The sequence below is a fragment of the Sceloporus occidentalis genome, unplaced genomic scaffold, assembly GCF_023333645.1.
Source record: "Sceloporus occidentalis isolate IW3139 unplaced genomic scaffold, rSceOcc1.0.p SCAF_44, whole genome shotgun sequence".
Taxonomy (NCBI): domain Eukaryota; kingdom Metazoa; phylum Chordata; class Lepidosauria; order Squamata; family Phrynosomatidae; genus Sceloporus; species Sceloporus occidentalis.
The window spans coordinates 6,489,211-6,611,106 of NW_028317024.1; the positions used below are offsets into that span (position 1 = coordinate 6,489,211).

General features: G+C 37.8%; 1 protein-coding gene across 1 annotated transcript; it reads left to right on the top strand.

The window, feature by feature from the left end:
• The first annotated feature begins 52,584 nt into the window (after positions 1 to 52,584).
• On the top strand, positions 52,585 to 120,647 carry LOC149289628 (rotatin-like). Its single transcript, XM_089490429.1, has 47 exons — positions 52,585 to 52,599; positions 52,768 to 52,966; positions 53,533 to 53,626; positions 56,334 to 56,448; positions 57,898 to 58,048; positions 58,174 to 58,333; positions 59,469 to 59,650; positions 62,908 to 63,023; positions 63,523 to 63,693; positions 66,834 to 67,046; positions 69,207 to 69,319; positions 69,750 to 69,876; positions 71,114 to 71,239; positions 71,760 to 71,876; positions 72,186 to 72,322; positions 72,835 to 73,006; positions 73,725 to 73,824; positions 74,267 to 74,355; positions 74,887 to 75,004; positions 75,965 to 76,061; positions 76,486 to 76,548; positions 77,565 to 77,756; positions 78,830 to 79,069; positions 79,447 to 79,591; positions 81,487 to 81,641; positions 86,167 to 86,386; positions 87,635 to 87,763; positions 88,955 to 89,065; positions 91,159 to 91,317; positions 92,052 to 92,129; positions 95,798 to 95,984; positions 97,718 to 97,803; positions 98,925 to 99,021; positions 99,380 to 99,578; positions 101,209 to 101,299; positions 101,495 to 101,648; positions 103,942 to 104,076; positions 104,752 to 104,951; positions 106,787 to 106,892; positions 107,383 to 107,480; positions 109,115 to 109,192; positions 110,930 to 111,056; positions 111,661 to 111,863; positions 112,487 to 112,754; positions 117,846 to 117,949; positions 119,080 to 119,149; positions 120,568 to 120,647. Exons 1-47 carry the CDS (start codon positions 52,585 to 52,587, stop codon positions 120,645 to 120,647), a joined length of 6,387 nt encoding a protein of 2,128 aa, XP_089346555.1.
• Positions 120,648 to 121,896: the final 1,249 nt, after the last annotated feature.

The following is a 121,896-nucleotide window of genomic DNA, read 5'->3' on the forward strand; positions in this document are numbered from 1 at the left end:
ACAGGAGACAGGTGAAATTGCAGAAAAATTGTAGTTTTCACAGGTTAGGTACCATAGCAGATGTTATAGTTACAGCGTCTCTGCGCTCTAAGTGCACACTCTCTTCTTTTAATAGAGAAACAAACTCAATAGATATATACATTAATTTCTCACAATGCCAAAGCCCTATACCTGCACCTTCCTGACCTAGCTGCCAAACACTGGCATACAGATTTGCATGATGTCTATAAAGAGGAAAGCTCCTCTATCATGCCAGCTAGCTAAATGCAAGATGAAAATCAATTTATATAATAAAAAAAATGATTATATATATATATATTATACACACACACACATACATATAGCCACACACACATATACATACTGTACATACACTCTCCCTAAATATTGCAGCATAGTCAAGTGGAGGGGGAAAAAATACAACATTTATGGTGGTACGGTGCCATTAGTCTTACCTGTCCTAACAGAGTCTTCGAAATTCATTGTTTTAACCTGACCCTGAACTATAAAAGAAATTTGCGAGTGCATACGTACCCTAATATATTGCTCAGTTCTTCAAACTTTATTACGCTGTTTGTTGTATTTTTTTTCTCCACACGTATATGCGACCCATTCGGAAGAATTAAATGCAAGATGAGAGCTGAATTAAATTGGTGTAACACTTGTATGCTCAGGAGCCTTAAAGACACATTATGCAGAACGTATGCACAGTAATAAACGATGCTCCCCAAGCACTATGTTTTATGGAAAAAGGGCAATAATCAGATTTAGAGGAGAAGGGTATAGCCATTGAATTTTAAAGCAGCTCTAGTTTGTATCACCCAGGCACCCTTTAGCTCATAAGTCAGAGTACAATCTCACGCCACTTTGTTGAGCCCTATTAAGCATGAAAAACTGTGTAATAAAAGGATGAACATAAAATGTCACGCTTATGCCTCATTAGCGTCTCAGCGTAACGATCACCTGATACACTTACAGTTACGTTCGTTAATTCAAATTGAGCTTGCTTAATGAAAGACTTGCTGCATTACCTGAAATAACATGGTCATAATGCCCAATAGGTGACCTAAATATCAGTACAAAATAAGACAAAAACATGGCGAACATAAATAATTTAACTTCTCTCCCACCATCAGCCCTTGAAAAGTCAACTGAAGTCATCCAGCTGTGCGGCATTCACATGTCATAAATAATAAAAATAATAGCCTACAGCATCCCACACCGCTAAATGTACTAAAGTCTATGCAGCCAAAAACAAATCAAATATATTGGCATTTTTGTGATCTTTTCATCTTTCCTGGATAACCGAAGGCCAAGACTACCCCATTCTCCTGACAAAAGGAACAAGGTGCAGGAAACACAATTTCACACAAATCCTGAAGCTTTAGTAACATATCTATTCACTGAACTATACATAAACATATTAATATCAGTATGCAGTATATCACTCTTCCCAGATGTCTATATAGTAAGCTTGCAGATACTTATGATGTCCTGCCACCTTAAACACCAACACAAATTTGTCAAACTGTGGAAGTATTTAGGACCCACAGCTGAAAACCGTACCCTAGCAACACTATGTCTACAAGAACAGACCAGAACATTAGTAATGTAAAAGTAAATAATTTCTTTGCAGTGATAGCTGGGTTGGCAGAAGGACTATATTCAGGTTGCTGAGGTTTTTATGTATGGTCCAATCATGTGATTTTTTGACAACAGACAGCTACATATTATTCTATACACCACAAAACACACTGTATAGTCTGTTAATCAGTCACAATACCATCAAAACTATTGCAGCCCTACTTACCGTACATTGATTACATATATTCCCGTGTAGACTGTCAAAACGATCAGTGAATTAATCAAGTACATAGCATGAATAGATTGTACAAAAATTACTGAAGGGCATGAACTGTTTTACCAACTGAGTATACTGCAGCAAAAGAGAAGTGTGAAAATGGTCCATGAGCTATAGAATATGATTTAAAATGCCCTGCCTTTACCCTGAAATCTGTAATACAAACTCTAATACTGCAGTATATGGCACCAGGGCTACACTTTTCATGGTCAAAATCCATGAATATTGTAGAATCAGTAGAACACAAGCCTCTATCTCCAGAACATGGCACTCCTGATTCTCTATAGAACACAAACGCGAAGGCCATGGCAACACCAATGGACCATGAGGAAAGGTGTCCACAAACATCTTGCATAATACCGATCTTTAAAATGTTTTTAAAAAAGTTGGTCTACCACGTGGCCTGAACTACACTATCCTTTACAGAATCACCCTTGGGTTAACAAAACAGCATTACCTAATACACACTACCAATTTGCTTGCTGATTGCCAGAGCAGAGATGTAACATCTTTCATCAAGGATACAATGTTTTAACTGCTGCTGCCAAAGAGCAGGACAGAGACATCTAACCATCTATGATACCACAGGGCACATAGTACCTTCAACTTGTTTTTGTGTGCTGGATTGGTGTAATAATTGATTGTTGCCATTATGACAATTTTCAGGCCTTGTACCAGCACAAGTTAATGGGACAGGACTACCAGGCCCTATGAGCCATACATCACTCTTTGGGTCAAATTCTGAATAATAAACTAAACACTCCATCTGTTTATTCTCTAAACCAGGAGTTTGCAGATGAGCATGAATGCAATAGTTCAACTAACTGACAAAGCCTCCTATTATGGAGGGTGAACATCTGAGGGCTTGATAAGCAAGAAGAGCTGAAATGCCTTACATAGTGCAAGGGCATTTCTCTAATGAAGCCTCACAGATTACACAGGATCACCTTGGCTTTTGAAGTACACAGGTTGGCCTTCCCATAAATTATAAATGGATAAGGTTTTATGCATCAGGCACAAGCTCTCTATCACAGAATGACAAGGAATATGAGATTTCTGACTTTGTAGCAAGTTGAGTAACCCTTTACGCTAAGCCCTTTCTAGGGAATATTCCAGCTGATAACGGAAAATGATGAGTCTAGCAGCGATAGCTTAAGTACAGGCATTCCCTGCTTTAAAGGACCTTTACTTTACAGACACTTGTGAATAAGTTACTGCACAATTATTTCACTGTTTATGTACCCACACGAGGACGGACGCATGACACCAGCACTTCTGTTCATCATTTGCACGTTTTTTGAGCATTTCAGATATTGTGACAGAAATGGCCTGACTATTGCAGCGTCGCACATGCATTGATAAGTGAAAAAAGTAGTGTTTCACTTGAAGTATATATTCTTTTAAATATATGCTCTGGACCCATTATGTACCTTAATGTGGGGTATGCCTGTACCGTCGTCTTAAAAAAATAAATTGTTAGACATGAACAGATGACTTTTAGATAAAGTAAACTTTTCTAGCATGTAATGGGTTAAGCTTTTACTATTATCATTTATATAGATCCAACAATTTGTTTTATATATATAATATTCAAGGGGGATGACGAGACTAGAATAGGGCTGCCTTTAAAATTAATTGGACTCAGCGATTGTGGTTGATACAGCTCGAGAGGCACCTGCTATGGGCCCCCAGGAATGACTGGGCCTGGGACAGCTGCCCCTTTTGCCCCGTGTTAAAGATGGTTAAAGACAAACCAATACATTAAGCAAAGAGGGTCAGGCTCAAAAGCTTACAATCTAGTGCTTTCAAATGTTGCCTTTTATGTTGCAAATAAGATGAAGAGTCAGTTAACAGAACATGCTGTGGTCTTTTTTAAAACATCGCACCACACTACCGATAATAGTATACTGCGCAAGACAATTATATAGAGGTAGCTGGGGGGAAAAAAGGTATCCAAAGCAAACATTCAAATTAACATTCCAGTATCTTTCATCATTCGCTATATTTCTATACTTCTAGTGATCAGAGGTATAAAAAAAAAAAAGACAAGGAATGAATCAGTATGTTCAATAAAGAAATGTTGCTAGGAACAGTTATCAGAACTGCGACAGGGAATGCAATTATAACAAGCCTATTCTTCTGCAATTAATTGGCCAATACATTGTTAAAAATCAAATTAAAAATTGTAATAGAAAAATCTTGTTGGCATGAAAGGAGCTAACAATCAATGGCCATTAACTAGCCAGGTGAATTTCTTTCTTCGTATTTCTGGGTCCCTACTGGTTACAAAGATTTACAATAAATTCAAATACTAAATGTAGATTTACTAGAAAGTATTAAGTATGTGTTTGACAGACTAGATTAACCCCCTCATGACCAATAACGTACCAGTTACATCATGAAAAGATGTCCCTTGAAGACCAACGACGTACCTGGTTCACTGCAACCGGTTCACTACCACAGAGGAGGTGTACATGATTATTTCAAGCAAGGAAAGGAAAACCAAAATGGTCTTTAAAAGAAAGAACGCTGCCCAGATTGCAATACTTAATACGTATTAATGTACTACCGAGCAGTTACGTATCCGTCATGACAGAGCTTACCCAAAAATCACGACAAACTTAAGCCTCATTGGAGATGTAAAGGGGGTTACGTTTCTAGATTTATTTGTATTTATTTTGTACATTAATAGCAAGAAATGCTTGCTGTTAATTTATTTGGTTACATTGTTGTAGTAATTAGCTGCACCTTTTCAGGAGTGGGAAAAATGTCGTTTCACTTTCTTCTGACATCAAACCACAAATCCCATTTTTTGTAAAAGAATCAGATATTTCATTTGGTTGAAGAAAACAAACAAAGTTATATAAAAAGTAGCAATACTTCTGCTCACTGGTGTTGAGTTAAGGTATAGTACACTACACTACACCTAAATTACTACTGTCACATTTAAAATACATTTTCTAAATTATTTGGATTTATTTTATAGCTATAGCTTTTCGATAAAATAACAGCCATTTGTAGCTATTCCAGCTGTAATGGTTTCCCTTCTTTTCTAAACAAACTCCTTATCACACTGCCTGTGGTAAATAGAATGGCTCAATCGTAATAACTCAGTGTTAAAACCACAACTCTTCTGTCAACTCTCCCTTTAGTGAATAAACTGTTGAAAGTCTTTTATTAACATTAAAGAATCAGCGCAGTGTGGGGTTTGTTTTGTGAGGCTTTCCCTGCTCAATGGCAGCTTCCAGCTCTGCAGACATTTATTGTCAATGCTAACCTATACTACACTATATAACACCGCATTTTATGCTCAAGTACAAAAAGTGGTTGACTTCAGCTTTTCCTATGACTGTGTCAGCAAGCTAAAATTGCCAACTCTCCAGACGACACGTGCATTACTGAATAAAGCCTGATGAGTGTATGGGAGCTCCAGTAAAACCTGGGAATCGGTCATCAATTCCCAAAACACACTCTAAGCAGACTTTCTGTAACATTGTTCACACGAGGCATGGCCTCATTCCCTTTAAAAGTGAAATCTGGTGGCAAAAAAAATATTATTCTTCGAGCCCTAAAACAAAGTAATGTAGTTCAGAATTCAAGAAAACTTGGTTTCAGTTACTTATATTGCAGACCCATAGGCCAGGGCTTGACAAATTTGTTGTGAATCTAGGCGCCAGGTAAAAAAGTTAGGAGCCAGGATTTTTTTAAACTAACAGTTGGTTAGGAGTGATCGGATCATCATCAGCCCACTTACTAAACTCACAGCGTTTGACCTGGAAGCACCCTGGACTTTCAGGTCAGTGCTGTTTTTTTTTTTATTATTAATTTTTTTTTTTTAACTCTTTCGATGCTGATGTTCCATTGGAGCACAGCATTGACTGATATTTAGTCCCCACAAGCTTGTGGGGAAAAATGTTAACCCCTGCAATGCCATGAATGTGTCATACACAAGTGTGGCATTGAAGGGGTTAACGCTGCACTGTCGCTCTCATGGAGCGATCAGGCAGCAGGGGGGTGTTGGGGCTGGTGTCCACACTCATGTGGAGACCAAAGAACCTTCTCCCCTGTCCCTGAAGCTGCCTCTGGCAGCTGGGACTCAATTGCTGGTCTATAGACCAGCCATTGCAGGGAGGGGAGTCTTTGATGACTGCTGTAGGCTTCCATGCCTACAGGAATCATCAAAGGGCTTGTGGGGGCTCGTTTTTGCTGTTGCTGGTCTGCCTGGGCTTCCAGGCAGACCACCAGCAGCAGAGCCCCGTACAAAACGGGAATTAACCCCTAAATGCCGCGATTGCGGCATTGAAGGGGTTAACGCTGCACTGTCGCTCTCATGGAGCGATCAGGCAGCAGGGGGGTGTTGGGTCAGGTCCCCACACTTGTGTGGGGAACCAATCAACACACAACCTCCTTCCCTGAAGCTGCCTGTGGCAGCTGATAACACGATTGCTGGTTTTGCAGCAACCGCGGTTTCAGCCTACAGGATCACTCCGTGGGAGTGATCTCAGGCTCGGGGGCGGGCTCTGAGTGGCTGTGCTGTCTGCCCAGACTCCTGGGCAGATAGCAGCAGCAGCGCCCCCGTGTGGTTACTCAGCCTCTTACATCCACATTTTTTATGGATGTAAGAGGCTGACAAAACCTAGGCGCCAGGACAAAATTCTCTGTCGCCATGGCGCCTGGGATTTGTCGAGCCCTGCCATAGGCTTCCTTAAAACTGATTCTCTATGGTAATGCTAACGATGTCCTGGTTATTTCATCCATAGACTCGCATTAGTCAGAGTGTCCAGCTGGGTGATTAAGACAGAGCCATTCTATCTACTACAATGACGTATGACACAAATTCAGGTTTGTCAACTAGATTGTGTTAAGCGAACAAAACTAGAACACATGCACATGACAAATAAATAGCTCTATTGTATTATGGGAATAAAATACTGTTTCAAACAGAAAATAGTATATCTGAAAACTAATTTCATTGATAAATTTGAAATAAAAAAACAGTGGGAGTTCCCCTTTAATGGTATAATATAGTACACTGCAACAAAAGGGTGCCACGTTATAAATAACATTAAAGTGACAAAGGGATCACATACTAAAAAGGTCAGTTAAACACTGTGGTAAGATTAACAATTTCATCTCCCTTCAATTATTCATTATAAGAAGCCAACTCATTCCTTTTCACATGAGAAGGGGACCAGGGCTGAGCCTCTATAATAATCTGCAGGATAAAAATGGCCAGGGAAGACCAAGGGATCTCAATATGCATAGCTTGGAGGAAAGAAAATAGAGAGAGAGAGGAGACGTGATAGATCAGGGGTTGACAAATTTGGTTTGGATCTAGGAGCTAGATTTTTTTTCCCTTCACTTATCACTTTTTATTTTCATATATTACATCCTGGTGCGCCGTTTAAGTATGTTTATTGGGGCAATACACCATAAAACACACCTTTCTTTGGTGAGTCACCACTTTATACACAGTTAAGCCCTTCATGACAATGGGTAGTTTACACCATAAAGACTCAAGTTTATAGTTAACTTTCATTATTACACGTACACGTTACACACAATACAGTAACAGACACATCCTAACATCTTATGCTCACAAACACCAACATCTTACATTAACACATACGCTATCATTCTACACGCACGTGCACACATGCTAACACCACACATTAATATGTACACTCGGGTCATGTACTCCACTTTCTGTATTTTTTTGCTGTTTCTATAATGCCACAAACATAAAGCAAACCAATGTACTAGAAACGTGCTACACAGTATAGTGCAAATTGAGTTATGTGCAAAAACAGTGCTAAGTTTAATAAAGTGGTCTTATCACCACAGCATCCAATGGTCTAGACAACAGTATCGTTAGTTGCTATGGTGATAACACCACTGGTGTCACACCATAATTGTCATACATACAAAGCCTACTATGGTACTCAAGGATAACAAAGTGAAGATGGTCACAGAGTAATCTATACTTCTCAGTGCATACGCTGTAAACAGTAAGTATAGTGCTTTGTCACCATCAGTCACTATAAGTTTTATCGAAGACTGCAAAATCTGTAATGTAAACAAAAAAGTGGTGGACTGGACTAAACGATCCGACTTTAGCCATTCCTGCTGAACTCAAAACTCAAGATTGTGTATCGTCACATCCAATATTGTTTTGTCATTGTCAGTGTAAACATAGCTATAAAAGTAATGGTTTCACCATAGTGCGGAATGTCACAGCCTAGATTTAACTCGAAACTGTTTCTGTATTGATATTGTATATGTGCAAGAACCATGCCAGGGTGTGTGTATATATAACACAACTGAATGAGAAAGGTGAACAATAGGTAGCCTATCATCCAGCACTTATAAAACCACTATATAAGACGAGTGAACGGGATGTTAATGTACAATATAAATACACCTATATCCCTGAAGGAAGGTAATGGCAGCACGAACGTCATCCCTCCCTCGGTCTTCTCCACTCTCACTACTTCCTCTTCAGTATCCAGGCCTCTAGTTCATCACAAAGCCTCCTTATCGGGCCTCTGTCCGCACCCTCCCTAAGATGCCTTGACCCAGTGCCCAGCCCAACATGCAGGAACCGAGACCGCCACAGCACCATGATGCTCCCTCACCTCATGTCGATTGCTACGGTTCCTTGTGCCGTTCCGTATCTCTATTTCCCCAGATCCTCTCTCCGACCCAATCCACTGCTCCGTGCGGCCCCACAGAGCCGGCCATGAGAGGAGGAGCAGGAGTTGGGAAAAGTGAAACTACATCTCCCAACAACCCCCGCGGCAAAGTGGGAACGCGTCAAAAATACAAAACTTTATTAAGAATTACAAATAACCAAATGGGTGTGCTACATTTGTTATTGTTTATTTGGTTTGTTGCTATCGCTTTGTTTTCATAAGCAAACTTTTGAAACAAGTATATTCTTATATTTATCATTCAAATGATAATATAGTGCAGTGCAGGATAGTGTATGTTTAACTAAAGCAAAATCTACTTTTAAGAAGCTTCTGAATAGTCTTCACAAATAACTTTAGTGTTTTATTCAAACAAAACAAACAAAATTTCCATTTTGGGAAAACATCTTCACAATTTGCAGGATACATACGCTACACGGCCAAGAGTATGCAGACTAGGGTGACCATATCAGCCGTGTTTTCCATGACATATAATTTTTCCATATTGCTAAACAAGCCCAGATAAAATGCTGCCCTGGGGTATGTGGGATGTATAGACTTATGGAAGGGAATCAATTAATCAGTTTTACATCCCCCATACTGTAGGGCAGCATTTTATCTGGGCTGGTCAGCAATATGTAAAAATTATATGTGTCCTGGAAAACATGGCCGATGCAGTCACCATAGTGCAGACACATGCTTACTGGACATCTCAATCCAGAATCGCCTAAGGAGTTAGTGTCTTCGATCTCTTGGTGTAAGAGCAGCAATTGGTCATGCCAACTCAACACCATTTCTTAGTTTAATTGGTGATATCCCTCGTCATGGCCCACACACCTTTCCTGCCTCTTATAAGGAGCTGTAGAGGGGACATAATGCCTTCATAAAGTCTATATTTACTTAAATGTACTTGTAATTAAGACATGCAAAGAAATGATTAGTGATATGACTGATTGATGTATGTAACAGCATCAGAATTATCTTTTATTTATATAGCGCCAGCAATTTACGCAGTATTCCTTACAATACATCTATTCAAGGGGTATGACAAAACTAGAATTGACAGACTAAGACAAATTATACATTAGGTAATGAGGGCCCTACTCGCAATTTTACAATCTAGTGGGAATGGGGTGAGGAGAAACATAACATATGGAGAAAGGGGAGAGAGAGTTTAGGGTTGTATTATTATGATGAAAAAAAAATTCTAATTGCTCCTTATCCCTTTCACTATAAGTAGAAACTATATATTTAAAAAATCACTAACCCCTTAAGCCAGGGGTGTCCAACCTGCGGCCCTCCAGCTGCTGCAGGACTACATCTCCCATACTCCGCAGCCAGCCCCTTAGCTGAAAGAGCATAATGGAAGATGTAGTCCTGCAGTAGCTGGAGGACAGTAGGTTGGACACCCCTGCCTTAAGTATTAAAAAATATGTAATATGGGGTAATATGTAAATAGTTGTTACCCTCTGGGGTATGACTGTAATCAGGAGACGTTGCTGAACTGTGGTCATTCAGCTGTGGCACTTACAGTATAGAAAAAATTTAAGCAAGGCAATGTATAATTTGTGCAAGTTTATTAAATATGAAAAAGGGGAATCATGGTTTAACAAATATATGGTAAAGATGACAACAAAATTATTGTGGTCCTTTGATTAATTGAACCTTATATTTATTTGTAGCTATCATATGGTGATACAAGATATATATATATATATTTCCTTTCACAAATATAAAATTAAAAAGTACTTTATAAGAGTAAAAAAATATTTGTATGAATTGTCTGCATTGTCAGTTAATATGGTTTCACAGCAAATAACAGAACAGTTAAACTAGTATTTAAAGTAAAAAAAATAAATAAGGTACTTCACACTGGCATATAGGCTCTGAAATATATATCTATCATGAAAAATTTACAGAGGCACACATTAAGAAAACATGTCAATTCTCTTTTGACATAACTGCTTCATTTAATGGGATATTGATCCCCACAACCTGCTTGTGCTCTGCAAAGTGTTTCAATGTGACACTCAATTAAATCATTTATGTTCCTTTATATGGCATGGGAAGGCTACACTATGCCAGACTTAGGGGTCTTTTCAATAGGGGATCTTATTTATTAAAAGGTTGCATTTTATTTTTCTCTTAGCCAGAGTATAGTTTTTTACTACTCAATGTATTAACCTAACCCAGAATACAGAATGACAAACAATACATTCATTGTGCACTACCCTGTCTAGCTCAAAGGACTACACAGGAAACACAAAAGGAGCACAGAAAAAATTCTTGTTACTCTACAATCTGGTCATAAAGAGGGACCAAGCCGTGGCCCAAGATATTCAAAGGAAAGTAGCCCTGGGGCAAATGACTCCTACGGAGAAATTTCAAATACATTTTAGCAATTAAATATGGAAATGCCATTTGTGCCTAATACCATAATCAAGTGAACACTGATCACCTGAACCACACTAAAGAAATATAAGATTTTGAATGTGCAAGTGCCACAAACAACAGTGACATGACTCCTTAGATGAAAAACACAAGGACATAATTTGTGGCACAAAATTACTCTGGAATGGCCAAAATCTGACACAATACATTTATTATTTATTTATCCGATTCCAGTAAACTCTGTTAGGCATATCAATGAAAACAGACAACTTATATATACTTAGCATTAATTATTGTGGTGAAAAAGGTATAAAACACCCTTAGATATAGTATCTTGCAGAATAGAAAAAGAAACAAAAGATGAACTTACCTGACTTCAATCTAACAAGGTCCGAATATCCAAAACAAATAAAAGACAATGGCATCCATAGATTTTAAATGTAAAACATTTTTGTAAAAACAAATCATGAACATGTAGCAAAAGAAGACCTATACTAAACTTCCATTACTTTGAGTATTGGGGTTCATGTTTACAATGTCCATTTCTAAAGTTACCAAAGTAGCTTAAAAAACAGTAACCCATGCATCATTTTATTTGAAAACTAAGGACAAGCCATGGGCTTATTACCCTAACTCCTATATGTAAAAGACAGACATTACTTTAGAAATAGCATAAGTAAAGCTGGATACCTTAAGTAAATATTGTCCTTCCACTAGCCCTGGAAGCCATTAGAATTATTCCTTTAAATGCCATGTGGCAGTTTTTAATAACCTGTCTGGAATGTGTTGACAACTGATACTTCTTTGCCAGGAAGTGACCTTAGCTACTAGTTCCTTGATATATTTCAGTAGGATTATATTTTGCCAGTCATATGACATATTTGCAAAGTAAGATATACTGTTTAACTGCTTTTAAAATCCAGGAGAACCCTCACTCAGATGTATGAGGTTTTTTTATAAATTACTATGTATGCTGTTTAAATTAAATAAGGGTTCCTTTTTTACAGTAGACATTATAAAAACAATGTGTTTTTCTACAAAAATGGCAAGTGCAGAACAAAAACAGTAGTGCATGTGTGCATGGAAGGCATTGGGTCATGCTTTGTGTACTGGCATAGTCTGCCATAACAGGATGGGGTTCTTGCCCATACCACGTGCTTCCATAAACAACATGTTACTTACTGAACATGAAGCTGTGTAACACGAAAAGAGCATTTCTGGTGTAAATTGCTAAAACCCAATGTCTGCTATGAAAAGTAGTGGAAAAGGCATGGTGCGATATTAATATATTCTTGTGTTTTTAGTGGAAATAAGGTCATCAAACTAGGGGTTGTTAGAATGTGATCAAACCTATATGTGTAAAGGCTTACATCATTGCATGTTGGATTTACAAATTTTACGTTTTATTAGGTTTACTATTTTTAACATGGGTGATAAAGTTTTTGTATAAACGCTTTATCTTTTATAAATTAAGTGATCATTTTACAGCTAGATTTTGTGTTTAATCACATTGTCTAATATTAAAATTAGTTGGATTATTTTTATGTGTCAGATAAGCAAAAATACAATTATAGAGAAAGGAGAAAAGGTGCTTTTTCCCAGCACCGTACCACATTCAGAAGTTGGCAGGCTGAAGATGTTTTATGTTGTCAGTTACATTAGCATCTCACTGGGTCAAACATGGATAGTGTTTTATGATCCCGAGAGGTCATCTTCAAATATTGTTCATCTGCATCAAACTGTGATAGTTTTAAAAGACTACAGGAATGGTGAAAGGACTTAAATCCACTTGAGATTCAATGCAAATGCTCATTCCCTACCACCATGCGTGGCAAATATTTCTCAATGGTAAAGTACCCACTAGATGTGGTGATATGTAGGAGACAAATACAATCTCTCCATGGTTTTCTGTGGGCTGTCCATTTGACCGAGTACAATTTTGTAGTAAAAAAAAAAGGGACAACTAGACAGCTGGCTTTGTTTCATCCAAATAGTATGACCATGTTAATTCACCTCCCAGAGTTCGTTAATAATCCTGTTGTAACAAATGATTTTACTGATTAGTTGTGTCCGGGGCATTGGCATGAATGATTAAGCAATCTCTAAATTAAAATCCACAGGTGATCCTAGTTATCACTTCAACAGATGCTTAACAATCACCCTGAAGGGTTTTTAACGGGCAGACCAGTCAGTGTAGACCCATGTAGCATTCTGCTTTATCCACAGTGTGCTTTATAATAGAATTAAGAAAGTTACCCTCCCCAAGTTATCGTGGAAAAATAAATAACAACTATACTCCAAGGTACAGGCCAGTTCTGGGACACCTTGCTTTTGTACAGCTCAATGGTTCACATGGCAGTGGGACTCCTAGAGAAGATATCAGCCAAAGTTTACAAGCTCCCCTGCCATGTTAAGGCACCCAAGGGAAAAAAATAATGCCTATACTTCTACACCAATTGAATATATGTAAGATGAAAAGAGTGGACTTTTCTCTCACCTTTGTTATTGTTATTATTATTTAGGTGGCACATAATTTGCATTTTATTTGTTCCGTTTACATATTATGATTAAAAAAATTATTACACCCTGTAGGTCCTATTTATTTATCTATCTATCCTTAGAGCTACTGAGAACGAAAGAATGTTGCTGCTAAAAGTCATTGCCGCAATTATAGTATGTTGTTCAGAACAGAAATGCTAGTTCAGCTCTAGAAGTCTACATCTGTGTTACATGATCCAGTTGTAAGGCTGATTACAGACAGTATGTGTTCCTCACCTTTCTTGCAATACCAGCCTATTGGCAGTATAGTTTTCCCCTCTACTGTCTAGCACCTTAACATCTGCTACTCAATAACCTCTGTGTGGATACTCCAGTGATTTTAGGAGCTAGGAGAGTCATGCCCTTTATAAAAAGCCCATAATATTAGCAATTTCCAAATAGGGATGATAATAGGGTTCTACAAAGGTAAACATTGAAATAAGGTATGCATTTCTAATGTAGATTATATCAAATAGAATATTAAGTTTGACACGAGAGAATGCAGTCTATGTTTTATTCTAGACTTTTTGTTTTAAAATCTGTTTTAGTTAAGTATCCAAATAGAACATACTATACCAACACAGATTAAGAATTATCAGTGGCAGTTATCCAATCAAGAAATTGTTACTTGTAAAACAGACCCTGATAGATCACAGGCTATTATTTTTCATCATTGCCTATTGATTCTCATCATATTAGAGTGTCCTTGGAGATCATTGCCATTATTTCTCATTATTGCCTATTATTTTTCATCTAAGCACTAACATGTAGCAGCCTTGGGAATTTGAGGAGTTTTCCATTCAGAGCAATAGCCTTATTTTTGTAAGTCAAATAATTGCGAAAAATAAAGCAGAGGCTAAAATGAAATTTTAGTGGGTGAAAACATTAACCAATTTTAACCCCTTAAGGACCAAGCTGCTTTTTTTTCTTTTTGTACCCTTCATTACTGAGGCTGTTTTCATATTTTTTGCAGTTTGTGTGTTTAGTTTTTTTTCACTCTCATTTAATGAACCCAAGTTATATAATGTTTCTTTTTTTAGGACAAAAAAGAATTTCTTTAGATACCATTATTTTGATCATATTTCTAATTAACTATAAAAATAATAAAATGTGGTGAAAACTTGAAAAAAGCACTCTAATTTGATCCACGAAGACTAATGAAAAAACCTGCTAAATAGATTTTAACATTTGTCCTGAGTTTCGAGATTCTCAATGTTTTGATGTTTTTTGCAAGTCATAAGGCAATAAGTAGAGTATTATTATTTCAAAACCATTGTTGTCAAACTTTGTAATCCCACCTCCATGTCCTATTTGGGACATTTTTTATGCTGGCCAATTCAATTTACCCCCATCAAACCATATATTTTTGAAAGCTAACCAATGATAATGATTTCACTCTTTTCATGAACTAATTTTACCACCAGCCTTTGTCAAACTTTGTGGTCATTTTTGTGTTTTTTTGTTCCCCCACACACATTGTAATTCAGGTATGAATTTTTTGCACCTGGCATATGCCACTGCCAAACAACACTCCAACAACATCTCATGAGTACACTGATACCACCCATGCATGGGCTTATTGGATTGTTTGAGGGCTGAAAATATGAATTTAAAGCTTCTGGTATGTGTCACTATATGTGTTCAGCAATATCTCCTGAGCATAATAATACCACTCAAGTATGTGTCGGGTTGTTTGGAGGCTAAAAGACCATATTTGGGAGGTGTACATTTTATTTTTCATTCGGACATCTGGTCAGTCTGAGCCCTTGTCCTATTTGGAACATCTTTAAACCCAGCCAATTTAATTTACCCATCAAACATTTGTTAAAACATATACTTGTTAAAACTAGATGGCTATCTATGGATATCTACCATGGATATTTCAAATGCCATTATTTTAAGTCTTGATGCCTTGATTTTTTAGACGATACAGTGCTAATTTTAGGACTTGCTCATAAAAATAATCTTTTTATAGTTTTGAACTTTTTTTTACCTCTTGGAACTAGATTCATCTGATGACATCACTGGATAATTATTTTTACATGTTACCACAATTTTATTTATTTTTTAACTTTATTTTTTGATTTTTGATTTATTTTACTAATCACATTGTGATTAGTAAGCTGGGTTCCATTGACTTGCATGGTTGAATGCAATACCTGTATTCAATCTGCAGGGGAAGCTCAGAGTTCTCAAGAGGGCCTGTAGAGAACTTGTTTGTTTTTTAATGGGGGCTGCCATCTTACGTGAGCCAAAATCCAGCTATGCCACCTTTGACCACTCTCCGGAATGGCCACAGTATGTCCTGGGGTGGGTTTTCGGTGTTGCTGAATGCTTCGCTATGGAGGCATTTCAGCAACATCTGTATTCCTTTCTAATCTCATTTAATGTCAGTCGTTAACTGACCATTTTCTGTGACATGTCTGGCACATCATTGGTCATTAAGGATGGGATAAATTGGAAGAGGCTCTCAACTGAAATGGATTGTGAGCTGTAACAGTAGATCAGGTTCAAATAAGGAGAACTAAGAAGTTTATGACAAAAAGTAGCAGGATTTAGAGTTGGGAAGATAGGAAACTATTTAAGAGTGTTAGGATGATTGACGTAATAAGAAGAATAAAATCAAAAAAGGGAACAATGGTAAAAAATGCAAAGGCATTTCCATAAACCGTATACTGTAGGATGGTGACATCAAAAGTCCTCTCCACCAAGCAACTGCTTTATCCCTGCTTGTTAGTTGTGTTGTTCCATCACTAGAGCTTAAGCATGTTTGCCTACAATAGGGCAAAGCTTATGATGTAAATATTGCAAGAGGGCAGGTTGATGTGGGGTGTATGAGAAGACCAGAGCTGGGAATTAATGTATATCTATAAGAGCCAGCTTATTTTAAGAAATCAGGGAAGGAAATGTGCATTCACTTAAATATATAATTGCACAGAAAGTTAACTTAGCAGCTGCCATTCAAAGTTTAGGAGTCACTTAGGTACCTGTTTCCTGAGATTTTCTAATGTACGATGAAGGAAAATATAAGATTACATTGATGGTGATACCTAGGTTAATACAAACACTATTTACTTGTGTGTAAAATGCAATGCAAATTTTAACAAATGTTATGCTTTTTGGCCCAAGACAATTTCTTTTCATCAGCAACTATCTTAATAACCATATTTTAGCTAATCTAACACAAGAGATGTTGTGACCTGCAGAGTGTTTGTTTGTCTTCATACATAAAGTGTATATATCTGTCCACAGAGAATTGCTAGTTCCTCTCAGATTAGTTCAGTTTGTAACAAACCGCTGCGTAGCATGCTGCTACAGCAGAATAAAATGTTGTGATATACCACTGTCTGCTATCTGACCAAGCACTCCTTCCTCACGGCATACCATACTTTTGTGGTGATGAGGATGGCCTCCTGCTGTTGTTAAGAATAAAGTAGGAGGATTATATAACTGTGCACAGAAGGAAATGCAGTGATGCATCAAGCACTTTGGTAAAGATTTTTTATCTTCAAAGTTACATCTGCAACTGGAAAATAAATTCTGCACGTTAGTTCTGCATCGACCTGAATCTTGGGACTTGCTGAAATGGTTTTATATTTATGAAGCAGGTTATAAACATAACCCTGATTATTCCAGAAAAAGGGTTATTTTTTGAATTTATAGGGACAAAGTATCTATAGTTTTGCCTTCTTGCCTTTTAATTGACTGTAGTTTTGAAGTAAATAGCATAGCCCTGCCTGTTGCAAATTTGTATGATTTAACAAAAAGCAACCAACATTGCTTTGTGTTTTGCTGCTATAAAATGTATGAAAATAGGTTTAGTGAGCTACTATAAAATCTATATTTCATATTGAAACAGGAACCAAAGGGTCTACACTGGGACGTCCCCGGCCATCATTGCCCTTTTCTAACTAGATTGGGAGTGATTGTTAGTACACATAGAAGTAGAAATAACAGAAAATACAAAATACAAAAATTTAACACCTGCAAGTTAATATATAATAATCTTCCTAAAATGGGGGTCCAGCACCTGTTATATTTCTCCCCCTTCAAAATAGACAGACCAAAAGCTGGCTCAGAGATTGCCAGCTGCTCCGGTTCTAACAGCAAATCTGCTCCTCGGGGGAAAAAAAAGAGTCTCTCAAAGAACAGTACCAATACACCAGTCGGAATGCAAGAGAGCACACTTTATTGGGACTGGGCATAGTTTAAATAGCCATTTTACCTGGGGAGGAGAGATTGACAAACACAGTAATCAGGAAAGGAGGTAAATGGATTATGGTTCTAACACTTAACTGTAGACTAGACAATAGACATAGCATTGGAAAAAAGGTGAAAATACAAAAAAATACCATTTAACCGCTGCAAACAATATAAAATTACAGTCCCAAAAATCTTCCTAAAATGGGGGTCCATCATCCATTGTGTATATATATATATATACAGTGTTGGGGGGGGAGTGTGTGCCCCCTTTCTGAATTCTTATAATTTTGCATATTTGCCACACTTAAATGTTTCATGTTGTCAAACTAATTAGACAAATATAACCTGAGCAAACACAAAATGCAGGAAAGAAAGCTATTCAACTCTACCAGGCCCTATGTGAAAAAGTAATTGCCCCCTTAATTACCAAATCACCCAATTAACCAAATGTAGTAATTGGGTTCAATTTCAATAGACACACACAGGCACGCTTACTGGCAGCCCTGTTAAATTTTAAAATCAATTAAATAAAACCTGTCTTGCAAATTGAAGTAGTCTAAACAGTCTTAGAAGGTGGTACGTAGTTTACAAGGGAAACAATGTGTATATTCAAAAATATTACGGTTGTAAAATGATTGGATGGAAAGACTTGTGGTAAATTATATTCTGCACAGGATTATCTGTTTATGTTCCTTTAGCGAAATAATTTTAGCTCCAGTCTAAAAAAATCTTGCTTCAACATGCATTTGTAAAGAACAAATAAAAGGGAGAAAATAAAATCAATAGTAGACAAAATGTCTTATGCCTATTAGTGTAGCAAATCTTGTCTGGGAGTTCCAGGGCAATTAGTTGGCTCTATCATAAAAATGTAGTCCGTACTACTGGGTGGATTTTAAACAAGAAATATGATGCTGGAATTGCAATAAAGAAAAACGTGAAAGAAAGTAATGATTTATTTATATACTTTGAAATCATTTTGAAAGCTGATAAGGTGTTCACAAGAAATATTGCAACCACATGAGAAAATAATAGTTCACAATTGAAAGCAATATATTAAATTGAATCTTTCTATAGCTATAAAACTGTTAATGTTTTTCATTCGGTTTCATGGGATCTCTGTGAAAAGGTAATGCTGTGACGTATTAGTCTTTTTTGTGCCTTTTTTTTATTATTTATTCAGAAGAAAAACTTTGTCCTATTTTCAGAACACAAACATCTCCACTTGTCAAATAGAGAACATAAAAAATTACCTTAAAAAAAAAAAAGACTGAGAGAAAAATCAGTTTCCGTCTTAAGAAATATAATCCTGATGCAGCAATCTGAATTCACAAATCTAATTCCTGCTGGTTTCAAAGTGAGGAGCATTTCTGTATTCTCAAGAAGAAACCATACCTAGCAATAAAGATATTTTGGAACTTTCGGAAACATACAGTCCCAATTATAGGCTGCATTGAGTTCTTGTCTACAATTTTCATTGTGCAGGTTAAATTGAATACACTGCACAGAGGACCTATTGGTGTGGTCTAGGGACGCTACACATGTCTTTCTTATTGTGCCTGTGTCGCAGCTGACACACGTCATGACTGAGGTTGGTTCTGGAGTCCAAATGCAGGGTAGGAACACTTACAAAGCCCTTATCTGAAAGATAAGCAACCTATAGCAATTAGGGGCACAGGGACAAATCCAAGAGGTACAGACAAGGAGAATCCAGCACAACACCAGAAGCAATGTGTGGTCAGGGCCTGCAGTTGCTGGAGACAAACGAAGGTCAAGTATCCAAGGACATCAGTAACAGTAAGGAGGGTAGAGTAGTATGGGAACAAGGGAGTCAGTACTAGAGCTCCAGAACAACTGAGCATCTTTTGGTTGCATTAATAGATTCTAAGGTGTGTTATGATGTGAAGCCTAGGTGCTTGCATATTCTTTTGATGTTTGTCTGATTGATGCAGATTTAATGCCTCTTACGTACATTTTCCGCTTGCGCACAAGGCAGAGTCGGCAACACTTCTACTTCAATGATTAACCTTCATTCTTCTTGCTTTCTTCTAAATTGTGTTGTCCACAAACTAGTGGTTTTTCTGGTAATGTAAACGTCATAAATCCAATTCAGGAACAGTGTTTTAAGAACAAAAACACACCTCATGCATGCAAGTCCCATGCCCTGCCTAATTTCTCACCAATATTTATTAATGCATTAAGTGTTCAACCGTTGTTCAGAAGACCCAGAAGAGACAAGACCAGAAGAACTGTCCCAGAAAATGTTTGAGAAAGAGAACCACACAAAAAAACACAAGCTGGCTCCTAATTTGTTTGGCTGGCTCCTAGATCCACATCAAATTTGTCGACCCTTATTTTAGATCGTTATGGATTGGTACCGCAGCTGCTGTAGAATGCACATCTCATGATTCTCAGGCATCCGTTTGGTTGGCTGAACATCATGAGAAATAACAGCACTTTTAGTGCCAAATGTCAGCCACAACTGCTGCAAATCTACTTGAACCTGATTCCAAGCTTTTATTTCCCCTTTTTTTACTACCTTCTAACTACCTTCTTTTTTGTAATACCTCAAAATGTTTGCTGTGCATCACAGACCTACACATCATTAACTTTTCTTGACTGCAACTCCCATGATGCTGAGCAAGCAACATGGCTGTTTGATTATTATGGGAATAGTAGCTAGTAACTGTATATTGGGCTTTTATGGTGCAAATAATAACTGCATCTACAATAATATTCAACAGCCATATTGCTACCTGAACTTCATGGGAATAGTAGTTATAGACAGAGGTTGTGGTGGCAGACACTACACACTAACTTGTCTGTTGTTGACTGCAGCTCCCATGATACACAATGAGACATTACTGGCTGGATACCATAGAAATTGTAAACTGGGGTAGTTTTGGCTAATCTTTACAACCAAAGTATTCATGTTGCGCAGGTACACGCTGGTCTATTATTATCATATACTTTTTTCTTATTAATGGGTAACTAACATTTGCCTCCCACCAGAAAACCCCTCTACTGATCCAACAAAGGTAGACAATGGGGAAAAGAGGTATGTGGGTGAGGGAGGGGAAATTTGGGAAGATACCCCCCCCCCCGGAATAAATGATTTTCAACTGAATGTAGAAACCACTAATGAATAAATGTCCCCAAAATAATATGCACTAATGAAATTATACTGTAGATGTTCATGGACGTCATAAATAGCTCTGATCTTAACTCTGTGATGTATCATCTTACAAGGACATACCCCCTGTGACAAACAAGGCTCTCTTTTGTCCAGGGTGATCATTTTCCACACAGTCTTTAGGGTTAAATTAGTATAAGATTCGTGGCTTTATTTTGCAGCGCGCATACACAGGTTTAACAAGATAAATCTTAAAACAAAATCCTAGCTCTTTTTAATACTTACTAACAAGTTTTGTATTTCTAACTACAATTGGGACGCCTATGCCATTTTCCCCAAAACAAAACAAATTATTTTTATATCCTATGCTTCTAACCAGTGCTTCCTCAGAACCTTCTCAGCACACACCCAGCTCCCAGTTTGCTGGTTCAAAAATGAAGGCTCTTAATCAGCTATATCTGCCCCTATTTACTCAGCCTATCTCATCAATTAGGATAGCAGGTCATTGAAAGCCCTGGACTGGAGTACTATATCTGCAGCTACCAGAAATATGTGGCGTGGAGCAAGAGACCCATCCTTCTCTGCTAATGCTCCACCCCAGGGACCCTTAACTAAACAGTAAAAAAATAATTATTACATTTTTACTTCTCCCTGGTGCTACATACTTGCCATTCAACACAATTCCTGGAATTCTATCACACCCGTATTTATATGAATTGAATTATTATATATCAAATATAGTGAAAGTAAACCCTTGAGACAATTTTTAGATTGCTTAGATTACTTTGTTTTCTTTTAGGGAGTGAAGAACATATATACAATTTTTTTCGTTCTCTAGTACAGTCTGGATATTGTGGAAGAAGTAGGGTGTTCATTGCACCCAGATAATACTGTTACCCCAGAAACCCCTTTATAGATATCACACATAATCAGTGATGTAATCTGGCCTGGGCCCATTAAGAAGGTCTAGGGGGTGGCAGCCCCTCTGCTGCAAACCTAGGGGGAGAGATCAGCTTCCCAGGATATTAGCTGCTGCTTAGTGAGCCAGTTACAAGAGATAACTCTGATCTCCCCATGTCAGGGTCCACTCTCTGCTCCCTGAACCATGGCTGAATCATACATCAAGCTAATACATCTGCTACCACTAGTGGCCACCCTCCTTCCTCTGGAGTGAGCTGAACCTGATTATCAGGTACAGCTGCGCCTCATGAACTGAGTGAAGCCTGCCTTTATAAGACCTGCCCTGCCCATCAGTCAGGGCCTTGGCATTGATGTTAAAGGACTGCTTTTGCGCTGAGCCTGAACCCGTGCCTGAGCCTGAACCCGTGCCTGAGCCTGAACCCGTGCCTGAGCCTGAACCCGTGCCTGAGCCCGTTCCTGTACCCGTGCCTGAGCCCGTTCCTGTACCCGTGCCTGAGCCGGTACTCGTGCATTATCCAGTACCCGAGCGTAAGTCCGTACCCGTGCATGAACCTGTACACGTGCCTGGCCCGGTAGTACTCCGTTCCCGTCCGCCCTGCCAGTGGGCCTCCGTTCCCGTCCGCCCTGCCAGTGGGCCTCCGTTCCTGTCCGCCTTGCCAGTGGGCCTCACCTGTACCTGTACCTGTGCCTGAACCTGCCTGTGGGCTTACCTGCCAGTGGGCCCGCCCCAGAGCCTGTACTTGTGCCTGAACCTGCCTGTGGGCTTACCTGCCAGTGGGCCCGCACCCGAGCCTGTACCTGCACCTGCACCTGCACCCGAACCTGTGCCTGCGCCTGCACCCGAACCTGTGCCTGCGCCTGCACCCGAGCCTGTGCCTGCGCCTGCACCCGAGCTTGTACCTGCACCTGCACCCGAGCCTGTACCTGTACCTGCACCCGAGACTGTACCTGTACCTGTACCTGAGCCCGAGCCTGTACCTGTACCTGTACCTGCACCCGAGCCTGTACCTGTACCTGCACCCGAGCCTGTACCTGCCTGTGGGCTTACCTGCCAGTGGGCCCGCACCCGAGCCTGTACCTGTGCCTGAACCTGCCTGTGGGCTTACCTGCCAGTGGGCCCGCACCCGAGCCTGCGCCTGCCCCTGCACCCGAGCCTGCGCCTGCCCCTGCACCCGAGCCTGCGCCTGCACCTGCACCCGAGCCATGTACCTGCCTCAGCTCCCGAGCCTGCACCTTCCTCTGCTCCCGTCTCTGTGCCTCAGCTCTCGTCCTTTCCAGTTCTGCTACTCTGTCTGTACCTATCTCTCTGTCACCATGCATAAAGGAGTACAGACAGAGTCCCCCGTATCCCCTGCACATGGACTCCTACCAGACCTGCTCGCCCGGGTCCTGACACCCCATTAATATTATGGAAGACTATGCTGAGCTGGCACACCCTACATAGGATGCACTAAAAGGTTCTCCACAATGAGTATGGTGGGTGTGGACTGGGTAGATAGGATGCTGCCCTAGGTCAGGCCTAGGGCAGTGCCCAAGGTAAATAAGCCACAGCACATAATGTGTATGAAATGGCAGTTCTTAGTATTAAATTAAACTATATTCTTTACTAACACAACCATTTAAATAACGGGGAGGGACAGTGTGATTCAAGGATCTGTCCCTTGCAAATGTACACAGTTTATACATATGCAAAAATATGTAGTGTGATATTTAGTGGGGGTCAAACACTCCAGGATCTAAGGTCTCCAATCAAAAACTATTACGATCAGATGTGAACATAGATAGCCCTCCAACAAAATTCATAATTCTCATCACAGGTTGTCATCTGCAATTTTTAGAACAGTTTCAGTCAGGTTAAATCACATCAGTCTCTGCCCCATTTCATGACACAATACAACCAAATCTCTTGCCATTTGCAGGTTTACTTAATCCTCTGTGTAGTCTCGTAGCTTTCTTTCCGCACTAAGACTTAAAATATATAAATAAGTATAGCACTAGCGTATAAGTAAATACATATGTGTTATACAGTAAAGGTGCATTTAAAGCAACAAAAACAATCTGATTCACTGCCATACTCTCCTGTAAACTAGTATTTGTGTAAAAAAAAAAAATTCCAGCCTGATGTTATACAATAAATACTCATCACAGATGAAGTTTGTGAAAATATATACTTAACATAGAAACATAGCATTTCACCAAAGATAAGAAAGATTTTCATTATAGCTCTCAAAGTTGTTTATTATCAAAATTCGTTTTCATTAACCCTTTCAGTGTCAACCATTTACTGGATAATCAGACCTAGGGTGCAAAGTATGTGGTGGTATAAATGGAAGTACCATCAAAACCTTTTCTTCTATAAATACTTTCTATAAAAAATCTCCACATTCCTATGGAACAGTAAGGCTAGGTTTCCACTTGGTTTTTTCTTGCTAAAAACGCCCATAAAAACGCCAAGTCAGCCACACGGCGTTTTTTTGTGAAAAAACGCTGCGTCCAGATGTTAGCTGTTCTTCAATAGGAAATCGCAGAATGCCATATCCACTTGGCGTTTTTCTGTTTGGCGTTTTTTCAGTCCTCTTTGGCGTTTTTCTGCTTTTTTGGGCTCTTTGGCAGTTTTTCAAAATCGCAGCATGTTGACACTCTGGCGTTTTTTGCAAGGAAATCTTGGCGTTTTTCTCCAATAGAAGTCTATGGGAGAGAAAAAACGCCATGAAAAAGCTATGTGGGTTTTTTGCCTTGTTGTTTTTTATGGCATTTTTTTCCACAGTTACAATGCAGAGGATGGACCCAGTATCTGTGTGTCCTACGAGAAATAGGTTGGAAACAAACAGTTTCACACAAAACAAAGTTCATATTGAATTTTACACCATTTGAAACAAACATGCCATTACAAACAAACAAACACCCAACTGGATCCTGCGTGCCAAAAGCAACAGCAAACAATTTGCACCATCATTTGGGGCCAACCTTCCTAGAGGAGCAGACATTCGGAATAAAGCATGCCTTACAAACCACAGAAAAGAGACAAAAGGGTCTGCCGGGGCGTGTTTAACCCCTTAACGACCTTTGCCGGTTCAGGACCGCCACGGAAAAACGGTCACTTAGCGATCTTTGACGGTCCCGAACCATCAAAAAATTAAATAAGCTTAGAAAGTGATCAACGATCGGCATCAGGGGCCATGTCTGGCCCCTCCCCGGGGCGTCAACAACCGCCATACATTGTATGGCGGCGGACGCCCGTTTTAAAAGAGTTTAGGAGGCGATCAACGGTCACCTCCTAAACTTCAATGGTGTCGCTGGAATGCCTCGATCAGGAGGCATTCAGCGACACCAAACACTTACCCTAGGATGGACTGTGACCGATCCGGAGAGCGGTCACAGCCGCCGCTGCCGGTGATCTTCACCATCCGCAAGATGGCGGCCGCCCTGTAAAAAAAATAATAAAGTTGAAAAAGTTCGCTAGACGGTCTCCAGACCCTCTAGAGAACTCTGGCTCCAATTGCAGGTTGAATACAGGTACTGCATTCAACCATGCAAGTCAATGGAGCCCAGCTTTCTAATCACAGTGTGATTAGTAAAATATAAAAAAAAAAAAAATATGGAAAAAAAATGCTAACATGTGCTAACATTAACATAATTATGCAGTGATGTCACCAGAGGAACCAAAATGTGTAAAAAATAAATAAATAAATGAAAAAATAAAATAAAGTTTATTATTTTGAGCAAGTGCTAAAATTTAAAAAAAAAATCTCAACATACAAAGAGTTAAAATAAAAGCACTTCAAATAACCAAGGGGTGTCTAATTTAATAAAAAATGGCTTGATGGGGTAAATTGGAGTGGCCGGGCTCAAAGATAGGGCATAGGTACAGACTGACCAAAATAGAGAAAAAAAGCGCACTTCCCAAATGTGGGATTTTAAATCTCAAACAACCCGACAAACCCATGCATGTGGGGTATCACTGCACTCGGGAGATGTTGCTGAACACACATTGGGGGGTTGTTTGATAGTGACGCATATCAGGAGCTATGAATTCATTCCTGAAGTACAATTTGTGTGGAAAAAAATACAAAATTAAATTTTGGGAAAGGCAGGTGGTAGAATCTCATGCATAAAAGGGTTAAAATACCAGCATTTGAAATACTTTGTGTTGTCTAGTTTTCAAAAATATATGGTTTGATGGGGTAAATTGAAGTAGTCGGCTTCAAAGATGTTCCAAAGAGGATATAGAGGAAGAATGACAAAATGACTACCTGAATTACGCATGTCCCAAAAGTAGCCTTTTACCAGCCAAACAATCTGACAAACCCATGCATGTGGGGTATCTCTGTACTCAGGAGATGTTGCTGAACACATATTGGAGTGTTGTTTGACAGTGACATATACCAGGACCTTTATATTTATAACTAAATTACAATTTGTGTGAAAAAAAAATAAAAAAAATTACTATTACAAAGTTTGACAAAGTGTGGTTGTATAATTAGTGCATGGAAAGGGTTAAAATACCAGCATCTGAAATACCCTGGGGTGTCTGTTTTTCAAAAATATATGGTTTGATGGAGATTAATTGAGTTAACCGGCTTCAAAGATGTTCCAAAGAGGAGATGGAGGCAGAATTACCAGATTTGGAAAAAAAGGTTTGGAAATCATAAAACGCTACTTGTACTTATTGCCCAATAACTTACAAAAAACAGCAAAAAAACATAAAAAATTGGGTATTTCTAAACTCAGGACAAATAGAATCTATTTAGCTAGTTTTTTTACTTTCTTTTGTAGGTGTCACGTCCCAGCATACAAGGAGACACCGAAGTCAGGTAGGACTGGCAAAGGATGGTCCAGAGAGCCGAGGTCAGGATACCGGAGAGCAGGAACATCGTGGGAATAGCCGAGGTCAGGATACCGGAGAGCAGGAACGTCGTGGGAATAGCCGAGGTCAGGATACCAGAGAGCAGAGATGTCGTGGAATAGCCGGGGTCAATAACAGAGAAACAACAGGACCGCGTACTGAGATAGGCACTATCAAGATAGGCACGACCATCAGAAGGCAAAGTCTCTGAGTCAGGAAGTCTCTTAAATAGGCACAGGAGTTTAGGCCCTAATTGGAGATTTCCCGCCAAATATTCAAAGTGCCGCTACGTCACTTCCTGCGCGGCCATCTTGTGTTTGGCGATTTCATAATCTCCCCATATAGGTCGATGTAGTAACTGCAGGCGCCACTAGGTGGCGTGAAGAAGAACGTGTCCGGACACCAGAACAGGACCTGTCCTGAAGCTGCTGGGAACGCAGCATGACAGAGGTAAGTCTTCCTTGCCGTGGCAGCGGCTGGCTCTGCTGTGCAGAGGCGGGGGGCCTCCCCCTTCTTCGTGGCGGCTGCGGCTGTTGTGCAGAGGCGGGAGGTCTCCCCCTTCTTCGCAGCGGTTGCGGCTGCTGTGTGGAGGCAGGGAGTCCTCTCCCCAGTAGCGGCAGTGGCTGCCATGCTGAGGCGGGGGGTCTCCCCCTTCTTCGCGGCGGCTGCTGCTGCTGGGCCGAAACGGGGGGTCTCCCCCTACCTCGCGGTGGCTGCAGTTGCCGGCTAGGAGAACCGGAGGATCTCCCTGCCCGGTACGTGACAGTAGGTGAGTAAAAGATTTTTCAAAGAAAAGTCATAAAAGGTGGGTTTTTTTCAAATTTTCACCATGTTTTATTATTTTGTTTATAGTAAATAAGGTGATATGATCAAAACATATGGTATCTGAGGAAAGCCCATCTTGCCCTGAAAAAAACAATATATAACATGTGTGGGTAAACTAAATGGGTGAGGAGAAAATTACAGCTGAACACAAGCACCGCAAAAGTGTTAAAACAGCCTCGGTCCCACAGGGTACAAAAAGAAAAAATGAGCCCGGTCCTTAAGGGGTTAAGTAAAACTCTACCAAGGAAATGACATCAGGAGGGGGCAGATACTTGCCATTTATCCTAATCCCTTTTAGCTGGGTGACAATTCTAACTTGTAAAGGCTGGAAAAACTGCCTAAGGTCAAAAAAGCTATTTCCACAGAAAGGCTAAAACGCCTGAAAAAACTCCAAGAAAATAACGCATAAGGGTCATGGAAATTTTAACTCCTAAAATTCAGTGCAACAAAAAGGGTATGGTGTGGAAAAGCATGTTGTATGCCTAGATTATGTTTCTTTAGCTTAATTACAGAATTTAGCTATATATATCATATTTTATATGTGCCTAGTTGCCTACCCTGTAATATACTGTGTATTATGTGTATTATGTATACATGGCTTTCATGGGAAATTATGTATATAAATTTGCATATGTATATAAATGTTACTTATTATTTGGCTTGGCATATATTTTCTTTTTGGTTTTGTACCATTATATTATGTGGTAGGAGTCCGAGTTTTCCTTAAAATAGGCATCGATGGATAGCTTAACAATATATAGGTTTCCCAATGTAAAGTATAAGTTTATTACCTATATTCTTAGCGTGAATCCATTACATTTAAAGTACGTTGATGTTTAAACTGCTCTTCGGCCAACGTTATTGCATGAACAGAGGGCAACAAGTAAAAAACATTTCAAGAACATTTTGTATATGTACATTGTTTTGCAGTTATGCTAGCATAATGCATGCTAGACTGTAAACTCGTTTGAGCAGGGCCCTCCTCACCTGTTGTCTCTGTTAGTCAATTTGTTATATTACATTCTATTTGTTTTGTCCTGTCTACCCATTGTACAGCGCTACGAAATTTGATGGTGCTATATAAAACAATGAATAATAATAACAATAATAATAATAACAATGTATAGGTACATTTTTATGCCCTGGCTGTAGCAAACCTTTTCCTCTACACATTGACTAGTGGAATATTCCAAGGATATTGAATATAATATTAATCAGATATTTAATACAATCACAGTATCTCAAAAGGGATTGCAATAATACCAGGTTGTGCACCTGGGGCCCCCAAGTTTAGATTCAAATATTTAAATGTGACCTTTTAAATACACAGCTTGTCAGGTGTTTCTTTTCAAGTTATTTAAGTGGTAATTTATAGTTTGATTGACCCCACAACAGGTTTATATTTTAAGACGTTTGATGCCTACAATACACATTTGAAAAATGTTCCATTCCATGTTACAACCGTCATTTCTGCTGACAAACTGAGTTCCTAAAATTAACAATGAATACTTTTAGAAAACAGATATACTTCACAAATGGCATTTAATTTATTGTATATTCTAAAATGCTGAATGGAGGTACCATAATGCTGAGAGAGTAGAGCTGTCAGCAGAAAGTTTCTGTAATTAGATATGGTATATCTATGCCAGACAGAAATAGTAGTTCCTTTTTCCTGTGTGAAATGTCAGTTATTTTGTACATGCTTGGGCATCTAGATGATCAGAGTAACCTGGGAACATACTCTTCTCTTTCTTTAAGAGCTACCATTTGCTCATACTAATAAAATACATATTCCATATGGTTAATTCATTTTGTCAATTACTTACTATTTTAATAATATTAAAATAACAATAGAGATCATTCACTTATCATTTCCTGTCTTGACTACTGCAACACTCTTCTGGTTGGCATTCCACTGTCTCGACTCTCTCCTCTGCAGTCTGTCCTAAATGCTGCTGCTAGGCTTATCTTCCTTGCACGCTGTTCCTCTTCTGCTTACCCACTCTGTGAAACCCTCCCCTCGCTCCCAATGACATTTAAAATCCTGGTACTAACATATAAGGCCCTCCATAAGACTTCTCATCCATACATTTCTGCCCTCATAAGCAAATACTCTCCTACTTGATCCTTACTTCTTCCACAGGCTAAGGCTCTCCTCCTCGCTTATCACCTCTTCCTTTTCCCGTCTACAAGATTTCACTTGGGCTCCCCCATAATTCTGGAATCTACTTCCACCGATCTTTCAGCATTCATCCTCCCTCCAAACATTCAAGAAACATCTCAAAACTCACTTTTTCACAGAAGCATACCATCTTATCTGCTAGAACTCCCTTGTCATTGATACAACCACCACACTACCTCTCACCCTTTCTCTGTACCTTATGTTTGTCACCCCATTCCCTAAAGATTGTAAGCTTGCGAGCAGGGGTCTCTCCACCTAATGTATCGGTTTGTTTTAGTCTGTCAATTCTCGTCTTGTCATACCCCTTGAATATATGGATTGTATTAAGCGCTGTGTATGCACTGTATGAGGCAACTTTTCACACGCAGGGGCAGTAGGAACCTGAGTTTCCTCATACAGTGCGCGGGCGCCACAGCAGTAAGCTGCGGGCCCGTGTTAGGTGGTCGTCAGGCAGCATAGATGTCCGCACGGCTGGCCTCCGGGCCAGTGAAATCTGCAAGAGAGGTAAGGGGGTGTGGGCGAGTAAATGGGTAAATGAATGAAGTTAGTAAGTTAGTAGTGAGTTAGTGTTTAGGGGCAGAAAAGGCACAGGTAAGTTGATTAGAGGGGCAGAGGTGGCACAGTCAGGCTCATTGGGGGGGCAGAAATTAGACATGCAGGCTTATTTGGGGGGGCAAGGGTGGCACAGACAGGCTGCTAAAGGGGCAGGGTTGGCACAGACAGGCTTTTTCCAGGGACAGAGGTGGCACAGGCAGCCTGCTTCAGGGGCAGAGGTGGCACAGGCAAACTGCTAAATGGGCAGCAGTGGCCCAGGCAGGCTATTTTACTATTTTAGGAGCAGAGGCCTACCACATCAATGTCTGGTTTAGTGTATAATAATAGGGATTATGCTGCACTACTGTCAATGTCTCAGTATATAGTGGTAGGGATTACCTGTTCAGTAAATGTTATTTATTTATGAGTTACTAATTTTTTCCCCCTGATTTCAATTTTGTTCCAGTTAAGAAATAAATATTCTGGCCAACATTCTTTTTTGTTTTTTTGGAGGGGGGGGACCACATACAGGATGCACCTCGGGTGCCCAAATACTCTAGGTACGCCGCTGATCAGAGGGACTAACTTTCACAAGGTGCACAAGATATTTTTATTTGTTATTTGACTGAGAAAAATTACTCAAACTGCAGACTTGATTATCAAAATTATCAAAATATCTTTATATACTTCAGCACTGAGCCATCTGTGTAGATGCTCTTGAAATATTACAGAATACAGGTGCTTGGATAGACAAGATGGGTAGTGAGATTAATTTTACACTTTAGGTGCCCCTGATGTTTGACAACATCCCTTGATTACAGACATACCCCACATACATATTTTTATGTTCTAATAGTTATGGCTTAATGGATTTTGGGATAGTGAACTGGGCGGGAGGTTATACTTTTTAGAGTTAGGATAATGGGGTGGAAGGATTTTTTTAAATTGTTAGGATGTACATTTATGTCCATGGGAGACTGAAGTTGTTTTTATGGATGTTTTTTTTATTCTTCTTTGAGCCAAAATAGAACTAGAAAGTCTGATAGCAGCCCATATTTAAGGTGTTTTGAATAAAACTGCAGCTTTTGTGACCCATTACCAGATTCTTCCAGGGTAAATGGAGCCTGGACTCAAAGGTGTTTGCACTTATATGCAGCAAATGCAATGATGGAGTCATTCAAAAATACCGAGCTTCCAAGGTTTGACTTGCCGTGTTTGGTAGGGAATCCAGAAGGGATAGATGCCTTTTCCCAGTCATGGAGTCTATGTCTGTACTATGTGTTCCCACCACCATTTCAAGAGTTATATAAAAAGGTCCAGTGAGAAGGTGCTTCCATTATCCTGTTTGCCCCAGATTGGCTGACGAGAGACTGGAATTTGGAACTGGTAAGGATGTCTCGGGTCCAATGCTTTCACCTGCATGTCAAGTGCTTGTGATGGATCCAGTGTCTTAAAACCTGCAGTTGGCACCATGATTTCTGAAGAGGACCTTCTAGCTCAGCAGGGGTTATCACCTCAGCGAGATATTTAAAGATCTGGAAGTTATTCGCATTGTTGTGTTCTGAATGGTAGATTTCAGCTCGCGGTGCTTTGGTTCCTCAACAGCTTGAAGTTCTCCAGGAGGGTTTTGATGGAGGTCTTTGTCCTTCGACTTTGAATGTCCAAATTTCACCCCATGTACATTACTAAGCAGAAGGCTTGCTTACCACACTTGGATTTTTTGTTTTGTTAAAGCCATCTCTAGAATCCATCCAAGGAATGTGTCGAAGGTTTCCCATTGGGACCTCAATCTAGTCCTTAGGGACTTGACAGGCCCCCCATTTGTGTCACTACAGGAGAAACCCTTTGGGTTTCTTACTTAGAAGATTGCATTCTTATAAAGCTTTTTAAATATTTCAGAAGAAAAGGCCTCTTTTATATGCTTCCTCTGGAGTTTTGCTTCAAATTTCCAAAAAGAATCTGGAGATTCGTGTTGTCCAAATACAACACCTGACTTTGAGAGGTATCTTCATTTGCGAGACATCTTTTTGTGTATGTTCAGAGGACTGCTTCATGGAGAGTAGATTCTAACCTCTTCATCACCTTTTCAGGACCATGAAAGAAAACGGTGTCTAGAGCAACTATAGCTCGATGGATCCTTCATGTGACAGCAGAAGCTTACAAGGTGATGGGGAAGGACACCCCCCAGGGACTGAGAGCACATTCTATGAGGTCAATGTCTAGGGCAGAAAAGGCAGAAGCTTCTCCAGACCCTATTTGTAAAGCAGCCACGTGAAATAACTTGCATTGCAGGATAGAGCTTCTTTCATCAGCAGATGCTGATTTTTGGGAGGAAGCTTATTCAGATGGAATTGTATTGGCCCCTCCCTTTATCTTTGTTACATCTCTGTATTATGGCTACAAGGGATGGCAAAGGAAAGTGAGAATTCTACTTTCCTTACGTATCGCTTGGTAGCATTTGTTCCCACCCAGTAAACGTATTTTGTTTTATTTTCAGGTATGCCTTTTCAGTTGTGCATGGGGAGGTCTAGGGAAGGGGTAATTTATAGTTTACCTCATATTCTAGACCTCTATATTATGGCAGCCAGGAGAAGAGCAAGGAAAATGAATTCTCGGTAAGTATAGTTCTCACGTTCAGCAAGCATACTGACACTGGACACCAGATCATATTAACTGAATTCTTGCAGTTTTAATATTTAATGCAAATATATAAGCATATAGTCTGTATTAATGCATAATATACATATGTTAGTGAATAAAAATGCTATTGCAAATAACTACAACGTCCTGTCCAAGTATGAAAAAATAAAATTATCGTGTAACAGAACTATATTCTGCAGATTCTCATGGGACCAAGTAGGCAATGGACTCATGTTGTGTAATGGGTTTTTTAAAATGCTCATAATATATAAAACGCATGATCATAATTTGTTGTGCAGCTCAACAGTTTCTAATTATGCCTCACATTGCTAATAATGCCAACTATTAAATTGAATGGGGTAAAATTTGCATTATAAACAGAACTTTTCCTATATATTTACTGAAAATACAGCTAGGGTCAAATGTTATTTTTCCTCCCCATCATTATCTGATCTAGAGCTGACATATTTTTAACATTCTGCTGAAGGTTTCATGTCATCCTTTTTGTTCGTTTGTCAAAGCATTATGTTTCTGGGTTTATAGGAGACCTTAAACACAACAAGGTATATACCATGAGTTCTTGATGATAAATGGTAAAATACCTTGTAAAAAAAGTACATAAAATTAAACTGTCATCCTTTCCTGAGAAGATGAAAACATTGCCCTATTATTATAAATACTTTTAAAATATTAGAACACTCTGGCTAGAAAATGTTTTCAAAGAAGAAATAGAGTCTTGTTAATAGACAAGACAGTTTGATGTCTATAATGCAAACCAAGTGCGGATCCTCCTTGACCTCCACATTTCAGCGTTCATTTCTTTCAGGAAAGGGCACTTTAGAGTAGGTGTCATTTACCATCTATCTCAAGGAAAAGCCACATTGCTTTTTATGTGATAGACACTGCTATATGCTTGTCAGTAACAAGCATTTTCTAAGGTGAACTAGACAATGGAACAATGTGTTATGATGGACAGTAACATTTTTAACTTGAAACTTACATTATTCTTACCGTGGTTGAACCAACTTAGATTACAGTTGTAAAGGACAAAAAGTGCTTACTATTCCTTTAACTGGAGTAATACTTATGTTTTATATCATTTAGTGTTCTACAATTATATTTCTAATTAAGAATAATAAAAAAAACCCTACAAATTGCTAAGATATTATGTAGCGGCATTTAATACAAGTATTTGTACAGACAACCTCTGCTGCTGCTGGCACTTCCGCTGGGGCTTCTATGACAGAGCCCAAGAGTGACATGACCTTCCGGTGCTCATAGAAGCACCGGTGGAAGTCCTTGGTAGTAGCGGAGGTTGTCTGTGTGCATCGTTCAGACATCCACCGGCTCCCCCCACTTGACACCAGGGAGTCTGGAGCATGGGGGACAAGTCTAGGGATGCATCGGTAAGTCGGGTGGCATATAGGGGGTATAACGCATATTAAGGAGGCAGAGTGGCATATATGGGGGTATAAGGCATATCTGGGGGGCAGAGTAGCAAGCTGTGGGGCAGATTTGCATAACTGGGGGGCAGGTTGGCAAATAAAAGGAAATACAAACAAAGAATGCATTTTTCTCAATCATAGTTTTTATTAAATATGAAAAATAGCTTACATGTAAATTAATATTTATTAATAAAACTAATATTTGTTTCTTATAGGGTAGTCTTATATTCAGGCTTGATGATGAGCCAAAACATTACGAACACTGACAAGTGAAGTGAATAACACTGATAATCTTGTTATCATGGCACCTTTAGGTTATAATGTAGTATAGTAATGGCTTTAGTGCATAAATCCATGTTGTACTTGTACATTTCAACATATATGTACTAGGCATATGCCTTACTATATGCAATTTACTACATTCTGTATTACTAGAGGTTACATGTATTATATGACAGCTCAACATGAACATATTAACTCCAGTGAGAATACAAGTCACATGCATGTAAATGGCTGTCATTTAACAAGCAAGTTATTTTTCCTTCAAAGAATTAGACTAATCATTAACCATCTAAGGTTTGGACCTCACAATTATTATGGAAATCTGAAACTAAGGTTACACCAGGAGGCCAGATGAAAAAACACAACAAATCAGGATCCAAACAGGCACAAGCCAAGATCAAACCAGGTTTTTACTGCCAGTCCAAAACTACAAGCCTGATGGCAACGAGAAAGAGTAAGAATAAAATAATGGAAAGAAGAAAACACCAGGAAGGCACATGAAGCATGCTGAAGCGGTGGGGCATCTAAACACTTACTGAAGCCAGAGGACCTCCCCCATTCAGTATAGGAGTGACAGTGAGGCCAACCACAGAATCAAATGGTCCCATTACCTCCCTCCTGTAAGTGCCTGACATACAGAATCTGCATGGAGTAAGGAGGTCACAGATGCAAACAACCACTATATTCATTTCAATCACTAAGGATGAAGGGGGGAAATATGGGAAATACCTGCCAGGTACACGGCACCAAGTTAACACTGGTTAAACTTCTAAAATCTGAAAAGGTCTGGAATGCATAGCACCCTGAAAATCAGCCCTCCCCAGTAAAGCTTAAAGAGAGAATTTTATCCACATGAAGGTGTACTGGTCATAAAGTTTTGCTATCCTAGATAAGTTCAGATATTTTTTGTTCTAGTCATCAGTGAGGTAAACAATGTTTAGCCTAACGGTAGCCTTTTACTCGCCTACATGAGCAGTGAACCATTTCCAGTACTCTCTCTTCTGGGTGGTAGGGTTCAAGAATAAGCTAGGCAGTCAAGCTAAAGCAAGTATTATTCAGTACTATTGTATATTCTATATGTATATTTGTAACACACATGGAAAATAGATTTATCAAATGAAAAGGTACTGAAGTTAAGTAGTTCAAAATTGGACTGCTACTTCGTCAGTAAGTGCTTGATGCACTTTTAGGAATTCCATATTTTTTTTATAGGCAATTAAAAATCAGTTGCATTAGAAAAATTTGGCAGAAGAAATAAAGTAGAAAATAAAATACTTTTTATATTTTTAATGGTACTGGTATTTTCCTTTACAAAGAAATGATAATTTTGCTGTCTACAGAATAAATGCATACTAAGTTGATTTTTTTTATATTATATAGCTGACATTATTTTCACTCAGAATAGCAGATCTTAAGGCCAATTATTTTTGTTTGCAGTATTTAATGTTTATCATATGTTGACTCCAGTTCGTATTTGAAAGGAAACTGCACTCCAGAAAAAGGCTTGCATAATTTGTTGTCACCATCATTTTGTGTACAATTGCAGTATTCACTTTATTTTCCAAATCATATATTGTAATTATTTTTTCCCACCTACTCTGATGAATTGAACACTTTTGAAATTAGATGCAGCATTCCAACTACTGTTGAACGTCCAAATCATGTAAAGTACATAAAATTGTCATATGATGCAAAAGTTGGCACTGAAAAAAGAAAAAAATGTTTTCACCTTCTATCTTCTTTTATGTGAAGAAAAGAAAGATTTGCTAAGGTATATTAACTTAGAATAAGAGCTGGGTGGAAGAAATTAATATCAGAAATCAGATGAACAATCTGCTATGCTCTTCCAAATCCCGATTGGATTGGAGGATCGGGGAGAGGATGTCACTGCAAGCGTAGCCATTTCGGCAGATGTTCCTGCTGCTTTATGTCAATGGAAATGCAGACAAAGATAGAAGACAGATTGAAGATAGAAGATAAGTGAGAAGATAAAAGATAGAAAATTATGAAGAAGAAGCAGTAGGAGATATGGAAGCGGGAGTGGGTATCGGAAGCAGAATTGGTTGGCAGACAAGGTAGGGAAACATTTAGAGAACGTGAGAGAGTGAATGAGACTGGCCATCGGGCACTGGCATCGGGCCGGGCCGCGGCAGGGCTGGATTGATTTAGGGGCTGATGGAGCTGCACCACTGTTTTTTTTTTTTTTTTTTTTACTTTATTTAACATCCTCTATGTTAAATAAAGTTTTTGTTAACTTTATTTAACACGGAGGATGTTAAATAAAGTAAAAAAAACCCCCCGATGTTTTAATTTAAGCCCTGTGCGGCCGCTGACCCCTAAGGCCGGCCCTGGTGGGGGCTTCCCGGCCCCTTAGAGTGGCGGACCTGGTTGCAGTTGCGGCGGGCTTAAGGGGTCCTGCGTTAATGCGGCCATAGAGGCCGCATAGGCCCAGTCAGTCCGGTCCTGACTGGGCCTATTTTAAGGTAGGGGCCTGGAGCTGCAGCTTCATCAGCCCCTAAATCAATCCGGCCCTGCCGCGGGCCCAGTCGCAGTTGCTGCTTGCTCCGGCAACAAGGTAAGTAGGGTGAGGGAGGGGGGTGCAGTGAGAAGGGGCAGAGGGGGGTTAGATAGTGAGAGGGGGTACATATTGAGAAGTGGGGAAGGGGGTACATAGTGAAAAGGGGGTACATAGTGAGAAGGGGCAGATAAGATGGGGAGAGGGGGTAGTGTGAATGCGTATGAGAATGAATGAATTCATGTGTGGATGAATTGCTTGAATGATTTGTGAGACTGCATTAATGAATGTGTTAATGATGTGTGAATGAGTAAATGCAAAGATGGTACATGAAGGGTGGGCTTTAACAAATAAAAATGGGCTGCTCAGGCTTAAATGCCCGGGCCTATTTTTTGTCCCAGTCCGGGCCTGAATGAGAGTGTGAGTGAATGTGGGCCCACAAAATTCAGACAATAATTTGGAGCTTTTTTGCAAATTTACGAATTGCAAATTTATAGATTTTATTATAGATCCCCACGACTTCGATGCAAACTCAAAATCTATACATTTGCAATTCGTACAAATCCAAATACACAAGTCAAGTAGATCATATGTATGTGTGATATGTCAGCATTAAATGGCCACAAGAGACCTCCAAATCAATTTTTACAATTGAACCTGGAAAGCACAGATCATGATTTTGGGGGCAAAACTGCCACTAACCATCAAAATAACACACATATACTATATATTCCCAGAAAGCATAAAGCCCAAGGACCTGAAATGCACCCCGCTTACCTTTCTAAGCTTACCTTTCTATGTACCACGCTACAACCACGGACACATGATATTGATCTTTTTCTTGAACATCAGTTTTTTTCCTGGAGCAATCTTCCCTGGTTTGGGGCAATTTTTTAAAATGTTTTTGGTGTCTTTCCTTCCCAGGGTTTGGAGGAATTACTTTTTTTTATAATCTCTCCTCTGGGTTTAGGGCTAATTTTTCAAATGTGTTTTTAGTGTCTCATAACCAACTAGCATGTAAAATAACTAACCTAATACTCTTAGTGATTATGTCCAGTGGTTAGGTTATATAGATATGAAAAACAGGCAATCTGATCACCTTGTAATTAGGGATAAAACATATAAACAATAAAAAAAACAATTCTCTCATTGTTTTGCACATTTATTTCTGTCCTGGTATGTATTGTATTTATAAAGAAAACAAAAACAAAGGTAAGTAACAAGTGAAAATATTACTAAAATATCTGGAATAGCTCAATCATTAAAAAAATAATTTAACACAACATTTGAATGTTCTGTTGGCTAACTTAACCTTTATTGGTGCTAGATTTACTTTAAAAAATATATTATCATCATCATGATTGCTTTGACAGACTTTATAACCCTCATAAACACCTTTGGACGGTGTTATTTTACTTATCACATGCCTCAATTTCTGCTTCCTGGTAAACCACTGAAAGCGTGGGAATAATGCCCACTATGACTAGTGGTCTATTGGGAAAATGGCTGAGCAATCTTAAGTAATAATATTTTAAAAAAAATCCCAGATACATTTATTGGAAAGCTGAAAAGGCGGATGTGCCCAATGATGTGACGTTTCCTTTTTTTTTTAAGTTGAGCTTCTTCAGGGCAATCCCCGTTTGTCTTGAAATGTCCTTTACTTTCGGGACTTTGTAATATTATTGCTGTTTCTTTTTAAAAAAAAAATACATGATCACTTTTTCTCACTCCAGGTAAAACCCATGACATTGGTTTAACATGATGAAGAAATCAGTCGATTGGCACAATCTATTTGGAACTATATGGTACTGGTTGTGACATGGCTTGTATTACACTGGTGGCAAACGGCCACTCTGGCATCAAGGATATGCACTGTTACAAATGAAAGGATGTAAATCACAGAGGGACACAATTACACCTCTGCAAAAAGAGTAACATAAATATCACTAAATAAGCAGGGCAAAGCCACCAAGTCGATAGTTTTGTAATTAGGTTTGAAATGTGTCATTAACAGAGAAGATGAGTTCAACAGTAAAAAAAAAAAAAGGTTGCTGCGGTAACGTATTACACTTAGACCTTATATATGCATGTGTGTTTCAAGGTTTGTATGGCAAAAATCTGTAGATTTTCAGTTGGTTCATGACTGGGTGCTCTGCATAATTGCTGTGAAATATTTGCTGCATAAACCTTACATTATGTCACTGTCTTCTGGCTGCACTATATGTAGAATGTACTTAAAAAGAAAGATCAGTCCTGTTTATCCACGTATAATTCAAGTGCAATATTAACTGCTTCAGGAAATATATATATATTCTTGCTTGCTTTGTGTTGCAGAGATGTTTTTCGTCTTAGTGCTAAATAGGTTAAATAAAGAACAAAGATGCCTTAGTCTGCAACTGAGACTCATTTGGTTTATATCACAAAAATAACTCATTATTAATAAGGCACATTTTACAAGCATGCATTGCTGAAATCACTTTTATGGCTAGCCCCAGACTTTTTGCAACACAATTTCAGTAAATTTTCTCTCAGAGCCTATGGGAGAAACATTTAATGGAGTACAAAGGACACCAACAGTAAATTTCCATCTTACAGATAACTACAAATCTGTCCCTTTTGTTGTTAACTGCAGCAGAATATACTTTGTCTCAATCCGCTTTGTCCTTGTTGGAATAGGAGCTGAAATGATTAGTGACATTGTGTTAACACTTATGTTTGTACACAGGATAATTTTCCTATTTCTCTTAAAATAGTTTAACCTAAGCAGGTAACCATCTGAAATATGGTTCGACCTTTGCCAAGTCACTTTGATAAGGTTAGGCATGTAGCTGTTGTGGTACATGTGGTACATGTTCCATATAAAAAAAAAAAAAAGGTATTGTATTTTCTGGTTTAGGAAGATTCTTTGGGTCTATTACATTATAGTAGAAATCTGCCCTCTGAGACAAAAAATCCTCTCATTCTCTTCTTTTGTTACATTAAGCTTAATTAAACAGGAAATTAGCATTTTGCTGCTCTTCGAATTTATCGGATAAACCTTAAGTACCTGTGACATCTTGAGTATAATGCACACTTGTGTATAATATACATGCTAAATTTAGAGAATGCTTACAGGAACATTTTACATACACGTTAAGTTCGTTTGTATGCCTCTATAATATCTTCCCATTCTCTTGCAGTCCTAAATGAAAGAAAATTGTGAGGATGGGTATTTTTGAAATTACATAAAACATATTTCCCGTATTTTAAGCCATAAAAAATATAAATGTATATTATACAAGTGCACAAAATACATGATTATCTATGTTGAGTTTTTCTGAGACCTTAGTCCTGAATTCTGAATGCATATTGAACCATGATGCATATTTTACTGTGATTGCATAGCCCTATAAGCTGTATATTTCCTTTTTTTTTTAACCATAATTTGTATAAATACGTTACCATATTTGTATTCAAGACCTCATGATAAAATTAAAATCTAATATATAAAATGCTTGCGTTTCACTACATACTGTTGTTTAATGCATTGCACTAAGAAAAGCCAATAGAAAAGTGTCTATTAACCAGATTAATATTATTAGAGAAGATCTAAAGGATAGATTCAGTGTGCAAACACAACTGAGAGTAAATTTTGGAACACTAGCAAACAGAACCTTACAACTTAATTGTTACCATTTTAAAGGAGCAAAATTGATCAGTGTGTGTTGATGTTAGGGAAAAAAAACCCCATGAAAATAAACACAAAGATGACACATTGCATGCAAAGCCTTCAAACCAAGAGAATATATTGTTTATTTTGATACCAAAATATGTATATTTTATAAATATATGTCTATATCAAAGTTCATCTGCCAATGCCACATGATATAAGGTTTCACTTGACATATTTTGTATATTGGACTGTTGTGCTCTGTTCTTGAGGACACGTACTGTGGCTGGACAATAATCCAATGAAAACATTATCTATTAAACTACAGGGCTGGTGGCAGGTATGTAGATTGGGTCACAGAATGCTAAATTAAAATCTGGCACATCCTATTTCTGTCCTAGGTCTTAGCTTTGCAAAGGAGGGGGCCACAAGTCTCTTTTACTCTTCTTGGCCTTGTACTCAAGAGTCTATTCACCAAAGGGAGAGTTGTGATTCAACACTTTGACCTTACGTTATGAAGGGTCAACCCCAAGGAGCTTCTACTGCAGGAAGAACTGGATCAACACTGTATGGTTAAATCAGTGACATTTCTTCAACGTCTCTTTAAATATACAATTATGCATTAACCCATTCCTAACTGAGGGTAGTTATTACTCCAAACCCTAGAGTAGTTTCACATTTGTATGATGTTTTATACATCATTTTTCAAGGACAAATATTGCTTTAGTTTGGCACAGCTTTTAGATGTATAAACCAACATTTGTTAAAAAACAAAACATTTTTGTATGATTTTGGTAAGATAATTGTTACTAAGGTAGTTCACTAAAATTCCCCAAAATATATTAATATAAGTGTCTTGAGTTTAGAAATACATAATATGTAGAACATTCTATATCTTTTTGGCAAGTACAGGGGAAATATTGGCCAGCATACATTGTTGTTTAAAAGTCTTGCATTATTTTCAGTTTGTAGTATTTCACTGGGGGCATTTAGGCTCTTGTCATGCAGCAATTTGGCCACCAATCTTATTATTTTGTTGGCGTTTTTTTTCTTTTTCTTTAAAAAATGTTTTTAATGGCAGTTACCATTTTTGAGCAGGCTGTATGCACTAAACAAAATCACCAATGTAAACAGCTGCCTCTCCGGATCACAGACGTACCCTACATGTGTAGGTTATTGTATAGATTTTGAGATCTACAGAGTGTACAACATAACACGCACATCTCACTGCATGACAGCACACCACATAGGGCAGGGTAGGCACACAGAAAATAAATGACTAAATAATTTAGATTTAAAAAGGCACATTTTCACAGGTTTGCCAGCCTTTTGCCCTTCTCATTTTTTTAGCTACAACTCCCACTAACGTTATCACCCTGGCTGAGGGTGATAGGGGTTTTGATCCATAGATCATCAGATTAAAAAAAGTTAAAACATGGGTGTATGTTTTTTTTGTTTGTCCTTTATTTGTGATGCGCAGGTGTGCGTGTGTTGGAGGTGGCTGGTTGTGGCCGTCATGTAGGGGATCAGACAGTTTTTCCGGTATGCCAGCCCTTTTTTTCCCCTTACTTTTGATAGCATGGTAGCAGACAGCCATTGTGCCTGCTCCATACAATAATGGCTGCTTTTAGGTAGAAATCTTTTTTTGTAACTTTTCTGATCAGCAGCATTCACACCCAGTGAATAGAGGCTTGCATAAAACTTTAGAAGGGAAAAGAAAAAATGTCGGTACGCTAAGCTAGTCTCAGGCTCAAATAATACAAATGTATAATATGAGGCCTACCAAACAGTGTGAGCATGCTGCAAATACAGTGTGTTGGCTGTACAATGTATGCAAAAACAAAATACTGTCTGCGCTTCTCACCCTAATAAAGTTGGCAACATATATATAAACATAATATAAACGAGAGGTTTTGGTTATATGAATTGGCCAAAGCATAATTAAGCTCACCCGCCACGTCCAGGCACACTCTTGACCTCAATCTCCAAGACTGATCTTACAGTTATTCCACCATACTTCATCCACAGTTCCTGACATCTCTACCACTGTTCACAATCTAGCCAATGGACCAAATTTGCTGCCTTGGTGTCACACTTGATTCTGCCCTCACATCTAGTCACATAAAAAACCCTACCACCCTCACCTAGGAAACATTTCCCAAATACGTCCTTTCCTCGTAAAATCCCATCCAGATTACTGCAACCCCCTACTAACTGGTCTCCCATTGTCCTACCTTTCACAGCTCCAATCCATACTGAACACGGCTGCCAGAATAATTTTCCCACCACTCTTGATCTGCTACCCACTGTGCAAATCACATTGGAACCCTACAACTGAATACCCCGCTATATCTCTGCTCTCATATGCAAGTACACTCCTAACTGCCCTCACCATTCCTTCAAATACTTGCATCTCTTTTCTACTGTTATTACCACTTGCCGCTCCCATATTCACGATTTCATACGTGCTGTATCGCTTCATTGGAATTTGCTGGAAGGGAAGTAAGAATCATGTGACTTTCATCTGCTGCCCTGAGTTTCTGTGGCTGACCACTGTCTACGGTCCTCAACATTGCCCGTTTGTGCTTCTTAAAAGGAGCTTTGACAGAACATCTGGAACCCCCCGTCTGCCTTGAAATTTCTGCCTGGGAAAGACCTTGCTGATGCAGTATAACTACCCTGTGTCTTGTTGCTGTGCTCAGTCTTGCCACAATTGTGTTGCAACCTACATATTAAATTCATGAGCACCTGTTTGATATAATTCATAATTTAATAAATTATATCACACATATATATATCATTTATAGTATAATCATAAACCTAACTATATGCATACAAAATCCCTAAGTGGAAGTGTACCTTGATGAATTTCTGCTATTTTGAATGCAAAGAGTGGTTACACCAAATATTGATTTGATTTTTCTTCTGTTCACTCACTTTGTATTTTGTTTAATGGTAACAAACTATTAACATGTCTACTTCTTACTTTACTACATTTTTTCACATGTGCCTAAAACATTTGCACATTACTGTATTTAAAGGAAAGTGAATGAATTGGTCTTCTTGCATGACTCTTCGGTAAACCCTTTCAATTCTTAAGTGCATTCCAATTAGTGCTTCCTTTGAATATGTTTATGCCGAAAACACAACTGAAATACTACTATTAAATAGAACGTGTCAAACAAAATAACACTGTAAAAGTGCAAGAGAACCCTCTAGTGTACAGGAGAAGAAAATATTATTTAAGCACACAAACTGAATACATGAATAATAGCGCTAATTATACTGTGGAAGGCAGATGTTTTGGTTTTTATTAATATAAATGAAACTGACATTTCTTAAACCAAAAATTCTGATAACTATATGAAGTCAGCTCTTTCTAAAATTGTTTTGTTTTCCTTCCAATAAAGTTATAAAACATATAATTTGCCAGGTTGAAAGTGGATGTACACAGGTGCATTCTGAACATGCCTCTATTTATTGGGGGATAAATAGGGCTTCATATTTTATAATTACTAATTAAGCATCTTGAACCTTGAGTACTACAGTTTTTAAAACCCTTTGAAGATCACAGAGACAATTGTCTATAAAAGTACAATCAACCATGTGAAGTGTAGCTTCGCAACATTACAAAGTCTGCATTTTCATTAAAAATAGACCATTTTAATTGCCATCACCGAATACTTTCATGCAAAGACATCAGACAGCTTGCAGTAACGGTTTTACATATCTTTACTGCATAAATCTGATGTGTGTGTGTATAAAATCAATCAATCTTATGGCAGTAATTGTGTTGATGTTATTCAGTTGCAGAGTACTTGAATTTCTTGTAAAAGAAATTTGATGGGTCAGGAGTTTTCTCCTGAGTTTCCGTTGAACAAGAATATGCATTTCAATGTGTTTTTCAAGGTATAATCCACTTTCTCTATATTGCACAGTGATATCAGTGAGCTAAAATAAGGCAACTTTTCAGAACCAAAATAACTGAGTAACCTGAATGGCTTTGCAGTGTGGTATACTGACTATATATTTTGTCTCACCATACAATATAAATCAGTGCAGCTGATATGTTTGTTATAAGAGAGCATGCGTGTTTCAAATTTAGTCCATTCAGAAAATAAGAAGGAACACAAGGGCCTGGAGGACCACGGAAGACAACTGTAGTGGATTATCGCAGAATTGTTTCTTTGGTGAAGGAAAACCCATTTGCACAATCATACCAAGAGTCGGTATTATTGTCATAGTCTACAAGGTGCAAACCACTAGTAAGCAAAATCAAACTCAGTGGCCTAAACTTGTCCCAAGTGATCTTATAGTGATTATGTTTGTATCTATTTTTCAATATATTACATTTGTACACATTTTTTATCTAAAAAATACTATGTGGCCATTGATTAATAGCCCTTTAATTCACTGATCGGTGTCAACGATCAAGAGCTAGTGACCTAATCTGATCATCCCTATTATTATACCCAATACTATCCACTAACAGAACCCCTGTGCTACCTCTTACACTATCTCCTAAAGTTAAATTGCCCCAATTCCCCATGATCTCTGGCAGCTGGGGAAGGTCTGCGTGATGGACGCAGACAACCCCCGCTGCTAACTGCACCTCCTCCCGGCTGCAGCGGAAGTTATCTACACAAATTGTGTAGAGCTCTACACGCTGCCCAGACTATGCACCGGGGACTCAGAAGCTTCGGTAAGTTTGGAGGAGGGAGGGAGTGTTAAACGGGGGGCATAAGGCATTTCTGGAGGCAGAGTGCTCTGTGAAATGCCTTTTAACCCCCTTAATGCCACTCTGCCTCCAGAAATGCCTTTTAACCCTCTATACGCCACTCTGCCTCCTGAAATGCCTTATACCTCCCTATATGCCACTCTGCCCCATAATATGCCTTTTAACCCCCTAAATGCCAGAGTGGCATATAGGAGTACAAGGCAATTCTGGAGGCAGAGTGGCACATAGGGGGGTCAAAAGGCATATCATGGGGCACAGTGGCATTTAGAGAGTTAAAAAGGCATATCATGGGGCACAGTGGCATTTCTGGGGCAGAGGTGCATAACTGGAGGGAAGGTTGAAAGAAAAAAAAAAAGGAAAGAAAAAAAATATTTTTCTCAATCATAGCTTTTATTAAAAAAAAAATTGTTCACATAGTTTACATGAATTAACATTTACTGGTAAAACTTTTTTCCTATAGGGTCATCTTTTTCTTTTTTTCCATAAATTAATATTCAGATTTTGGGGGGGTCGTCTTATAATCAGAGTCGTCGTATAATCGAAGAAATTGGAGATTTGTTTTTTCTGTCTTGTTTTCTGTTCCAGCTATCCTACCATCCAGCATCCTTCCCAACATGTGCCTGACATTTAAAAAGGTAGAGAAAATTCTGCGTTACCATTAGATATGTGTTTGCACATAAATGATCTCTAATTATAACTAGTTTGTTAAAAGATTTGTTACAAGATTTTTTTCCCTTTCTTTTTTGTGGGGTGGGGGCACCAGAGTAGTAGTCCGCAGGTGTTTGGACACCTAAGGCCAACCCTGCATAAAAACACTGGGTATTTCTAAATTCAGGACAAATATTAGAAACTAAAAGGTGTTTGCGTCAGCTTTTGTAGACAAGTAAAAGATTTTTTAAATTTCACCATATTTTATCCTAATAAATTAGATAATGGAATCTAGGAAACAACATTGAAGAACAACATATAATTTGTGTGGGTATACTAAATAAGGGAGAATATTACAGCTAAACAGCAATACTGTAAAAATGTTAAAACAGCCATTTTTCACAGGGTACAAAAAAACAACAACAAACAACAGCTGCCCTTAACCCCTTGATGACAATTGCCGGTCCGGGCACGTCACGGAAATTCAAGTCGATAACGACAAATGACGTGCCAGGACCGGCACGTCTTTAAACGGGTGCAGAAAGCAATCTATTTTCGCTTTCTGCACCGAAACGGCGTTGCTGTAACGCCTCGACCTCGAGGCATTCAGCAACACCATTATCGGCACAAAGGGGCCATCTCTGGCCCCTCCCCGGGGCGTCAACATCCGCCATACTTTGTCAACGATCGCCTCCTAAACTTAAATGGTGTCGCTGGAATGCCTCGATCAGGAGGCATCCAGCGACACCAAACACTTACCTGCGGATGGACTGTGACCGCTCCGGAGAGCTGCCGGTGATCTTCGCCATCAGCAAGCCCAGGAAAAAAACCCAACAAAGACTAAAAAGTTCGCTAGACGGTCTCCAGACTCTCTAGAGAACTCTGGCTCCACTTGCAGGTTGAATATAGGTACTGCATTTAACCATGCAAGTCAATGGAGCTCAGCTTTCTAATCACAGTGTGATTAGAAAAAATAAATTAAAAATAAAATAAAATTAATAATAATTAGAAAAAAAATAGTAAAAAACCAGTAAAATGTAAAAATAATTTCCCACTGATGTCACTATCAGGGGAACCTTCAAGATGAAAAAAAATGTTACAAAAAATAAATAAATAAAAAAAAGGCAAACAAAATATATATATATATAAAAAATATATTTTTTTGAGCAAGTCCTAAAATTAGCATATTAGCTTAAAACAATTCTCGCATGGAAAGAGTTAAAATACTGGCATATTAAATGCCCATGGGGTGTCTACTTTTAAAAAATGTATGATTTGATGGGGTAAATTGAATTGGCCAGGTTCAACAAGGTCCCAATTAACACGGGGGGAAGGATGGCCACACATCTAATTTTCAATTAGAAAAATGCACACGTACCAAATGTGGCCTTTTAGTTCCCCCAAAAAATGACAAACCCATGCATGTGGGGTATCACTGTACTCAGGAGATGTTGCTGAACACATACTGGGGTGTCGTGTGACAGCGGCATATACCAGGAGCTGTAAATTCATACATAAAGTAGGTGTGTGTGGGAAAAATACACACACAAAAATACTACTGCAAACTTTGAAAAAATGCTGGTGGTAAAATGTGTGCATGCAAAGAGTTAAAATACCAGCATTTAAAATACCCTATGGTGTCTAGTTTTCAAAAATATATGGTTTTGTTGGGCACACTGAAATGGCCCGGCTCAAAGATGTACCAAATAGGGGATGGGCAGTGGATCCCCAAATGCCAAAGTTCAACATTGAAAAATGTGCATGCCCCAAATGTGGCCCTTTTGCCCCCGAACAGCCAGGCAAAATCATTCATGTGGGGTATGACTGCGCTCAGGAGATGTTGCTGAACAAATATTGGGGTGTTTTGTGATAGTGACATATACGAGAAATTTTTAATTCATACCTGAAGTAAAATGTGTGTGACAAAACAAATGCAAAAAAATGACTACCACAAAGTTTGACAAAGACTGGTGGTAGATATGGTGCATGGAAAGAGTTAAAATACTAGCATTTAAAACACCCTGGGGTGTCTAGTTTTCAAAAATATATGGCTTTATTGGGCACACTGAAATGGCCCGGCTCAAAGATGTACCAAATAGGGCATGGGCAGTGGATCCCCAAATGCCAAAGTTCAACATTGAAAAATGTGCATGCCCAAAACGTGGCCCTTTTGCCCCCAAACAGCCAGGCAAAATCATTCATGTGAGGTATCGCTGTACTCAGGAGATGTTGCTAAACACATATTGTTTTTTGATAGTGACATATACCAGAACCTGTTTATTCATACCTAAAGTAAAATGTGTGTGAAAAAACAAATGCAAAAAAATTACTACCATAAAGTTTGACAAAGGCTGATGGTAGAATAAGTGCTTGGAAAGGGTTAAAATACCAGCATTTGGAATACCCTGGGCTGTCTAGTTTTCAAAAATATATGATTTGATGGGGTAAATTGCATTGGCCGGGTTCAAAGATACCCGAAATGGCACATGGGGGGAAGAATTACCAGATTTGGAAAAAATGGCTTTGAAATAGCAAAATGCTACCTGTACTTATTGCTCCATAACGTGCAGAAAAAAGCAAAAAAACATTGGGTATTTTTAAACTCAGGACAAATAGTAGAATCTATTTAGCAGGTTTTTTATTACCTTTTATAGATGAGTAAAAGATTTTTCAACTAAAAGTTAGACACAGTCATTTTTTTCTAAATTTTTCACCATATTTTATACTTTTTTTAATAGTAAATAATATGATACAATCAAAACAATGTCATCTAAAGAAAGCCCTTCTTGTCCTGAAAAAAACAATATCTAATGTGTGTGGGTTTAGTAGACGGGAAAGAAGAAAATTACAGCTAAACACGAGCAGCGCGGAAATGTTAAAACGGCCATTGTCGCGAAGGGTACAAAAAGTAAAATAAGCCATTGTCACGAAGGGGTTAGAGGTGAGGAGGAGGTCCTGGTTCTCCTGAACAAAACAACGTGTGATTTGTGTGGGTTCATCAAATATCACGGAATCACGGGGGAATCATGGTTTAACCTGCTTAAGGACCAGGCTGTTTTTTTTTTACTTTTTGTACCCTTTGGGACCGAGGCTGTTTTAACACTTTTGCGGTGCTCATGTTTAGATATAATTTTCTCCTCACTCATTTAGTGTACCCACACTAGTTATATATTGTTTTTTTTCAGGGCAAGAACGGCTTTCTTCAGATACCATTTTTTGATCGTATCTAATTTCCTATAAAAAAAAATAAATAAAATATGATAAAAATGTGGAAAAAAACCTTCTAGATAGATTCTACTATTTGTCCTGAGTTTTCTCAGGAGCGGTCACAGCACGTCCTGGGGTGAGTGGTCGGTGTTGCTGAAATTCCTCGATAACGAGACATTTAGCGACACCATTGAACTCTTTTAAAACGGGCATCCGCCGCCATACGGATGTTCACGCCCAGGGAGGGGCCAGACATGGCCCCTGATGCCGATCTCGGTGTTGCTGAATGCCTCAACATCGAAGCATTACAGCAACACCATTTGGTCGTCACCTGACTGTTTTTGCGTTACGTGCCTGGCCCATCAATGGACGTTAAGGGGTGACAAAAAAAACTAGTCTATGTATGAAAAGGGCATGGCCCAAAGGAGGGTTAATCACCTTCCCTTTACAACCAATATGTTGTTATTCCACGTCACTTGCACAGCCCATACACAATGTGCGCTTGTAGTGCTCACCCTTTCTCTCTGTTGCACTGTATGTATTCTAGTGTAGCAGCACAACGACGTATTTAGGCGCCAGGCTCTCTACCTCGTAATGACCGCTTTTCTGCGCATGCGCAATTGGCACTAGAGCTGCCTTACAAACAGGAAAAGCATACGCGTTTTTCAAGCTGCTACAGGGTACGAGTTATAGTAATGGTCCAATCAAGTGCACCGCGTTTTCGGTTGTTGTAGAAGTAGAGGTATAACATTAAATGCATAGCAAAGCTTGTCAGATTTTGGACCTTCCAGTTCAGCTAACTGTTCCGATTATCTTGCTTTTTAATTATTAGCTATCGGAGTACATGACCCACAACCCATTAATTCCTTAGGGCTTTGCGTTCTGTGTTTATAAGCGACGCTCCGTTCCACAGCACGGGTTTTGATATCTGTCTGGCCTTCTGTCGTTCTTTTCCTGCATCGCGCCGGTACCGCCTCTTTCCGGAAGAAAAACTCCGATTGGTCTTTGTCCCGGAGCGGGGAATTCTTTTAGTTATTATTGGTCGCGGGGAATAGGTAGCAGTTAGAACGTAACGCCATGGTAACGGGCCGTCAACGATCGGATTTGGGTCTTTGACGCGGGATGGTGAGTACTTAAGAATCTCTAAACGGCAGTGTATTCTCCTCAAATATTGTAAGCATTAGGTGTACAAATATGTGCCGTTCAGCAACAAGCATGTGACTTTGTGTTCACATTATTCCTACTACTTTGAGTTGCTAAAGACTAAATAGCATGAGCTGTATCTGTCTATGACTGGAGGTCTGGCTATGGGCTGCCCTGTAATATGAGTTTTAACACCAATAAGTTCGTATACTTGAGACAACTAGTATTCCGGTTCCTTCTCGTGAACGGGAACAAGAAACCTGCATAAGCCACAGCCTGCACGATTGGAGTCAGGATGACAAACGTCATCCACTTCCATTGTGTTCTCATATAAAATGGGTATTTTATACACCCTTCAGAACGATCAGTGGGGATTTCTTTAGTAAAGTTGACAAGTTCTAAAACACCAGTGAACTTCGTCTTCTGCCATGGTTAGTCAAAGTGATTATTCACTAAATGGAGAGTTGTAGCTCCCAACCACCTCACTTCACTATTCATTAGGAAGGGCCCACACCTTTAGGTTTCTACAGCAAGAAGGGCAGAGCTAGCCCTGCGTAATGCATAATTGCACTATGCATTATACAGGGCCAGCCACGCTCTTCCCGCAGCAGACGCTCACCTTTATAATGCACAGCGACACGAATGAGTTGAAATACACCATCACCTTTTAGTGACTAAACCCGAATCATGTCCCATGTTTCATCAGATGATCAAACAAATTATAGAAAACCATCTTAATTAAGGCTTTCCTGTTGAGTTTCTCTCTCTCTAGGGTTTATATTTTAATGTTTAATTCATAATTTACTCCGACCTGCTTCACAGGATTAACTTTGTAGTTTTGCTATATTAAATGTAAACACCAAAAAAATAGAATACTTTAACATTTTGCTAATCAAAAGTTGTTTGCTTTTTTGGGCTAACATGTACAGCGAATATCCTAACTTTAGCTTTTGGTTTACCGGTAATGCATAATATAATAACACTTTTGCACGATAGTAGGATTCAGTCATACCATATGTCAATCAGTCTGTGTGTATATATGGCAATAATATTGTGTGTGCTTTCTTGCATAGCTTGAACCCCGACAAAAGGGTAAAAGGAACAAGCAATCATGGATCTTTCTGCATTAGTGAAGAAACTGGGTAACATTATTGATCTTGATATTCTCCCATATAGCTCTTCTGATTTCATCTCTAAATGTCTTTTTGTCTGGAATTAAAATAATTTGCAGATCAAAATAGCATCAATGCCTCATCTATTTATATCTAAAAAAGAATAGTTTGTCACAGACACGTAGACCTGTTCTAAAGAATGTGATGTCTTTTTGGTACATTTTTGGTCAATTAACACCTAAAATATGAATACGTCTATCAAAACATACTGCTTCTTGCCATGCTTTTGGAACAGACTGCAGCTTAACCAAATTAGCTTCTTTGAATAATTGTTTTATAAACTTGCTCAATTTATATGATTTAGTTGTCTTCAGCAGATTAAAATATTTGAAGAAAACCAATACTTTTTTTTTTTATTGCAACTTGTTTACAATATGGAAATTAAAGCTGGAAATACATACATTTGGGGTACCATTTAATTTGTTTTACATAATTTTCTTTTCAGCTCATCACTTGGTTGAAATTAGAGAAAGAGCACTTAAAAATATTCTCTCTAAACTGGACCATAATCTGCTGTCATTTGTGGATCTAGTCCAAGAGAAGCCATTGTTTCTCCATCTACTACAATGGTTTAATTTCCCAGCAGTTCCCATGAAGGAAGAAGTTCTAATACTGCTAAATAAGTTGGTTAAGGTGAGGAGGTGATAATTACAGGTCATTTATGCTTTTGATATAATTAATCAAAATACTGAATTTGTCTACTGAATTTGTAAAATATGTATGCCATAGACTAGAGTCTTGTGTCTTTCACAATGAAACTGATTTTGTAATGTGGATGCTTGAGTTGTGCATATGGTGAAGTGGTGCGTTTAGCTGAAATATATTGAATAGTCTTAATGCAATTAAGTGCAGCTGTTCTACAAACTAATATAAATATATATATATATAATTAGCTCAAGTAACCTAAGATTATTAGAAAATGAGGACTTTATCCCCATGGGATGCAAGTACTGTCATAGTATTTATGGGTAAAAAATATATTAAAACACTTCTTTTATTTCTCATTTTTGTCATGATGAACCCGTATGGATACAGCACCCGTATGTTGAACAGCTGATGAGGCTTAATAACATTATCTTAGTACAGTAGAATTTTTTTCCACACTTGTGTTTGAATAAATTATATTTATTTCCCCATCGTGTGTGTATGTATGTATATATATATATATGTATATATATATATATTTTATTTATTTTTATTATTTATAGCATTCCTCAGCAGCTCAATGGTTGATTGAAATAGGGGCTGTAGATTTCCTCACCCAGCTACGGCCAAATGTGGAACCAAACCTTCAGGCCTTAGTGGATGGTATTTTAGATGGACTCTTCCTTCTTCCTACTGATATTTCCAATAATCGCTTATCATCTAGTCATGAAGTGAAGTCCTTGCCAACCTACAATTTTGCAGGTATTACTATTTTACCTTTAATTATTATTATTATTTTTTAACAAAGAAAGAGACTGCATATATAAGGACTATAATCTACATGTTGTTAAAAATAGGATTATTTTTTAATGACATGATTTGCTATAAACTCATTAATTAAAAAAACTGGTAGAGTTCAGGCTTCCTCTTTTGATTATTGTCTTCCCAAAGCCTTCTTCATGAATAATAACACATGTATTTGCTTTATAGCTATACAACATCAAGCAGATTTGACTGATGGATATTTTCATCAGGATGCTTGTGTGCTCCAGCATTCAAGTGTATCCACAGAGCAATCATGTGGTAAGCGCTAAAATACTTTATCTAGAGGTATATTAATGGTCAGGGAAAATGGGATTGGACATTATTCAATACATTTCTAATTTTTATGATTGATATTGCATTACTATAATGTTTGTCTTACTATTTTTGCTAAGGAATTATGCATTCAAAGATATTTAGTGTTTTACTTTTTAGCTTTAATCCTTACTTGATTTAAGAGTACGTTTTAGTAATTATTTTAGTGTAACTATCTTACATCTAAACAGTAAATTACTCTCCTGCCACCTGCTTGAAGTACTCCACGTTTCCTTGGCTGACCTTGACTACAACAGACAGACATGTTCTTTCATCAAATGAAAGGTACATTTGTTCATGTATCTTTATTTAAATGTATTGTTGTACATGTGTTTATTGTCATTTGAAATTGATCTTCATGTTTTTTTGAACATTGTGTAAGAGCTGCAGATAATAGAACAGGCAAATATTTAAACACAAAAATAGCACTGATTATGCAAAAGTTTCAATTAAAGATTTGTTTTATAGCATGGATTCTAAAAGCAAAAGCTATTTTATATTAAACATTATGTAATGATAAAAAAACAGATTTCTCAGTTGTCTCATTCTTACTTAGGCTCCAATCCCTGCCTAGCAGGCCTTCATGCTTACACATGCCTGGCATCAATCAGCTTTCATTTCTTAACCCAATAATGTTGGAACTGCTTTAAGAAGATGCACAGTCGGTGCTAAGTATCTGTGTTCCCTTTCATAAGAGCCTGGTTTGAGTCCTTGAGCCAGTGATTTAAAAAAGTCGTTGGTAGCTAGGGAAAACCCTACAAATCGTAATGAAAGTAATAAATGAGTCCAATTGGTCCAGTTTGTGATTGGAGACTTTGTGTTATATAATTTTAAGATGGGTCTTTCAAAATCCTCCTTTTTTTCTTCTTGTTGCTATAACTCCTCTTTGTGAGTGGAAAGGGTAATCCCTTAAGTGCAAACTAAATATACATTGTGAATATTTTATGTTTTTTGGCAAATCATACTGAAAGTAACTGAGTTCAATTGATTCATTTCTTTTTATATTTATATTATATATATATATATATTGCACCATATATAATATGCACACACATGCATGTCAAGTCCCTCTAGCAAAGCAAATATTAAAAAGATGTGTCGTTATCAGAGAGGCGATACCACAAATAAATACTAAGAATGATGTGACTTTGTTATGACCCACTGGGGATTTAATGCTGTTCATAAACCTTTATTCCCAAATGTTATTTTTGTTTAGCCATGCTAGGAAGTGACATTTAAGTCTGTATTATATAAAAACAGTAAGTCAATTGTGAGGGGCAGAGCTGTTTAATTCCTAGTTTAAATCTCAAATGGCAGCAGAATATCTTCCGGGAATTTTAAATTCCTTCCAGTGCCATAATATGTAAATGGAGGAATGATGAATTGTTGTTTTCTATTCCTAAAACAGTATGGTTGTGACCAAAGGAGATCTGGAGATGTACAGTGTGTGTGATATATATATAATATATAAACTCGGTAAACCCAGCAAAATTACCTTTTCTGACTTTCTGGGGAAAAAAGGAGCCACAACATTTGATATTTAGGTGTCACAGACCTCCAATTATAATCGGACAGAACAATACAAAACAATACAAATGCGTGGTTCTGTCTGATTATTTTCTGTTCATAGTGTATATGAAAATTTCCTATCCATGGCACAAAACACTTCCATGCAACTATTGGTTAAGACCATATTACAATATATAATTTTGTAACCTTGTTAAAATATATGCTTGATCAATAATTGCATGCCTCTGACTTCCCATTATATTGTATTGCCCTACAAGTTAAAAAACAAACACTCCCTTTTACATAGGTTAGGTCGATATGGTCTACTTGCTAAGTTTTTGATACTGCCTCGCCAATTATTTATGGATAGGTTTAGGTGAAAACCACTTCCAACTGGGTGTAAAAAGGACATAAAGAGTCAATTAATGAAAATTAATAATTAGACTAAAGTGTTAATCTAAATGGCATCCAGTGTGTGCGAGTGCCACTTTTATATTTTCTAGATGTTTCTTGGTGTTTGTTGAAGATTCAATGTCGCCCAATGTAATGTATTGTTTTTAATGTTCCTTCAGCAAAAGTTTGTACCATTTGGAAGAGTTATATAACCTTATTCAATATGGTCTTAACCAATAGTTGCACGGATGTGTTTTGTGCTATGGAAGGAAATTTTCATATATACTATAAAAAAAAAATAATCAGACAGAACCACGTGTTTGTATTGTTTTGTGGACCCCTCTCTCTGATTATAATTGGAGGTCTACTGTAATTTCCCACGTAATGCTCTGTGACGCCTAAATATCAAATGTTGTGGCTCCTTTTTTTCCCAAGAAAGTCAGAAAAGGTAATTTTGCTGGGTTTACGTTTTTTTTTTTTTTTGTATTTACGGTATTGCTTGGCTTGGTAAAGCAAATAACCTACAAGTGTTTACTACCATGAGTGATGACTACAAAAGACATTTACTGTTCACTATAAAAAAAATAAAAAAAATGAAACCATTATTTTAATAGCATGTACTCTGTTTATAAAGAACAACGTTTCATAAATATGTTTATAAAAAGATAATTTGTTAAACGTTAATGACAGAAATCCTAGAATCCCTTCATTGAAGTAGGCTATTAATACCTGTTTGAGAGCACACATTTTTCGTGTGATTGGACATTGTTGGATTATGACTGGAACATTTTTCATGTAGTCAGGCTGATGTTATTTTATACATTATCCCAACGCTCCCAATGGGTAGCTGTGTTGTAGACCGTTTTTTTCCCCTGTCTTTTTGTAAATCTGCCACCCGTAGTTTTCAGATCTAGCATCCTTTATCCTAGGCGATCTTGGGGGGCATTATTTATAGAATGTCTTAAGCACTTAGGAAGACTGTAGAGTGAAAAATCCTTATGTTATACTATTTTCTGTGTTTCATTAAAACAGTCTCATTTGTGTGTGTCTCTCTCAATCTCTCTCTTTTAAATAATGAACACATTAAAAGCACATTGCAAAGTAGTAATCAAGGTCTGATCTGGAGAAGTTGCCAACTATTACAGGATGTTGTAATGCAAGACTTTCCTGCTGAAATCTTTCTACAAAGACCAAAGATAGTCCAGGTGAGCTGACAGCTAGAAACATATTTATTTAGGTTGATTAAAAACAGAAGCTCTTAAGATTCATTGTGACCTTGGGTTCTTCAAACATATATGTTTTTATAATTTCGATTTTATGTAAATGTTAAACTTTCCGAGGCACTTTTCATCCACAAATTTGTCCGTAGACAAGAGAATGAGAATGATTTTCTTTGTGTTGTCCTACTTGCACTTCACACTGTTGAGAGGTGTGATGGGAGGTTTGGGGTTTGTTTGATAGGTTTAGATGTGTTAAATAATTTTAATTATTTCTATCAACTAGATGTTGTATGGGATTTCTGAAGCTCCATTGCCTGGAGAATACTGTATTACACTGTATGCTGCATGCGGTTACATATATTTTCTATACATTTACAAAAACACTTACCCTTGTTATAAAGTATAGCCAGATGTGATTAGATTATCACTAACAGAAAATATGCACATTATTTGCTTAAATGCGTTCATATTTATGATATCAAAGTTAGAGCACACATACACCATGATAAAGCTTTGGTAAACTCCACATCTGCAGCACGTTATGAAAATCTTTATAAATGCATATAGGCTTAAAAGTACACGGCTTATTTCAAGGTTGATGAGAAGCATAGCTGCGCAACAGATTCTAAATGGGCAGATTGCCCTGCATCCATTGAGTAATGAAAAATGTATAAGTTCACACAAGGGTTATAAGATGACTTTCAAAGACCTGCTGTTTGATGAATAAGTAACAAGCCTTTCATTATTTGCAGCTGTCATTAAACCAATTACTTTATCACAAGTGAACTTCAAAAAAAAGTTTCAAATAAAGAGAAAATCAGACTTCAGTTGGAACAACACCGTGATACCTCAAGTTCAGCCTCGTTAGCAGACAGTGGTCATACATTTTGCTGTTCTATAGACTTTTCCCACAGTGTTAGGACGATTTACATATAGGGAAGTTCATAGTCGATGATGAACAATTTTAAAGGGGCTCTTTTATATTTTCTGATGAGCTTAACCATTTGTAACAAGAAGCAGCATTAGAAAGATCATTAATGATTCTGTAGAATGGCCAAGCCTCTCACAAACTTAGTTTTTTAATTGTGCACGTTTTTGTCTCACTCGTAATTTTGCCGGGGAACACTCAACTGTCATTTGATCTGTAAGCAGACACTCATAGGTTGTTGCCATATAAGCTGAAAAGCATCATAAACATTTGTGTTGCGTAAACTTAGAAGAAAGAATGAAATAACTGATCTGCTATTATTAGTTTATCATGCTAGAGAGTACTGTTAATTGTTTGTAATGGATCACATTTAAAACTTGAACTCTTTTATGAATTATATTTAACGTTTAAACATGAAAATATATGAAAGCTGTTCGTCATAGCAAGTTTATAAAGGTTCTCTTTTCAGTCTGGCACTAACATTATATATGTACAATATAATTTAGAGTCTTCTGCCTTTACTGGGCCTGGCATCCGAAACAGACAGCCAGCAGCATTTGGCATTCCAGTCCATTTCTTGCTTACTTCAGTTGTGCATATTGCTCAGAAACAGACTGAATTTTCATAGGGACCCAGGATTTGTAAGCACAAAACAAGGTAAGAATATTCATGTAATAAGCTTTAAAAGAAAGTTGAATTTTAATCAAACGCATTTAGATCGCTGTTCATCTCTATTATTGTAAATGTTTTAATTGTGTGCATGTTATTTCTCTATTTTGCAGAAGTGTTTTCTCAAAATTCTTCGGTATTGTATTGCCAAGATGCTCGTCGAAATTCTCAGAATCCCTCTCCTGCAAATGAGCAAATCCGCCCGTCTGTGCTTGGGCGTGCAAGTCAGCGCCTTAGAGGAGATGGGCAAGATGGAGATGCCACGTCTTCTAGGTAATGTGATTGCCATAAAACCCCTGTTGTTCCAAACAATGGCATCATGTCATTACTTTGCTTGTGAATTTTTCATTTGTCAGGAAATGCCATTGACTATGCAATCCCAACACATAAATTGGTTGAAGAATACCGTATTTTAAGGAACAATCTATTTAAGTAGTCATATAGAATTGCAGATCTATAAAGAGCCTACAAATCTGAATAAATAAACAATATATGAAACATGTCGGTTTGAAATCGGGTAATTTTTCTCTTTAACCTATGCAGTTAAACACTTCACGGTGTTGCTGTAATGCCCCTTCCCAGGGGGGCAACGTCCGCCATACACGTTATGACGGCGGATCCCTGTTTTAAAAGAGTTAAAAGAGCAATAGTGGCGCTGAAAAGCCTCGATAGCGAGGAACTCAGCGACACCAAACACTCACCCCAGGACGCACTGTGACCGCTCTGGAGAATAGTCAGAAGCGCCACTAAGAGGAATTTTGTCACTCGCAAGATGGAAGCGTCATTTAAATAAATAAACACGTTTCCGAGAGGGTCTTTCCCTTAACCTTTAAGGTTTTTACAGACCTCTGGTATGTGTACAATTTCAACTCAAGTAATGTACAAACTAATACATAGTTTCATGCTTTGAGTATTAGCAGTAAATTTGCACATCCGTATAAATTACATAACAATATGCTTTGTCTAACACAATAGGTTATAATATAAAGTAAAAAAGTACTTTTACATTTTGACCTACATATCAATGTTTTATGGGAATGCAGGGTTGGACAAATTTGTGTAGGCGCCAGCTTTATATTGTTCAGGAGCCTAAAAAAGGTACACTTGTATTCATCAATATAACATGGCAGAAAGAGTTAGGAGCCATGGATCCTGGGATTTGTCAAGTCCCGTGGTACTCAATGCTTTTGATGATCTGGCCTTGAGCCAAAAATAAGCAAAAGTGGAGTATATGTATAAAGAATAAATATGTTTGGAGCAATTCCTTGGTAACTGGTGGAATGTTCACACTGACCTCACCCTTTTATCATTATATATATTTTATTATATGATTTATTTTAATAATCTACAAATTTTGAAAATAAGTGTACTGGTTAACTTTTACTGGATTTTTTTTGTAATAATACAGTGGAAACAGTATTCAGGCCCATGCAATCACCAGGACAGCTCCCTGGTCCCCATTGGATATTGGACACCAGGACCTTCAACAAATTGAACGTGAGGATCCTTTAGCGTCACAGTTTCAGCAGCTCAGCCTGGCTCAGTTCTGTGTTTCACTTTTGGAAAATGCTGCAACTTTGTTACAATCAGGTAAGCAAAATTGTACACCTTTGTAGTAAAGAATAAGTATATTTAAAGAGTCACTCCTGTCGTCATCAGAGATGGTAAACTGTCGCTTTAAATGAACATGTTATATCTATGTATTGCAGACCACTTAAAAATAATAGCATCTGTGTTATTTTAGTAAATGAAAATAAAGTGGAGGAAGAGTTGTGGTGCTGCTGGTGTTTGTTGTTTTTTTATTTTTTTTTAGAGAGAGTTGACTTTAACCCCTTAACGTCCATTGCCGGGTCAGGCACGTCATGCAAATCGGTCACTTAACGACCTATGACGTGCCTGACACGTCATCAGACTTAAACAAGCTTAGAAAGTGATCAACGATCACTTTCTAAGCTTAAACGGTGTTGCTGTAATGCCTCGATGTCGAGGCATTCAGCAACACCGAGATCGGCATGATGGGCCATGTCCGGCCCCTCCCCGGGGCGTCAACAGCCGCCATACATCAACGATCACCTCCTAAACTTCAATGGTGTCGCTGGAATGCCTCGATCAGGAGGCATCCAGCGACACCAAACACTTACCTCTTGATGGACTGTGACCGCTCCGGAGAGCGGTCACAGCCGCAGCTGCACGCAGTCTTCACCATCCGCAAGATGGCGGCGGCCCGGGAAAAAAAAAAATAAAGTTGAAAAAGTTCGCTAGACAGTCTCCAGACCCTCTAGAGAACTCTGGCTCCACTTGCAGGTTGAATACAGGTACTGCATTCAACCATACAAGTCAATGGAGCCCAGCTTTCTAATCACTATGTGATTAGTAAAATATTTAAAAAAAAAAAGGAAAAAAAGAAAAAGCTTAAAAAAAACATGGTAACATTTAAAAATTATTATGCTTTAGAGGAACTATCCAGTTCCAGCAAAATGTAAAAAAAAAAAGTCCAAAAAGAGTAAAATAAAAAAAAAAAGTTTATTATTATGAGCCAGTGCTAAAATTATCTTCCCAAAAATCCTGACGTGGAAAAATTTAAATAAAAGCATTTCAAATACCCAAGGGGTGTCTAATTTAAAAAAATGAATGGTTTGATGGGGTAAATTGGAGTGGCCGGGTTCAAAGATAGGGCATAGGCACAGACTGACCGAAATGGGGGGGGGGAAAAAAAGCGCACTTCCAAAATGTGGCATTTTAACCTCAAACACCAGACAAACCCATACATGTGGGGTATGACTGAACTCGGGAGATGTTCCTGAAAGGGTTAAATACTACCATTTTAAGTACCTTGGGGTGTCTAGTTTTCAAAAATATATGGTTTTATGAGGTAAATTGTAGTGGCCAGGCTCAAAGATAGGGCATAGGCACAGACTGACCAAAATAGGGGAAAAAAAGCGCACTTCCCAAATGTGGCCTTTTAACCCCAAACAGCAGTCAAACCCATGCATGGGTGGTATCACTGTACTCGAGAGATGTTGTTGAACACATATTAGGGTGTTGTTTGATAGTGACGTATACCTGGAGCTATAAATGTATACCCAAAGTACAATTTGTGTGAAAAAAAAATAAATACCAAAAAAATACTAACACAAAGTGTGGCAAAGGCTGGTGGTAGAATCTCATGCATGGAAAGGGTTAAAATACTAGCATTTGAAATACCCTGGGGTGTCTAGTTTTCAAAAATATATGACTTGATGGAGTAAATTGCATTGGCCGGCTTCAAAGATACCCGAAATGGCACATGGGGGGAAGAATTACCAGATTTGGAAAAAATGGTTTTGAAATAGCAAAACGCTACCTGTACTTAATGCTCCATAACGTGCAGAAAAAAACAAAAAAACATAAAAACATTGGGTATTTCTAAACTCAGGACAAATAGTAGAATATATTTAGTAGGTTTTTTCATTAGCTTTTTTGGATGAGTAAAAGATTTTTGGGGTAAAAGTCAGAAAAAGTGGGGGTTTTTTTACATTTTTCATCATATTTTATTATTTTTTTTATGGGAAATTAGATAATATGATTAAAACAATGGTATCTGAAGAAAGCCCTTCTTGTCCTGAAAGAAAAACAACATATACTTTGTGTGGGTTCACTAAATGAGTGAAGAGAAAATTACATCTAAACACGAACACCGCAAAAGTGTTACAACAGCCTCGGTCCCAATGGTACAAAAGGTAAAACACAGCCTGGTCCTTAAGGGGTTAAATGGATCATCACATTTAATTACGTTGTACTGTATGTGTGACCAACACTGGAGTTGGAGTCTGGGGAGTTGAAATGCTCAGCTCTCCTATAAATTCCTGGTTCGTAAATACACATCTATGTATTTTTTGTTTCCAGTTTTCTCTTGCTTCGTTAACATGTGTCAAGACAAACATGTTTTACTCCGACAGAGTAGAGTGCATTTATAGCCTGTTTTAGCTGGTCTGTGTTGCCTGTCTTCAGACAGCTTCCCAGTGTTGCTGGGATGCTATCTAATAAGAAGCAACTGACACTTCCTCTTATGTAAACTAATACCAGATGTTTTTAACCATGTTTTAATTATTATTTTTAAAACCCAATTACATCCTAAAAGAATAGGATGAAATAGTATGCCCTAAATATTTAGCACTGGCAGACGCATTTCCCTGTTGGTATATGAGAGATCAGGATGTCTAACCGTCTGGAGTCTTCCTTGCTAGTGAGAGGCATCATCTGGCAGATGAAGTGTAATGGCAGTCGCACGTCAATACTGCTTGTATGCCATAATTCCTGTCCCAGAGACTCCGATAACATGAATGACGAGGCCAGGAGGTCTATCCACCCCTGGTCAATCATTGTGTTGTGATCAGGAACACAGGGTTTTCTAACGGCTGTGTGATTGGCTGCAGTAGGGATCAGAGTTCCCAGTTTTAAAAGTTAAAAACAAATATTTTTTAAAAATAGAAATAAAGAAATTGACATCATAAGGGAACCAGAGAGGCTTTTAAGGGCTATAAAGAGCTTAAAGGGACTTCCAGTCAGAAATGGTAAAACAAAACAGCAAAATAACCCTCCAAATCTATCGGGGAAATACCAACGTCATAAAAGTATTGTTGCTCCAATTTGTTATTAATCTTACAGAAATTGTATGCTGTTTTTAAATATTTCAGACATGCCCCTGTAGTATTATGTTCATTAACCTGCTGTAAATACAAATATACTTACATGTTGTTGATTGCTTTAAGTGCAGCCTAGAATTGTGGGAGATGTCTTCATACAATTTTTACTTAGGAACACGATTTCTTTGTTTAAATGATTTGTGCGCTCAAAAATATTTACAGATAAAAGGAAACTGATTACGCGTGTTGTTGAACTGCTTAGTGAAAGCGTGGCACTGCTTAATGATGCCATATCAGAGCACGTTTGGGAAGATACAAGTCTTATAGGACAAGAACTGGTAAGAAAATAACATTGCATTTTGCTTTTTTTATGTGTACGAGAGCATTCTGTCGACATACATATTTTTCTTAAGGTTGTATTTGCTGTGTCCTAGAAGTAATTAGTTTAGTCAGAAGCAAGGCTCTGGGTTAGCTGACCATCAATTAAATTCTAATATTGGCTACCGATTTCCAGATTAAATGTACAATCGGAAGATGCACAGAAAGCACTTATTTGTTCTCGGTGTTATTAAAGGCATATCGAGGAGCACAAGTTGTCACGGAAACCAGGAAAGACAAACAAAACAGCAATGTCAATAACACCTTTATTTCTCATTTCCGCCCTAAAGGTTATGCATGGGCAACGCAGCTTCCAAATAAAAACTTGATTACAAATGATTTTGTTAGATTGCTGTCTTTGAACATGCAGGGCCTATTAAACATTTAAGCATTGTATGTGATTTAAACCTATTTCAGTAATGTGATAACCCCCCCCCCCATGTGTTCTCCATCTTTCAGAGATGCAAACTCCGTTTTTCCTTGGATACACTTGGGGAAGCAATATTGTATCATAAGAATAAAAGTGGTTCTGAGCTGACAGAGCCTTCTCTTGTGAACCACAGAATGGCCTTTATCAGCATCTCTCTTTTTACAATGCGACTTCTGCAAACGCTTCTCCCTGTGGAAAAGGTAAGAGATGAAGAACAGTCCAGAGAAGTGGAAACCTTTTAGGCGTCTTTCTCAACATTGTTTTAGTTAATATTAATATCCCATGGTGGCTGCAACAGTGTTCATCTCTCAGCTGCACATTAAAACTGGAGAAGCAGTGTGGGCCACTTTAGGCTTTAGTTTGCTTCTGGGAAATTGTTATGTGTCACAACATTCTTCTCTAAATTACCTCTTATGATTTGTCGGTATGGTAGAAAACATTGTGTAACGGCTCTCCAAATAGCAATGTATTTGTGCCTTCACAGTAAATTTCTCCTCAATCTGCGTGGAGTTATTAAAGACGTTCTGGTATTAGCACAGATGACACTAGTTCTTTTATCAAATGTTCCTTGTGCTTAATATATCTAACTTTGCTACACGATTTAACATGACTGTGACCCAAATCTGATCATACAATTCAAAATGTGTTTGCGGACTTGTTTTTTGATGAATAAAATAAACACACAATAACATCCTAAAAATAAGAGGACACAAAATATTGTGCAGTCATTATATCACAAGGAGTAAGTGTTTTTTTGTATAGGGTTTTTTTTCTTACTACTGGTGATATATATTTAGATGCATCCTGTTTTTTTAGGTTGCTGTTTTGTGAAAAATATGCAGTAAGTAAAAAAGACATGTTAATAGTTTACTTTATCATTTAACAAAATGCAACACAAAGAAAAATCTAAATACAATCGATATTTGGTGCGACCAACTTTTGCCTTCAAAACCGCATCAGTTCTTCGAGGTACACTTGCACACGGTTTATTTGAGGAACTTGGTAGATTATTCCAAAAATCTTGGATAATTAACCGCAGTTCTGGGAATTTAGGCAGCCTTGGTTACTTTTCTCTCCATGTAATTCCAGGCAGACTCAGTGATGTTAAGATCAAAGCTCTGTAGGGACTATACCATCACTTCCTTGATGGATAAATATTTGCCTGTACTTCTCAGTATTGAGGAGACCATTAATTCTGACCAAAATTCAATTTGTTGAAATGCAGCCCCAAACTTGCAAGGAGCCTCCACCATCCTTCACTGTTGCCAGCAGACAGTTATTCATGTAGCGCTCTCCAGCCTTTTGGTGAACAAACTGCCTTCTCCTACAGCCAAAATATTTCAACTCATCACCTGCTGCCATTTTTCTGCACCCCAGTTCCTTTGTTTTCATGAATAGTTGAGTCGCCTGGCCTTGTTTACTCGTCAGAGGTTTGGCTTTTTGACCCAAGTTTTCCATGAAGACCTCTTCTGACCAGAATTCTAGCTGATGGCCCTTCTGGAAATCTTCCAATTGCTGAAGAAAGTGACATGATGTGTTTTTTATCTGCTGCATTAAGTTTTCATGGTCCACCACTTCTTGAACAGAACATCTGGAAACCCCTTTCTGCCTTGAAATGTCTGCCTGGGAGAGACCTTGCCGACACAGTATAACTACCCTGTGTCTTGTTGCTGCGCTCAGTCTTGCCATGGTGTATGGCATGAAACTGTCTTCAGCAACTTTTCCTTGTTAGTGAGTTACTCACCAAGTTTTATTCCTCCTACACTGCTAAAACATGTTTTCGTTAACGATTGTGTTAAAACCTACATTTTTATTTATGATCATTACCACCTTTTTGGTCTAATTGTTTAATCATACACCAAACGATATGTTTACAAAATATCTGACTTTGTGCAAAACTGATGCTGTTTTGAAGCCAAAGGGCTGTCACACCAAATACTGATTTGATTTAGATTTTTCTTCTGTTCCCTCACTTTGCATTTTGTTAAATGCTAAACTATTAACGTGTCTATCTTTTTCATATGCATTCTTACTTTACAGAATTTTTTACACCTGTCCCAATGAACTTCTACAGAAAGAGCTTTTTGAATGTCCCCTATTGTATGTTTATATGTTAGTGTGTATGTATAATATATATATTACAAACCCATTTTATTTATATAATGGGAGAACAAGCATCTCGACATCCGGTTATCAGGAGCATGATTATTCTTCATAGTTAAAAGCCTTTCTAAGGTGTGTGTTGGGGGATGGGCACAAACCATTAGTAGGTTTTATAAATCCATTTTAATTTAATTTGCACTTAGATTTAACTTGAGAATGTTGTTTCTACCCTTATTAGAACTGTATTTATGTTTGTGGAAAAACATCTACTAAATTTATTTTTAGATATTTGCTCAAGCTCAGTAATTATGCAAAATATAGGGCACCATGGTACAACCTATATATTGGTTTGTTGATTTTTAAAAGGAAGCCTGTATTTGTTGGTTCATAACATCAAATGCTTATTGTACGCAGGGATATACTGCCCTCTGCCTGCTTTTGATGTCTATGCAGTAAGCTTGTGTTTAGTTTGTACTTTTATCTTGTCATGGGGAATAGGCAACATCAACAGCAGGAGATCTTGCAAGTACTGAAGTGCCTTTAACTGTTTCTGCTTGATGGTCCTCAAATCCATCTCTAGCCACATCTGCTACATATACATATCGGTATAGGATATGACACATTTTATGTTAATACATTTGCTTTGACTGATTTATCTGCTTCAATACTTGGGGTTAATGTATACAGAAAAAGGATTAACGTATCATCTAGTTTTGGAGAGCAAATATTAAAAGGACAAAAAAAACCCTCCTGATTTAAAAGGAAACGGCCTCACTCCAGTAATGTAGAAATAATGAGGGCAGAGTGGATTGGTTAGAATTCTGCTTATATTCCTAGTCATTGAAAATACGTGCTGTGCTAAGCACATTTAAGTCACAAAAGTGACTCCCTTTAGTGAGTATGATTCCTGAAGACTTTATGGTATGGCAAAGAATTATAATCAGCACAGGCACTATTCGGTAGGAGACAGAAAACCTTACTGAACAAGCGTCTCCAAATTGGTCCTTTAGGGAACTGCACTGGGCACACTGAAGGCGAGATTTTCAATCTTTTGTGTCTCGATGAAATATTTAAATACAGTGTCTCTCAATGAAATATTTACATCTTGTTACTGTAGACGTAACTGGCTTTCTACTTAATCTGGGATTAGCATTGATACAGCTGATGTCCTCCTCTGGACTTTTGAAAAGAATTGTGTGTGTCGTTTTTACATTTGTTCTCCTCTTTCTATCTTAAGGCAAATGATGTTCTGCCAGAGAGCTTGATGAATGCCTTGTTTCTCATATCCCTCGACCTGCCTTTCCGCATTGCATATCCCAGCGTTCATGAATCTGTAACAGCTTTTATGGAGCAGCTAAATTCTGAAGACTATGGCGTTTATAAACAAGCCTCGGAGGTGGCCTATTCAATTGAATGTACAACCACCTTTATGTCTTGTTTTAGCAAAGAGGTTTGTGTTATTTTACAGCTGTAACTTCTCATTTTATTTATTTAATTTACTTAAAATTAATCTAGTTTTAGAGAATGTTCTTGAGACCAGTTACAAACGTTATGCACAAGGCTGCATATGAATGCAGACATATTTTTTTTTTTTGTGTGTTTGCATCATCATTTTGTGTCTTCTTAACATTAACAGACACATAAGTAATTAGCTAGTATGTTTAAATATCAGGTAATAAATACATTTTCTAATTATTAGAAATTGCTTAATATAGTGCCATCCTATTCCGTAGCGCTGTACAATGGTTAGACAGGACATAACAAGTAGTATACCGTATTGGCTCGAATATAGGCCGCACTTTTTTCCCCCACTTTAAGTCTTTAAAGTGGGGGTGCGGCCTATATTCGGGGTCTAGCGCCCGACGCCCGGGACATGTAGTCCCGGGCGCCGGGCAGGCAGCGGGGTTAGGATACAGATCCCCCGCAGCGGTGCAGGGGACCTGCATCCTACTCCCCGATACGCTCAGACAGCCTCCCCTGCCAGCACTTCCCATGGGGGGGGGGTGCCAGCACGGGAGGTTGTCTAAGCGCATCGTGCGGACCGTCCGCATGATGCGTTTTACCTCTGCCCCCCCCCGATTTACTGGAGCAGACTCCCGGGTGTCTTGCAGGGGACATCTACGCAATAGGCGTATACAACTTCCGGTGCCGGCACATCCAGGGGGGGCAGAGGAGGACAGTGGCAGCATATCTCGGGGGGGGGAGGACAGTGGCAGCATATCTCGGGGGGGGGGGGGGAGGACAGTGGCAGCATATCTTGGGGGGGGGGAGGACAGTGGTAGCATATCTCGGGGGGGAGGAGGATAGTGGCAGCATATCTCGGGGGGAGGAGGACAGTGGCAGCATATCTCGGGGGGGGGGAGGACAGTGGTAGCATATCTCAGGGAGGGGGACAGAGTGGCAGCATGTTTTTTGTTTTTTTTAAAAAGCACCACACTTTTAGGGTGCGGCCTATATACGGGGGCAGCCTATATCCGAGCCAATACGGTATATAACATAACAATCTGGCTTACAGAAACCGGTGAGAAGGGCCCTGCTCAAATGAGCTTACAATGTAACTTAATTATATTTTTCCTCCGTGGTACAGTGATCTGTTAGAATCCATACGGCAAAAGCAGATCTGTAGGTGCCTATAAAATACATACTGTTAAAAGACATAATAAACATAAAAATAAAATAACATTGTACAATGGCTTCGGGAAAGCAGCCACTCATAGTGATCTATTAATTGTGGGTTCAGTTGAATAGCCCTGTCATAAAGTTTCAATCTTCTGGCTCTTGATTGACAAGTTTCAAGGTTGATTCTTCTTCCTCTGTGGCGCCTTTTGTCCCCTGTCAAATCCCACAACAGTCAATACTTCTACATGTTGGACCAAAACTGGCAGCCACTCTGGCTTTGGGAAACATGCTCCTTATTTGTGTTCCAAATTGAAATCAACTCCTGCTCCCAAACACACACAATCCATACCAAGGCATGTTTTTAACATAAGCGCAACTTTTTTTGTATGAAAACTCAAACATTTCACAGAATCTCAATTTGGCACAGACTATAGTTTTGCGTGCGTACAATTCTGTAATATTTCTACAGTAAGACTTGTTCTGTCTACATTTACCGTATTTGCCCAAATATATATACAGTATATATATATTTCTTGTGTAATTATATTTTCAAGATCAAAATCTGAGCAAAAAACTATAGAACGGTAGGAACGGCACTCTAATTCTAATAGTCCTCCTGCAGTTGCCTTAATTGTCTCTGATGGTCAAAGGTAGTTGTCATTCAAGAACGGAATAGCAATTGACTGTCCTCTCTTTCTATCAAAGACTGCCATTATTTAGCCTAACAAATTAATGTTAAGGTGTTGATCCTGGTAGGCGTGATCTACTTATATTCAGGCTTTAAGCTTCAGGCTGTGAATTCTCCTGTCTTCTTACGGAGAGAGAAGAAGAAACCTGGGCCCCTACTCCCAGAAGAGTGTTGTTGCATAGGGTGATATTTGGTCTAGGACTGGCCCGGTTTGATAATGTACTTTAAACTATGAATTTCCTTATTGTTATGATGTGTGTGTATGTTAATGTATGTATATACAATTTTTTCCCCTTATTTAAGGGAGCAAAAGACTTTTTAGAACTGGTGGAACTTGCAGAGAAAGCCCTCACAAGCCTCCCATACCATAAACACTTCCCTTTTGTTCGAAAATTCATCGGCATTTGCTCAGACATGTAAGTAATTTTGTTATAATGTTGCCTGGCTCTACGTAACATAAGGTTTGCATTAATTGGCCCAAAATGAAATATATTTTGTGATTGTGTGTATCTGATTGACACTTTGTTTATATGACTTTAGTACTGAAATCATTTGTATGAAAGCATTCTATACCAAAGAATGCTGCATTGCACTTAAAGCCACCAGAGGTCAGCCAATACCAATAAATAGAATAAAAACTGTTTTTTTTGCAAGTTTTATACAGCACTGGTTTTTCCTATGTCTAGTTTCTTTCTTTAATTTACTAATCCTTTTTCAATCATTTAGCTATTTTTGTTTCTATGCGTGATCTCCTATTTTTTTTTTTTTAAGTTAAACTAAAAATATAAACTTTCCTAAAGGTCTGTTTTCTTTTAATCATTAAGAATTGTGTTCTTTTATGAACAGATATAAATCTGCACAGAGTGGTCCTGTACTCCTGGAGGAAAGCCAAAAAGTACTACTTCGCCTGTTGTCCCACTGGGTGTCTGCAATTAAAGCTGAAGCTTATACATGTTGTCTTGAAATTGTAAAGGTGAGAATGCGAAATCCTGTATTGCTCTGTCTATCCTTATGTCTCCAGGGTGGCTCTGGGCAAAAAAACATTTCTCCTGCGTCGACCATGGTGGAAATGTGCACTGGCTCTTCATTCAAATACTTGTTAGACTGACCCACTATGGTAACAAGATCATCTGCAACAACCATGCCATTGGCAACTATTCTTACTGCATCTTTTTTGAGTAACACAACATTTAGCATAAAGTTTACATTGTTCTCCTTTCAAAGAAATTGTCATGCCCCTTTTCATACAAACGAAGCACAGCAATAAAATTAGAATAAAGTTACAGGTACATTCCACTGAGATGAAGCCCTTTAACCCTTGGTGCAGTTGGGTTGATCTGGCTTTGTATTAATGTGTCTTTTTGCAGGACCTTTTATAATACACGTAAGTCGGTAAACCCTCAACTTGGCTTCACTGTCTCCCCTCAGTGAAGTCTGTGTGTTTCATGTTGCTTTGAGTGTTACTAAAGCAATGTGTTGGGTAGTCGAGCAATAGGATTATCGCTTTATATGATATGGAATCCACAAGATAAAATAAATTAAAAAAAACTTACATTTCAGCGTGTACGGGTTGTTCAGCGGTCTCAATTGGCGTCTCTCAAATGCAAATACCACATGGAATATATAAAGCGAAGAGAAACATCATAGTGCAAAATACATTACTGCATCAAAAAAAAATTGTAAAACCCATACACAGCCTGCTCACCATATTCAGAGCCAAATTAAAAATTTAGGTTCATAAAGCATACGTTGGACACTCTCTTAAGGCCGTGTCCCAAGCCCCTTTTTGGAGAATAATCACTCAAGATAGTGTATATAATTAAAAGTTTTAAACAATTTATTAAATACTTCAAATGAGTAAAAAAAAACCATTTAATCATTTAGTAAAATTTATTATAATAAAGTGCTCAAATAGGCTCACTGGGATGCGTTTCGTCAGTCCATGGCTTCCTCAGCCAGTGCCACTATTGCATATTTATTTGTAGGGGAGTTTTTATATGCACTTTTGAAGAGTTTCTCACTATACCAGCTTATTTCAAATTATTGGTTATCATATTTTAGTTATTTTTAGCTCAGCCTTTTTTAACCTCCTTAAATTTGTCTACTGTGTGTTGGGTAGTGTTTGATTTGTTCTTAAAATACGCTTCAAATTCATTATTTAATACAATCCATTTGAAAATAATACTGTAGTAACTCTTAATAACTTACAGGATTCCCTTGGAATTGAAAATGCTACCAAAACTGTTTCCTCAATCTGCCATGGTGTGCATTTTTTACTTCAACCAAACGTACTGTATGAAATATGCACATTTGGCCTTCAAGATTCCAACGTTGAGGTATTGTTATTTTACTGATACACTTGTATGCTTTTTTTGTTCGCATGAACACCCAACTTCCTAGAAGGCTCTGACATGAACATTTGTCATGCATATTGTCATCTGTTTTATGATCCACTGTCAAAGGCACTGCTTGATTATTTTTTTTAAATAGTAATAATTGTGTAGTGTATACCAACAAAAATGTATAAGTTCATTATATTGCGGTTCTATTTTTACACTGGAGCTTCTATTTTTTAAATAGGTGTCAGTAGTTTTTACTACTTTTAGTGCAATTTTTTTTTCACTCACATTTCTGTATGTTTTATAATTTTCAAAAAAACCCCAACACTTTAATGGCTGATTTCACATATGTATTTATTAAATGGGGATTTCACTTTCAGTTGAAATCTCTCAATTTAAACTTATAGAAGAAATATATTTTTAAATGTATTGCTGCTATCTGCATGTTTCTAATATTCTTGGATGAACCAGTATATAACTGAAAGTGTTGATATGTTTTAATTCTTATGCTTTACAGATATCTTCAACTGCTAAGTCTATATTGACCTTTTTACTTCAAGGCCGCCTTGTGATGACAGCACCAACTTGGAACAAGTTTCTTGATGCTCTGTACCCTGTGTTATCAGTTTTACAGGTATATTTTGCTGATATGTTGTATGTATAAATATTTCTGTTGCAAATCATTTTCTTTGATATCCAAATTTTAGCACATATGCATCTCAACCTACATTTTCCCCCATAATACTGTAGAATATGTTTATGGTTTTTGCCGTACAAGCTCATGATAACCAAAAATGGACAAATCACCAGGATCCGTTTCCCAAAATCACTTTTTTAAATGTACCTGTCCCTGGCTCCAACCAGATCCTGCATAAAATATGATTTCCCTTACAATAGGGCAAAACAACACAGTACCCACTTATGTGTAATTTCCCCCCTTTAGGGCTTTGCTGACACAGAAGACGCGCTGGGCTCATCTATCCTGTCATTATGTGAAACATCTCAAAATGGAGAAGGAGTCACCCCCAAAACAACTAGGCTTAGGGCAGCTCTGCGACTAATGTTTGCCAAAAAAAATGCGTAAGTGGATACCTTTTGTTGGGCTGAATGGTATATTTTATATTGTTTACATTTTTTATTCGCTTGAAGAGCTTTCCGCCGGGGGTCTGAACAGCTGAAGCACCAGTGGAGCTTACTGAAGGGTTGAATATCGCATGCATGGTGTAGTGTTTGGCTGAACACATTTTCTGTATGGCATATAGTTGGGGGTGGGGAGAGAGGCAGACACATATAGGGGTTCTGCAGAATTGCATCACAAAAAATCGAAGGGACCACACAGTTACTATATGCATTAAAGAGCATATAATGGCTTGAGTGTCCCTTTTTAATGTTAAAAATGACAACATAGCAAAAAACACTTTCAGATTTGCATGAAATGTCCTTGTCCTTGTTTCCCAAGTGCATTGTACAGCATGGCCAGAACAATTTAATCTCCGTTTTTTTAGACAGTACCTTGATCAAATACTAGTAAATCACCGTGTTATTTATGTTTGTGTTTTTTTAATCTTGTTTTTATCACCCAATTTTTGTAGGTTACGCTCATTGGCCATCAAGTGGTTATCAATCCATCTAATGAATGAAGAAGAATCCAACGTCAAGCGTCCTGAACTACAAGGCAGTATCCTGTCTAAGGCTGTCAGCCTCTATATCTTGGAACGACCATTAGATTTAAAACTGGATGACAGTGGGAAATCCATATTTAAGGTTAAGATATTGTTAAATCTTAAGGTGTCAGATGTGGTGTTTATGTGAAATTCTCTACCTAAAATTTTAAATGACATTTTGATTTTAAAGCAAAAATGTCTGCTCTTAGAATGTTTATCAAAAATATTGCAGTTAACTCTAGTTATTTTAATGTTTATAATCCAAGAAAAACAAATGTCAGTCAATGTAAATCAAAATCTGCAAAAAAAGCATTGGACGCTACATGAGACTTATCCGTACATACAATAATATAGACACACGTATTAAAACCTTATGTCTGTTCCGTGGAAGTAGCGCTTTTAACTTTATTTTTCTCGTAATGTGCATGATTACGCCTCCCTTAAGTTGTTCCTTCCAGTCCATTAGTATAGCTTTAACAAGCTTATTGAGTCTCATAGACTTTGTCAGAGGTGAGAAGAATGGAGATCATTATGAAATGGGAAACTAATTTAAATACTAGCCACAGATAGCCACAGCTATTCCTTCCAAACACTTCCACCGATTGATAAATAAAAAGCACTAACTATACTTTAATTTTCTTGAACTAACCGTCGGTACCAAAGTATTTGTTAGCCTGGAAAAAAATATCAGTAAGTTAGATCCCGACCAGGCTATTATCCTTTATGACACATACCTGTAAGCATTACGTAATAGTTGTGGAAGTATATAATTTCTTCATAAAAACTGCAGTTTTATAATCTGTATATTACTTTTGTAGGCTGAAACTGTCACAAAAGTGGCTGAGATATTTAAGTCAGAAAAAGTGGACATGAGTCTTCAAAAATCTGCCGCTGAACAGCTGGCGGTTATTGCACAAGGTAAAGTAGCTGGTTAAGAAAAGTGTGTGTGCGTTTTTTTTGTTTTTTTTTCTTTTCCTTTTTCTCATTGCTAGCTCTCACAAAGGATACAATGGGGTCTGCGCAGAACTGTGTAGTTTACCTAGGCAGATTTCAAGTGATATTGGCTCCTAGTGAAATCTGCTTAGGCCAGAACAAAGCCTAGTCTACTGCGGTGGTACTTTGACGCAAATCCTATGTCTCGTGTAGAAGCTGGGAACATCAGCATAAAAGCTTTTCCTTTGTTTGCCAGATATAATGAAATTAATACATTTTAAAAAAATGTCCTGAAATGAACAAATTCAGTAGTAATTATACATTTATAGGACAATATCACCATGTTTTTACGTCAAAGACATTTGTAGAATAAATACTTGTAAACAACATCCTGTCTATAACTTGTGTTTTCAATTCTACTTTGCAGATCTCCAGATGCACCCCATTTTAAAAAACATGGGAGTTGCTGAGAAAAGTGTTAATATTTTACAGAAATGTGTGCACAAAGACGGCAAGGTTAGTGCACAAGTTTGGTTATTATTGAAAGCACAGCAGAGCTTTTATTACTTATTTTTGGAACGGAAGTTCTATTGAGTTCTGAATTTTTTCTTTGCCCGTAACTTTTGACTGCAGCAGTTAAATGTTGGATTCCTGCTTGGAATGACAATCCCTTTAAACCCTGCAAACCTGTTGCACTGTTTGTGAGAAATAACTTTTTTCTTTATGAAAAGTTCCATAGAAGCTCTCGGAAGAAATACAACCAAAGCCTGTGGACAGATTGCCAGGAAAATCCAAACAAAGAAGAAGGATGTTGAGCTCTAATACCTTTTTTTTTTTTTTTTTAGTCAGTTTTATGGTCTTTTTCTGCTATGTAAAACACATGGGATTGAATGCAATTCATATGTTATTAACACACCTTGCAGACTTACATGTTAGATCTTATATTATGCCTAAATCATACATTTATATGCTAAATTTATATGCTAAAATAGGTCAGTTCATGTCTTTTCAGACATACATTTTCAAATGATGTGCCTTTTATTTCAGGTTTTTGAGTGTGTTGTTCTGCCATGTATAACGCTCTTGCGGAAAATGATTTATGCCGATCCTGTACTGCGCCTATCACTGGCACAAGATCCATGTTTCCTTCTTGCATTGTTTAGAGGTAAGGGTATTTTTTTCTTTGTCCCCAGTGAAAAATAAATTCTCGCTTGTTTTGTCATACTATTATTAGTAGTGGTTTCATGCTGTTTAAAAGTGAAAAACCACAAGCAAAGCTGTATTTCGCTTTCGAAATTAGAATTCTGATAAAATAGTTAACAATCCCATTGATTTTTTTTTTTTTTTACACCTACTAATTTCCTTTCCACAAATTCTAAAAACCCAAATATACATATATATATATATATATATATATACTGGAAATTCTATAAAAACCATAGTCCTTGATTATATTTTGTATGTTCTCAAATTTGCAACACGAATTTGCCAAGAATAACAATATTAATCTACCTCAATTAAATAGTAATTTAATTTAAGATAAATTAGCGTGGCTGTAGCTTTAAATGTATTCTCTAGTCTTCTAGCCTTCCAAATATATATATACATAGTGTGTGTATATGTGTGTGTTTGACCTCAGAGGCACCTTTTAGAAAGAAATAACTTGACTAAGACTATATCCCAGTACAGTAGTGGAGACAGAATAATTTAAAAACCTTAAGGTTTGTGTTGCAGTATTTCTCGTAACTCCAAAAAAAACAGGCACGTTTTAAGGAGCTTTTTACTTTCATCCAATACACTTTCTTCCTATAATACCTCTGTAATTTGTTAGTGTTTGCGGTCTTTTAATTCTCCCTTTAAAGGGGGGCTGTCAGCCATCCAAGTTGTATATTGTTAATTTCACTGTTATTGTTAAACCTAAAGTCTAATAGCACTCTATATATGAAAAAAACAATAAAGAAAAATATGATATTAAAGTATTCTAGAAGGAAACATGCATTTTAATTAAAAATAAAAAATCCCTGGTAGCCATCAGAAAAGAAAAAGTTAAATATTAAATTCAAGTCATTGTGTTTCTAGCTCCTAACAGAAGCAAATTGAAATGTTATCATGTAACTCTTTTCAGTAACCCTATTTTTGCAAGAAGATAGCTCACTTCTAATTGAAGCTGCAGCCTTGCTAAGTTTATTGCTGTTTGATGAGATATCGCAACTGAGCGCCTGGTAAGTTTGGCTGTGTGTTTCTTTAAAAACGTTGTCATGTGTTTACTAGTCTCGCCTAACAAGATGCTAGCTTTCTATTTAATGAGTAAAGATGTGCGATGTCTAATTTACTACATGTAAGTATTATACTTATATTTGTATGTATATTTATATGCTAGATTTGCTTATCACAAGTCATTTTCATAACTGAGTCTGATTTTAATTTTTGCTCTTGTATATTGGCATTTTTTGTAAAAAAATGCATTTTCTTTGTACTGTTTGTCTCATAAATATTAATTGTGGCCTTTTCACTGTTGAGGACTTTCTGAAACTGAAAAATAGATGTGCAGCAATAGTAGCACTCTGTACTTCTTGACACCCCGAATACATCTTGTCTCTTCTTCCCCCTTTAGATTGTATTTTATCGTTTGTGTTTGATTTATAGGTCAGAAACCGTTTCAGGTCCAGCGCCTCCTCCTTTTGGTCTACCTGTTACTGTAGTCCGACGGTACGTGGAGAAATAAACTTGTGTGTTTTCTAATAGAACAGGAAGCGCCTTGTACGCAATTGTGTGTCCGTTAAACATGTAGTAATTAATTAAATGAAACCACTAGTAATCTAATCTAATATGCTCTTTAGTAAACAATCTAGCATAGTCTGATAGTTTCACTTCCGGTTTTTTTAGTTAAAGGGACTGTACCATCAGCAATAAATCTCATATTTAACTTGTTCAAATCCATTTTTAGATTATTTAAAATGTTAGATCGGTTGTTGTTGTTGTCGTAGGCAACAAAATCCTGACCGGAAATGTAACCCCTTCCTGGCCAGAGATTTTTTACATCCTAAAGACTATAAACTCTTTGCGGTTTTAATAAAATGTTCAGTGCAAAAAATATACAAAACAAAGCAAGAATTGATGGCATATCTGGTGAATACCATTCAAAAAACACATCTAAGGCATAAATATTGGGGATTCCGTCACGCTATATATATATATATTTCTTTTTAACCGCAATTTCTCTTTTTCATGGTTATGTACCTACATAAATCTCAGCGTTTTTTAAAGGACAAATAGAGCTTTCATTTCATGGCATTTAATAAGTGTAATATGTCATTTAGTTTCAATAATATATTAAAAATGAGAGAAATATTTAAAGTCAAGTACATTTTCTTTTGTCAATTTGCCTTGGGATTAACTCTACAGGTTAGAATTTATTTTAAGCAACATCCCTTGTGCCGAGTAACACCATTCTCATACTTCAGCCAGCATGTGTGAGGGGTATCATCAGAGATCCCCCCAGGGGCTGGATAGATCTTCTTGGGCTGTAGATTTTAAATGTGTTTACCGGTGTCCGCGTTGACACTCCCGAAAACATTTTGCTGAGTGACTCAAACTGTGCGGTTTCAGATAACGTAAGGATCTTAACCACCCCGCGCCTAATTAGGTATTATAAATAAAAAAAATTTGTATTTAGTAGTTATTAAGGTTAAGGTTGATAATTTATTAATATTTTTATTTTTAAGATTTCACCTTCCAGTGAGCGTCAGCACTCACCATGCAGTAAGCCCTTACACCATGGCTTCTCCTTTATCTCTGGAATGGTTAACCATAACGTCTGTAGCAGATATGCTTCGTATGGCATGGAATTTATCTTGGTACCAAGGCGTTGATAACCTTTTGTCAAAAATGGCAAGCGACCAACAAGAAAAGGAAAGGTACTTATGAATATGCTGCACTCTTTAAATTTTATATGTTCTGTTAAAAAGAAAAACAAAAAAAAAAAAGAAAATAAACATTTTAGTCCTTACCAGCTGTGACATCTTAAAGTATATTATTTTATTTTGTCACCAGGCAGCATACCTTAGATAAGGCTTTTCCTTATAAAAAGAGATCTGGTTCTGCATAGATAAGCAGACGCCATCAGATTTGTTGCTTTCTTTCAGGTGCTCCATGGAGCACAATAAGGAAGTCCTTGGGTTCCTCTGCTATGAGTCAGGCCACATCATTTTTCTTTCTCTTTCATAGGAGTCTTCCTATCGTACCTTGGAAACCTATTTAAGGGGTGTTGCCGTAAAGGACTGCTTCAGCCGTATTTTAAAATAAATTGCATGCCGTAAAAGCACATTGGAATCCATAAAGAAATGTCTCCAATATGCATTTTATTGGTGTATGCAGATGGTGTTTATTACATTTCCTCCACATGCATATAGCAGTCCCATTAGGCAACTATATGTATGCTAACTGAACATTGATGTTAACACAAGTGCAATCGCCTGAAGCTACACTCCTTGATTCCAATGGAGGTGTTTCAGAACATGTATAGATAATGTACAAGAGTATGCCTGTCCAATAAAACTATTTTTGAAAAGGTCAATGGTGACATTAAACAATAGTATTTTTTATTATTAATTTTTAAAAATGTGTCAACAAGTCTTCTAGGTTTGTTCCCTGATTTCACAAGTTTAAACACTTGGATTAATCATTAGGATTTCTGGAATACTCTTTTCATCCCTTACAACTTTGTATGGCAGTTTCTAACACACCCTCCACTGGCCACTGGTCCAAACATGTGCTTGTTTGTATAAAATAATGAGTGCTTTTGGTTATTCTATATTAAATATGTAACCTTTCTTTTCACAATGTGATGTGGAGTATTTTGTTCCAAACGCTTGTCATCTGCACAGATCAACAGTTTTTGTTCTGTTAGTGTCACTAACTGTATGATGTGTTAGTAGCTCAAAGATTCATATTTTTTTAATTAAAAATTTTGTTTTGTTTTCTGCACAAGTTTTCTAGATTCATTAAAGTTATCCCCAGAAGAAGTTCTGACATTGAAGATGACACACTCGGCCAGTGGACTGCAAGATTGCCTGAATGCCATCATTCGCGCTGTGTCTCACAGGGAAGTTCGTTCTGCTGTTGCTAGGATGAATTTTTATCTCCTAAATGACAGACTGGTTTTAAACTGCCTCACTGGCTCCAACATGTCTTCCTTGAAGTGTCTGCCTTGGCATACTGCACTAAGCAGGTGAGACTGTGTGCAATGTTTCTGATGTCTTTCTGGTAGGCATAAAATACGCACGCATGGCTAATTTACTCAAACAGGACAAAAGTACAAAAGTGATCCGGACAAAAGTACAATTATTTACCGGCTGGATCCCTAATTATTTGCTGTACCGTCCATTCATACTTTTATTTTCAAGGAACTGAGTTGTTCAGTAACCACTTTGTATGCAGTAAGCGACTCTGATATCCTTCTAAAACTGTGTAGGCTACTAAGGCAGCCCAGTTTAATTGAATGTGTTAACTGCGGCAGCTATAGACTGCTGGGGCTTTGCCATTGCAGGCAAATGGAAGGTTAACATTCTTTTTTTTTTTTTTTTTTTTTTCCCCCATGCGTTTCAGGTTTTTACTGGTTTATCCAGCATGTTCCGAAGATGAAAAGCTCCTGGCAGATGTGATAAGTTTCTTAAACAAGATTCTGCGAGAACAGAGAGGAAGCTCAGATTCACAGGACCTCCAATGGATGCTGGAGATGCTGCTTAAACAAGTGAGAACTGTACCTCAGGGTATTCCGGTAGCCACTCCTGACAGATGATGCTGCATTAACATCCATGGCCGATAAAGATAATTTAGCTGTAAAGAGTATATATTTATTTTGTTCACCTGCCAGTCTTATTCATGTGGGAGCACTGAAGCTGCCTCATACAATGCTCTAGGTCCCAATAAAAAAGCAAGCACCGCAGCAGGAGTGACATTGTATGGTAATCAGAAAGCCATATTATTAGATTGCTGGCACGCCAAACCGTTAATCCTGTCTATGCTTAGTGGGCCATTGCTCTTCTGCATTTGTCCCGTTGATTGCCACAGAGGTATGCCAAACACTGCAGAGAAAGGCAAAGCTTTGTGTCGCCTAGCATCTCTTTTGTAATCAGAAGATTGAATGTGTGCAAAAAATAAAATAAAAACGCATATATAAGAACAAAGATGATTTGATCTGCAGGCATATATATGAACTTTTTAAAGGTTTCTCAATATGAAAGTATTCAGGATCTTCAGGAAAGAATAACATAACCGATCTGCTAAGGGTTATTTGCTTAAAATACCAGAGAGTACGCCTTTAACCATTCCTCCTTTTTGGTTAAAAGTTTGATTTATCTAGGTCTCAAAGGATCATTGCCACTCCATTGCACACTGTCCTTGCACCAAGGCTCCAGAGGCAGATGGCCATGGCCAACGCATCACTCCCTGGCTTTAACAAATATATCTGTCTGTCTGTCTTATAAATCCTAGTGTGATCCATACGGATCATCTGTAAAATTACAAGAATTTACAGATGGTTTATGTCTTTTGGAAGAAAAATAAGTGCATAGCATAGAACATTAATTAGAATTATGCTTTGCATTCATTGTAGCGCATTATTTTTTACTCTACTTTTTTGACTATTACAAATGACAAGTGAATGGTGGTTGGACAAAGTTCTTAAGAGGTCTCTGGTCAACTTTAAATTTGAGAATTGCTAGTCTGTGAAACCCGCATAATGTAATGAGAAAATAATTACATCGTTTGTCAGCTACTTATCACAGTGTAATTCCATTGTTGTTAGTAACATAACAGAATAACAGAAAAGCAAAAAGATTGAGGAAATGTCAATAGTAAAATAAATCTTTAATGGCAGGATTTGACAACGCAAAGGACACTGTCTTTTTATATGAGCCAAATCTGTTACTCTAGCACTGATCAATTTTTTGAAGACATTAATAGATCCAAAGCAGGCTGGAAAAAAGAGATAACAAATAAAGAAACCTTTACAAAATAGTTGTAAGAAACACAAATAAATGAAGCTGTGATATAGAGTCAACATCAAGGAAAGTGTTTGCTATCGGCATCTGAAAAAGCACCAACGCTCAATGCTAATTAATAATCATAATAAAAAAGCGGTCACAGCATAGGTAATTTTGCCAACCAAAGTTAGAATTAACAGATGTTTGCATACCGCAGAGAGGGGTCCTCATTCATACACTTACTCATCTATGTAGTTTTAAACACTTCTTAAATAGTGTGCGGTTACACAAAATTTGGCAATTTTGTTTTTTTAATTGGCGAGCTATTTTCTGTGCACAGCGTCTTAGATTTATTTTGAAACTGAGTTTTCATTTCAATAACCACACTTAGGATAGCTGCATTTTCAAGATCCATGGGATCTCTTTAATGAGTCTAATAAGTGTTACTGGAAGCCAAGTACATCTTTGAGCAGATGTATCGGTCTTATGATTTCTTGCAGCTAATTACAATTGTCACCTTTTATTCACCGTTACCTGTCAGTAATTGTATGTATTTGTATAAGGAACGCTCCCGTCGGTCCAAAGACCTTCATCATTTTGAAGTGTGGCTGTAAGTGGAAAATTATAGAGCATCATTTCTATTTTGAATATTCCATTTTAGAGCCCGAGTCCACTGCTTGATCTAATCGTCCAGAAAGAGTGCCTAGCCAAAAAGGATTTGGATGATACACAAGCAGCTGTGAGGCAGCATCTGCAGAAAGAGCTGATGGTGTTTTTTAACACGCTAATGCTTTGTTTAACTTCAGTCACTGATCGGTAAGTGCCAACTTGCATTTTAAATCCAAATTTTGAGTATGCTAGATTAATCACATAGGAATTTAGGGATTTTTTTTTTCCCTTTTATGTTGATCTCTGACTCATTAAGATTTAAGCTATTTTTGTGCTTATTTTGAACATGCATTATGCAAAGCCCTTTTTAATTTGCAATGTAAGTGAATTGAATGTGATTTGCTTGTTTTATAAATAGATCCAGTACGGTGCAAAAAATAAAATAAAATGCTGTAAAGTAAGAATTCTTTCAAAAATAAACATGCTAAGTGCTTGCACTTGTCTGTATGAATGCGGGCAAGAAAATCATGCTAGAAAGGAGAAGGAACTTGACCCCGATTGGCTGTAGCGCATATTACATTCTTGACAAGCCTCAAAAACTTGTCCTACTAAGGACAGGGGGCACCTATTTGTGAGGCTATCTCACATCCACTCATTATTATTATTATTATTATTAATATTATTATTATAAATGTTTTTTTATTTAGTAGCACCAACAATTTACACAGCACTTCTTACAATAGACACATTCAAAGGGTCTGACAAAACTAGAACTAATAGACTAAGACAAACCAATACTTACACTGCATCTTAAAGCTCATTACCAAGAAAAAGATATACAAGAAAAAGATTATAACCTGAATTACATGACCTTATACTGTTAACCTTAAGGGGTACCGTCTATATTTTGGAATGGATCAAAAAAGAATAGCACGTATAGCTAGTTGTGTTTCTCATAGAACCGACGAAGCAGACCATCTATCTGATGTGCTTAAGTATTTCTTCTGAAATGGCGCAAGCAAGTCATATATAACCGACTATATGTCTAGTAAGTTGACGGTTTTGTTGTCAACAAAGACGTGATGTATGTTTATTCAGTTTACATATATTTTTTTATACATCGAGTACTGCCTTACTGTGCATCAGATCAACTGATGGTCATCTACGCTTTTTGCATTTCCTGTTATATTTCTCTCCAAACCACAGTCACTTACTCCAGAAGCCGAGATGGTCTTCTGAAACTAATCCAATTGTTTTAAGAAAATAAAAAAAGTTAATGACTTGGAATCCATTCTAATTATTGTTTATTATAGTGCATAATAATGAGTCCTTATAACATTAATTAAACGTCCTGTTTAAAGACTGATCTGTATTGGAGTACTGGCCCAACTGCGAATCTAATAGTAGACCATCCTCAATTCTGATGCAGACTTCGTATTTACATTTTACTGTTAATGGGATTTTCCATAGTTGATGTGTTTTCTAATGATAATTAACCTCTAATGAATGTGGTATCAAAATGAACTTCTACAGAACGTAAGGGGTTCATTTCCCTTGGCTTATGAATTTACTTTAGGAGCAAATAAATTCCTAGAAAATATTATCTAATTTCCCTGTGACAAATGGGGTCCAGCATTACCTCAGACTTCTGGAATATAGAGATAAATTATGGGGCACGGAACATCTGTCAGCAGTATGCCACAGCGTTCAAGTTAATATATTTATATTTACGCTGTCTCTATTTCCCAGCTGGAAAAATATTATGGTTTAACGTGATTATTAAATATATATATAGTTAAACCATTAGATGCTTAGTTTGTGTCCTAAATACCTAAAACACATTAAAAAGCAACAGTCTGACAAAATCGAATTTTGTCCTGAAAGCCATCACTTATGTTGTTTGTATTGTTCTATTTTTATGGTATTCAGATTAACTTCAATAACTTCCAAGCTTTAACACATCTGTAACAGCCAGGGCATTTCATGCAAATATTTGCTGAGGAATCATGGGAAATAAGCAACATTATGACAGGCTCCTTCTGTCTGTATTTTTTGTTCCTTTTACTTCCTCCCCATGTATATAGAGGCTATTGGGTTGGGGGAGTTCTGCAAATGCATTGTCAGAGGCTATTTAAACCATCCCAGGTGCGCGCATTGTTCTTTATTTAGAGGTTTTAGTCTTAATTTTAATATGTTTGTGTTCATACACACCTGCTCAAAATTGTAATAACTGCGCAGTACTGTTTTTTTATTCCTTTTTTTTTTGGGGGGTTTGGGCAAAATGAGAAGATTGTAAATCTTTTGCAAATCTGGTTTCATGTTGCTGTTTGGATTAGGTGATCTGGCAGCTATGTAAATGTGTTTTTACTTGGTTTTGTCTTCTTCTAGGAGCGTTTTTATGTTGATTGGATCGTTTTATGTTGATTGGAAATCCAATTTCCCAGCAATAGTCAAAATGATGGAGTGCATTAAAAGGTTTTGATCAACACACCTGTAGCAATTAGTGTATACTATATTTATACCTGCAGAACTGACCTGGTATCCGTGAACAAGGCATCTAAAAAGTAGAGCTTCTCGGCCTTTTGGCTAAGATCAAGAGAGGAAAAGCTTGGTGTCTTAGGGCTGGGAACAGCGTCAGAGAGCCGTTGTTATAGTGTCACCTGGCATGGATCCGCTGGGGCACTCAGCGCTTTTTTTTCTCTCACTGTGCATGGCTTGGTAAGAACACTATATTCACCCGGATCCCTTATTTATTTTTTATACCCACCATTCATTTGCCCCTGCCTATGAAGGGGGTATTTTTTAATCTACCAGCTTTGGGCTGGGGCTTGTGGATATCTTCACTGGCACTTGATTTGCACTAGTATTTTTCAGTTTTTCTGTCAGTGAAGAGCACGTGTGACTATAGGTTTCGGTAGTGAGTAAAGCACCATTGGGTCACCTACAGTCACAGTGGTACTGAGTCCTGAAGACTCTGTCAAGTATTGGTGGAGGTAGTGGATCATGCCTTTTGGCCCCCACTCCCTCTTGAAGACTTTCGTTTGTTGTGGATTGAAGACTTCAGTGGACCTCCACTTAGAAGATCTGGCCCACCCAAGGTTTCTGCCAGGGTAGGGAAAAAGGGGCTGCATATCCCCTCGGAGAGTGCAGCCCCAGAAGACGAAGACTGGGACTCGGCTCCACTGGAACTCTACGAAGTTTTGGAACACCCATGTTTTCACTTGAACGGTTTGTAGAAGGCGAAGAGCAAAAACCTCGGGCTCTCAAAATAAATAAAAAAACCTATAAAGTAGAGCTGCACGTAGCAGTTTATATACAAACAGTAGCTCAGGCTAGGATGAAAGATAAAGACCTTTTACACGTGTGACTGCACTGCAAATTTGTGTGCATAGTTCACTTAAATGCTAGAACAATGGAAGAAAAAAGTTACTTTGCTGAAGAAAAATTCTATTAAAACTTCAAATCGCAGCATGCAAAGTTTTGCTGCGAGAAGGATTGTTGTGCCAACTGTATAATATATGCAGGATAACAGACACTATGATTTGGCACCCAGAACAGATTGTTTGCTGCCAAGAGACCTGGCAAGCTACCGAACAAATGCAGAGCTCTAAATACAACGCTAAGCAGATGTATTGTACCTCGGACTTTCAGTTCATGTTAGTCTGCATTATGTCAAGCGCTGGATGTTAGTCTTCCAGCAGAATGGTTACAGGTAATAGTTCTTTCATCCAAGAATTGGCTACGTTGTAGAGAATATTTTAAAAAAACAAGCTATTGAAATTGGTTTCTTTTTTTGTTCTTGTTTCTTAAAGCGGTGTAAAATGTGTAAATTACTGTGACCTACCTGTAAAAGAAATATTATTCCTGTACGGTTATCAGAGGCCTGGCGGAAATCAAAGAAAAATTACAAATAAATGTTCAAACCAAAGGTTTCCCAGCTGTGCATTCTGAGCCATGGTCTACTTGTGTTTGGGGGGATAGATTGTTTCCGACATCATTATACTAGCAAGCCAGAAACCTGAAAGTGTACGAGTACGGCCTGGCATTCTGGTTACCGAATAAATCGTAAAGCCAACTTTTGTGTGTGTGTTAATTCTATCTTCAAGCTGTGCTAGAGGAGGACTGACTATTGCCACAGATCCTTAGGATTTCAAGAGAGGGAACACTTTATTTTTTTTGGTAGGTTTTTTTTCATGCAATCTCAAACTCAAAGGGCACTTTCAGATTATTTGCCATGTTTTTGGCACATTTTTACCCTTTAAATGAATGCATATTGGTGTCTATTTTGCATGGACTCAAATGCAATGTACCTCACTCAAATCAATGCATATGGTTTTGATATTTACAGTAATAGCTCTACAGATTACCTGCATGGTTGTAAAAGATTTACAAGCTCATTTACAAACTCATGCTGTTAGGTTTAAAGATGGAGCTTGGAGACAAGTAGGCCAAATGGTTAGTCTGCTAAAACAATACAAGAGGTGAGTTTAATCATTCTACAGTCAGTAGAATTTCAATGCAATTTTTCATTGAGGGGATCATATGTCATGGAATAACATATCTATGGTGGTTGTTGGAACGAGTCAATATAAATCTGAATCAGTTACTGATGTTTAGCATGCATCATTCTGCTAACTGTGGTAGATTATGAGAGTAATACGTTCATTTATTTAGTAGAACAAACATCATTTACATGCTCGCTCTTTCTCCCCTTCGTTTGTTTAACATGTAGGAAATGTTTGGCTCTTGCGGGATCATTGAGAACACAGCTGACCTTACATTTGCTTCAGAGTTTAAAAGTGTCCGATGTTCCCAATTTTTATGGCTTGCCTTCTTTGTCTCGAACCTTGAGAGGAATGGCCCATGTAACGTCACTGTCTGGATGGAGTTTGTATTGTCCTTCAACAGAGCCATTTACAGTCTGTACCAAGTTGTTGACCAGTCTCCTGGAGGTAAGATTATTCATGTGAATGTTCAATATGATGCAGCTATACACAGATTATCATCATTCTAGAGGCTAATACAGTAACCTTATTAAAACATGCATATAAGACATGACCAAATAAGCTTTAATTTTTTTTTTACAGCCAGAGGAAATGCCAGTCTAGGTTCAAATGGTTCTTTTATGCTGTATTCTGCAAGGGTACATTTTATTTGAAAGTTTCATTGTTGAACAATCTCTAGCTCTTGTATTCACAAAACGCTACAGTTAATTGAAACGAAAATGTTTAATGAAGAACCAATCCCCACGAGCATCAAAAACTCCTATAAATAAAAAGTTTAAGGGACACTTCAATCCACATGACGGGTGTGTGCTCTTTTCATGTTGTCCACCTTGCAAGTGCATGGAGGGATTCTGCAAAATCCCACCTAGGCATTTGTGTAGCCCCCCCCCCCCCCCGCATACAAGCCCCCAAACTGACTGGCACTAGAGTTCAAGGAGGTCTAATAAGCACATACTGTTTCAAGTAGATGCTTCTCCTTAAGGTAAGTGACTTTAATTATTTTTTCCTACAAGTTAAAGTACTTACAAAGTACCGTAATATGCATTCTTCATTGGATGTCTGTATGCTCATTAGAAAAGAATAGGCCCTGGACTGAAAATAATTCCATTACTAAATGTACCATGCATTGAAATGTCATATGTTTCAAGTAGTATTATCAATACCAATATTGATTTTGCCATATATGTGTAAAGTCTTGTGTAGTTCTTTTCTTAATTTTGTTGTAATGTAAATGTCTATTATTTACTAGCTTATTTATATTTGATGTGAAAACTATATCTGGGAACCTAATGAACAGTAAAAATAAATTAGAGTGAAACACTAAACACATAGCAAATCCTCCTCAAAGGAATGCAACAGACACTGGTAATCATTAACAACCATTAAGGTAATGACTCTTACACTTTAATGGAAATACTCCAATGTTTTTAATATAACTGGTCTCTTAACTTAATGCACTTACGGTAGTAAGGAAAAGTATTCAAAATGATAAAAAGTATGGAACTTTTTTACATGAGTATTCATTGACCTTTTCACGGGCTACTGCTTTGAAATAGATTATGTAGAAAAATCCATACTGGAATGAAATGAAAGATACTGTGCTGGGTTTTTATTTTCCCTTTCTGTTTTTCCCCTCCCTCCTATGAATGGTCGTAAAAGTCAAGTTAGCATGAAATTGTTTTCTTCTCTTATCAGATCATCTCATCTTTTTACGTAGAATGGGGAGGAAATGCTCTTTCCTACATGGGGAAAGGTGTCACTAAGAGCACGGTATTGTGCTTGCTTCACTTGTCCCACGAGATGACAGTTCAGGCCAAGAACACGGTGAGACATGCAAAATCTGGGCCATGCCAAAACACATATTCTAAATCTATTTCTCTTCCAAAATACACGAAACCTGCATTTTTACAAAATAGTATGTTTTTAACAAGGCCACAACTTTTGTTAGTTGAAAGATTTTCCTCTCTCAAAATATAATTTTCTACCTTTCTCATTATGTACAGATGGCTGTTTGAAACTGTATCTCCTTTGAGGCATTGAAGCAAAATTCCAATTAATTCCTCCTTATGGTGTACTTAGCTTTTTTTTGTGTTTAACGCTTTCTTTTGTGTGTATATATAACGTGTATATAATTGTAAATATAAAATGATCTGTATGTTATATGTCCCTTAGAGGTCACCTTAAGTTTTTTGGGCTGAAATGCATGCTTAAGCAAGGGGGGGGGGCAGTAAAGACTGGTTCTGTTGGCAGTGTTTTAAAATTCCTGCAAGCTCCCATTACCCTAGAGCTTAGCATCTTTACATTTCAATCTTGGATTTATGAACCGCTAAATATTTAATGTAAGTCATGGGAGACAAAGATGTTTAGCACTGGGACGCGTACAGTCTTTCTAGTTGTTTAAATTCCAGAAAGTAATATTTTGTAGAAGTTTACCGGGTTAATATAGTTCACAATGCTCATATTGCAGAAAATCGGAGTTGATAATCTTGCATGCTAGGTCCACCTCCAAATGAAACAATATCATTGACGGCCTCAAATTTGAACATTAATGTGTGTGTCTACTGTGAGTAGCTGTGGAGGGGCATAGGGATTTCAGGACAAAGACATCGTCTAGACATGGGCATTCTTGCTCGGAGTTCGTAGAGCGATACCATCCACACCTTGCCAAGGCCAAGTGTAATGTCGTGGGGCAAGCATTTCTCAGCATTCGTAGTCTTTATATGAGTGTTCTGTACCTAGTTTTCTTTGACTTTGCTAATAATCGTATATTGTAAGCAATGTTCCCTTGCTCTCCTCACAAAAATCCTCAATGAGGATGAACACTGATTCGTTATTACGGTTTATTTAAGGATTACAATATAAATATATAAAGGCTTATTGTTATTTGCCTTTAGGATAAATAGATGGGTTAAAACGAGAATAACGTATTTTATTTTTGTATTGAGGTTGCACATGTTTGGGGTGAAAACCTTTTTTGTTGAGTTTCTGCGAGTAATGACACTTATTTCCTTCCAGGATTGGGTGCATCTCTGGTCTTTGCCTTATGACCACGGTAATGAAGAACATGTTATACCACGTTTGGGTTTGGAATGGTTGATTCCTTTGTGGGTGGATAGAGACCCAGAGGTCAGTAACTGAGATTGCAAATTTGACCTTGGTTTTGCCACTTGGCTTGTACATTTTCAACAAAAGCATTCCGGTTGTTACTCTCTGAGAACGTTAAGTCTGCGTTTCATTTTCCTTTGTTATTGCAGCTGAATCACAACGTTTGAAATCAAATGGACAGCATGAGTCTTCCTAATGTTTTTAAGTGTGGATTTATTTTTATGCATACCTTAGGCTATAATAGAAATGCTGAAATAATAGAAGTAATGGATTTTTCAGACAATGTAATCCTAGTATAAATAACAGAATTTGCTAAATTGTTTAAAGGTTCACTAGATTACAACATTTTAAGTAATTCAATTGTAACAAATAAGTAATGCTGGGAATAGCTCCAGTAATCAACATGTTAAGAATGTATTAATACTTTACAATTGAGTTTACATATTCAAAATCCTCAAGATTAACGATTTTGTAATATATTGGATTATCCCAGATTGTTTTTCTAGAAGACTCGTTTTCCTCTCTGGAGTTTAAGGAATCATTTAATTTTTTATTTTTTTATTTTATTATTATAATAAATAAATAATGTGTCCTGACTCGGTGGTGCTTCCTTTGCTTTGTTATAGTCAAGGGAGCTGAATGGCAGAACAAGGAGACGGCACATCTTTAATTTACTTAGTAATTAAACGTCATTGACTTTTTTTTCTGACCCTTCACGCTAGGAGAAACAGCAGTGAACATCTGCTTAAAGATATCTCAATTTTTAATGCTCAGCTAATTAGAAGATGCAACACCATACAATACTTTAAGGACATTTTTGTTTAGTAAATGCATTAGTAATTCATTTATTTGGAAAAGAAATGCAAAATCAGTGAAGTTCATCATTTCCTTTCCTGATCTAAAAAGGCATTTGTGTCTTTTTTTTTTTTTTGCAATCGGTGAATCAAAATTTGTTTTCTTCACTGTTTGTGTATTTCTGTAGTCATCAAAGGAGAATAACAAAAAGGCATGGCTTGAAATTGTTGGCGCAGCCTCTCTCTCACCCCGAGAGACTGTGTCCCCTTCACCACATGGAAACACGGCATTCCATGTATAGATCAACTGCATAACGCCTACAAACACTAAGTTTGCAGATGTAGATTAAATAAAACAGTGCAGGTATATAACAACTGAATAACACACCAGCCTTGCAAGCATAAATACACTAGAAAAAACACATGCAAACCCAGCATTGACGCTATTGATCAAATAAATAATGCATGAAAACCCTAAATTGGAGGCGTAGATCACAAGTCGCACACCTCAAAGGCCAGCCCGACAACCAGATTGCACACATGGGATTTGCCCAGCACCCAGATCGTACCCACAGCGGTTTCTTTATTCATTCAAAACCAATTATGACAAAAGCAGTAACAATAAGGGTATAGTATTAAAACACACACACATTTTACAAATGCCTGACCATAAACAGGCATACACACACACACATACGCTTGCCCCTACACATAAACATCCTGGTTTACTCTTGCCCTTGCATATTCACACTTAATTGCTCTAACATACACTCTCCCTTTTCTCATAATTTTTCCCCTATGTCATTCTCTCTCCTCTTTTTCATGATCTCTTTCCTCTTCTTTCTTATTATCTCTTATCTTCCCCTTCTCTCTATGGCTCCCCTTTCCCATGTAAAAGGGGACAACACTTGCGTGCATGTGCACACGCTCGCAGCATAGAGGGGATGTTGCTCTTTACTTTTCCTCTTACCTGCACAACTCAGGGCAGACTGCATGTGTCATTTGCACAGAATCCAGCTTAACGAAAGAAGACTAGGTTAGTGCTCTGCATAACATTTTTCATAGAACACAAAGGGTATAGGAAAGGTAGGATGACTTTAGTATTACAGTTTAAATAGGTGGCCTACAGGGTTTTTATTATCAAGGTAATAAAAGAAAGACTTGTGCATGCATTTTACACCCTAGATTTTAACAGGCTCTAGTTTATCCCTTAAATGTTAGTTACATTATGTTATAGATTGGACTGTAAATTAAAAATGTACCAATTTTATTAGAAGAAAAAAAAGTGTAATGATTAAACATTTTGGTAATTTCTCATAGGTAAGGTTTACCAGCTTGGGCATTGGTTCAGCTTTGACGAGCCTGAAAGAAGGTGCTCTTGTATTGTCAGAGAGCTCTCAGAATATCTCAGGAGGCTTATGGGGAACAGTACTGAGCATCTTTCTTGACCAATGTGAATGCAGCATGGTGCGCAGAGAGGTAAGCTGTGTATAAATGTATATATACTATACCTTATTTGTGTAGCTTATTTCAAGATACTTGCAAGCTGCATGGTAAAGCTTTAGGTGCTCCACTTGCTCACTGATGTCCTTGAACTGCAACGCTTCCCAGGCTGTTCCTAAAAAGGAGCCTGTTGTGACCATACTGAACTTAACGATGAGTGTACACTAGGGTAATTTCAATCCATTTGCACAAATATTTTCAAATGTTCCTATTTGTAGTTATTGAACATATATATTTTACTCAGGATGAATATGCACAAACACTTAAAACATAGCATTGAAGGCTTGAAGAAACCTTTTTATAGCCTTAGGATGGGGCAAACAAACCACTGCAAAATGGATTCATTTATATTTCTCTGCTTTTCATCCTGTCATGTTAAAGGTAGTACAGCAGGATCCCCATGTAGATATTTATCTTTGATACAGTTTATTATTGTATTCATACATACCAATTACCAATAAAATTATGTATAATATAGATATCTGCAATATTATGTTTCCTATTCCATAACATCTATTTTATGGGTAAACAGCCTTTTGTGAGGCACAGTGGGAATCTAATTAATCTTCTTTTCAGGACAATAAATCCAGTTGCTCCTTCTCTTTACTCTACTGTGATATGACATGCTTGACTGCACTTGATAGCAGTTTCAGCAAGATGGCAGCATTGAGATCTTTTAGTTTTGTTTTTTTATTTCTGTTTCCTTTTAGGCTGCTTTCATTCTCCAGAACATGCTTGTCATCCCAATGCCAGCAAATCCAGAAGATTCCAATGAGTATACTTTACAGGTTAGTAACATTGAGTTTTGCAGGGTACTAATATGTGTTTATATATAATATATACACACACCATTACCTTCAACCTCGTCAAACACCAAGGATCTGTGAATAATCCGTGTTAAGTGCAAGGAATCAGATGACCAATTGCACACACCAGGACAGGCTCTGCCACACTGACACCCAAACACACACACCAGGACAGGCTCGGCCACACCGACACCCAAGATTAACCTATGCCAGGGGCGTCCAACATGCGGCCCGCGGAACCTCGAGGTGCGGCCCGCGTGAGATCGGCAGCCAGGATCACAACAGCCCTGCTGCTTACTTGTGGGAGGGGCTATTCTCTGCTCCAGTCCTGCTTCCTCTGTGGGGAGAACGAGGGAGGCCGCGCCCCCTGCTGAAGTCTGTGAGCGGCATCGAGAGCTGTAGAGCAGGTAAGGGGGTGGGGAAAGGTTGTGTGAATGAGTATATCTGATTGAGGGAATGAATCTGAATGAATGAATTTGTGTGTGATAGCATGGATGTGTAAGTGCTGGAACCTAGGCATGATGGGACTGTGATTGCTGTTGGCATGATAGGAGTGTGATTGCTAAGTCAGCCAGTACATGCTGAAACCTGGCTAGCTGCCCCCCTTGTGTATTGATGCTGCCAGCAGTATGGGGTCTGCACTTACAGCCACCCTGTACCAGCATGTATTGGCTGACTTGGGATGATAGGAGTGTGATTGCTAACAGCAATCACAGTCCCATCATGCCTAGGTTCCAGCATTCACTGGTTGCCTGGGTATAAAAAGAGTGTGTTTGCTGTTAGCAATCACACTCCTATCATGCCAAGTCATATTGTTGTGTTACTTTTAATAAAAGTGTGGTTACACACTAAAATTGGTCAAAAAATACAATGCCCAGCCAACCAGTACATGCTGGAATCTGGGTATGCCTGAGATTGCTGTTAACAATCATAATATATAATTTTTTTGTACAATTTTGGTGTGTAACTTACTTTTATTAAAAGTGTGTGGGGGGTCACTTTCAGTTTCGGCTAAGTGAACCCTGAATTTTCGGCTTTGGTCCAGAATTTTCATTTAGTTTCAATAAATAGAACTATTTTATTTTTACTTATCCAGAATCCTGAGTTTGTAGGCCCAGAAATCCCAGAAATCAGTGAGAGGAAAAGTAAAGGTTTTGTGTCATTTACTTTATTTTAATCTGCATATCTTATTAAAGGCCATATTTTCTCTCAGTGAAAAATGAGTGCGGCCCGCGCACGTATACAATTCTGATGAAGTGGCCCACTGCAGAAACAACTTGGACACCCCTGACCTATGCCCTTCATTGGAGACCTTAAAATAAAAGTACTGAAGGGGAACTTAAAAAACACACAAGCCAGAAAAACATTTGAAATAAAGATGATTAAGCATTTCAGCACAAACAAAAAATGATTGAACTTGGGATTCCAGTCCCGTTATCAGAACATTATGACGTTTTGGTGATTTATATTCTATTTTATGCATTCTCCTCATTTAACAGACCTCACTTTGTTTGTCTAATAATATGTGTGAATGTTTTTTTATTTTTACAATGCCATTATTACCCTCACTCCGTTTGCCCCTCCAAATTCTTCTCAATATGGCTAAACTAATTTACGACAACCTTAAACTGCTTTGACCTGTATCATGTTATAATATATAGGGGAAAAAAGTATTGCTCAATCTCCATGGCCATACACACATGCTAACACACTCTCTTATGCACAATCTCTCGCTCACACGCATACACTCACTCTCTGTGTGCTTATACTTACCTTTAGACTTTGTTGTGTGCACCAGATGCAATCTGTCTCACTGCTAACGCTTGGTCACTTAACATGCGCTACTCGGCCGCTTCACTCCTACCTAAGGACGGCCCAAATTTGACCAGCCCAAAGGGCAAGTGTCCCCTCCCCAGGCTTGCCTCTAATCATGTGGCTAGAAGTCTTAGCATACACAGACTACCCAGATTTCTCAATGGTTAATATTTCACGCCTGATTAATTTGAGTAAACTTCCAATGCAGGTGGTAGCTGGTGTGTTTATCAGGGTGCTGTCTTCCTAAAGCTTGTTCTTCTCCTTTTTTTTTTTATATATTTTTTTTTTGAATGCATTTTTTTTGCATTAGCTATACAGACTCTGTGTTCTTCTTTTAGCAAAGCAAAAAAAGTGCTTATGGTGATATTTCATCTCATAACTATGCAAAGTTAAAGCCTTCTACTTTCACTTGATTTAGATTCTCCTGTGACGGATATTGCTTAGTTTGCATTTATATGGCATGCATCTTAAGAAAACTCTAATGCCATTTGATGTAATTCTTAATTATTCTGCTAACTTTGTATTTGGCAAACGCAATGGAATAGAAATGTAAAATGTTCCAAACAATGTAACTGTCAGTTTGAGTATATGTAACTGCAATATAAGATAAATGAATGCAAAATTTGCATTGAGCTGTAATTTACATCCAATTTCTTGGTTTGCATATATATATATACCCATACTCTGAAGTACCTAACTCAGAAGAATATAGCTATTATGTTTGTAGGTCCCACTTTAATATATGGATACTTAACAATGTACACATTGCCCTTCCAGTCTAAACTACATGCTGGGAAAAGTAACTGTGTAGCAGATTTTGTTGAGTGAGTCTTAAAACATTTGGGGTTAATTGGTAACAATACTTCAATTTGCTGGTTAAAGACATAACTATGCATTTTCAAGTTCAAAACCCTGATAGATTTCATTGCAAGAAGAGCAAGGTTAGCCATGTTGAATGTTCAATGTGGGGATGATTCATGAACATCATCTTGTGGATTTAATCTTGCATTATACAGGACCATATCAGCCCTCTTGCATTAGGTTACTTAGTTTGGCCCTTTGCAACACATGGGAAGTTGGTAAATAAGCCCATGTTACATTTTCTGCGTGTTAAAACCCTTATTTCTGCTGTGTACTGCATTCCCTTGAGCAGGAACCTTATTAATGGTTCCATTAATGAATCCGAATAATGCAAATTGATTTATTGACCAGAACACACATGTGACATTATTTTAAATGGATCCTTATGGTCCCTAATTGTCAATTTTATTGTATAAGTAATATGGAATCAACTGCCAACATCATTATTTATCAAGGGGCGTGGTAGGATTCATCTCAAAGGCATAAAACGTACCGTTTTTTATTGTATAGATCCATGCTGGCATTATATTAATAAAGACCAGTATTGTTTTTTTTGTTTATTTTTTTGCTTCCAGTAGTATACTCATGCAAGACTTAAACGTCTAATGTTCAGCACACGGTCTGTTTAATAATTTATAAAGGTAGTTAAAACAGAATATCCCATTGCCTTCTTACCGCTTGCAGCGGTAAGAGCTGACATTCAGGCTTACATCATCATTAATATCCTTTATATTTTATTCCTAGATGTACTCATTGTAAGGCTTTGTTATGGCAAATTACATTGAGTCACCATCAGTAGATGTAGAACAGTAAGGTGTTTTTTTTTTTGTTTGTTGTTATTGCTCATTTTTGGTGCATCAACCTAAAGTGAATATTATTTTTTGGATGTTATCATTATGTAGATATGGTATAAACAAATGTGTTTTATGGCTATCTGCCTAGTAAACAAGCCAACTATTGCAATTTGTCTGTAGGGTCCTTGTGTGTATGATGAGTCTGGGCTGTCCACAGTGGGTAAGACTGCGGTTCAAGTTTTATTGGATCGCTACCACTTCTATGATCACGTGAGTCAGATGGTGAAAAGCTGCTACCTTGGACGATACACATACGATTTCAGCCAGTCTGTTGTGGAACCCAAAGCAATTACGGCAAACATTACTAGTAAGTGCTTGTCTGGATGAACTTCTAGTTTTTTTTGTACTTTGTAATTTTTTTCTCATTGCACATTGCGTGTTTGCTAGGTAAGCATTTATCTGTGCATTAACAGATGTTGCACCAAGGTGAGTTTGGAATAGGTTGTTGCCATCATTGTGTTTTGTTGTATAAATCCATCTTTGCAAGTTAAGTCATTAATGATCACGTTGTTTTCATACATTTATACAAAATTGCAAAAGTGTAACATTTAACTTATAAAACTCCCTTAGTAGCCCCTGCGTCTTGCTTATACACCCCTTTTGGTCCGAATATATACCATATTTGCTCGATTATAAGACAAGGTTTTTTTTCCAGAGCAAATGCTCTGAAAAATTCCCCTCATCTTATATTCAAGGTCATCTTATAATCAGACCTCATAGAGGCATGACTACAAGACTAAGATTCAGATCCCCCACAGAGCTGCAGGGCACCTGGATCCTCCTCTCTGGTAACCTCCACTGCTCTTGGCACTTCCTCTGGGGCTTCTAAGACGGAGCGGCATCATAGAAGCCCTGGTGGAAGTGCCGGCAGCAACAGAGGTTGTCTGCACGATGTGCCGGCACTTCCACCGGGGCTTCTATAACAGAGCACCGGGGCTCAGTCATAGAAGCCCTGGCAGAACTAATGGGCAGCAGAGGTTTTCTACGCACATCGATCAGATGTCGACCGGCTGCCCCCACTAGAGACCAGGGAGTCTGAAGAACGGGGGACAAGACTAGGGATTCATTGGTGAGTTGAGGGGGGGGGCAGAGTGGCAAATAGGGGAGTATAAGGTATTTCTGGGGGCAGAGTGGCATATAACTGGGTATAAGGCATTTCTGGGGGCAGAGTGTCATATGGCATATCGGGGAGCCAGAGTGGCAGATAGGGGGTGTAAGGCATATCTGGGGGCAGAGTGGCATATCGGGGAGGCAGAGTGGCACATAGCATGGTATAAGGCATTTATGGGGCAGAGTGGCAAGCCTGGGGGCAGATGTATATAACTGGGAGGCAGGTTGGCAAATAAAAGAAAATAAAAACAAAAAATGTATTTTTCTCAAGCATAGTTTTTTTTTTATTAAATATGAAAAAATTGTTTACATTAATATTTACTATTAAAACTTTATTTCCTTTATGGTAGTCTTATATTCAGGATTTTTCTTTTTTTCCTAAATAAATATTCATATTTTAGGGGGTTGTCTTATAATCAAGCAAATACGGTATATCATCCAACCAGATTGTTGTTACATCTAAAAATGTGATTGGCCTGGGATTGAGATCCAACATAAATTGCAATAGTGCAGGCACCCTACTCTACTTACAAGCCATGGTTGTAGTTAAAGGGAGTACAATTTATTACATTACTTTATTCAAATTAACTACTTGATAGTTTGAAGGCTAGGAATGACCTGCTACCTATTTACACAGAAAATATGCTGCCTTGGCTAAAGTCCATTCTCAATCTCTTTGTTACTGTTCTTGTTTTTACTGCTACTCTTTCCCAAAGGGATAGTAAATTACCTTTTTTTGCTTGTATAATGGTAAAGGGTTCAGATTTGTTTTGTGAAAAGAAAACTTTGCGATAAATACTAATTATATGTAAGATAAATGCATATGGGACTAAATTGTAATACTCTTGGCTTTTGTGTTGCGTTCTGTATATCTTCCAATATGCATAGTAGTATTTACTTTTATATCGTTTTTTGTCTTCTTCTCCAAAGGTTCTGAAGATTCACTGTACATTTGGCATAATGCAGAGAACAATTCCTCTCCAACTCCCGAATCTGATTCAACAATAAGTACCTGGGTAGGTTCACTCACTAGTTTCATTTCAGTAATACTTTCTAATTGTAAATCAACAAGTTCCATGTGGCTATAGTTCTGTTTCTATTGAATCCATTGTGTCAGAGAATAACGTCTGAGTATATATATATATATATATATAACTAGATTTTTTGTAGGCTGATTAAACCATGGTTCCCCAACAAGTAACTTGTGAGCTGCCAGGGTTATAATATTGTATCCTTCATATTAAAATGAGCATTTTTATGATGTTCTCAATATAATCCTGCAGTTAGAATTTCCCATTTACAGTATTGTTAAATTCAGATTTTCAACATGCGGCCCATTGTGGAAAGAAATTTTTTAACCAGTGCTATTTGTCCCTCTGCATATAATATGTGTTACACGACTTTATATAAATTTCTGTAGATCCAGAAGTTATTTCATTGTAAAAATGGATTAGAACACTTGAAGAATAAAGCCTTCCTGTGAAGTAATAGAGTACTGAGTCTTAGCATATATTAAGAAGTAAATGGTATCATTTCAAATAAAAAAGAAAGTAGAAGTATAAAAACCAGATTAAATAGCTTAAACTGAATTCAACGGCTTTTTAAATCTTTTCATCATTTACCGCTCACTGCGTGTCTGAATGTCTTTTCTGTTGCTGGGGAAAAATTCTGATTAACCCCTTTGTGACCAGGGGTTTTACTCCCCTATGTGACTGGAGGTTTTTGACATTTTTAACATAACTTTGTTCAATCATCATTCTCCCTTTTCGTGTTTACTGTGTCCACAGGAATTATATATTGTTTTTTTTTTCAAAAATATAGTCATTTCCTTCTACTCCTGTTTTTGTATAATCTGTCATTTTTTATGAATATCATGGTCGCACTAATAATAAAAAAAATCTGATCCTCTAAGTAGAATATTATCCTAAATACATACAATTTGTAATTTTAAAAGGCAGAATGCTCGCTTGTATGGTCAGCAATTTTTTTTTCTTATTTTTCAATGTGATGATACCTCCTGCTGCCAGGGGAGAACAGTCTAATCTCCTGTGTACCAGCGGCCTGTTTTATAGAATATTATAGTAAGTTGTAAGGTTGTAAGTTTTACCATTAATATAGTCCGTTTCCCATTTTTCAGCTTCCCAGCACTTCCTCAACAAGCAGTACAGGACATCTGCATCCAGTCTCCGCTTCTTCACTTTGCGAAAATATAAGTGACCCTCTACTGGACAAAGGTAGGTATATTCATGGGCACATATCTTAAAATCAACGGGAGTGCTACAGAGCAAGTACAGGAAGCGTTCTTAAGTATGCATTTTTCTTATGCTTCATGGTTTCAGTAGAGGCAGATGGGAGGGGAGACGCAATTCTCATTTTCAAACTCTGATGGAGAATGCATGCATTGATTTCCTTAAGTTTAACTTTTTAAACTAACTATTCCAAATAAAAATCAGAAAAAAAATTACATCTGGTATCAATAAATTATTTTCCCTTTAAGCAGGTCATAGTAATTCATACAATTGTGAAATCAGTGCATTTTAATATTCTAATAACCGTGTTTCACTCCTGCTAATGCACAGATTTATCCTACAGATCAGAGCCACAAAGCTGGAACAGTGTCTTTGAGCTCAGAGGAGAATTCCGCTTTGGTTGGCATGCCTGACCAGTGTTCTGTAGTCACTCCATCTCATTTGTCAGCAATATGCGGCTTACTAGAGAATCTGCTAATAATGAATCCAGGACACACTGCTGCTGCGCTTTCAGAAAGACACATATTGACAGACCTGTCAAGGTAAAAGGCTGTTGTTAGTGTTTCATCACCTTCGACTGAAAAATATTTCAGTATTCTCTTTTCTTACTTCAATGCGTGCATTGAGCAACAGTAAATCCCCCAAAAAAATAATCCTGACAATGACATGATTTGTTCTATTGCTCATTAAACTGAATATCATCAATGGAAAACTATAGAACATCATGTTATAAATACTTTCTGGATAGTTTGTGGTAATTTCACTTTTTACTTTGTGAACCGCTGTTCATATCTATATGTAAAAAGTGTGTTAAATATAGGTGTGTGTGTGTGTATATATATGTATGTATATATCCCACACACACGCTATATGGACAAAAGTATTGGGAAACTTGACCATTAGACCACCAGGGACTTTTATAACCTTGCATTCTAACTACATAGATGCTAAAATTATGTTGACCCCCCCCCCCTTGCAGCTATAACAGTTTCCACTCTTCTGAAAAGGTTTTCCACAAGATTAGAGTGTTTCTTGGAATATGTTGCCCATTCATCCAGTAGAGCGACTGTCCAAAATGTCTTGATGAGTCCCCTTCTGCAGGATTGTGTGGCTACATGTCAGGACGCTGACATAGTAGCGGGAGATATCCGGTACAGATAACCAGATATAGAGCTATCTGGCAGCTACAGACTGAAAAGACAGGATAGAGCCAAAGGAGTAGAAACAGGTTGCAGAATCAGGAATACAGGAACAGGCTACACAGAAGATGCGACATAAAAAGGGCAGGACACCCCTCTGCCAGGGCTCAGGACAGGACAACAGAGTACAGGGCTGACAAGACTGACCAGGTTACCCATGACAAGACTATACAGAAATAGCAGGACTAAACAGAATAGACTAGACAAGGGCATGAATAGAACCCCTTTCTAAGATAACAAGATTGGAGATTCCATCACATATTATGGCCATAGTATGCTTAACCCACCACAACGCCAAAGTACTCCAATATTCGGTGGGTCCTAGCGCTAAACCATGCCTACTGACTCACTAATAAGCTGAAACTAAGCAGTAAATCTAAACACAAAACAGAGAAAGACATACCTTTAGACTGCAGACTGAGACATAACAAATGGATGGGGCACACCTTATAAAGGAAACAGGCGCTGAAGCTAAGAGCAGAGCTGGAATCAAAGAATCAGAAGTACAGGACAGAGCATAAGGAAATCCAAGAATGGATTATAGCAAAGGGGAAACTGTAGCGAGATGGGAACTGTAGTGAAGCAGCTCCGTGGCCTGAATGAGACCTGACCGTCTTACACCAGTGCCTGACCTCACAAATGCTGTCCTGGCTGAATGGGCAAAAATTCTCAGAAAAACACTCCAAAAGCTTGTGGAAAGCCTTCCCAGAAGAATGGAAGCTGTTAAAGCACCAAAGGTATAGTAATGTCTAGGTATTTAGAGTGCAATGTCCTAAAACTCCCTGTTGGTGTAATGGTCAGGTGTCCCCATACTTTTGTCCATATAGTTGATGTGTATATGTGTAATGTATGGTGCAATAGCAACCTGTTATCTTTTGGATGTTATTTCCAGCCTTGAATTGTCAACTGGCCACCTTACTTTGCATTGCAATGTTCTACTTTCATCTATTTTTATGTGAATTCTCCTGAACAGTCTTATAAAGCCAACATTGTTGGAAAGATGTTTCTCTGACTTCAAGTCACCTCTCATCTTTCAATTCCACACAGAAGTCATAAAGTCACAGGTAAGTTTCCTTCCTTGTTATCATGTAAATTCTATTATTATAATTTCATTATTATTATTAAAATATTTCCAGTTTCCTGCTTCCATTTGATTGAGGTGTTATTCTTTTTTGAATATGTGGTTCTTCTGAAATCTCTACTATGTTGCAATATTTTGTGTTACATTACATCTTTGAATATCTGTTTTGTTAAAATAGGTAATGGTCCTGCTTGAATATCTGTCGGCCATTTCAAGACTTATTCAGACCTGTCTGATTCTAGATGTCAATTTGGTGATAAAGGATGAACTAATACAGGCACTGCTGGCAATTATGTTTTCTTTGCTGTCTGTCCAACACAAAAAAGCCAGAGGTAAGTCAAAATGTGCAATTAGGAAGAAGATTTGCATGTACAGTGGACATGGGAGGCCCTGGGAAGAACTAGTTGAGCTTAAAATACACTTGTCAACTTTTTCTTTTATTTGATAGTGTGTTCAATTTTTCTTGTTGATGCTGGCAAAATTTCCAAAAATATGGATTTTTTTAGGATATTAAAGTTTTAAAAAAAAATGACATCTCCATACTTCCCTTAAGCTGTCGTTTCTCTCCTTCAAGCTCTGTGCCAGGTCTTGACAGTTCTGTACTTCTCCTCCTCCTTTCCATGACCGTAAACCCTCTGCAGGAACAAAAGAAACACATTTTTTTCATTGTTATTATAAATATTCTTTTATATAGCGCCAACAATTCACTTTAAAATGCAAAAGCAATGTAATGTTTGCAAGAATGTTTATTGCACAAATGTGTAAACTGTATTTTACACATTGTATTTTAAATACATAGCATTTACTGAACAGATAGTACTGCTTTCTATAATGACAAAACCCAACAAAAAATTCCAAAGTATACTAACCCAGCCACAAAGAGCGCCACAGCATAACTCCCACCTACTATATACTGAGCCATACACAGACAGTGGTACAGCATAGCTCCTACACTGAGCCAGTCATAGCTCTCATCACTCTATATGAAGCCAGACATTGACAGCGATACAACATAACTTCCATCACTATATATATATATATATATATATATATATATATATATATATATATATATATATATACATACATACAGAGCCAAATATTGACTGTGGTGCATCATAACTCAGATTCCCCCTTCCTTTACCAGACATGATTAATTTTAGACAGGAACTCGCTCTTATCAGACATTAAACACATCGCACACAGTGGATTTATTACTTGGTGCTGGCTGCAACTAACAGGACAGCCCTGTCCCTTACAACTGTCATGATTTTACCGTTCTAATGGTGGCCCTGCTGGTGGCACCTCCCTGATGAGTGGCACCTGGGTTGAATTGCCCTCACCCCCAGATACACCACTACATTGGAGGGCTTTGTATGTTAGTATGAGCATTTTAAATGCTCAGGTAATAGGAAGCCAGTAGAGTGCTGAACAAAGGAAATCAGAAATAGAGCTTTGTGTAAAAGCGCAGCAGCAGCATTTTGATTATATTGCAGAGGAGAGGAACAGAGACAGGAATACCAACCAGAAGGTAGTTGTTATATTCAAGGTGCGTGGGAAAAGGGAATACACTTCCCTTGTTGAATCACCATTCCATCTTCAAGGGAATTGTATTTGTTGACTGATATAAATCAAAATTAAGGAGTTTTTCTAATATTTGCTATGACAGGTCTCTTGTAATTTGTTTCATAATAAGTCTGTTTAACAGTCATAGGATAGTAGCAGGGAACACTATATAAGAGGCATAATGTGCAACGGGGCAATTCATGTTTAACAACAATACAAATAGCATAACATTTGAGAAAGTTATAGAAAAATGGCAGTTGCAAATAAAGCATGTACATTTGAAGTGATCAAACAATGCATAGGAGAGAAAATGTAACAGAGGACCAAACTACAGGAGATCAAACAAAGCAGTAGCTATACAGAACAGTTAGCTTACCTTGGGGCTGTGAACTGAAGTGGGTTGTGTGGTTTTGGGAAATTCAGTATAACATTGCTGTTTATTTAAGTATAGGGAGCTGTCAGATGAGCTGGAAACTTTATTTCCAGCTCATTTTATTGATCTTGATTCCATGAAGTTTTTGTGATCATAATGCAACATAAAATTACTGACTTTTATGTCAGAGGATGTTAAATTGTTTTCAGTAGAAGATCAAATCAGAACACACGATTGATTTGTAATTTATTTGATCGCATTTTAGATTGGAAAACATATAATTTGTGTTTCTGTTTTTGAGTGTCCCCATAGTAATAAGTAATTCTGATAAAGTCACTCTCTTAATATTAAGAAGTCTCTATCTTAATATTCAGAAAGATACTTAGAACACAGAAGACGGTAGCTCACCTTAACGTGATATGATTGTTATTAGTACGTTATAGTAGACTATATTTCTACCACTCAATGTATTTGCATGTTATATCAATTTATTAAAGTGTATCAGAACTAATAACAATATGGATGTTTTTAATTACTTGCTAGTTATTAACATTCCCTTTTTTATGTAATGATGATCTCTTGATTGAATGGGCCCACAATGAAACGGCTTGTATGGGTACAGCGACAGTGCATGTTTTATAATGTTATGTGACGTTCCGTTAAATAATTTAACTTTCTTATTTCAGATGTTGAAATCAGTTCTGCAATTTATCAAACATGGACGGACATATTTATCTGTTTAACTACTTTACTGAGGAAACACATTCAAACTGTTACTCAGGTTGCCACTGTCTTCACAAAACAAGGCACTTCTTTACTTGGTATGTATTTTATAACACTTTTGTTACCATAAAATATATTTATAAACCTTCTTTGTAAGTCCTTTAGGCTAAGTATGTGAGCTATCGTGTGTTTGTATGTACCTCACCTTGGTTACTGTTTCACGATCTAGATACAGATACTAATTAACAATGGGGGGAAACCCTTTCAGAAATTCTACACCTGTGGGAAAAAAACATGTTTCATTAATTTCTCTTGCCCTACACAGAAAATGTGTACAAAGTAGTGTGACTTGAGAACATAAAAACACCCCAGCAGTCTGCATTATAGTGAATCCCCGATCAGAAAAGGCTCACATTTTGCCTCACTGTACCATTGCAAAAGAAAGGTCTCTGATGGTATATTAGACTAATCCTTCCCACAAGTGCAGTCTAGAACTGAAATTAGAGGCAGATTTCCTCTGCACAAGGGAATTGACAAGTATTACTTACAGGAAATCTTGAATTAAAGCAAAGGAGGGATAAGGAATTTAATAAACAAGGCTGTACAAGTATGACCTCATGCGTTATTGGTTGGTCAACGGATTATAGAAGTCATATTGAAACGGTTGCGAAAGTCAGAGAATTTATGCACCACTCCCAAATTGTATCATGAAGTCACCACTTCTACCACCAAAAAGCTGATTTGTCATTTTTTTGTTTTTCTTGTTTGATTAGGTACTTTCTCAGAGTGTTTAAGGTTGGCTACAAGTCACCCGAAGCTGTATACAGCAAGCATGCACTTCCTCTCAGTTCTCTTAGCGGAACATGGAAAACTGCAATGCCTAGCGTTGGACTCGCCTTGTACATCAGAATTGTGTGCTCTTTTAGATGGGAATGTGAACATGGGTTATGACCTTTGCAAAGTAATACTACAGGTTGGTAGCTTTGCCGTGGCACTACACTGAGTAGAGTATATTTGATACTCTCCTATCCATTTAGCTTCTTCCAATTTCATACAGGAGTACAACAAATGCATAAAGAGCGTAATGACCTATTGCTCTAACTCACTCGTTGTAACGGTGGTAATTACAATATGTGGGAGACATGGCATAGCTTAAATGAAGAAAAGCCCCAATGTCTTCATGCGTCATAGCTTTCAAGATCAAGTTTTTTCCCCCTGGAATTGATCAGAATTTGTATCCCTGCACACACTGGTCTTTCAAGTTTAAAACCTATTCATATTGGACCTATATTTATGTTTTCAAGAGTTAGCGGTGCCCTGCATAGTGTACTTATTTGTAGGAATTTGCTTATTTTGTAGGATATAAGTAAATCTTAACCCCTTCATTCCCCTATAGACGTACCGGGACGTCCAAAAAACGCCCACTAAGAAACCCCTATGGACGTCCCGGTACGTCCAGCCCTTCGTGCGGCGTCAGGGACACATCCCTGCCACTGCACGGGAGACCAGGCTGACAGCCTGGACTCCCCCCTGGCAGCAGAAACCGGCATCGCCGGCTTTCTGCTGCCCGATCTCCCGTAACAGCTTCCGGCATGAAAGCCGGTAAGCTGTTACAGTTGAAAGTGCCCGATCGCGCAGTTGCAAACGCGCCATCGGGCATTCCCTTCCGGGTTGCGTCACTGCTGACGTAACCCGGAAGGTCATCGGAGGACAGGATATCCCCTGCGGGGATATCCTGCCCTCCGATGAGGCACAGAGACGCTGCGATCTCTATGCAGGTCTGTGAGGACTTGCATAGAGATCACAGTGTGATCGGTGCAGGGGGAACCATGTCTCTCACTCCCCCTCCTGTCCTGAAAGAGAAAAGCAGAAAAAAAAAGTTAATTAATTTAAAAAATATTAAATAAATCATTAAAATAATAATATAAATAATACAAAAAAAATTATAATGTGAGCTGTGATGTCATTGTGACATCACTGGCATGTTCAGGAGGTCCCTAGGAGGACCTCTAACCATTTCCGTGTAAAAATAATATATAACAAATAAATTATTTTTTTTTTAAATTAAAATTTAAAAACAAATATATAAAAAAATTATTAAAAAACCTTACTTCCCATTGCCCTAGCATAACATCTAGCTTGTATAACCCTCCTTCCCCCGTTCACAACCCCCAAACCCGTTAAGCCATAGGCATAAAAATTATACAAAATTGTACACCTTATAGTATGCTCCCTGGTGCTGGGAAAGTCTGGAAAATCTATATAAATTAGGTATTTCTGAAATCAGGACACCTGAATTAATAAACTTGGAGGGGATTTTCCATCACTTTACCTAATTTTGTGAGGATTCAGAGGGAAAATGTAAAAAAAAATTAGTTTCTTTTTCTAATCTTCACTAGTTTTTACTAAATTTCTCATTCTAAATTTTCAGCTAATTATCCAACTATGGTATCAAACGAAAGCTCTATCTCTCCTTGAAAAACCAATATATAGTTTATATGGGTACACTATTCACAGGAAAAGAGAATCATCGCTAAACCGACATACCCCAAAAATGGCAAAATTGCTCTGGGCTTTGGGATTGAAGGGGTTAAAAACAAATGTGTATAGAGAAATAAAAATAGATAATTTTCACTTCCGCTTCTTGCAAGTTAACGCTTTCATTTGGTTGATTTAAAAGAAACCATAAGCGTTATATGAATGCATTCAGTAGTACTTTTTTCAGTATCCATAGAAAGATTTGTGTTTAGGTTGGAATTTCCCCAATTTCCACATTTATTGAAACATATTACTTGTTGTTTCATACAGAGCTATGACGAAAAATCCTCAGAGGACCCTCTCAGACAAGTCTGTGCAAGTACTTTAATCTTACTGCTAGCTGTCAGCAGAAGTGCCCAGAAGTACAGTCTGCAAGGTGAGGTTGTGCTTTTTTATATTTACAATAAAGAACAAAGGCTGTCTTCCCTGTCATTTCTCTGCCAGTGAAGCTTTATTCTTGGTGCGTAAACCAACTATTGCACTACTCAAATTGTTGTGTTAACAGTGCCTGAAATAATAAGCACATTTCTAATACTTTAAAGAAAAATGGCTGTTAACTTTTCATAGTAATACTTCAATTAAGCTGAGACCTGCTTTTTTAAAACAATTAACTGCACTGAATAAAACCGCTTTTCATTGAAAAAATTGCTACTTATTTGCTTACCTGGCAGTTTTGGGGTCTTTTGTTTGGCATTGACATTTGTTCACAAACATTGGGAGAGAACATTCACATATTCTCCCAAAAAGGCTGTGCGGTATATACAAGGGTATATGTGATAAAATTGTGTGTAAGGGAAACCTGAACATGCAAGTCTTAATATCATGTTATATGGAATTAAGCACCAGTTTCATTGTCTCTCTTTCAGTGCACCTAGTAGACAGCTGTATTGAACAGATGAAGCACATTCACGCACAGCTAAACCTGGATTCCCTTAGGCCAGGAAAACCAGCACAGAGGAAAAAGGTACCCATTAAACATACTGAACACAGTTAAGAGATGCTTTATCTCTAAATTATTTTACTGTTCATACAATGATTCCCAGTATGGCCATGTAAAAAGTAGGTGTATGTTAAATTAAACAGCAATGCAGAATCAAATTACACAGATGTTACTGGCAGTTTCAGATGATGGCTATCCATGCCAAGAACATATCGTATTGTGCAAAAGTGTTAGGCAAGTGTGAAGAATGCTGTAAAGTAAAATGCTTTAAAATAGACATAATATAATTTCTTTTTAACAAAAATGCAAAGTGAGTGAACAGAAGAAAAATTCATTGTTTTAGGTAGACTTGCTCAAAGTCAGGGATTTTTTTGACATACACTTAAGTGTATGATTAAACAGTTATACCAAAAAGGAATTTAACATTTAGGTATATTAATCACTAACTGAAACAGAAACAGCTGTGTAGGAGGAATAAAACTTGGTAAGGGCCAGTAAAACTCACCAGCAGGGTTGCTGAAGACAGTTTATTGTCAAAAGTCACACACTATGGCAAGAACTACATGAAGAGAGAGAAGCAACCGAGGCTGCCTAAATCTACAGGTACTTCATTCAACCATGCAAGTCAATGGAGCTCAGCTTTCTAATCGCAATGGGATTAGTAAAAAATAGAGAAAAAAAAATTAAAATCTAGTAACATATAAAAATAATCATTCAGTGATGTCACCTTCAGGGGAACCATCCTGTTCCCACAAATTTTTTTTTTTTTGAGCAAGTGATAAAATTAGAACTGTATCTGGCATGCGAAGAGTGAAAATACTAGCATTTTTTAAATACCAATGGGGTGTCTAGTTTAAAAAATGTAAGGTAAATTGAATTGGTCAGGTTCAAAAATTTCCCAACTAGGACATGGGGGGAGGATGACCAGATGGTAAAATTCTAAATTCTCTCGAATGTGGGAGACAACCTGACAAACACATGCAATGGTGGTATCAATGTACTCAGGAGAGTTTGCTGAACATATATTGGGGTGTTTGGACTTGACACATACCAGGAGCTGTAAATTCATACCTGAAGTACAATTTTATGGGAAAAACACAAAATAAATCACTGCCACAAACTTTGGCAAAGGCTGGGTGTAGAAAGTGTTAAACTATCACTATTTGAAATACCCTGGCTGTGTAGTTTTCAAGAATGTATGGTTTGATGGGATACATATGCCAGGAGCTGCAAATGTATACCTAAAATACAATTAGTGTGAAAAGAGATGTCCCAAATAGGACATGGAGACAGGGTTACCAGATTTGAAAAGAATGGTTTGAAATTAGCAAAACGCAACATGTACTCATTGCCGTATAACTTGCAAAATCATTGGTTATTTCTAAACTCAAATTTTTTTCATTAGGTTTTATAGATGAGTAAAATATTTTTCATATAAAAGTGAGCCTTACTTGTTCTGTGAAAACGTCTGTGGGTACACTATATATATTGTCATAAAACAATATGCTTAAGTATTTGTTTAACATGCATATGTTGGTGTTCTGCGATGTCTGTCTTGATTTTGTAACTATTCTCTGCCCAGTCTTTGTTGTAAGTCCTGTGATAAATATATTGATATTGCTAAGCATTTTATGTAGTCTTACTTAATCTATTTGTAGGAGGAGAGTCACTTGAAAAACTTAAAAGCTGCTATGTATCTTCTCCGAAATTCTCTCTATCGAAACAAGGATGGAAAAGTAAGTAGTGATCTGTTTAGATGAATAAGACAAATTATGAGGGTCCAACCCAAGGAGGTTCTCCTGCAAGAATGGTTGAGTTGGCCCTGCATGACAAATAATCTGATGATCTTTAATCAGGCATTGTGCAAAGCTGGCTCAGCACAGCTTAGGGATGCAAGACTCAGGCGATATTAATAATCGTAGGACTCAAAAATCTGATCAAAATTATGTCAAAGGCCGTACATTTTATTACCCATGTATCAAAGATAGTGTCAACCCTCGAAGGTTTTTGGTGGAATTGTTTAGACATTTTGTCACCAATATATATATTTTTTAACAGGCTTGACCATTAAATAAACTTTCTCCCAATTATTTTTAGGGATGGTATCTTGAAATTGTATTTAATTTCCTAACATACTTTAATAATTGTGTCTAAACACAGCTGACAACACACATGTGAGATATGAATGTAGACCAATTATAAGTAAGGTAAAGTCAATTATATTAGTATATGTACAGTGGCAAGAAAGGGTAAATGAACCCTTTCAAACACATTTCAAAACAATACTTTTAACCCCCCCTTATTTTAGGGATCTCTTTTGGGGGGTTTCTATCTGTCAATCTCAAGTCTGTTTTCGTCATGTGCTCCCCTCCTCTACCATAGAAGGAAGCGGTGGATGTGGAAAAGGGACTAACTTCTGTATCTGTCGCTCTCCTTTAAGGGTTTTCCTGACCTCCTTCTCACTACATTTACTACTAAATGTTTTTTTTGTTTGTTTTTTTGCGAATTCATAATAATGTAGACTAGATTATTTTGTTCTCACTCCTAAAAACAGCATGGGATTCACTAAGACACTTTTTCTTAACTAATTTCTATACCTTAAACGTAACAAATGGTCCATATGTAAATGACAATGCGACAAATACGCTGTTGAACTTATTTTTGTTTCATTTAATTGTTTCAATTTTAATTAAACAATTCTCTTTAGTTCTGTTTTTTTCTATAATGCCTCCTTTTAATCAGAAAAACAGGAAGCTGATGGATGTTAATTATTTGTTGTTGCTTGTCCTACTTCCAAATTTAATGAGTGGATTTTTTCTGTATTTTCACTGACATGGACATGCATAAATGTTTCTCTGTTTATCTGTTACAATAAAATGTAGTCATTTCCTTTCTAGCCTTAATTAAAATCAATGCTTTAGGCAGTTCTGGGATGTAAACATCCCTGTCTGTCAGGTTTTATTATGGGCATTGTGTACAAAGTTCAGTTTCAATATTTCCTGTGAAATTCTAGAGTTCATTCACCTGATTCGGCTCACAAGCATCACAACGCCAGTCTTACAAAAATTAGCAAATAATGACAAACACCCTTAAATATACAATGCTTTTCAGGTACTATGGTAAAAACAGTGGTACAAAACACAAACGGGGGCTTATAAGTGAAGCATTTGTTGGGAACTGAATTACTTTTGAGGGATCTATTTAAAATTAATGAATTGTAAAAAGAAAAAAAAGTCATGCCTTGATGCTGTAAGGAAGAAAAAAACCCTAGTTTATTCATTAAATGGTGAATGTTTTGATGAAACGTCTAATCTCACATTCTGTTAGCGGTTTCCTACTTTAAAGGGTAGAATTGACCCTACTTTTTGAATAGCAGGGAGCATTCCTGAGATCTTAAGAATTTGATATTTAAATATTTTGAACATTTTATATTTTTATGTGTTTTGGATTATTTTCATTATTTATTTTCACAGGCAGCTGCTTTAGATACTCAACTTGCTCCTTTGCTCCATTCCCTCTGGCCTTGGCTTTTGATGGATGACGCATTGATGCAAAATGCCTTGCACTTACTGTGTGTGTACACAGCAAATTACCCTGCAGGTAAAAAAATGGAAATACTATGTTCAAATATATATATTATTTATATAATCTCCTTGGATTTGTATAGATCTGTATAAATGCACCTATTAGCCAATGCAATTACAACAAAGTAGCTCCATTTGTTGATGCTTTGTAACCTGTCAGTTTGATGCTAGCAAAATATATGCAAATGAGTCAAGGATGTTAAAATGTTCTATGTTTCATGTGTGTTAAATATGTTAGCAAAGGTAGCCAAAGGAATAGGGAAGGGCAAGGATCATGGACAAAGTGGATACAAGAACAGGTTCAAATGATATGTAAAGCTAAACTCTTCCAATAATAATTCGACTCGTTAGCGTTATCTGTGATGAAGTGTCCACATAATGGATATCTGTGAAAATGTATTAAAACAAGATATGCGATATCTAAGCGGGGGGAGAATCCACACATTTTACAGTAAGTGTGTGATTTTGGGGGAATGTAATTGTCTCTTTTGTTGCTATGATAAAGACATTTTCCTTGCATTTAGAACATCATTTTTGTTTAGAAGCAATATCATGAGTAGTAGTTGAAACCTGCTCAGTGTTAGGAGTAACTGATCACATTTCTTCCCCCCGTGTGAAAGCTTGTAGCTCTGTTTGTTGGACAAACGCTGGAGTGATGCCCGTACCGCTTTCCCAGAAAGCTCCGGCGAATAACTCCCTGATGCACAGCCTTTTGAAGATTGCCTCAGAACCTGCTTCTAGTAACAGCAGCACCCAACAGGCAGCCTTTGTTCTTCTTTCTAATCTTGCTGCTACTCAGGACTGTAAATGTCTTATTCAAAAGGTGAGGTTGTTGTGGTAACCGTGAAGCAAGTTTATTTAATTGTAGTCAAGGCTAATCAAAGGATCATCATTACATACCTCCTTGTGCTCAGTTTGTAATTTATTATGAGGTGCTTCACTTTTCTTTGTAGTGATTAAATTAAATAATCCGACTGGCACAAAAACCTATTAATATTCCCAGTGTTCTGACCCTTTTCGCTTAATGGGTCAGATGGTAATCTAGAATTTAGAATTGCACAACGTCGCTGTTTTGCATGTGTTTGAAATGATTGCCGGAAAACTGTGCCGACATAGAAAAAAGCTAAACGAAAAAAAATGCCTTATTGTTTTAATAATTTGTTTTAATTTGACTCTTTTGTAAATTATATTTTAATTCATATGTATTAGCCTGTAAAAATATACAGAACCATTATGTTGATTGCCCCCTCCCTTTAAAGACATCACTTTCTACACCTAACCTGCCATTGTCCTTTTTGTATGACTAGTTTGTAATCTATTCTAGGCCGTTACATGTTACCTTGACTCTCATATATAAACCCAGCCGCTATTTCGGTTATGTGTGTATGGAATTCCCCCTTTTATGTGCAAACTGATTGTTTCCCTTTTTGTGCTTTTTCATAACAGGGTAACTTTCTTCAACATTTTCTGTCCGTTTCACTTCCCAAAGGAGGAGCCAAGGCTCTCAATATACTGGCTGTCCACTGGCTTAAGTTTTTGTGGAATTTGTCACTGGCAACTGATGGCCAGCAAATGATTATGAAGTTGAAAGGAAGCTTAGACCTTCTTCTAGAATTGATCAAATATAATAACAAGTCGGACCCTCCAATAGCCTTGCTTATTCTGCATAATATCTGCTTTAATACAGCCAGCAAACCCAAGATCCTGTCCAATGGTAAGACGTGTAATTTTTTATTTTTTTTTTAAAAAGGTACAAACTTTGGGCGTGGACACACTTTATATGTTGTGGCCGGCATATGGCATGTTACTACCCCAGGGCTTGACAAATTTGTTGTGAATCTAGGCGCCAGGTAAAAAAGTTAGGAGCCAGGATTTTTTTAAACTAACAGTTGGTTAGCCCACTTACTAAACTCACAGCGTTTGACCTGGAAGCACCCTGGACTTTCAGGTCAGTGCTGTTTCTTTTTTTTTATTATTAATTTTTTTCTTTTGAACTCTTTCGATGCTGATGTTCCATTGGAGCACAGCATTGACTGATATTTAGTCCCCACAAGCTTGTGGGGAAAAATGTTAACCCCTGCAATGCCACGAATGTGTCATACACAAGTGTGGCATTGAAGGGGTTAACGCTGCACTGTCGCTCTCATGGAGCGATCAGGCAGCAGGGGGGTGTTGGGGCTGGTGTCCACACTCATGTGGAGACCAAAGAACCTTCTACCCTGTCCCTGAAGCTGCCTCTGGCAGCTGGGACTCAATTGCTGGTCTATAGACCAGCCATTGCAGGGAGGGGAGTCTTTGATGACTGCTGTAGGCTTCCATGCCTACAGGAATCATCAAAGGGCTTGTGGGGGCTCGTTTTTGCTGTTGCTGGGCTTCCAGGCAGACCACCAGCAGCAGAGCCCCGTACAAAACGGGAATTAACCCCTAAATGCCGCGATCGCGTCATTGAAGGGGTTAACGCTGCACTGTCGCTCTCATGGAGCAATCAGGCAGCAGGGGGGTGTTGGGTCAGGTCCCCACACTTGTGTGGGGAACCAATCAACACACAACCCCCTTCCCTGAAGCTGCCTGTGGCAGCTGAAAACACGATTGCTGGTTTTGCAGCAACCGCGTTTTCAGCCTACAGGATCACTCCGTGGGAGTCATCTCAGGCTCGGGGGCGGGCTCGGAGTGGCTGTGCTGTCTGCCCAGACTCCTGGGCAGACAGCAGCAGCAGCGCCCCCGTGTGGTTACTCAGCCTCTTACATCCACATTTTTTGCGACCTGGTGCCTGGGATTTGTCGAGCCCTGTACTACCCTATGGTGTGTCGGATATATAAATACCAGTGAAGGTACCCAGATATGGTAGGACAGCAGTTTTCTTGGAAAACAAGACCAAATCTCATAAAGGAAACCGGTTTCTGACTATAAGTAAGGATAATTATCTGTCCCAAATGGTACAGGACCCGACCAGAGGGGGTGCCCTACTGGACTTAATATTAACCAACAGACCTGACAGAGTAACTAATGTGCAGGTCAGGGGGCATCTAGGAAATAGTGATCACAATATGATACATTATAACTTGTCCTTCAATAAGGGAACTCTTAGAGGAGCCACAAGAACTATGAACTTTAGGAAGGCAAAGTTTGATCAACTAAGAGAAGCCCTTAACACTGTAAATTGGGAAAATGTCCTCAAAAACAAGAGTACAGACACTCAATGGGAGATTTTTAAGGATATCTTAAATTCTCACTGTGAAAGGTACATACCGTATGGGAATAAAAGAGTCAGGAACAAGAGAAAACCAATGTGGATAAATAAAAATGTAAAGGGGGTAATAAATGGCAAAAAAAGGCATTTAAGCTACTAAAACAGGAAGGCAGTGAGGAAGCACTAAAAAGCTATCGGGAAAAAAATAAAATATGTAAAAATCAGATAAAAGCAGCAAAAGTGGAGACAGAAAGACTCATTGCCAAAGAGAGTAAGACAAACCCCAAAATGTTCTTTAACTATATAAATAGTAAAAAGGTTAAAAATGAAAGCGTTGGCCCCTTAAAAAGTAATGAGGGAGAAAAGTTATAGACGGGGATCAGGAAAAAGCTAATCTATTAAATATATTCTTCTCTGCTGTATTCACAGAGGAAAATGAAATGCCAGGTAATATACAGCAGGATGAGATAACTGCCCCAGTACATGTCGCCTGTCTAACCCAGGAAGAAGTGCAGTGCCGCCTAAAAAAAATCAAAATAGACAAATCACCAGGTCCAGATGGCATTCACCCCCGCGTTCTAAGGGAGTTAAGTAATGTAATAGACAGACCCCTATTTCTAATATTCAAGGACTCTATAGTGACAGGGTCTGTTCCCCAGGACTGGCGCATAGCAAATGTTGTGCCAATATTCAAAAAGGGGACAAAAAGTGACCCGGGGAATTATAGGCCTGTTAGTTTAACTTCTGTTGTGTGTAAACTGTTTGAGGGTTTCCTAAGAGATGCTATTTTGGAGTATCTCAATGAAAATAAGTGTATGACTCCATATCAGCATGGGTTTACAAGGGATCGGTCCTGTCAAACTAACCTGATCAGCTTTTATGAGGAGGTGAGCTCAAGACTGGATCGGGGTGAATCGATGGATGTCGTATATCTTGATTTTTCCAAAGCATTTGATACGGTGCCACATAAAAGGCTCGTACATAAAATGAGAATGCTTGGGCTGGGGGAGAATGTGTGTATGTGGGTAAGTAACTGGCTCAGTGATAGGAAACAGAGGGTGGTTATTAATGGTACATACTCTGAGTGGGTTACTGTTGCTAGTGGGGTACCACAGGGGTCAGTTTTGGGTCCTATTCTTTTTAATATATTTATTAATGACCTTGTAGAGGGATTGTATAGTAAAGTATCAATCTTTGCAGACGATACTAAGCTCTGTAACGTGGTTAACACAATAGAGGACAGTGCACGATTACAAATGGATCAACACAGGTTCAACACAGATAAATGTAAGGTTATGCACATGGGGAAGAAAAATCCAGGCTGGGAATATGTATTAAATGGGAAAACACTGGGGACGACTGACATGGAAAAGGACTTAGGAGTTTTAGTTAACAGTAAATTTACCTGTAGCGACCAGTGTCAGGCAGCTGCTGCTAAGGCAAATAAAATCATGGGGTGCATCAAAAGGGGCATAGATGCCCACGACAAGGAAATAATTCTACCACTGTACAAGTCACTAGTCAGACCACACATGGAATACTGTGTACAGTACTGGGCACCAGTGTACAAGAAAGATATAGTGGAGCTGGAGAGGGTTCAAAGACGGGCAACCAGAGTAATAAGGGGAATGGGAGGACTACAGTACCCAGAAAGATTATCAGAAGTAGGGTTATTTAGTTTAGAAAAAAGACGGCTTAGGGGGGATTTAATAACTATGTATAAATATATAAGGGGACAGTACAGAGATCACTCCCAGGACCTATTTATACCCAGGACTGTATCTATAACAAGGGGACATCCTCTATGGTTGGAGGAAAGAAGGTTTCTAGACCAGCACAGACGGGGGTTCTTTACAGTAAGAGCGGTGAGATTATGGAACTCTCTGCCAGAGGAAGTGGTAATGGTAAACTCAATAAAAGAGTTCAAAAGGAGCCTGGACGTGTTTCTTGAAAGCAATAATATTACAAGTTATGGATATTAGATTAATAGGGACAGAACGTTGATCAAGGGATTTATTCTGATTGCCATATTTGGAGTCGGGAAGGAATTTTCCCCCTGGTATGGGGCAATTGGCGTCTGCTTCATAAGGGTTTTTTTGCCTTCCTCTGGATCAACACAGTAGGGACACAATATGTATATAGGTTGAACTTGATGGACTTTGGTCTTTTTTCAACCTTATAAACTATGTTACTATGTTACTAATGTCCTCACACTTGGTTACATTTCAGAGTCTGCAATATTTACCACCCTCAAAACCACACGAAAGTGTATGTTAGCTTTTGTTTTTGTTTTTACGTAAAACTTTTAAAAAGGATAGTGAATATTCAATGCAGTAAGGCACCTAGTTACTTCTGTGGTTTCCTGTTTGTGGTCAGATATAACATTAATGCATTGTGGATGCAAAAGTGAAACAGAGAGAGACATATACGCTAGGTGGTTTCTTGTTTTTAGAATACTAAGTTTGCCAGTGTTTATTCTATCACAAAGCAATACCATGAGTAGAAAAGAAGGGAAACCACTAAATAACGTGGCACTGTGCTCGTCTGACAAAGTCTGACTTAGAGAAACCTATTCTTTTTTAAACTTTTTTTAAATATTGCATATAAAGAAGAAAATATGTTGAACAATATATTACTGTTTTAGGTTTAATTATAAAAAAAATGAGACGCTGTTAAATATGATTTGTGCAGCAGTAATCCTTAAAAAAAATCTAAATATAAATGTTTTACTATAAATAATGTGAGACAGAGTATAATTTAGAATTAATAGAATCGTAGTTAGATACACATTTTAAAACAGCACTATCTTTAGCTCTATACCTTTTTTTTAATAGCATTTAAAATTAAGTCAAGTTTACCAATATTGGTAGTTGACAGCACCAAGATAAAAGCTGAAATCGCTCAGCTAGAATAGTATTCCACCTGTACATTTTCACAATGCGTAGTTTAAAGAAATCCCTCTGCAAAGTGATACCTTGTTTCAATGACTGGTACGGTTTAGACTGGCAGATCCAGTCAGGGCGAGCCAAAGATCACCTTTTTAACTTATTTACAAGTTGCTTTCTCAGAATTCCAGTGGATCCTGAAAAAGAAAAAAAACCCACTTTGTTTCCATGAGCGACATTTTTATTTTGATGGCAATTTAAAGGGACATTTCAGCATCATATGCCTTTTAATGTATATAATAGGAAAAAGTCAATTTTATATAATTTTTTTTTTTCCCCATAAAATTTTCATGCATTGAGTTGTTCGGCAGAATCTTCTTTATATATCAGGCTCTTTTCCCTGCCTCCCAGCTTCTTGGTACGCAGCGATGCCTTGACCTGCTTTCCAGCTGGTGTGTATGGCATAATCTCCTGCAACCAGCTCCAGCTCTGGCTTGCACATGGGTTCTAGAGGTCTAATAAGACCCCCGTTACATGTACATGCACAGAAAGCACCCCGGTTGAACTTAGCGTGTCTAGCAACCAACACTCTGAAAGCCGTGTTAATCTACTTTAACATGCATCTTTGTTGGTGCGGCAGTATGGGGCATTGGACTATCCATTTAATCAGGGGCTGCAATTGGAAAACCTGTGTGGTAATGCATTTTATTTTTGCCATGTTATTCATTAGACAAAGCAGTGGCTGTGATTTCTTCATGTCTGGAAAGCGAGGATACCAGTATGCAGCGAATAGGAGCCTCAGCACTCTGGGCATTGCTTCACAATTACCAGAAGGTAATGAATCTCCAGCTTCATTAAGAGATCAACACTGGACACTTAGTGTTTTATATAGCGCCATCATGTTCCATAGTATGTACATTAGTACACTTTGTTTACTAGTTTTGATATTGCTCTGTTTTCTTTTTACTTCTGTAATTTATTATATATATATATATATGCACTCTGAAGGGTTGGCTGGAGGAGGAAATGGCTCAACTTTGTAGTTTTCTTGTTGCTGGAAGACGGGCAGATATTTCAGGTGTGGGTGGAAGTGTTAAGATTTGACGAGGTCGAAGGTGTGAAATGGAAAAGATTGAGAATCCGACAATAACTGTTAAAAGGTTATGGGGTGACATCATAGGCCAAAAGAGAAAACAAGTATAGCGTGGTTGAATTTTGCTATAAAGGATAGCAATGGTAGGATGTAATGTTAATTCTGTGGATACATACCACTCATTAAACCCTTCGAGCCCCTGTTTTTAGTGTGTGTATATATATATATATATATATAGCTAGTTTTGTCTTATTCAACTTAACATGTAAATAAAGCATTATCTTTCTACCTAGTATCATCCAACTGTCTCTGGTATAATGTGTTGTTAAAATAAATTAGTGTTATATATATATATATATATATACACAATGTATTTATAGCTTAAAATTGATATATTAGACCCCGCATTTGCTTAAATAAATACCGGCAAATATGATGTTAGTATATCACATTGTAATATGTAAAAGAACATATTTTGCTGGGGCTCTAAAAGATTGATCCACATCTTTGCTGTCTGTCTATCCTGTATCAGAAGGTACATTTTAAGAAACCTGTGCTTATTTATCCTCCTGGATAGCTAGTAACATATCACCACAATGACATCATTCTGTTACTAAAATAATGTACCCAAAAATCCATATTTTGCCATTTTCACTCTTTAGTTAGTGTTACCCTATTTTTATTCCACATGTTTTCTTGCTGAGTTTCAACACTGAGCCAGGAAACACAATTTTTAAAGTGTGGATGATAGTGTGTAGTATACAAACTGATGCAGTAGTTATAGTTGTTATATTGTTCATGGAATCTTGCTTTTGTAATTGTGTATATATATATAATATATGTTGAAATATAATCTTACATTATTCACCAGGCAAAAGTGATCCTGAAGAATCCATTGTTAAAAGGGAGAATAGAAGAAATGTTGTCTACGCTGAGGAAAAGTAAGTATAAATATTTAAATCATATAGTAACTGTAGGGAAAGGACGTGTGTCATACATATTCATTTTTTGAGCACACCCCTGGTGAAGCTTTCATATCAGGCTTGTTGCCTGAATACAGGTACTGGCCTGTGGTCAAAACAGTTAGATCTGACTGTTAGTGCATGCACGACAGGCTCAAAGCAATATATAATAATGTGTACAGTAGATATATTATTCAACATAACCTTAGAGCTGTTGAGCTATCATAACGTACAGATCTCTAGTATATTCTTCACTGGTGTATGTAAGGTTGTCTCCAGAGAATACATACCGTATTTTCCGGCGTATAAGACGACTGGGCGTATAAGACGACCCCCAACTTTTTCAGTTAAAATATAGAGTTTGGGCTATACTCGCCGTATAAGACTACCCCTCTACCCAGTATACAACAACCAGCCAATCACGGCAAGCACTGTACCTTATCAGTGATTGGCTGGTTGTTGTTTACGAAGCCTGCTTGGATTGGGTGGGTCAGCTCTCCCTAACATACGTACACACCAGCTTAAAAACACATATATACACATACACTGCCCTTAACATACGCCTGTCCAAACATACACATTTATACACTGCCCTCACCACACACCCCTGCCTTTACACACACTGCCACTCTGTGTGCCCCTCCCAGGATATGCTGCCACTCTGTGTCCCCCCCCAAGATATCCTGCCACTCTGTGTCGTCCCCCCGAGATATGCTGCCACTCTGTGTCCCCCCCGAGATGTGCCCCCCTCCCCTAGACTTACCAGTCCGGAGTCCCGGGTGTCTTGCGGGGCCGGCAGGGTACATCTATTCTACGCAGAACGGTATACAACTTCCGGCACCGGAAGTTGTATACCGTTCTGCACTGGTAAGGTTAAAGCTTACCGCACAGACGTTCACCGGCGAGCGTAAACAACCTCCACTGCCAGCACATCTGCACGATGTGCTTTAACAATCTCCTTTGCCGGGACTCCCCCTGTGGAAATTCCCAGCAAGGGAGATTGTTAAAGCACACCGCGCAGACGTGCCGGCAGCAGGGGTTTACGCGCATTGCCGCTGCCGGTGAACGTCTGCACGATGCGCTTAGACAACCTCCCGTGCCGGCACTCCCCCGTAGAAAGTGCCGGCAGGAGAGGCTATCTGAGCGTATCGGAGAGTAGGATGCAGGTCCCCTGCACCGCTGCGGGGGATCTGTATCCTAACCCTGCCAGACCTCGAGCTCCCTGTTGGGCTAGTTAGAGGAAGGTCGCGATCTCCCCAACCAGCCCTATAAATTATATAGATTTAGATTATAATTATGAGTTTACATTAGATTCAAATTAAAGCTGTTTGGCTACAAAACTAAAATGCTCCTTTTTTTTAGTGTGCATTTTTTACTTTTTTTTTTTTCCCCCCCAGATGCGATGCTTACTGAAGATATGCCTGTTCTTTACCATTTGAAATGTCTAGAGAATTTGGAGCAAATTCTAAATAACTAAGGAATCCTTGTGTATGCCTACAACATTATGGAATTCTCATTCCATCAGGACATTTTTGTACTACATGACTTTGTGTATATGGAACCATGGAACTGTGAGCCTTGATGGTGTCTCTTGATTAAAATACATATTTATCTATAACTTGGAGATGTCATTTTAAATTGAAGTCCAGCATAACTTTGGGGCTTTGAAAATCCTTATGGTTATAATGCAGAAATGGAAGATTTTGTGCAACAGTGACTAAAAAATATCCTTCACATGTACATTTTAATATGTTTAAAAAATGTATATTTTTGTTATTTAAGTTAAAAAAAAAACAAAACACTATCGTCACATGAAAAAAACAGTTGCTTACAAATTTGTGTTTACTTTTTTAATACAGTTTTTATTTAATAACATAATAAAATATACCTCACAATGAAAGCACAGTGGACATTATCACCACATGCTCTTTTTTTATCTATTTTGTCTAAAATGTGCGGATTGTGTTAATTAAATGAGCACTTAAAGAAGAAAAAAAAAGTGGTTTGTAGTTAAGCATGTTGTGTGGCAGGCATATAGTGAAAACTGATTCTGATTCCTGCTGCCATGCGCAGACCAGGCACTATGTCACCACCTGGCAAATACTCCCAATAAAAAAACATAATAAAAAAAAAAAAAAAACACCTACATTTTATGAACAATAATCTTTATTTACAAACAAATGGCTAGATGACTTTTTGTGGACTACAGTTCCCATCACCCTCAGCGAGGCTCATGCTGAGAGTGATGGTAGTTGTAGTCCACAAAAGCAGGTATACCAGAAGAGCAAAGGCTTGTATATTTGTGAAAATGTCTTTGTTTGATCCAAGCTGTAGTTCTTTAGTATAATATGGCAATTAACACTTTATTTTATGTGTGTCAACCCTGCCCAATGCTTTGTACTATCCCGCAGCGATGTGAGGGTGTTATGCAGTGTGCCCTGTAACTTCCAAAACTATACAATAACTTTTGGTGCTCTAGCACAGAACCTGCACAAACAAAGATTCTAACAGGCGAGAAATTATTAAAAAGACAACTTAATGGCTACTTTTGGCAAAGATTGATGGCCAAATAGCTGCATGACAAGTGCCTGAAAAAATTGTGAAATTCCCCAGGTTGTCTACTTTCCATAAATATGTACCTTATACATATAAATATAAACCAATATGCTGGCTGTAAAAATAATGCAAGACTTTGTGGCAATTATTGGGCAAATATTTAAAAGTGT

Bases quoted from the DNA above. Each gene is read 5' to 3' on its own strand.
- LOC149289628 (XM_089490429.1), top strand. The intron at 76,062-76,485 runs GTAAGTTTGGCT...TTTGATTTATAG, and splicing joins ATATCGCAACTGAGCGCCTG to GTCAGAAACCGTTTCAGGTC. The intron at 101,649-103,941 runs GTAAGTCAAAAT...TTCTTATTTCAG, and splicing joins CCAACACAAAAAAGCCAGAG to ATGTTGAAATCAGTTCTGCA.